This window comes from Tripterygium wilfordii, chromosome 2 (assembly GCF_013401445.1).
Source record: "Tripterygium wilfordii isolate XIE 37 chromosome 2, ASM1340144v1, whole genome shotgun sequence".
In the NCBI taxonomy this organism is placed as follows: Eukaryota; Viridiplantae; Streptophyta; class Magnoliopsida; order Celastrales; family Celastraceae; genus Tripterygium; species Tripterygium wilfordii.
In genome coordinates this window covers 5858134-6002312 of record NC_052233.1, presented here as the reverse complement: position 1 = coordinate 6002312, position 144179 = coordinate 5858134, and the positions used below count along the sequence as shown (strand labels likewise).

The 144179-nt window shown below is 37.5% G+C and overlaps 11 protein-coding genes and 2 long non-coding RNA genes across 37 annotated transcripts; 6 read left to right on the top strand and 7 right to left on the bottom strand.

Annotated features, from left to right (window-relative positions):
• Positions 1-15803: 15803 nt before the first annotated feature.
• On the top strand, positions 15804-17018 carry LOC119983250. Of its 3 annotated transcripts, none has more exons than XR_005464594.1 (4): positions 15804-15923; positions 16302-16484; positions 16575-16685; positions 16786-17018. It is a non-coding gene; the product is annotated as an uncharacterized LOC119983250 (long non-coding RNA). The 3 variants fall into 3 exon arrangements; XR_005464593.1 differs by having other exon boundaries at positions 16575-16697; XR_005464595.1 differs by lacking the exon at positions 16302-16484 and having other exon boundaries at positions 16575-16697.
• Positions 17019-27183: 10165 nt separating this feature from the next.
• Positions 27184-29650, bottom strand: LOC120011906 (laccase-3-like). The gene is made up of 6 exons (XM_038863079.1): positions 29510-29650; positions 29268-29419; positions 28931-29175; positions 28708-28836; positions 27661-28614; positions 27184-27547 (listed from the first exon to the last, which is right to left on the bottom strand). The coding sequence occupies exons 1-6, from the start codon at positions 29618-29620 to the stop codon at positions 27417-27419; spliced, it is 1722 nt and encodes a 573-aa protein (XP_038719007.1). The 5' UTR covers positions 29621-29650; the 3' UTR covers positions 27184-27416.
• A 2658-nt stretch (positions 29651-32308) lies between these two features.
• Positions 32309-45643, bottom strand: LOC120015437 (N-terminal acetyltransferase B complex auxiliary subunit NAA25-like). 2 transcript variants are annotated; one of them, XM_038867870.1, is made up of 19 exons: positions 45497-45643; positions 44550-44706; positions 44333-44451; positions 44119-44193; positions 43666-43759; positions 43465-43583; positions 42965-43035; positions 41940-42081; positions 41672-41847; positions 40646-40851; positions 40153-40283; positions 38467-38543; positions 37869-37943; positions 37578-37770; positions 36027-36146; positions 35804-35942; positions 34231-34271; positions 33864-34118; positions 32309-33354 (listed from the first exon to the last, which is right to left on the bottom strand). In XM_038867870.1, exons 1-19 carry the CDS (start codon positions 45641-45643, stop codon positions 32650-32652), a joined length of 3042 nt encoding a protein of 1013 aa, XP_038723798.1. In that variant the 3' UTR covers positions 32309-32649. The 2 variants fall into 2 exon arrangements, with proteins under 2 accessions (XP_038723798.1, XP_038723807.1); XM_038867879.1 differs by lacking the exons at positions 44550-44706; positions 45497-45643 and having other exon boundaries at positions 32650-33354; positions 44119-44189; positions 44333-44444.
• A 2247-nt stretch (positions 45644-47890) lies between these two features.
• LOC120010411 (L10-interacting MYB domain-containing protein-like) lies at positions 47891-49394 on the top strand. Its single transcript, XM_038861208.1, has 2 exons — positions 47891-48238; positions 48744-49394. Exons 1-2 carry the CDS (start codon positions 47891-47893, stop codon positions 49392-49394), a joined length of 999 nt encoding a protein of 332 aa, XP_038717136.1.
• Positions 49395-66430: 17036 nt separating this feature from the next.
• On the top strand, positions 66431-71901 carry LOC120013969 (sorting nexin 2A-like). 2 transcript variants are annotated; one of them, XM_038865949.1, is made up of 6 exons: positions 66431-67718; positions 67842-68051; positions 68295-68555; positions 70226-70359; positions 70676-70762; positions 71580-71901. In XM_038865949.1, the coding sequence occupies exons 1-5, from the start codon at positions 66642-66644 to the stop codon at positions 70740-70742; spliced, it is 1749 nt and encodes a 582-aa protein (XP_038721877.1). In that variant the 5' UTR covers positions 66431-66641; the 3' UTR covers positions 70743-70762; positions 71580-71901. The 2 variants fall into 2 exon arrangements, with proteins under 2 accessions (XP_038721877.1, XP_038721878.1); XM_038865950.1 differs by lacking the exon at positions 70226-70359 and having other exon boundaries at positions 66435-67718.
• Positions 71902-72153: 252 nt separating this feature from the next.
• LOC120013995 (PRA1 family protein B3-like) lies at positions 72154-73215 on the bottom strand. The gene has a single exon (XM_038865951.1). The coding sequence runs from the start codon at positions 73176-73178 to the stop codon at positions 72414-72416; it is 765 nt and encodes a 254-aa protein (XP_038721879.1). The 5' UTR covers positions 73179-73215; the 3' UTR covers positions 72154-72413.
• Positions 73216-73440: 225 nt separating this feature from the next.
• Positions 73441-75635, top strand: LOC120013955 (exocyst complex component EXO70B1). The gene has a single exon (XM_038865948.1). It carries the CDS (start codon positions 73470-73472, stop codon positions 75351-75353), a length of 1884 nt encoding a protein of 627 aa, XP_038721876.1. The 5' UTR covers positions 73441-73469; the 3' UTR covers positions 75354-75635.
• A 1243-nt stretch (positions 75636-76878) lies between these two features.
• Positions 76879-78108, bottom strand: LOC120010403 (GDSL esterase/lipase At2g31550-like). Its single transcript, XM_038861195.1, has 5 exons — positions 78046-78108; positions 77688-77781; positions 77541-77634; positions 77404-77461; positions 76879-77142 (listed from the first exon to the last, which is right to left on the bottom strand). The coding sequence occupies exons 1-5, from the start codon at positions 78106-78108 to the stop codon at positions 76879-76881; spliced, it is 573 nt and encodes a 190-aa protein (XP_038717123.1).
• Positions 78109-83434: 5326 nt separating this feature from the next.
• On the top strand, positions 83435-84302 carry LOC119981441. Its single transcript, XM_038824563.1, has one exon. The coding sequence runs from the start codon at positions 83538-83540 to the stop codon at positions 83988-83990; it is 453 nt and encodes a 150-aa protein (XP_038680491.1). The 5' UTR covers positions 83435-83537; the 3' UTR covers positions 83991-84302.
• Positions 84303-96204: 11902 nt separating this feature from the next.
• LOC120010387 lies at positions 96205-97948 on the bottom strand. The gene is made up of 4 exons (XM_038861174.1): positions 97091-97948; positions 96854-96992; positions 96713-96741; positions 96205-96348 (listed from the first exon to the last, which is right to left on the bottom strand). The coding sequence occupies exons 1-4, from the start codon at positions 97625-97627 to the stop codon at positions 96205-96207; spliced, it is 849 nt and encodes a 282-aa protein (XP_038717102.1). The 5' UTR covers positions 97628-97948.
• Positions 97949-98363: 415 nt separating this feature from the next.
• Positions 98364-104788, bottom strand: LOC119981169. 21 transcript variants are annotated; one of them, XR_005464078.1, is made up of 10 exons: positions 104538-104788; positions 103088-104430; positions 102928-102988; positions 102377-102652; positions 101745-101830; positions 101571-101629; positions 100817-100854; positions 100281-100331; positions 99770-99842; positions 98364-98745 (listed from the first exon to the last, which is right to left on the bottom strand). It is a non-coding gene; the product is annotated as an uncharacterized LOC119981169 (long non-coding RNA). The 21 variants fall into 21 exon arrangements; XR_005464067.1 differs by having other exon boundaries at positions 99770-100331; positions 101559-101629; XR_005464062.1 differs by having other exon boundaries at positions 99770-100331.
• A 10572-nt stretch (positions 104789-115360) lies between these two features.
• LOC120015614 (probable WRKY transcription factor 26) lies at positions 115361-118017 on the top strand. Its single transcript, XM_038868127.1, has 5 exons — positions 115361-115880; positions 115996-116151; positions 116268-116866; positions 116960-117121; positions 117293-118017. The coding sequence occupies exons 1-5, from the start codon at positions 115551-115553 to the stop codon at positions 117723-117725; spliced, it is 1680 nt and encodes a 559-aa protein (XP_038724055.1). The 5' UTR covers positions 115361-115550; the 3' UTR covers positions 117726-118017.
• An 11598-nt stretch (positions 118018-129615) lies between these two features.
• LOC120007088 (U2 small nuclear ribonucleoprotein B'' 2-like) lies at positions 129616-133327 on the bottom strand. The gene is made up of 5 exons (XM_038857265.1): positions 133170-133327; positions 131774-131946; positions 130992-131085; positions 130266-130345; positions 129616-130086 (listed from the first exon to the last, which is right to left on the bottom strand). Exons 1-5 carry the CDS (start codon positions 133240-133242, stop codon positions 129808-129810), a joined length of 699 nt encoding a protein of 232 aa, XP_038713193.1. The 5' UTR covers positions 133243-133327; the 3' UTR covers positions 129616-129807.
• Positions 133328-144179: the final 10852 nt, after the last annotated feature.

The following is a 144179-nucleotide window of genomic DNA, read 5'->3' as shown; positions in this document are numbered from 1 at the left end:
TAATACCGATAAAAGTTCTTACATCCGTTTATGAGGTTCTAAATTTATTACAAAACCATGAACCGTATTATGCCTGGATCCCTTCACTTAGCACTTCCGAATATCTACATGTATGAAAGACATGTAGGAGGGTTAGCCAAGCTAATCATAGAACATATATATATAGTCATTTAATTTCTTTAACTTTCGAGAAATTTTAACAATTATATAAGATCACTCATAATAGGAAGAACCAAATCAATATGCATATAGTCTAACAGGAAACAACATAATATAAAAGACGAAATGTCATTTTATAGAAACGTAACTCAAATTCACAAGTCATGAAAAAAAAACATTCCCCGTCTGACATTCCAATTGTATAGTAATTCACGTATTCCCAAGTACGATTTTCCCGGATTCGTCAATTCGGTTAGTAAATGGGAACTCCACCGGTATGCTTTCCCGTCGGAAAGATCGTGGCGAAATGTTTCAAGGGTGTGGGAGTATAATCGCTCCAACCACACCATCCTAGTCGCACCACGGGACTAGTTGCAAACCCACAACCGAGCCAAGGTTGAGGTGGCCATGTGCACAGGCATGCAATGCTTATATCCGTTAATTCCGAGTAACGAGGAACGCAGTACAGGGAGTTTGAAATCATTTTGTCACTAGTATCAATCAAAGGATTTAATGACATTCAACACCTCATAAATTTCTTAGCACAACATCCCTTTTAATCAAAGCATGGCATGCAGGTGCATTCACAACTCAATTCATTTGTAACTCTAATTACGAAATCGTCAATCTATACAAGCTTGGATTCAAATTCTGAAATGTCGTCCACATATAAAGATATGTATAGCGAAATTTCGTATCATTTTTTTTTTCATGGTTCTCAATCGGCATCTATGACACATAATAATTGGACACATATCAAATAGTGTATTTCCGTATAATCATAATAGGAAAAACTTGCAAATCACGTCAAAATATTTTAGACATAGTAGCGACGACAAACCTTACATAATCACATCAAGTAGTAAATATATTCACTTAAAATCTTTTTAATATTTTAGCAACGGCAACCCTCACCTTTGCCGACAATTCAAGTTTGAGCAGGGCCTTTCCCTTTTCTTTTATCGTAAACAAGGCTTGGTCCAACGTCTTCCGTTCCTAGTCAAATCATTTGCTTTTACTTCAACAAGTGCACAAGCTTAATGAACATATTAAGTATATTGCTACTTGTATGATATGAGTTTATTAAGCTTTAAGATTTTGGTTCAGTGACCGTATATTCCTAGTTTTGAAAACAACGAATTTCGCCTGACTTGACTATATCATGATCTTAAGCCAAATCTTGTTATACTCGGTTTACCACACATTTATATCCAAAATAGATAGAGCTATGTTAGTCAACATTTTTATATACTAATAGTATATCATTCATCATATCTATATTTCCTATTCCCGTTTATGCAGGTTATTGGGTACAAGGCTTCTAGATTATTTCATGCATGTGATAATTTGTTTAAGGTCACATGATTCATGAAATACATGTATGCAAATACCAATAATCAGTGTCTCCATTTATGATCGTTACTCTTAAAGAGACATCACTTCATCCTGACTAGTATTCTATAACCTCCAAATTTTATCATGCATCTTGGGACCCACACATTCCCTCAAAAAAATCAACATGCAGGTTCAGTTACTTGGTTTCTAACTCATATTTCGGTTAAACTACTTGAAAGATGATCAAGTCCTTGGTTTCCTGCACGATTTCTTCGTGTATTTCATTATATAAGAATTAGTTTGATATTCTAAATTCCTCGGCAGTCCTGCATGCAATCCTTATTTCCATCCGATCTACACATGCATGCCATGATCCCATCTAAATGCATCATGTCCCTATATTGATTCGTATAACATCAATGATTTTGAGTGTCTTTACCTTTAACCTCTCGCTTTCTCCTTGTGCACGAACTCCTCTTCGTTCACTGGGTTCTCCTAACCAAAGATTGTATTAATACTTATCAGAGCCTCGGTTGTAAGCTCCTAACTAACCAAAACAGGAATGGACTCTTTCTTACCTTGATTGTTTTTCTTCTTTTCTTTTCTTCTTCTTTTTTTTTTCCTCTCAGTAATACGCTTGAGTTCCTCCAAATCCTAGCAAGGAAATATCTTACACCTTCAGTGGCTCATCCACATAATTTTTATCAAATTTTTAACAGGAAAGAAACTTACCTGCACTCCTGAGTATTACTGCAACTTGACTCTTCTTCTTCTCGGGTGTTGCTTTCACTCTTACTCTTACTCTATCTTTCTTTCATTCTCTCTCTCTCTTGCTAGGTCTCATATGCTTGTGTACGAATGGGTATCTCACTTCCTCTTCTCCTTTTTAATCTCTATTTGGTCTTCGTCCAAGTGACAGTTGGCGATCATGCAGCCTCCTAATCGATTACCCTGTGTAATTTCACTTCTCTATACACGGCAACCCACTCTCCCATATCTATCACTTAGATTTTTTTCTTATTTTTGGTCTTATCCCCATTTGTCCTCATGTGAGGCTTACTAATTTGTCTTATTAGGAACTAGTTACCTATAACATTCCTTTATGCAAATCCAAAGTCTATATTTGCTACCATTATTTTTCGTAACCTTATATGTTCATGCATGCATTTATTATATAAGCTTAACGTACATTTTTAATTTATTCTCATATATGCATGATAACATACTCCTAATTTAATTATTCAATTATCAATATTATATATGTGCATATATTTTCGACACGTATGTAAGATTCTTTTTTTTTTTTTTACACGTACTTGGTAAAAATTTCCATATGTTACAGATCTCTCCCCCTTAAGGAATTTCGTCCCCGAAATTCTCTCGGCCCTCGTTAAATAGTTCGGGGTACTTTTCTCGCATCCGTTCTTCTCTCTCCCAGGTAATTTCTTCAAAAACATTATTTCTCCACAATACTCGAACCATTCGTACTGTCTTGTTTCGCAGATGTTTCTCTTGAGAATCTTGTATCTCCACCGGTTCCGTGTCAAACTTTAAATTTTCCTCCAAATTCACTGGAGGTTCCTTGAGTACATGCGACTCATCGTAAACATACTTCCGCAACACCGAGACATGGAACACGTCGTGAAGTTTTGACAATTTAGGGGGTAATGCCAACCTGTAAGCCACAGGTCCAACTCTCTGAATGACTTCGAAAGGTCCTATGTAACGTGGCGTTAATTTCTTTCGCTTCATGTCCTTTAATACTCCTTTCCAGGGGGAAACCTTTAAAAACACATGGTCTCCCACGTCGAATTCCAACTCTCTCTCTCGATGACTCCTGGCATGTTTCTGCCTATCCCGAGCAACCTGGAGATTTTCCTTAACCATATTTACTTTTTCTAGGGTCCATTCCATTATTTCCTTGCTAGCCAGCTGGCGAATGCCTTCTTCATCCCAACAAACTGGAGTTCGACATTTTCTTCCATACAACGCTTCAAAAGGTGCCATGTCAATGCTAGCATGGTAACTGTTGTTGTACGCGAACTCAACCAGTTGTAGATATCTCTCCCATCCTCCTTTAAAATCCAAAACACACGCTCGTAGCATGTCTTCCATCGTCTGTATTGTACGTTCTGACTGACCGTCTGTTTGAGGATGATGAGCCGTACTAAAATTTAGTCGAGTTCCTAGTATCTTTTGAAGTTGTCCCCAGAATTTAGATGTGAATCGTGTATCCCTATCAGAGATTATCGATTTGGGTACTCCATGTAATCGAACAATTTCCTTTATATAGATCTCTACTAATTTCTCCATCGACTCTGTTGTGCTGACCGGCAAGAAATGCGCCGACTTTGTAAGTCGATCGACAATCACCCATATAGCATCCTTTCCAGTTCTAGTCCTGGGAAGTCCTGAGACGAAATCCATTGTGATGTCTTCCCACTTCCATTCTGGTATTGGTGGTTGGGTTAACGCTCCTCCCGGGCTTCGATGTTCTATCTTTACTTGTTGACACGTTAGGCACTTTGACACGTAATCAGCAATGTCCCTGCTCATTGCTGGCCAAAAATAGTGAGGGCGAAGGGTTCGATACATTTTTATAGATCCTGGATGCATCGAATACGGGGACAAGTGTGCTTCATCCAAAATTTTCTTCCTTAATTCCCAGTTCTTTGGTACCAACAACCGATCTCCCAATCGCAATGATCCGTCTTCGGCAATTCTATATATTCGATTCTTTCCCTTCTTGATTTGATCATACCACTCGGCATATCTAGAGTCTTGCAATTGCATAGCTTTGATTTCTTCATTCAGTGTTGGCTGAGCCACAAAATGCGTCAGCAATAATCCTTTCCCGGACTCTCCTTCTGCTTGTATCCCCGTCCTCTGCAGTGCGTATCCAGGTTTCATCTTGGTTACACCATACCTTCTCTTCCTAGGCTCACTCTCTGTTTTTCTACTCAATGCATCTGCAACCACATTAGCCTTTCCGGGGTGAAATTCTATCGTAAAATCATAATCTTTCAAGAGTTCCAACCATCGCCTTTGTCGCAAATTCAGTTCCCGCTGATCGAGTAGATACTTCAAACTCTTGTGGTCTGTGAAGATACGGAATTTTGCTCCATAGAGGTAGTGTCTCCAGATCTTAAGGGCGAACACCACTGCAGCCAGTTCCATATCGTGCGTCGGGTAATTCAATTCATGATTCTTTAGTTGTCTTGATGCATACGCCACCACCTTGCCATTTTGCATAAGTACGCATCCTAGACCTTTCTTCGAGGCATCACTGTACACATCATAGTCGTCCACTTCATTTGGTAAAGTCAATATTGGGGCACTTATGAGTCTTCTCTTCAATTCATTGAAACTTCGCTCGCAATCATCCGTCCATTCATACTTCACTCCCTTACGGAGGAGTTTGGTCATGGGAGATGCAATTATTGAAAAGTCTTCCACAAACCGACGATAATATCCCGCTAATCCCAAGAAACTTCGTACTTCAGTGGGATTTCGGGGTGCTTCCCAATTTTCCACTGCCTTAATCTTCTCATTATCCACATGAACTCCTTGTGCTGATACCACGTGTCCTAGAAATGCAACTTGTCCCAACCAGAATTCGCATTTACTCAATTTAGCATACAGTCTCCTATCTCGTAATATCCTTAGCACAATATGAAGGTGTTCTGTATGTTCCTCTAAGGTCTTCGAATATACCAAAATATCATCAATAAAAACAACTACAAATTTATCCAGGAATGGTTTGAATACCCTATTCATCAAATCCATAAATGCTGCTGGGGCATTTGTCAACCCAAACGGCATTACCAAGAATTCATAATGTCCATACCTAGTACGAAATGCACTCTTTTCTACATCTTGTTCCCGAATCCTCAATTGGTGGTACCCTGATCGTAAATCAATCTTGGAAAACACCGTAGCTCCTTTCAATTGATCAAAGAGGTCATCAATTCGCGGTAGGGGATATTTATTCTTAATCGTCACTTTATTAATCTGTCGATAATCTATACACAATCTCATTGATCCATCTTTCTTTTTAACAAACAACACAGGGGCTCCCCACGGGGATACGCTTGGGCGTATAAATCCCTTATCTAACAGCTCTTGTAGTTGTGTCTTTAATTCTCTCAATTCTGCAGGAGCCATACGATACGGGGGCATTGATATCGACTTAGTTCCTGGCATTAGGTCGATCGCAAAATCTATCTCACGTATAGGGGGTAATCCAGGTAACTCCTCAGGAAACACGTCCGGGTATTCTACCACCACTGGTATTTTCTCTAATTGTGAACCCTCAATCTTATCATCTACAATATAGGCTAAGTAAGCTTGACATCCTCTTTTGATCATTTTATCAACCACGCATGCCGAGATGATGCTTTTTGGTAGGATTCTGCTTTCACCAACAAATGTTATCCATCCTCCCCCTTCGGTGGGTATGAATGCTTCCTTTGTTAAACAATCCAGCTTTACGCGATTACTGTTTAACCAATCCATTCCTAGGATTATTTCAAATTCATGAATTTGGGCAGGTATAAGGTCAACCTTAAAATTTGACTCCCCTATCCAAATTTCACAGTTCTTGTACACCCTAGAGAAAGTTATTGATTTTCCAAAAGCTGATACTACCCTCAATTCCTTATCTAACCAACCTAGTTCAAGATAAGTCCCTAAAGAAAAATCCTCCTTAATGAAAGAATGTGTGGCTCCAGAATCTATTAAAACAGTAACAGAAATGTTAAACAGCTTCAATGTACCTGCGATGAGGTTGTTTGAGTCATGTGCTTCATCCCTAGTGACAACGAAGATTCTGGATCCACTTGTTGGATCATTCTGTCTAGTGGACTGATTTCCTCTGCCTCTTCCATTTCCTCTACCTCGGCCTTGTCCTTGATTCACGCTTCTATTGCTGGCCTCGGTTCCTCTGGCCTGATTGTTAGGCGCAAAGTTAGATTGCCCTACTGAGAAACCTCCCTTTTCATTTGGGCAATTTCTCCTATAGTGCCCCTTTTGTCCACACCCAAAACACTCTATATCAGTTCGCTGACTATTGTTTCCCGTTGACAACTGTCCACCGCGTCCTCGATAACCTCGTTCAGAATTCCCCGATTTGCTAACACCAGACCGTCCTGAACCACCAATTCTTAAACGGTTCATTTCTGATCCTGGAGTACTTTCGTCAGACTTGTAAGACCCTGAAAATCCTCCCCTCTTGTTCAGTCGTTTGTCGAATCTCCCTTGAGTCTTCCTTTTTTCCTGGTAGTGTTCTTTCTTCTTTTGGGTCCTTGCTTCTGCAATATACGCCTTCCTTAGCAACATCTCAAAATCCGTGCACTCAAAAGTTTTCGTATAATCCTGTATATCCTCCCTGAGCCCGTGTTCGAATTTCTTGCACTTCATTTCTTCAGTAGCACAGATTCCAGGACAGAACTGATATAGTTCCTGAAACTTTTGCAAGTATTCATATACTGTCATTCCTCCTTGTTTGAGTTCAAAGAACTCGCTTATTTTCTTATCTATGTAACTTGGAGGGTAATATTGCCGTTTGAATTGTATTACAAAATCACTCCAGGTTATCGCGGCTTGGTTCTTCTGCCTTTCAAGGTATAGGCTCCACCATCGGTATGCATCACCTTGAAGTAGGAACGTTGCATATTCCAGTTTTCTAGCTTCATCACACTTCAACATCTTCAGGGCTCTTTCCACAGTCCTTAACCAAGATTCTGCTTCGCTAGGGGTCTTTGTGCCGTGAAACTGTGTTACCCCCAATTTCAAAAATCTTTCGAAAGATTGCCCTTTTGCTTTGTCTTCTTTGTTTGATTTTCCTACCGCTTGCACAATCGCCGTTACGAGACTGAGTAATTTGTCCTTCTTCTCTTTCTCGGGCCTTACATTTTCGTTTCCACTTACTTCTTCCTCCATATCACCTCCTTTGGGAATGCTTGAATTCTCCTTCTCTAATATCTTGTTAATTTCATCTATATAGTCTTCATCATCCTCAGTGGAGTCTTTATATGAATCTTCTTCAATTGGAAGATTCGCATAATCGTCCTCATGTCCTTCATTTTGCGGTATTACATCACCTCCTATCTCGGGCACCTGTCCCAACTCATCATTCAAGTCCTCTTGTATTGGGTCGGGTTGGCTTTGGATGCCTCCAGAAACTTCATCATCCGACGAGTGTGGGTGGCTTCTAGTTCGCGGTCTTCGTGGCGCCATACTAAAAAGAATAATTTATTTTACAACTTGCTTGATCATTTAAACTTAATCATTATAATTAACAACTATTTCTAATCGCTGCATGAGCCTTTATTTCACCCAGGTGTGCAAACGACAAGGTAATAGATACTAATACTTTACCTTATGCATGTATACACATTTATTTGTAAACACATGTGTGTATATATATATATTCCCGAAACGCTCAATATATTCATGGCTTTGGCGACTCCATAAACATTATTCATAACCATTTGTAGCGAGCATTCTAGTTTGGCAGCCACTACGCACTTCCACACACATGCATACTTTGTTATTGTCTTAGTAGTCTTTATCCCATTTAAAAGATTTCTTTGAATTCATAACAGATTTAACACGCATTAATATATTTCATAAGATGTTCTACAACTTGATTATAAATACGCCCAAAAAGCACATGTAAACCATCTCCCCCAACCATACAGACAAAATATTCTAGATCTGAGTAACAAAATATGGGGTACATCTACCATTACCTCCTTCCAAGCTACTAACTTTAGTTCATTAGATCAAAAGAAATACAAACAATTTCCACTCTAGGTTTCTATATCATGACCCTCATCTTCACTCGGGTCTTCCTCCATTTCACTCTCTCCATGTAGGTGAGCATCCAAGTTACTCTCCAGTTGGGCTACTTGTCCTCGTAGTTCATTTATTTCGCCCTCCTTACTAAGCAACTTAACTTCAAACACATTCTTATCTCTAACCAAATCTCCCATTTTCTTTATCATGTCTCCCTTATCCTGGATCAAGGCCTTCACTTGTTGTTTCAGCTCGTTGTTTCTTTTCCTCAACTCCGCACAAGTCTCCCGGAAGGTTATCATTCCATGCATATTAAAATCTCCAATTTGAACATTAGCCCGAATACGTATTTTTCCTATCATCTCTTCCGCTGCAGTTTCTATCATCAAATCTACACTTTCCATCAGAGGCACTTGTACTTCTAGTTTAGGTTCTGGGTCAGTGGTGGTACCATCAGGTAGATATACCTGAAGTAGTAAGTAAGCTGTGTCTTCCCCTAGCTGGATAGTGGACCACGGGTCACCATATCCTAATAGCCGGGTGATTTCCTTCAACATCCCTACCTTTGATAAGATCACAATCCCTTCCTCCGAGTCCATCTACAAGACAAATTAACTTATATTAGTACTAACACATCTCGGCTTAATCACAAAAATTCCATACTTAGCCACTAAATTCCTATGTAGTTCACTTAATTTCAACTAAACTTCATCTTAGGCCTGGGCTATCATTCAAACCTAGGCGCTCCGATACCAACAAATGTAACACCCCAAATTCTTCACCATAGGTAGTTACACGGCACGGTAACTATTCGTGTATTCCCAGATACTCGGGTCCACACAATTAGCATACCGTAAGCCTTAATTATCGGATTACATCATCCTAACATCAAAGTTTCCAAATTTCTTAATAATCCATACAATCGTCCCATAGCAAATACGTACTTATGGACCTAATACCGATAAAAGTTCTTACATCCGTTTATGAGGTTCTAAATTTATTACAAAACCATGAACCGTATTATGCCTGGATCCCTTCACTTAGCACTTCCGAATATCTACATGTATGAAAGACATGTATGAGGGTTAGCCAAGCTAATCATAGAACATATATATATAGTCATTTAATTTCTTTAACTTTCGAGAAATTTTAACAATTATATAAGATCACTCATAATAGGAAGAACCAAATCAATATGCATATAGTCTAACAGGAAACAACATAATATAAAAGACGAAATGTCATTTTATAGAAACGTAACTCAAATTCACAAGTCATGAAAAAAAAACATTCCCCGTCTGACATTCCAATTGTATAGTAATTCACGTATTCCCAAGTACGATTTTCCCGGATTCGTCAATTCGGTTAGTAAATGGGAACTCCACCGGTATGCTTTCCCGTCGGAAAGATCGTGGCGAAATGTTTCAAGGGTGTGGGAGTATAATCGCTCCAACCACACCATCCTAGTCGCACCACGGGACTAGTTGCAAACCCACAACCGAGCCAAGGTTGAGGTGGCCATGTGCACAGGCATGCAATGCTTATATCCGTTAATTCCGAGTAACGAGGAACGCAGTACAGGGAGTTTGAAATCATTTTGTCACTAGTATCAATCAAAGGATTTAATGACATTCAACACCTCATAAATTTCTTAGCACAACATCCCTTTTAATCAAAGCATGGCATGCAGGTGCATTCACAACTCAATTCATTTGTAACTCTAATTACGAAATCGTCAATCTATACAAGCTTGGATTCAAATTCTGAAATGTCGTCCACATATAAAGATATGTATAGCGAAATTTCGTATCATTTTTTTTTTCATGGTTCTCAATCGGCATCTATGACACATAATAATTGGACACATATCAAATAGTGTATTTCCGTATAATCATAATAGGAAAAACTTGCAAATCACGTCAAAATATTTTAGACATAGTAGCGACGACAAACCTTACATAATCACATCAAGTAGTAAATATATTCACTTAAAATCTTTTTAATATTTTAGCAACGGCAACCCTCACCTTTGCCGACAATTCAAGTTTGAGCAGGGCCTTTCCCTTTTCTTTTATCGTAAACAAGGCTTGGTCCAACGTCTTCCGTTCCTAGTCAAATCATTTGCTTTTACTTCAACAAGTGCACAAGCTTAATGAACATATTAAGTATATTGCTACTTGTATGATATGAGTTTATTAAGCTTTAAGATTTTGGTTCAGTGACCGTATATTCCTAGTTTTGAAAACAACGAATTTCGCCTGACTTGACTATATCATGATCTTAAGCCAAATCTTGTTATACTCGGTTTACCACACATTTATATCCAAAATAGATAGAGCTATGTTAGTCAACATTTTTATATACTAATAGTATATCATTCATCATATCTATATTTCCTATTCCCGTTTATGCAGGTTATTGGGTACAAGGCTTCTAGATTATTTCATGCATGTGATAATTTGTTTAAGGTCACATGATTCATGAAATACATGTATGCAAATACCAATAATCAGTGTCTCCATTTATGATCGTTACTCTTAAAGAGACATCACTTCATCCTGACTAGTATTCTATAACCTCCAAATTTTATCATGCATCTTGGGACCCACACATTCCCTCAAAAAAATCAACATGCAGGTTCAGTTACTTGGTTTCTAACTCATATTTCGGTTAAACTACTTGAAAGATGATCAAGTCCTTGGTTTCCTGCACGATTTCTTCGTGTATTTCATTATATAAGAATTAGTTTGATATTCTAAATTCCTCGGCAGTCCTGCATGCAATCCTTATTTCCATCCGATCTACACATGCATGCCATGATCCCATCTAAATGCATCATGTCCCTATATTGATTCGTATAACATCAATGATTTTGAGTGTCTTTACCTTTAACCTCTCGCTTTCTCCTTGTGCACGAACTCCTCTTCGTTCACTGGGTTCTCCTAACCAGAGATTGTATTAATACTTATCAGAGCCTCGGTTGTAAGCTCCTAACTAACCAAAACAGGAATGGACTCTTTCTTACCTTGATTGTTTTTCTTCTTTTCTTTTCTTCTTCTTTTTTTTTTCCTCTCAGTAATACGCTTGAGTTCCTCCAAATCCTAGCAAGGAAATATCTTACACCTTCAGTGGCTCATCCACATAATTTTTATCAAATTTTTAACAGGAAAGAAACTTACCTGCACTCCTGAGTATTACTGCAACTTGACTCTTCTTCTTCTCGGGTGTTGCTTTCACTCTTACTCTTACTCTATCTTTCTTTCATTCTCTCTCTCTCTTGCTAGGTCTCATATGCTTGTGTACGAATGGGTATCTCACTTCCTCTTCTCCTTTTTAATCTCTATTTGGTCTTCGTCCAAGTGACAGTTGGCGATCATGCAGCCTCCTAATCGATTACCCTGTGTAATTTCACTTCTCTATACACGGCAACCCACTCTCCCATATCTATCACTTAGATTTTTTTCTTATTTTTGGTCTTATCCCCATTTGTCCTCATGTGAGGCTTACTAATTTGTCTTATTAGGAACTAGTTACCTATAACATTCCTTTATGCAAATCCAAAGTCTATATTTGCTACCATTATTTTTCGTAACCTTATATGTTCATGCATGCATTTATTATATAAGCTTAACGTACATTTTTAATTTATTCTCATATATGCATGATAACATACTCCTAATTTAATTATTCAATTATCAATATTATATATGTGCATATATTTTCGACACGTATGTAAGATTCTTTTTTTTTTTTTTACACGTACTTGGTAAAAATTTCCATATGTTACAGAAAGTATGAGGGTTTTTAGTAATGTACTATTTTTAATTTCAACCATTGAATGAACCAATTGTTGAGATTGCAAGTTCAACCATTGAATGAACCAATTGTAGAGATTAAAAGTTCTTATATAAGTTATATGAGGTAGTCCTCATCTGAAACTTTATATACACATAGTTCTTCTCACCTAAGGACACAAAATACGTACAAAAAGTGTGGACAAACATTGGGACCATCCGATCCATTTGACGGATATGATCAATTTCTTTAAAAAAACCTTACACCACGTGTGACTGGTTCAATTCCTCTCTCTCACACACACTTTCGCGACCAAAATCGTGAAATCAGAGACTCTCTCTCGCTTTCACGGCCATATCACATGCTCAAATCCCTTTCCATGTTATCTTAGCCAAACCTCAACTGACAAAAAGCCTCTCACCTAGCCGGACTAAGCAACAATACTCTACCCATACTTGGACCCAAGTGCAACACACATTGACAGGGTCCGTTGATTTCGGTTGGAGTATAGGTATGAAACTCATCCTTTGCCAATGATTAATTTGTATGTGTGATATGAATTTGTATAAATATTTATGTTGATTGGGTCTATGATTCATGTTATGATAATCAATTTGGGGATTTCAGGTAAGTGATTTGGGGATTGATTGTTAGGTTATGTTGGGGATTCATGATGGTGATTTATATTTATAAGTTTTTTGTTTAATTTATGATAATAAACTAGACAATAGACTGGACATTTATGTTTCTGATTGTGATATTGTGTTAATTTTTGTTGGTTATTTATAGGAGACTTTTGTCCTAGTTATGGAGGGTATTAGTACGGATTGTACTGCAGAATCACCAATGGACATGGGTTTATCGTCGTCTAATGATTATACTTATATTCCTCAAAGTAAGATTTGAACATATTCCAAAAATTGGGCAAGAATTTGATTCATTAGAAGATGCTCAAAATTTCTACAATGCTTATGCACGGGAAGCTGAATTTAGTATTTGAATGTGGTACTAGAAAAAATAATAGTAATGAAGTTATTAGGAAGGAATTTGTTTGCTACAAATAAGAGATTCGAGATTCGGAGAAATTTAATGTTGTTCCTACTAAAAAACGTGGTCATACTAGAGAATGATACAACGCTAAGATTTGCTCTTTCAAGGTGTAACAAAAAACTGTTTCATTGTGTTGACATTTTTGAAGCACATAGTCATGTACTTACAACACAACGAAAAGTGCATTTGTTATGGTCTCACCGTAAAATGTCATCAGCGAAGAGGGAATTGACACAACAACTTAGCGCAACAAATGTGTCAATTCACAAGCAAATTAGTATCTTGGAGGTAGGAGCAGGAGGTATGAAAAATATTGGGTGTATTGACAACGATTTCTACAATGTTTGTAGGGATGAGGTGAAAATGTACGTTGAACATGATGCATAGATGTTGCAACTATGAACTGCAAAATGCAAGTGCATGCTCCATTACCACATATATATATGTACTACGCAGATGGACTAAATATGCAAAATCATATGGAGGCTCATGGGATGATGAGAGAGGTACATGTGACTCTAATTTTATTTTGAATCACAACTCATTGCGTAGGCTTGCGTCAAATATCGTTGAGGATGCACTACTAAATCAAGAAAAATATAAGCTAGCATTTGAAACGTTGGAGTCCCTTCAATGCAACTTCAACACAATGACAATCAATGATGGAGGACAATCTTCTACACCTAGTGTTGTTCTTTCACAACCTGTTTTCAATGAGCCTGAGAAGGTTAGAGCAAAATTTTGTGGAAAGAGGTTCAAGGATGGTAAAGAAACTCGAATAAGAATGGTAGGCATTGTAATGGTTGTGGATTAATGGGGCAAACACGTGACAAGAGGAATTGTCCCCTTATTAGGAATGAGTAAGCTGCATTATATGTTTTAGTTGAGATTTATATGTTATTGTTTTATTTAACTCATTTGATTAAGCTCTCTATCTGTTGGATTTTTTTCTTCCAGGAATGGCAGAACATGATGATGAAATCTGTTTAACTACACCACTGCAAGAATTACAGAAGATATATTATGGGGAATGGCCCTTTGTGTTTTGGGCATATAATTTGTTTGTAATTTTAGCATTTACATGTATTATGGGAATGACCCTCACTCTGGACATCTATTTTGTGGAATGAATCTATTTAATTTTGGTGAGATAAATTTATGCTTACTTATTAGCAGTATTGAAGAAAAATACAAGGGTGGAATGAATCTGTGTAGTTCTTTGACAGCCATCTTATATAATTTTTTGTAGAGTTTAGATGAGGGGTGGCATCACCTCTATTAACCTACAACAACTCCAAAATTCAAGATGGCATCAATAAGCAAGTTTCAATTCAACAAATTATATTTATAATCTTCTTGATTTCAACAATAAATCCAACATGAAAAATCCCTAATTTTAGAGAATCCCTCAACTACTTGACAAATCTCTAATTTCAGAGAATTCCTCAACATGAAAAATCCCTAATTTCAGAGAACATTTTCTTGATGTTCTATGGTTGCTTCCATCGACTGGGTCAAATGAAGAGAGAGAGAGAGAGAGAGAGAGGATTTCACGATCGACTGAGATGAGTGAAACTTTTCACAAGAAGTCAGAAGACACAGATGGTGGCTAAGAGAGGACATGCGATGTCGATCTGAGATGGGTGAGGAATGTGAGAGAGAGAGAGATGGGTTCAGTTGTCAAAGTGAGAGAGGACAGAGACGAGAAACTGATCAGAAAAGAGAGGAGGATGGAGCCTTGCTTGTGGTGTGAGGTTTTTTAAAGAAATTGATCATATCCGCCAAATGAATCGGACTTTCCCAATGTTTGTCCGCACATTTTGTATGCATTTTATGTCCTTAGGTGAGAAAGACTGTGTGTATATATATATATATTATTTGTTAATATTAAATTTTTTTAAAAAGGGACCCTGCCTTTAGTTTATTAATGTATTTTCTGAGGTCAAGAATATATAATTAATCTTTTATTAAGCTAAGGTGGGACATGTTTTGTGTCTAGTAATCTAATTTTTATTTATATATACATATATATAATTTACTTTAATTTTTTTTAAGGGGGCGACCACCCACCCTTGGGCAAGGGTGGATATGGTTCCACCCTTGTGTCCAATTTCAAGTCTAAAGAGAAAACCACTTGTTTGTTAGGGTTTATAGTACTGCCACTAACCCAACTCATCTAGTAACAAACTTAGAATGTATTTTAATTTATTTCTTATAAATTTTTTCTTTTTCTTTCTTTTTTTTTGTGATGAATAACCTTCCCAAGAGTCAAAGACAATTGTACATCTCAATACATATCCGGGAGTACTACGTATCCCTAACAAATTTAGTAATAATCAATCATAACATGTAACTAGCAATTTGCCCATGCCTTGTTGCGGGTTAATAGGCTTGAGGTAGATTAAGAACAATTGATAACACATTAATCGTACATCCAAAAGAAGCTGACTTAGAAGAATAGGATGTACATGTGTCAAACAACCCACAACCATCATTTATGTCTATCTCCAATTTCCACACGATTGTCTCTTATTGGAAACATCATTATAATTGGGTCAGGCATACTATTGGGTCTGTATTTGGCCAAACCACTTGTCAATTTGCAATATGAGTCCCATATCCATTTGATCTGGGGAAAGTTAAATAGTGTGTATAATGGTGGGTATGACGAAAGCATTCACATCTCCCACGATATGATATTTGTTCGTCTTTAGTCCTTCCCTCTTAAACCGTCTTCGTTTGCTTGAAATCGAGTTGTTCATTTAGAGATTTTTCAAAAGTGTAAGGTACCTTTCATTTTTCATTCTCAATGACATGCATTATTTGGGTTTTAATGATTTTGGCATGCTTATTTGAAAACCCTAACTTCTTTGTTTGTTTTTTACTATCAGAAATCGATGTGTTGCAGTTTTGGTTGTCTTTGTCTTCTAATTTTCGTAGGATTACTGGTTGTTTGTGTTGTTATGTTTTCAAGGTGAAGACTACTGGTGATTTTAAGGATTTAGGAATGTTGGCATCTGCTGATGGTCATATGAATTTTTATATGTCTAAGTTTCTTGTTGGTGATGCTGTTGTGAAATTTGAGGTACATGTGTTGTTATGAGGTTATTTGCTAACCATTATGTCATTTGTTTGGTTATAACTGACAAATTTTTTTGCTCAAGTTGCCTAATGATGGCGAACATGCAAGTCCAATTAGTGTAGATGCGAAGATGCTATGCCCTGTGACCAACTATTGTTTTAGAAAGAGGGAAGGTTTTGTACCTGCCATCCTTGCCTCTCAATGCTTCATAGCGAAAGTCAGCATGGATAGTTGTGCATCAACATTGTTTTCTCTGCACAGAAAGGTTATTTTTAATGTTCATAATTCTATTTGTGATATTGTGTAGAATCTATTAAATTTCTTACTTTATTTGTTTTCTCCTCTGTAATTGTAGCAAGGCAAGAGTTTAGTTGTTGTATCATTATTTGGTGGGAGCTCTTCAAAGACCATCAGATAGTTTGCAAGAATTGCTGCCGTTGCTGCTGATCCTGCAAAACAGACTGATGTAAGTTATGAGGTAAGTCAATATGCAGACTTTTGCAATTGTTCTGGTTTGTCATAAAAGTATATTGATCTTGTTCTCAAATTGTCAACACCAAATGCAGCTTGTTGGCTTTGGTGGTTCGAGGAGTGTGTATTTCATAAGAAGAAAGAATCCATGAGTTGATTATCTTCTGTTACGCCAATGGATATGGTTTAAGATATTTTGAAGGTGGTTGCTTTTGTGTCATAGAAACAAAGTGTATATATTTTGTAAAAACTGGAGAAGTTGCATGTTTTGGAGTGATTTTCTTCAACAATGTCTGCCATGGAATGGTAGCGCATGGGGTAGTTCAAATGAGTTTGGTATTTTGTCTTTGGCTTTTTGTCCCTAGTTTTTTGTATGTATTACTAGTGTGGAACTTGTTCCTGTGAAACATCCTTAGATGACAACACTTTGAGGTTATTCAAACATTCTCTTTTTGAACTACATTACAGTGAAGTGTCTATCAATTTTTGACAATTATGGGAATGAACTCCAAAAAGAAAATATCTAAGAGAATAGGGGTATGTTGCTTGTCATTCTAGCTCCAAACCATGCATTCATTATTTTGTACTAATTTTTTTTGGTTAAAACTAACCTTGAATATGTAAACGTCCTTGGTTAAGTGCTTGATTACGTAGCAAACTGCAATTTGTAAGCAAGAAAGTTTCCAAGGCTTGAAAATTGAGGTGCAAAAAAGGAAAAGAAAAGAAAAGAACTAGCTTCCTCAGGTTCACCATCTTGTTATTACAATATGTTTCTTGAATCCTCACCTGTGAGCTGGACTTTATTACGAACTCTAGATTGCATCTCAGTGTGATCAACAAAACGGACTTCTCAAGTGGAAAGCCAGTGCTTGCATGGGTAGTCTTTTCAATTTTTGTTCTCCTATCAAACTTTAGCATGTGAACATCTAGGCATGGACGATAGGTTGGCCTTATTGGAAAAACTGCAAAGTTACTGAATATGTAAATTTCATTCTCATTCAGTAAAACCCTGAAGTAATCTTGATTCTCTGGCCTCATTGTTGCAAGCATCGCATCACCCTACCGAACGAAGTAGATTTCGCATGAATAGCACTCAAAGAAATGAGATCAAACACAGAAATATGGTTCGTAATGGCTTTTGTATTATATATATATTATACATTGAATATATATATATATATATATATAGTTAGGTTTCCCAGAATGTGTGAAAAGTGAATGAAAACCATGTCAAAAATCATGTATCCAAAAAGAATGTTAAATTTAACATGCAGAGGCAATCTCTATGACTATTTGAATAGAATAATTTTAAGAGCAAACAATGAGTTAACTATCAGCCAAAATCAGTCTATTTATTTGAAATTCTACGTTTAGATACTAAATGATGCAAAACTTGGCAAGAGAAAGAAACAAAACTTGGAATTGAGTACTGCAATGAAAAAAAGGCATGTGTTATATTGTCATCACAATCAAAACACTGGATGACTTTAGCCATAAATATTGCTTCTAAAAAAATTGGTAATTCTTTTGCCAAGCCTTGGTAAGCCTCTATGACCTCTTGAGCCAAACACAATATTGATATTACCTCCAGAGTGTAATTGCCAATTTTTTATTTTTGTCTAGAACATACTAATCATAGTATTTTTTGAGTAGCACACATTACATTCTCATCGATGATATATGCATCAACACTTATAAGTGCATCATTTTCAGCATGATTGACTGAGTTCCATAATCGAGCCCTTGCCTTGATCTTTCAGTCTCTTTTTTCGAGGTTAAGTTGAGAGATGAAGTGATAATCCATATGACCACAATTTAATCTGTAAAAGATAGATACGGTTAGAAGACACTGCCAAAGATTGGAACAATAGAAACACTAAACATTTTCAATGTATGCTATTACGCTTATACATGACATGTATTATAAAATAAAATAGTTTTCACAACCTGAAGTTAATTCACCAAAAATTTTGCGATACACAATATTTTTTGTACGTTCTTTTGGATGATCATGATCATTGTGCAACATTATTTTTAAACCCTTGTACAAAGTCACACGTGATAGGGCAACATATAGTTGACCAAGTGTGAAAATAGGTTTTGGGAGAAATAATCCAACATTTTTTAGAGTTTGTCCTTGGCTTTTGTTGATTGTCATGACATAACATAATTTAATTGGAAATTGTCTTCTTTTCAATATAAATGGGTATTTGTTGTCTTTTCCATCCATCATTATTCGAGGAATGCATACTTGACTGCCAATATGACTACCACTTAGAACAGTTGCTTCAATCACTCTGTTGCCAAGGTGAGTAATTAGCAGCCTTGTACCATTGCGTAAACCATCAGCTTGGTTTAAAGTTCGGAGTAACATTACTGGAGCATACTTCTTGACAGCTAGCTCATGATTGGGAATACCATGAAATGTCATAGAATTCAACACATTAGTACTGTACACCAAATTTGATATCCCAAAACTTTGAGAAGTTTTGCATATCGAATCAAAGCTATAGTATGTCCTTGCATTAGTTGGCAGTATTGACAGCACATGAGAGTTCACCAGAGCAACATTGTCATTTGTGGCGGTAATGATAGCCCTCTCATTCAGATAAGCAGGATCCTGATATGAAGTTTGTAAGTTGTCATAAACCTGTGACACAATTGCATGCATTGGATCACCAGCAGAACTGATCAACAACTCATCTGGGATTTTTATCCAATCTGACTCCTCCTCATCATTATTAACGATAGTCAAAGGCACCTTGCCATCCCCAACGTTCAATATCCATTATGCAAATGTTGACATTGAATTTCTCTGCCCCGCAGTTAGTCTAGCAGAATGTAGACGCATATTCTATAAAGTGATGCCATAAATGAGATTTAGTGAGTGATGCATTCACTGTATCAGATTGGGTTCCATTCAAAACTACAGGCAGAATATGTAATACCCCGAACTTCTTTTCTTTTAGAAATTAGGAAGGACCAACATGTGTTGAGTATGTATATATAAATATATATAAAATCGTTAGAAATTAATACCGAGTGATTTGGGGGTGTACGAGTGGTTTTAAAACTGAAATTTTTGTCTACAGGGGTAACCGTCCAAACAGTTTTTAAAAGCCGTCTGGACAGTTATAGAAGAAACTGAAACAGGGTGATTTTAGGCAAAGGTGTCCGGACACCTATAGAGGTGTCCGGACACCTCCCTAACATCTGCACCCTGAGGATTGTTTAAAACACTCATTTCGTGAATCCTCTTTACATACCCGACCTAAACAAGCCCTAAACCCCATTTTCTCTCAAATTTCCTCCCTCCCATCAATCTAAGATCATTAACCAAGGTAAGATTATCATCTTTCAAGTTGTTTCAAGTTGGATTCATAACTTCTCTCTCTAGCTTGCATATTCTTAAATTCCTCTCTTTGTTCTAATCTTTCAAGGTTTGAACCCAAACTCAAATCCATGAGTTCCTACATCATTTGAGGCCTAAAGGAAGCTTGAATCCCTTCCTTCTACTTGTTTCTACAACCTTGGTAAGTTTCTTAAACCTAAAAGCTAGTATTTAGAGATTGAGTGATTTGGGATTCTAGGGTTTTATGGGTTTTGTAGATTTGGGGGAAAATCTTTAAATTAGATGAAATTAGTGATTTAATAGGGTGATTTAGACTTGTTTATGGTTGTATTGCTAGATTCTATTGTTGATTGGAGTAGCAAGCTTGAGTAGGTGAAGTTCAAGAACTTAGAAAATTTTGGGTAAGAGAAGGTAATGGGTTCTTGATTTATTGGATTAATTTGTGTTAGATATGTGAAATTAAAGTTGTTTGTATATTGATTGGAGGATGGGTTTACCAAATAATAGGTTGGCTGAGGCCGGGAAAAGTCAAGGTTGAGTATTGATTTACATAGCTAATTTTTGGAGTGCAAGGTAGGAAAATTCCACCCTTTGCTATTCTCTTTGAATATGTCTTCCTATTGAAAACATTTATCTTTCCCCATTGCTCATTATGATGCGTTCTCGCCTTAATTGTGCCTAAGGGAGAACAACCCCATTTTGTAATATCCTTATTGTATGATTTGAATTATATTGCATACCCTACTTATTCAATCTTCCATTGAGCATGAATTACTCTTGGACATGCATCATGTAGTAGTAGTAGTAGTAGTAGTATATATATATATAGGTTGTATGTAGACCCTATTGCATAACCATGTTGAACATGCATTGTAATTGCATGGAAGATGTTGGGTATGGACCCGTATATCTCCTAGTTGTGATTGATGTGAAATGTGGAATGTCGTTGGGCCGTTCAGGGTTCTCATGAGTATGGGAATGTCGGTCGGCCGGATCAGGATTCCACATGTGCTCGAAACACCATGCGATGATGTCGTTAGGCTGTTCAAGGTCCCGATATGTATAGGGATGCCAGTGGGCCAAGTTAGGATCTCGTATGGTGTGGTTATCTACTTGTGTTTGGTGTACATGATGTTAGTTATCATATTGTTGCATTTGTGTCTTTATTTAATACTTCGGCCTTATATTGTTCACTTACTCTTTATTATTCCCTACTGGGCCTTTCGCTCACCCTTTCTTTCTCCTATTCCCTCCTCGCAGGTGAGTCTAGTTCTGGTACCAGGGTCGCGGATCAGGAGGAGGGTACGTGACATGGATGGACCCCTGGAGAGTGATAGGACTAGATAGTTCTAGACTTTGATTATATTATTACTATTTTGTCGTACCTATATTTCCTAGTTGGGACATATTGTATGATATGCCTATACGATGGTGGGATGGAGGTTGGGAGGGTACTCCGTGTGATCGGGACTCCCGGACCGGGTTTGTGGACTTTGTGTCCATATCTTATGTCTGCTGGATTGCTACTTGTGTTGATTGTTGATTTCATATATATGTTGTTGTGTGGAGAAATTATGTGTGACTGTTAGGTGGCATGAGGCCCTACTTAGATGTGAAATTGATTGATGATATGATATGCTAGGAGGCCTGAGGCCCTACTTAGATTTGAGAATTTAACTGTGTTATGAATTGTTAGATGACTAGAGGCCCTTCATAGGTTGTGAATATATTGGTGATTTTGCTGCGTGTTTACTCTAGGTTGACATCCTCCGTAATATGGGGAGGTGCTATCGAAATTTTCGGTGGTGTGATGATTGAATTTATTATGGTTTGATTTAGATGGTACCAAAAGTAACGTATTCTGGGTCAAAGTGTTACAGAATATGTCTAAAGTCCCCTCCTAATAAAAAGTTTTGCCTCCAAAGGGGCTTGTACATTGCTCTGTACCATCGATGTTCATGATGTCTTGCCATGTCCTATCATGGGCCTCAAAGCAATGTTTGTGAGCCATAGGTGCTTCATCCCACACAATAAGACTTGCTTTCATGATCAAACATGCAACTTGAGTTCCCTTTTTGATATGACATGTTGATTGCTCATCAAGTTGTATGGGTATTTTAAATCTGGAATGCTCGGTACGACCACTAGGAAGTAATAATGACGCTATTCCAGAAGATGCTACTGGAACGACAATGCTGCCAGTGGACCTAATTCTTGCAATGAACATTCGCTATAAAATGTCTTTCCAATCCCACCATGTCCATACACAAAATACAGCCCACCCGCTAGATCAAAAACTTTCTCTAGAATGACATCATGTATTTTCTTTTGTTCTTCATTCAATTGATTCTCCAACTCTTGACATTCATCCTTCAACTGATCAAAATCATAATTCAATTTTTCACGCAAGAGCCAATTATTCAGCTCATCCAAAAGCTACCCTTGTGGCAATTGCAAGTTATATTCACTGAGGGATATGCTAGCTCTATTGAACAACATTTCTAGTTCAAACAAAATGTAATTCTTCAATTCAAGCTGTGGCAAACTCAAATTTGACAAATGTAGTTGGTTCCTCAATTTGTATAGAATATCATCCCAAAACAATATCCAATGGCTTTCCCAAAGTTTCAATGGTTCACTAACATTACAAAACAGAATCAATGTCACAAATAATTGTCTCAACTGAGCACACGAAAAAATCCGGATAACCATAGAATTTGCATATAGCCATAGCATCATGGTAGTTTTGCATCATATAGTGTGAACCCCCATTAAAACTTGATGGCAACACAATTCGCTTCCCAATATTCCTGCCATCAACACTCCCACTTACATACGCATCACATGTTCCTTAATATTTCTCTGCCCTCAGCTTTTTCTAATTATACCTTATGTAATGCAACCTCTGCTCCTCCACACACGCATATGCATCAACTATGAATTGTTGAAATAATTTTTCACCACGTATTAATGTCTTCCCTTCTTCATGTCTTTCTTGCAACCTATATGCATAGTACTCCCTCATAGTTATGTAGGTCCTCTCAGTGGGCCTTCGATTGATCATATCTCGAAATCTAAGATTCTTAGTATAACCGTCCTCCCCATACGAAAGCAAATGAGGGTATTGCATTGCCATGAAACTTGGATAGAATTCATCAATACGCTTTACCCCCTCAATATTGTCTTCAACAATTATGTCCCTATGCTCAAACCCATCACCAAAATCACCAACTATAAGTCTAGCAATCTCTGATGAAACTGGCACATTGTACTGTACACCATTGCCTTGCCTTTTTGGACATAACCTTAACTTTATAAGTCTAACATTAGTCTCTTGAAATCTATCCCTTGCCATGTGAAACGTCCTTGCAATCTCATTAATGTCATCAAACATGGTTATCAATTGGCTCACAATCTCAACATCTATTGAATCATCATCTGTCAATCCAATAGTCATCATCCTATTGAACACCTTATGGTCAGTATCATGCACATAAAGTTGAGTAAATTTAGGGGAAGCTCCATCCATTAGAAGTAAAGATCCAATCCTATGATAATTCTATCCACCTAGCTTAAAGACATGGACCATGAGAATCATTCATAGTTTTGTTCATTTTCCCATCAAGTGATGTAAACACAAACATTGCGTTGTAGATCCTAATATACCTCTTAAATTTCTTACTTTTAGGCAAGCCCCGACCATCCAACAACTCAACAAGAAACACAGGTGTCTCCCTCAACAATGGCAGATTTATCTTTTCACCACGACAACACATAGAGTACACAAGCCTCCACGCAGAATTAGACTTCAATCGCTCAGTATACCAAAAAATAGCACCACAAAACTCACGTTAAATCCAAAGGACCAAAATTTAGGGGTTAAAGATCTTCTCTATCCATCTGAGAAACATCGCATAATTCACCACCAGTTACCTTCCTCCTCTTGTATGCACGCTCCCTGACCAGACAAATGCGCTTCAATCTACGCACCCGGCTACTCTCACCAACCTCCATTCTAATGCAATTCAAAGCATCACATGAGATAACACAAATTACGAAATACCACGCTCTCCCAACAACAGATAGCCCAAAAAATTAAAAGAAAATCATTATCAAAGCCCATAAAAAAATAAAAAAGCATCAGAAATACAACACAAAGAACAAACAAAGTCATAACCAATCAAACCTACGCTGTAAAATGGAGCAAACATACACCAACAAAACCACCAACCTCCATTCTAATGCAAATGAAAGCATAACATGAGATAACACAACATGCAAAGACCCAATAGTGCAAAATAAATTAAACATGCACCAACAAAACCACCAACCTCCATTCTAATGCAAAGCAAAGCATCACATGAGATAACACAACATGTAAAATACCAAGCTCTCAAACAATAGATAGTCCAAAAAAATTAAAAGAAAATCATAATCAAAGTCCATAAAGAAAGAAAGAAGCATCAGAAATACAACACAAAGAACAAACAAAGCCATAACCAATCAAACCTACGCTGGTAAATCGAGCAAACATGCACCAATGAAACCTATAATTATCCAAAACAACAACAAACAAAAGTACCTCGCAAAATATCCCAACCAACCAACCAAACCTGCCAAAAAACCAAAGAAAAATAGAAGACAACATATTCAACCACAATTTCAATTAAAAAAATCCATAGAGTCATAAATCCAAAACCTCCGTAAACAACAACAAAGAAAGATACCTTCCAAAGTATTGGAATTGAAAAGCAAGCAAACCGGCAAAAAAAAAAAGGACACAAAAAGATAGAAGAGTTAACAACATAGACCAACAGAAAGGAGCAAAGCACGACCAAAATCGAAGAGAAGAGTAGCAAATTTCAATCCAAAAGATAACATCACAGTACCTCTAAGCAAGACCAAGCACGAACACAACAGAGAACCACAGAAACCAAACAAAGCACAAAGAGCACCCACATCATAGCACTCAAAGATGAACAACACCAACACCACCGCCACCAAACACCAATGAAAGCTGAGAGAAGATACACGACGGGACATACGACCACCAAAACGTAAAACAATCATCTCCAACAACAAATCCTCTCTGCATGAAGAAAGACAACTAAACAGGTGTCTCGAAAAGAAGCCAGCCAAAAGAATACAACTCACACGCGTCTCACAACGAACAACCGCCATTTTTCTCAACCCCCAAATCCCACACCAATGTGTCTTATCAGAAGCAACAAAATCCACCATAGCCAATTCCCTACCACCCTGAGATAAATTGAAAATCTTGTCAACTGATCTCACAGTAGATCCACCCAAAAAACTTGCCTGACCAACAGTATCGACATGCACACAGCAAAGCAATTAATCCATATGATAAGGGTCGAAGCTGAGAAAAATTGGGATGCTCGCAAAATGCCAAAACAAGAGAGTCGGCCCAACACACAAAGAAGCCAAGAAACATGTAGGCCCCACCAATAAAGACCAAGAACACCCAAAAATGAAGTAAAAAAGCAGGACCACACATCTCGCACACGTAGCTAGGCCCACAAAAACACAAACCAAAACAACACAAAACATCACCATACACGATAGTACAGAAACACTCAGGAACTCGCCCGCTATTACACTAAGTTGCCTCCCATATTAGTATTCTTAGAGGATTAGACAACGTAATAACGAAAATCAATGTAATTAGACAATGTAATAACGAAAGTCAATGTAATTAGATAACATAATGCTGTCATGGTCTGTTATGGACGAAAATGTTAGGGATATAAGTCATTTTCGATACATATCCAAGATCAAATAATAATAATAACTAATAAGTAATAACTATTGACTATTATTTTCTTGCCTCTTTTGAAATTATGCAAACATAAGTATAATAACGCAAATGAATTTAGGACTTAAGTCTCAAATCAATATACGTATATATCGAAATGAATTTAATTCCTTGCCAATATAAGTGAATTCTTTATGAGAAAAAAATTTAAAATCTAAAAGAGAGGGGCAAAATGGGAGGAGATCACAACTTGTATAATTCTTCAAATATTGGAATGGAGAAATAATCTTCACTATTTTTGGTCTTGATATTGGTTTTTAGCTTATGTAAGTTTTATGTTTGTTGCAATTGAGCCGTTGATTGAACGACAATCACCTTATATGTAAGGAATTGATCCACCCATTAGGATGTGGGTTTGAGTCCTACCCCTCCTCAAACCCTGTTTTCAAAAAAAGTTTTATGTTTGTTGTATTATAATTGATAGTGTATTATTGGTTGTGGTTATACTTTACAAGAAAGAAATTGGTAGGTATTTTGGATGGAAGTGCAGTGAAGGTGGTGTGTCCAAAAGATGGAGAATGCAAATGCCCTCCTAAATGTAAAGACATTTTTTGTGATCCTCTTGGGTGGTGTTCTTGCCTCATTCATGATCTTTTGGCAAGCCTCAACTAGTTATCCTTTGTCCTGAGAGTATATGAATCAACCCTACCAATCATGTAATCAAATAAATATAATTTCTATCATATAATAATAATAAAATCCCATCCTTCAGTTTTTGCTATACATTTATTAAATATGGATTTATAGTTAAATTAATTATGTTAATCAAGAAAAGGAAAATGTCATCCTTTCGGGCTTGAAGATGCTAATTGGATAAAATCCAACTAGGTGAGAACCAATACAAACGAACTTGGGTTGGATTGGAGAACACCGCTTCGCATAAGGGACCACCACACATGTATTGGGATATACCCGTACAGACGAAATAAAATCAAAAGATTTAGTTGAAATCCCATCTCCACAAACCAACAACACAGAGAATGGCATCATATCTCAACAAGGAAAGACAGTACATGAAGAAAACTCTCCAAAATAACAGATGTGAAGAAGAAATAAACCAAAATAGGAAGAACTCTCATAAACTGCTCGTCAATCGACAAAAAAAACATATCACACCAATAGATTTAATAGATTCAAGAGAAATCTCCACTATTATTGAAAGAAAGAAAAGTACTTAGAAATATGGAAAGTAGCAAAATTAACTTAATTAGACTAGAGGAGAAGAGGAAGAGAAGAATATTCGTCCCTCCTCCCCTCAGACGAAGCAGATCTGAAAGTGTTTAAAGACAGAGGGGTGTGTAACGGTAGATAAAGACGAGAAATTTTTTTTTATTTGGTTCTTGAAACAATACACTCCATCAATAAACAAGCTACTTGAACAAACATTAATCATTTGAAGACTTCATTTAGGGAAGAAGAAGAGAATGAAGGTGAATGATCCACATCAGTAGATTCACACAAACAAATATTGATATATCTAAGGTCTAATATGACCACCATTCTTGTAACGGCATGCTTGGATTGAACTACGTACTATCTTAACAGCGAGGAAGATCAAGTGGTGGAGGCTGCACGGTCTGCAGTCTCCCTACTCCATTCTCTACTAGAAAAGCCATAGCCAAGCCCCAGCCGAGATGGGAATCTAGATGACAGTGCATCAGCCACACACCTGTTCCAGGAAAAAAAGAAAAGGGAGTGGATATATGGTGTTAATTAAGTTACTCAAATCAATGGAGAAGTGTAGATTAATTATTTGCATTTGACTCTCACTATATATGTTACCTGGATTATCAGCCACGAATCTGATGGCTACCCATCCACCAGGAGGTGTTCCGATGGTATTCCTCTGTGGTGGATCTATAAGGTTGAAGTTTGCAGTATCCCTTGCTGGATTGAAGTTACCAAACCCCGAACCAATTACATAGAATTGGTAGCCATGTAAATGCATTGGGTGATCCTCAACTGAGACTATACTTGTACCCTGCAGCACAATTTGAACCTTGGAACCAAACTTCAGTTTGTAGAGCTTTGTTCTTTTAACAGGTTGCCATAGCCCACGACTTACGTTGCCGGTATAATCGAATTGCAGGGGGGGAACAGGAGGAAAATCTGTGGTGAAGACACCAGGTTGGCCTTGGTAATAAGCCTGCATTAAGGAGTTTCTTCTTGGGAGAACGAAAGAGACATTGTTCATGCTGGCTGCAAAGCGGGTTCCATTTGGGCCTTGGCACCTGGGGCTATTAGGATTTGTGCAGTTGATGAGTCCTAACCCAACTGTGAAGAAAAGGTTCTCATCAATCCTAGTGGGGACTTTGACTCTGGAAGGACTCTTGATCCTGGCAGTGAATGCAGTGGCAGTGGCAGTGTCATTGAAGCCTGGTAACTGTGGAAAAATTGGTGCTGCTGATTTCCCTCTCGTTGCGCCGCGGGGAGCAGACTTGTATGAAAGGATTGCGGTGGTGGTTGTATTGTCGAATGGCGCATTTGCAGTGTTATAGGCGTGTGCTGCCATGTAGTAGCGAGCGGGGGGCTGATTAGCAGTGAGGAGGACATTGGTTGTCTGACCAGGAGCTATCATGATGACATTAGTAGTGAAAGGCCTGGTGTAGGCAGCATCAACTCCAACTACAGTGAGCGCGTGGTTGGCCACGGCAAAGAAGAGTTCTTGATTCATTGCAGAGTTGATTATTCTTAGGAGAATTGTTTCCCCAGCATTCACTGGGAATATTACAGTTTCTGCATTCAAATCCAGAAGACAATTTTCTGCTGTTATTATGTATGCTAGTATTTGATAAAACTCAATACCATGCCCTGAAATGTTTTGCAAACCTTTCTTGGAGCATCTGTAAAGGTCGCCAGGTTGACCGTTAATGGTGTAAGCGTCAGAGATATTTGGTTGCGCTCCTGTGAAGGTTGCCAGCTTCAGGACGTCCATGGGGTTTCTGTCCCACCATTCACCTGTTTACAGTTTTCATCATTGTAGTGGTATCTCTATATCATCATTTCTTGATAAAAAATAAAAACTTTTGGAGGATTTGAGGAGTTGAGTTACCAAGAAGAATTGGAATTTCTCTCTTTGGAGTTGGGAATGGATATGGAGAACCCATTCTAGGATGGATGATTAGAGCCCCATAAACAGTAGCTCTAAGCCACCGGCTGTGAGCATGCCACCACAAGGTCCCCTCTTGGTTTCGGATAGTGAACCGGTATGTGTAGCTCCTCCCTGGTAGAATTGGACACTGGGTCACATACGCCGGACCATCTGCCCATGGATTCCGCAGCTGTCGTACTCCATGCCTTCTCAATCAAACACAAGAACAGACATATGGACCCATGAATTTTTTTTTTTTTGTACTTAATGTTGGAAGACATGGTTGTTAGAGTATTACCAGTGGAGGGTGACATTGTATCTAGCTCTGTTTATAGCGTTGATTATGAGTGTGTCGCCATCTCGGACTTCCAATGTTGGTCCAGGAAATTGCCCATTCACCGTGATGGTGCTATGGGTTCTGCACAGCCTCTTCACTGGCACTGCTTGAATCTATGTCATTCAATATCAAACCAAAATGGGTTATGGAATATATATAATTCTACTGGATAAAAGTGAATGCTTAGGATAAAGGGTACATACCACAAATTTATGGCGATGAATCTCTGCATTTGTGAAAGAAACTAGGAATGTAAAGATTAAGAAGACGCCAAGGAAAAGGCAAGGGCATAATGACTTGTTGTGAGGCTCCATATCTCTCTCAATCTTGATTTGAGAGAGTGAAGTGTTTGGAACTAATTAATGTGTGAGATTGACCATAGGAGGTCAGGTATTTATAGAGTTATAACTTATAACTAAGGGCAAATGGAGGACTTGACTATTTTTTGCTCTTTGTTGATGTTATTATTTTAGGGTGTTTGTAAGGATGATATGTCTTGGAGAATTAGGTTTTGAGTCAGTAGGGTCACTTAAAATTTAGGGTGAACTTGGTCTAACCGTAGAGAGGATTGGTTGACCAACTTGCCCCATATCCCAAGGGGAGGGGGTCACATATTCTTGCAACTGAGCAGTTTAAACTCATTGTTGTCTTACAACAAGAGAGATGGGATGATGAAACTGAACATGATTCTCACATCGGAAAGTTGAGGAAAGCAAAATGTTTTTTAGGTTAAGATCCAATATCTCTTAACTGTAGAGGGCATTTTAAATTTTAAGTAGAAAACTACGATGGTCTTGAGATCCAAAGCGAACGATACCTCTACAAATTGTTTGGGTTGGATTTTCTTTTAAATTTAATGCAATTCATGTACTTTGTTGTTGATTTTTGCACTGAGAATATTTGAAATTAGCATAGTTATTACAATAATGGACAACTTTCATATTTATTTTTGAGCACAGAATATTCCAAGTCTTCTCAAGAAATTTTTTACTAAATTGCTCATTTCTTCTCCTTGAGACATCTCTCTGTTTCTATAGGTTTGAGTGCTGTTTGGAAATGGAAGAAAGCAGTTGTCTGTCAATACTTAATTGTGGTTGAAAAACTAGGTTAGTTGGAGGCATTGTTCTTACTACATGGTTATTGATAGTCCCACATAAAAAATTAAAAACCACTGTTGTGTATCCAACTACTTTTATGTCACACCCGAGTCATTAGTTAGAATAATAAAGATGGTGTATATCACTCTAGTGACCAGAGTTCTAATCTCCCTTCCCCGTTTCAAAAAAAAAAAACTTCTATATCATTATTAGACTTTTTATACATCTCTGGCTCCTTCTATCTATAATGTAATAACTCCATCTCCATAGCTTATGTGGTATATAACCAGTAGTATCCATTTCTTACAAACATTGTCTTGACCTATATTCTTATTCTCATTTTTATCATATTGTTTTTGTATTAATGTAAATTTTTGCAAAATGCAGCTGCTTGTAGTAGTTCAGTGAGTGAGTAATAATACAGCTGTGGATCAAATCCATTGTTAGCTCACCAGTCTAGGACTAGGAGCTAATCACGCCATGTCTTTTCAATCCATCAACAAAGTTTTTTTTTTTATTGTTAATATTGTGATAACACTGAGAATCATAGAAGAACAGTTGGGTGACGTTGAATTTTAGTTTAGATTTGGTAAAGGAAGTTAAAAAAATATGCATGATCTGTACACTTTCTGTTGGAAGCTTAGGACATCTCAGAAGACTGCCACTCCAAAGTCTTTAGGTCTATGTTTCTGTCGAATGTTCTTCTTATTTCAGTTTCTTTATTGGGAAAAGGTACATCCAAATCACCTCCCTTTGATAACAACCTAATTTCTTATATATATATTAAGTATGGGTAAGGTTCTACTAACGGTTTCAATAAAAGAAATGGTCAATACCACTTTTGCACATCAAAAGATAGTCAATGTATCAATTTATACACTGTTGTTTAAAATGCTTCAATTTAATCACCCAATGATAAAATTGTTTCAATGGTAGATTTTTCCACTTTGAGACAGTCAAACTACATATGTAGCAATCAATATTTGGTCAGTCAACATGCCACATGTGCAGTGTGACTGCTCCAAAGCGAGAAAATTTGCCCAAGAAACCAAGTTGAAACAATTTTATCATTGGGTGATCAAATTGAAGCATTTAAAATAACGATGTGTAAATTGAAACACTGACGATCTTTTGATATGCAAAAGTGATATTAACACAAACCTTGAATATGTGCAAACGTCAATTAAGGTACAAGTTTATTCAACAAAGGCAGTTTTTTTCTCTTGTATTAGGTTCTTTATATTGAAATGAAGCAGGTTTAACAAGTCCACGCCCCAAAAATGTCTTCTTAATAAGACCATGACTTTTACTTAACTCGTTAATCTGTACAGGTTATGATGATTAGGCACTAGGCAGCCGGCCAACTAATTTTTGGTTCACATTGCTGCCTTCATCAAATTTTGACGTAAATTTAAAATAACACCTTCATCAACAACTATGAAAACTGTTCCATCAAATATTACACATCTGTCGGGACAGTTAGAGGTGTTGGTCAAAGTTGTTATACAAGGATTATGTCACAGTTTTGACATTTACAACAAAAGGCCAAGTGACCACAGCAACCTCAAGACCTTCACCTTACCAGACAAACTTCTGTGGCTTGCCCGAAAAATTGGCTTATTGGGTTCAACGTAACTCATAAGAAAGAGCACAGTCCACTTTAATGGTTTAGAATTGCTGAACTCTCCATGAACGAACATTTAACGTCTTTGTCTAATTTGAGACTTGCTTCAGCGGCTGAACGAGAAACCCTGCTCCTGCTCCTGCTCGCATGTCACCACTCCCTGTGACTGCCAACAGAGTACAGACAACCCCATAGCTCATACAAAATACAGCATGCTATGCACAATACAAACCCAAAACGCAGCTAAAGAATATTTGTATGCAGTATTAATGGAACACAGATTGCAAAGGCCCAATAAGAATAATGCTACACTGCTAAAAAAAAATAACAGTTAATATAAATATAGTTACAAAACATCAAACAAAAACTTATTTGTTTCTAGTGTGCACGAGGAAATCTTACAGAAGAAAAATTTTGCAATGCCGCAAGAAAAGCAGCAGCTTACGTTTAGCACATCTGGTCGGGATGTATGAAGGCAAAACAAGCGCAATAATAAAGCGTCAATTTTGCTATTTCCCTAACATCTAGACTTAAAAAACTAAGATTATTGGCTGGATGAAACTCCTGAAAATCAAGCCAAAATATATGAAAACCTCAAGCATCAAGCAACACAAATCTTGCATCAGACTTGAGCTATCTGGTGTTTCAATAGCTGCAATGACTTCATCCTGCTCTCACAAATATAGAGAAACTCTGATAACACTAAACTCTGTCCAGTAGCCATCTTCCTTGCAACATCAACAGGATTCCACGACTTCAGTGCTTCGCATATCCTAACACCAACTTCCATCTCACTTGTGGAAGAAATCAAAGTTCCTAAAATCTGAAAAACCTGGCCCGGCCCTTCAACCTGGCTTTCTTTCCTAACAGAGGAGAGTATTATTTCCAAATTTTCATCCTCTGGTCCCTTGATTTGTTCTCCTAACCATCTCGTAACCTCCTCTAGAATTGCACACAAAAGTTGAATTGTATCCCGGGTTACAATTGCGAGAGGAGATGTAGAATGATCAGTAGATCCACCCTTCTTCTTCTTCTTGCCAGATGGAAGGGATGAGCGAACATAGGATTGAATTACAAGAATGTGCCAAGCCAATGGTTCTGAAATCACTTGTACTAGAAAAGAAAGATCTCCACGTGATGGGTGAATAAGAGGCTCCATGGATTTGACCACCTCTGAAATATACTTCTCCAACAAAGAATTCACAGTGCGCCAAATACCAGGTGCACATCCATCTCTATCTAGTTGCTTACGTTCATTGGAGCACAACTTCCATGCATTCAAAAACACAGCAAAGTTCATCCAATCAACCATATCTGAATGAAATACCTGCATCAAAAGTGAAAGCTTTATTTTGCAGGAAAGCCATCAATGCTTCGGGATACTTACAGTTAAGCATACAAGGGGACTACTAATTAGCTCGCATAATATTCCAATAATCAACCTTTGGGTAATACTTTTATGGTTATTCATATGCAAGCCATCGGAAAAAGTACAGACAAATCTTTGTCAATGTAACCCTCTGAAAATAATAATAGACCAAAAGGTTAAATCACCTGAAATGTGCATACACATCTAACGAGAAAATACTAATGCTTCAAACTTCCCAACTTCCATCTTCCAAACTTAATGGAAGATGATATTCTTCCAAAGGTGTGTCCCAATACCACAAAATTACAGTTCACCAGAGAAAAAAAAAAGTGTGCTCACCACTACCTATCTCAATGTCTTCATGTACCACAAACAAAGCTACAATAAACAGTACGCATTATGCAGCAGGAACTTTACGGAGATAAAAATGTCTTCAAAAAGAATGTTAAATGGAATCGGTATACTACCTCAGAAGATTTTTGGCTGTTAAGACCCCCCATGACCACTTCTATTGCATCACTCAGAGAACATCCCAACAACTTTGCATATCGTTCAAGCAAAAATTTCAACTCTGAGTAGATTTGGGGATCAGATACAGAACCATTAACTTCCATATTATCCTTGAGCAGTGCCGATGCACTTTGGATGGACAGATGGACCATCCGAGGAAGAAGCGCTCTCCTCTCAATAGCTCTTCGTACACTTGCTTCGTTTTCTTTTGTCTAAGTTGCGAGCAAAGCATACAAAAACACAAAAATTAAGGCAGTTGCGAGAAGAAAAAAATCAACGCTAATTGTGGGAAGAAAGCTCAAAATAGATGGAGTTTTTTTATACCAAATTTTCTTTGGGACAATAGGAGATTCCTTCAAAAGGACCTGAAAGAATGGACCCTTACGTTATAATTCGAAAAAATATCACCGAAAAAATGAGAAGTGAAAGATCACCAAATCACCACCATAAAGACTCTGATAGTGCTACATAAACATGGCCAAGTTTTATTAAGTTCTAGTAATAGAACAACATTTCATTTGTGACATATAATATAAAGAGAAATCTGTCTCACCACCTAGGCAGCATCGACTCGGATACGGCGACACAGGATGCGGGTGTAGGGGGACTCGACAAATAAAAAAAATATATTTATAATTATAATTTACATGTTAGAAGTTTGGCCCTCTCAACCATTTTTTTATGGTAAATAAATCAACTAATGATGAATATGGGGACTTAGGAGAGAAAAGGTAATTGAGATGGTTGGAACTTGGAACCAATTAACATTTAATACATAGAAAAGCTTTGCGGATTAGTCAAAGGTGTCAAATAACATAAGAGCAACTGCAGCAGTGGCAATTTGTTGGGGCATGGATGGGGAAAAAGTGTGATTTGCTGGGGCATGGATGAATAAATGGATACAGCAACGGCATATTACTGGGTTATTTTTGCTAGGCCAAGTGGTATGGCATTGCTTTGCCCATATGTTGACTTCCTTTTATCATATTTGGGCCCCACTTTACACATTCTCTCTACCAATCTCATTCTCTCTCTACTAAAAGTATTGCAAAAAAATATACTTTATGGACCATCAAAATTGCACCAATGTGGTGAGTCACCGCTACACCTGACCGTAAGCCTGAACAAAAAATTGGGACCAGACACTTTGAGCTGGGCTGTCTACTTCTTATGCCCTAGCCGGCTAGCCCAGCCCCAAATAAGCATGCCAAGACAAGATGCTAGAGTCTCTTTTATGAGCCTGGTAAACGGACAATTAGCTGAAGCGATCTTTTTCAGCTGAAAAATCTCATTTTTCTTAAAAGAAAAGGTATGAAGTTTTTAAATTTTAAAAACTAAAACAAAAAATCAAAGGAAAGGTCAAATATCCAGAAGTACAAGTTAGCTATAAGGGTTGAAATACACCTACTAGATAATTGGAAAGACAATATTAATGTCAGTTCATGACTTGTCTAGTCTATTTCCCTATGTAGCACGGACACGGACACGGACACGCGACACGACACGGACACGCGGACACGGGATTTTTCCAAAAAGTAGGATACGTGTCCCCAACGTGTCGAAAACGTGTCCAATATTAAAAAAAAAAAAATCTGATACTCAGATTCACGTGTCCCAGATGTATTTTGAGCGTGTCGGGACGTGTCCGTGTCCGTGTCCGACACGTGTCGGACACCGACACTCTGACCAAAACAGAGTGTCCGTGCTACATAGCTATTTCCACAAGCTGGAGTCTAACCTAAAATATCCTAGGGCCTTGTGATGGATCTATGACTTCCACTAAACCCACAAAAAATTCACGTTGTACATAATGCTTTGCCCAAAATGTTTGCTGTTCATCATACGAAAAAGAAGAAATTAAATGTACAAGTGGACAAGAGATGCATGTAATACTGACCCAAAAGATAATTTTTCCCAGATATCGGCGTCCACCACGGTCGCGATTGCAAATCTTCATTGAAGGTCAAAGATTTGGGTCTGATCTCATTAGACAGCTCAGCAAATTGAATCCCACAATTCAAGCTTTCAAGGACAAGCTAAAAGACGTGGAAATATCGTCTACCATCAAGAACATTGAAGAATTATGGTTATATAATTTGGAAAGGGAGGATAACAAATACCTCTTCTTCTTCCAAGTTATCTGCATTTTGCTTTAGCTGTAGAATGGCTGCTTCAATCCTTGCCACTAAATACTGATTAGAACGTTGCAAGTGCTCTTTAAATTGAACAAATTCAATGACCTGAAACAAAATATGAAACAGATGTCTTGGTTTTCAGTGTCAGACTCACAATCACTCAACTTCTCCAGGCAGAGATACAGAAAAACTTGTAAGCTCTATAAAGCTGAATCATTTTGCAGCACAACATATAGATACTCATAGGAATGATAAAAGTTTTTTGTAAAGTGTGCCCATACATCTTGTAGCATATGTAGGGAAAATGAAAAAGAGTAAACGGATTTGGACCTTCTTCGGTGTGATATTTCACACAAAACAATATGCTCTTAAACAAATATGGCTTATCAAAACAATGGAGGTTATTCCACAAAATAAGGAAGCACCACAAAGGACCAACTGGTTAAGTTTATATGTTGATTGTTTCAAAGGTAAACCATAGTTTTAAAGACCGCACCGTGCCTCAAACCATGTAGGCGGAAGGTTGAAGGTTTTTGAGGTTCAACCGATACGATGAAGGTCGAACCGCTGGTTCGTAATACATAATAAATTAATATAAATTTAGTTATATAATATGTAATACCAATATAGATAATTTAAAAATCAAAATAAAGTCATCCTTTATATTAGTCCACACATAAATTTAAGAACAAATTAAACAAAAAAATAACAAGAACAAAAAGAATATTATTGAATTGTAAAATGTTCAATCAATAATATAAAAGAAAGGAATTGTATATTATTGAATAAGATTCAATCAATAATATAAAAAGAATAATTAATAATTACATGTCCAACTCCAACATCAATATAACATTTGCAATTTATCTAAAAAGTTTAATCTAAATCCTCCTGTAGAGTATCACTCCCATTAATCTAATTCCTCTCCTCCTTAGAATTATGGGTAAGATACAAGTTTTTAAGGTGAGGCTCATTAATCAATGATATAAGTTTTTAAGGTGAGTATCACTCCCATTAATCAATGATATAAGTTTCATCTGATAAAAATACAAGTTTTTAATTCAACACAAACAGGTTTTGGATCACTTAACACAACTTTCAAGCTCCTTCATGAAGCTTGAATAAGACGAGGCAAGACCAACCAAGATAAGCTCAAGTGGGGCAGATATAAGGTGAGGCTCATTTTACAAGAGGAAGTTGCTCATACACAAGAGGCATGAAGAAATCATCAGATAGGGTGCAGCTTAAGGGGAAGCAAGTTGGTGACTCAGAATGGGAGTTCAATTGAGTGCTGCCTTGAATGGCCGATGGGAAACACTTCTACTCTGAGAAACAACATTAAATCCACAAAACATTTAGGACAATATAAGCGAGCAACGGCAAAGAAATGCTGGTTAGAAAATGGTCGACGAGCAAAAATTATATAGCTACCGAAGTAATCAAACAGCCAAAAAAATATATAACAAGTTATTTATCATAATCGAAGTTCCAAAGACGAAATAAAAACAGGAAAGCTGGCTGATATATATCACTTACTTTAGAGTAATTTCTGTGTCGATATGCGAGAAATGTAAGATCTGCAGATTCTCTGAAATAATCATCCATAAATCTGAGATAATCTTTAAGCAGATTATTTAATTCAACCCAAAGCGGGGATTTCAGCATCTGCGGTAACATATGATGTGAAACAGTCTCCATCAAGATATTCTTAACATCCAGCAATTTATACCTAAACAGGACAGTAAAACAAGTTAAGCTAAAATTAAGGTAGGTGGAACAGGTATTGATCAATTACAAGGTAAGATCACAAGGGATTAGCTGCTATACCATTCATATGCTAATGAAAGGGCACCCAAAAATGAATACAAGTGCACCAATAAAATCTTGTATTGCCACACATATCTGCCAAATATAATCAAATTCAATAAAGTCAACTGAGAGAAAAAAAAATATTGAAGAATATTGTTTGAACGGAAAGAAAAAATAAGTAATCCAAGCTGACTGCTAAGACAAACTAATCCAGTATCAAACTGGGCCAGAAATATCCTCAAACATAACTAGACACACCCCATATTTCCTGCTAAAAAGAAAGAAGCCCCTCATATACAGTATAAGCCAAAGATCAATCTTTCAAAAAATAATACAAGGATTTATCTGGACATGTCTTTCAAGTTTTCATCAATAATGAAATTAAAACATCATAAATTTTAATCAACAATAAATAAAAGAAATGAATTAATTTGTCGAGACTACTTATGCATTCTATCTTCAATACCAATATTTAATCACACTATAAAAAAGATATATCTTACATAAGAATAATAAGTCTTCAACAAAATTATGAACCACTCTTGACACCACACATTTACAACAATGTTTCACCAAATAATGACGAGGTAAATTAAGAAGCCAGGACACTTCTGACCTTCGGATAGTCAAGCCAAACTCCAATACCATAATTGCCTCTACCAAGTAGCCAAGATGCCTTGTACGCCAGAATAACTAATGCCAAGAACAATTCTTACAATGAATAATAACCTCAAAGAAAGAAAATAATCGACTCTGGAACAATAAATAAATCTTTGAAACTTAGAGCAACCGCAACAATGCCATTTTGTTGGAGACAACAAAATGGATTGGGAGACGTGTTTTGCTTATGTGGCTAGGTCAACAAAATATATTGGTACAACGGTGTAAATTTGCTGGCTTGATTTTTGGTGTAATAGAGGTGGGGTCCCAGTATTGATTTTTGTGTATTTGTGAGTGGGTAGATGATGTGGGCCCCAAATGAAGCCAACATGTGGGCAAATAAGAGTCCATGCCTACATGTTGTTCCCAACAAAATTGGACCGTCAAAATGGTCTTGTTGTGCCAATATTTTGGTCCATGCCCCAACAAAATCACACCCATGCCCCAATAAAATGGCATTGTTGTGGTTGCTCTTATCAAGTACAATCAAGGAACAAAATCTAGAAGCATTATACCGCAATGCATAGATTCTTACAGAATTAGCCCAATAATAATGCAATCAGAATGTGTACACAAACATGTAAGGGCGCCTAATGTGTATGACAACCATCAGAGCCCAAGTGAAATTACACACAACACTCACCAATTTGATATTGGGTAACACCTACGCATTTGTTGGTGTGAAAATTGCCATATTTTTATTCTTGTTACCTGTATTCAAATTTTGTTACATAGTTTTGAATGGAACAGTGCTCACTCTTTCATTATTGACCTATTTGATAGGAGAAATAAGTATCAAATCATTCTGGCATGGAAGTCCAAAATCCAAATTATTGGCCACATATTAAAGCTGTTAGACTTCTCAATCTCTACAACAGTGTAGTGACATACTGGGGGGTATCTTGTTTGAAGAGGAGGGCAAGTGGAATGGATTTGTGTTGAAAGCAATTTGGAACAATGGAGTCATTGGTTGATCTCTGTCTTTCGTAAGGCAGGAAATAGAGAAACTACAAAGTTTTTGGCATGAAGTTAGGATGGGCATGGCTTCTTTCACGAATGGTTGCCCTAAACCCTAAGAAAATGAAAAAATGGGCGCTCTCTTGGAAATTAATTTTGGATGGAATGCAATGGATTGAAAGAATGATATTTTGAATATCTCCTGGGTAGCGACATGTGCAACCTCAATTAGCATTGGAGATGGTCCAGTAAGGAAGAAACAGTTTCAACATGTTACAAGTATGAGATCTCACTTCAAATCTTTTATTCTCTAATCTACTAATTTGAAGGAAATTTGAAATCTTCATTGAAATTTGAAATCTTCATTGCATCAATTCTAAGAAAACAATATGCCAGAATAGTATTTCAAGAACTTGATGCTCCAGCATTAAGTCGAATATTTCTACCTAGAAATCCACATATAATCATAGTTAATGGTAGCTAGCTCAATACCAATGTGGGAGACATAAAATCCATGTATCAATGTATCAACATACAAAGGTATTCTTTGGCAAACATGATCCAAAAAGAGACTACACCCGAGTTTCAACCTTCAGCATTTAACAAACCTCAAGGCCATTATGCCCAAAGAAGTAAAGAAGTTAATAAGAATGGAGAAAAAATTTATTTGCATGGATCAAGATACCTGAACTAGTACATTACATGTCAAAGAAAGCAGCTCCTCGCCCTGCATACTTTCTTGTGGATCCAAGTCCTTAAAAAGTGGAAGGCTTTCAAAAAACAACTTCACCATCCGTACAGCAGTGTCTTCAAGTTCTGAGAAGACAGCAATAGTTAAATTATACAAGTTAAAGGATTTCATGTAAAACCAAATATTGAAACACGAAACACGAAACAAAAGACACCTATGCATTCAGAAAACATTAAAATAAGATGAGTCTAGGGAAACCAAATATTCAAACACGAAACAAATGACACCTATGCATTCAGAAAACATTAAAACTAAGACGAGTCTAGTGAAATTATAATTACAGGAATATTTTTGTAAGCTTTAATCACTTGTGCTTGGTAAGCATCAAATTTAAATGCAACGAACACGATAAATACCAAAATATTGAGTAATGAGGAATATGAAGATGTTCCTACATTCAATGTTTCTGGAAAAGAGAAATACGCACCACTCACAGGGAGCGTAGTATACATATTGCCCATCACATCTTGCACTTTAAATAGTGTTATTGACTGCCCAAGCATTTTTGTGACATCCACTGGAAGGGAACTATAGCATTTCACCAACCTCTCATTGAACTTCGTCCTTTTGTTTGGAGCTAAAACTTGAAGAAACACCTCAACATCAGAAGTGAAGCAGGCTAAGTGACCAAATCTGTGTTCAAAAAGACAAAGCTTTAAATAATATAGCAATGATGTAGGAGCTGTTTAGAATAAGACAAGAAAGAAAGCTGTTTAAATAATATAGCAATGATGGTCAATATTATTGTCACGGGCGCAAGGCACACTCAAGGCGCAAAGACCCTCTTAGAGCCTTAGGCCCAAGGCGCAATTGAGGTGAGGGTCTTTTTGTCCAAGGCGCAAAATTAAGAAGGTCTTCTTTCTAAAGAGATTCGATTCAGAACTCTTATATGTCCAAGGTCCAATATTGAAATACAATAATTCAAGTTGCATATAAAATAAGTTCCATAACACAATTCAAGTCACAAGTTGGTCAATAACACACAAATGATAAAACAAACGAAGTCATAGAATTAAGGTACTACAAGCATAAAATGAAGTTCAAAGTGAGTCATTTAATCTTTGGCATCATTGACCACCATATTCCTCAATCCTCATCATCATAGTCACCATCACTACCACGCGATCTCTTCTTCATGTAATTTCTAGGGGCTAGGGCTTCTTTTCTTTTTAAGATATAAGGCCTCATGAAGCCTTCTTGAACCATAGCCCAAAAACTAAAGCCCCAAACAAAACATGTTCAAAGTGCAAACCCAAAAACAAGGCCAATCAAACAAGATTAAAAAAAATGCCACAAGGCGCTCGCCCACTCCCCAAAGGTGCGCCTTTGGAATTTGCTTGCGAAAGAGGTGCAAAGGCAAGACCTAGGCGAGCGCCTTGACAACAGTGATGGTCACCACATTTGGTAAAATAATGAAGCAGAGACTTAAGGAGAAAAGACGGTCTTGACATACATAGAAAAGTACTGCATAAGGGCCTCAATCATCTCATCATCATTGACCTTTCCATACAAGTGCTTCCTCCTTTTGATTTCAAGACCTGCCAAGTACGGGCCCCTAATAAGACTATCACGGTTGTCTTCTTGTAATTTTTGTACAAAAGCAGATGCATCTGATGTTCGACAATCAAACTGCAGATCGAATCTACAAAAATCACTTTCTGATCGGCATTAAAATATACATAGGACAAGCTCACAATAAAAAATCAGTTGTAGATATGCACCACTTCATCCGACAAATGAGAGACTCTGCAGTCCAAAAATTTTGAGCGCTGAATAGGATTATTGTCAGCTACAACGCACCAGATGCTATCATCCTCCAACACACAGCTTAAATAATGTAGGAAACCCTCCCAATCATCAGGGCTGCCAGATGAAAGAGACGAGATCAAAATTATGGACCTTTGGGTTCAGAGATTAGTGTCCGTGAGCAAGCACATGCAAAGAGAGGGGCAACAACTTCCATTGACTTAAAAATTTGACCCAGAACTATGATGCAAACAAATAAACAGTACGCCACAATTTAGGAATAAGTCCTAGGATTGTAACTGCAACCAAAATGTGGACCTAATTAGCGTATCCTAAAGTTAGGCTAGAATAACAGCCCACATTTTAAATATAAAAAATGGAAATTTCAGAAAGCATCTGCTAAGCTCTCAAAAAGTAATTACAAGCTTCTGCAAAATACGATTCCTAAACATTGATTGTTTCGCATATTAATATTATTTTACCAATTGAAGAAAGCTTATGTATCCCATTTGAGGGATTGCCAGAAAGGTGCAAGCATTCTAAGAAATCAGAAAGAAAGCGCCAGATGTATGGAGAAGTTGAGCTCCAAATTTTGAAGAAAAGGTGCTACGTCAAATCATTCACAGTACCCAAATCAAGAACCCAGCAAAAAAAGGAAGAAATTGTGTAAAATACAAGCCAAAAACACGGAACAGGATATAAAGAAGAGAACGAATAGATAAAGAAAGAATTGCAGAGAGACTTCACATAATAGCCAAGTACCAAAAGACTCCCCCCATGACAATATGTTCCGCAAAAGATTTGATCAAAAAATGATAATGAAGACATTCAAAGCTAGAGGAAACTGAAAGCGCTGCCTCTCTACTTCTCATATCATGCTTTTAATACTAATTGATCCTGTTTGGTCCAACATTCTTACTCTGCAAGCAAAAGTCTAAGTGGTCAAACCTTAGCGCCAAAAACAAAAGGTAAAAAGGATTGCAAACATTGACCACCGTACCAAAGTTTTAGGAGTTTCTGGTATACGACAACCGCAGCAGAATAGTCACCCGCCCGAGCAAGAAGCCTCCCCTGTCAACTTAAAGTCATATAGCAAAGGCTGATAAGAAAAGCAAAAGAAAAGAAGAAATCCAAAAAGAAAAGAAAAAATCATAAGATTAATGCAAAATTCTGACATAAAGGTCAGGTGTCAAGTCCCAGAGAATGTTAACTACCATTTCAACCCAATTCTTTAACTTGCTAGGTGAGGGCAATCTTATTCATTTAAACCATATTTCCAACACTAACCACTTCCATATTTCTCCACAACTCTCAAAATATAACTTTATTTGGGGATCTCATCTGTCCTCCTGCTATCATTCACACTAAAAAGGTGCAAAAGGTAAAGCAACAAAATAGAGAGTAAACAGAATCAACATTTTGAACAAAAATGCCTACATATCTTTACTGTAAACAATGTTTCCTTCTGTATAGAATAAAAGAAGAAGCAATAGAAAGTACCTCTATGCGTAACCTATCAACTTCCATCATTAAAAGTGAACCTAATTTGCCAGAGAGAATTTCTAAAGCATCCCCATACTTAGCCTGCTGCTCCAATATGGAAATGTAGACAATAAGAGCTGCAACAGAGTGCGAGCATTTAGAAAGATTCGCAGGGAATGTTAAACATGGCATCTAAATCTGGGCACATGACAAAAGCACCTTCAGGCTCATGCAAGCTATGGGCGGCAACATGCTTCTTAAGTAAGCCTTCAGCTAAGAGTAACAGCTTGTCTTCTCCGTTGGCACAAAGAACCTGTCATTAAAATCAACAGGACGATAAAAAAAAATCAGCAGAACGTAAAATTAGCATATACGTAAGCATACAAGCACTTTAATGTCTAGCACATGATATTGAAATCTCCTGTGTTGTCATCAACTCATCATGCAAAACTCCTTAAAAGAATTTTTTTTGCTCTGCCCCAATTCACAACATCCCAAGAGAAGGAAAACGAATCAGATTACAAGAATATTGTTAGAAGAAGGGAGCAACATCAACAAGTTATACACCCTTACTGAGATACACCAACTTTTTGCAATAAGTACTGACCAAAGCATGATGGCATACTTAATGGAACAAGAGGGAAAGGGGAGGAAATGAAATGCTAACAGAACCTGTAATTGGATGCTACACACTGCCCAGAGCAGGAACCTTTCTTCACCAACAAGCTTGTACATTCTGATAGCTGTCTGGCAGAAAATTAAACTGGAATTAGAAAAATATTAGCCTACTTGTCCCACGACACTGCACAAACAGACGATGATTACAACCACATGCAAAAAAAAGAATTTAAAAGAATTTCACACGTCTTAGAAAAAGACGACAAACCTGTTGCTGCTTCACAAAAGAATACTCGCGAACATAACAATTGAAAAGCCCCATCATTAGCTCCAAATTGTTTGGATGTTTTCCACAAGCATGCTCATAGCAGCTTGTTGCCAATTCCACTTATAACATTAGGAAAACCAAACAAAAAGAAGAAATAAATTCCTGGGAACAGTGTAAACATAAGCAGTTTACTTCTAGCAGTAAAATGTATACTCACAATGATCAAGACGTTGGAATACTATCTGCAGTGTGCTCAGAGTAAGATCATCCATGAGCAAGGAGTCATTCTTATATAGAAGTTCCTTTGCATTTATGCAAATAGATAATGCTTCATCAGATTTACCCATCCTTTCCAAAATAAGAGCTTTTAGTCCCTGCATATATTGAAGAAAAGTAAATAAAATTATGACTTCTCAAATCCAACAGAATTTAATGTAAAAGCTAATGATTACCAACATTTGCAAATAAAACTGAATAGGTTCACCAATTGGTGATTATTTTAGGTTCTTTGCGTCCAATGTCTCATCTTCTGACACAAAGACTTTACAATTTATAATCTTCATGAACATCAAAATACTCAATAAATTAACACAATCGTTAGGCAGGTCAATGGTCATTAAAGGCCCATATATAACAAACCACGATATGCATAACTACGTAGTACATATACATGTGTGGTTAAAGCAGCGATCCAGCAGCTGAATTCCTTCTTAAAAATCAAATTAGCACGACAATCCAATCCGGAAAACAAAAATACCCAATATGAACATATAATATATTATATGTACATGTGTGTGTTTCTGTACATCAAGCAGCAATATCTGTTACCAGGCCAGTAAAAATTAAACTCTCACTTGAAATCATCCATTAGTTATAGTGTCTATGGCCTTAAAAGAGCATTTTTCGACAACTACAATTGACTTACTCTAAAGTAATTATTAAAAAAATATCAGAAATAAATTAGAAACCCAGTTCCACAAAGTTCCCACTGAATTCTTAATAACAATTTAAACAGTGAATGATAGGAATAGAGTTTCGAGTAATCAAAAGAAATCAACTAAAACATCGTCAATCTACAAAAGCAACTAAATTATATTCAAGCATGCAGCAGGTCCGAACATCTATTTTAAACGAAGACAAACAAAAACATAGCTCCGATCTTACAAGAGCGTATGGAGAATTGGGGTGTTTAGCGAGCAATGAAGCCGAGTGCTTGAGAGCATTCTTGAACTGTCGAGAATCAATGGCGTCCCAAATCGGTCGGACACGCCGCTCCGGTATCCCACCCGCCAACCCAAACTTCGATGCCATATTGCGAGAGTATTAAGGGTAAGCTCTCCTCTTCCTGTCTTCTCTTGTCAGTGCGAGGATTTGCACGGGAAGGGGGATTTGAATTGCAAGGGTGATGTGCGAAATGTAAAACCTAATCTGATTGTTTGGATGCAGGTTGGGTCCGTTTGGTAGAACGGGAAGATTAGTGCTAACGAAAAGTTGAAAAATTATGGAAATAAAATTGAGTTTAAAGCTCATCTATATGTGTGAGCGATTTGGTGTAGTAAAAGTTGATGTGGTAAAAAAATGATAGATAAACTATTGAAATAAAGTATTATTTAGATTTTATGATTTTATATTAATATTTTATATTAAAGTAAATCTGATAAATATAATTTTTATTAAATTAATTTTAAGTATGAATTAATAACTATTTTTTTATTAAAATTTTATATTAAATTAAAATTAATTTTTATTAAAATTAATTTTAAGTTTTAATTAATAAATATTTTTATTATATTATTATGAGTTTTATATTGTAATATTTATATTAATTAACAAAAAGTGGGACCCACATTTTGTATTATATGATTTATTAGTAATATATCAATTAAATGACATATTTTGTATAAAACGATATATTAAATAAACTAATATACAAGAACGATCCATGTCTAAATCATGTGCGGGTTTGGTAGCACGGTTATAGGGCCACGTTTGTGTTACTGTTGGACGTAACGAGCCGAATCTGTTTGTTGCAGCCCATCACGCGTTTCGGCCAGCCCACGTTCGTTGGATGACGTTCCAGCCCACGTGAATTTCTCGTCCCAGCCCACAATACACACACAAGTACGCGTTTCTTCATCTCCGTTATCGCGTTCTTACTGAATCCATCCACAACTGAGCTCTCCCACCTCACGTGAACCACGATGACTCGGCTGCATATACACTCAGCTACGACGACGGGATTCGCGACGAGCTCCACTCAAATCAGGTATGTGCTCGATTTGGCCATTCAATTTCTTTTCCGTTGTTGTTGTTCGCGATGTGAGGGTTAGGGATTTCGGCCAAACCATGTCTACCTTTAGGGTTTGATAGAGGTGGCTCTAACACATAGCTCTTGCTCATACGCTGGTCTCGGGATTGCGCTCAGTAATTTTGTTAAGAAGATGATTTCTTCAAATGAACGAGTCATTTTTGCTTGCCCTAAGCGGTAGTCACCGAAAGATAATTAGAAAAAGAATTTATCTTGTGAGGAGGAGGAATGAATGCATGAGGGACTGCACCATGCTAGTTGACATAAATTCCAGAGGAATGAAAAATCATGCTTCCTAAATGTTGGCAGAACTCGTAGAACAATAAAATACGAAACACTTTTTCATTACGAAAAACAATCAAGAGATTAAAAGCATGACCTGATGAACTTAATATTGTGACTGTACATTGTCAAGGAACATATATGTTTTGCTAGATTCTCACTTCTCTTATAATGTATGAGCTAGATTCTCACTTCTCTTATTGTTCGTTTCTCGATTTGCCCAGTTCATATATTTATCGTTACCCCAGTCAGTACTAGATCCATCCATTGTTTGTTGTCCCTCTTCCTAGCTTTAAAGATGAAGATTGAAAAGTCCATGCTACAAAAGCTATAAATTCCAAATGTACATGTCCCTGGCATATAGTCTACATCTGCTAATCCCATGTTCTTTGCACTGTCCAGTGACAAAGATTCTGGAGTTATACTATCTATTAGTGTTCGAATTCTCTAAGGCATTTTACACAATTAAGGATTATAGGTAGGTAGTAGGGTATAAGATTTATTACTTTAACATGTGCTATAAGATTTATTCCAAATGTTATACTGTCTATATGTAAGTTGGATTCAAAAATCTTTCATATGTGCTATAAGATTTATTACTTTAACATGTATATTAAGTTCTTTTCATTAAGTTAATTAATCTGATTCATGTACAGTTAGTATGTATTGCCTTAATTTTCATGTTGTGTTGAGAATATTATACACATTTTCTGAATATTGGATTATTGTTCTTGAGTAAGTAAACATATGTAGGGCATCCGTGTTTGCATTGTCTTCAGAGCATGTGCATGATGTTTGGTTTATCTTTAATAAAATTTGGTTTAGCAAATTGAGTTTGCATTTGTGTGGTGATTAGTGTAATTTATGTGGCAATAGAATTAGGGTTTATATTTTCAGTGATAGTATAGTTGTGTTCCTTAGCATATATATTTGTGAATAAGTTATAAACATCGGCCTTGTAACATAGTATGAGTAATACAACCACACCTCCTGCACCATCAACCCAAGCTGCAGACAAGGCCAATTGGGACTTTTCCCAAACCAAAGTGTTTGTTGATCTTTGTGTCGAACAAGTAAATGAAGGACGTCGACCTGGTTCACACTTCACCAAAGAAGGTTGGCAGAAGATAGTTACTGGCTTTTTTGAGAAAACAGGGAAGCGATATGATCAACCACAATTTAAGAACAAATGGGACAATCTGAAGAAGGATTACAAATTGTGGAAGAAACTGCGTATCCATGACACTGGGACTGGATGGGACAGTGTTCGTAACACTATTCTTGCTGACAATGACTGGTGGGAGAGAAGAATTCAGGTAAATCTGTTATTCATGTGAATGTACTGCAATCTGTTAATTGTAATATCCACAATCTCAAACATATTTCAATTTTTATAAAGTTTTATGAATGTTTTGGACACTTGTAATGTATAAGGTTGCTGGGTGAATTTTATTTCAATAAACTGTCCCTATAATGAACTTTATACAATCTGTTATGCATTAATGCCACTATCTCCATGTTTGATTTTATTTTTGGGTACTTATGTCATCAATGATGATTTTTGTGAATGTCTAATATGCCACTGTTTGAATTTTATGTCAATTTTTTACTCATTTGCATATGTATGCCACTGTCTGATTTTTGTGAACGTCTATTATACACATTTGCATAGGTATGCCATTGTCTAATATGCCACTGTCTCATTTTTGTGAATGTCTAATATACTCATTCGCATATGTATGCTTTATTATCTTCGAAAGCTTTATTTTATATGCAGTATAAAATGTGGATTCTGTCTAATATTCTTCTAATACATTTCAGGAAGACAAAAAGGTTGCAACATTTCGAATCCAGGGACCAGAAAACCTTGAGCAGTTGGAGGCATTATTTGATGGACTTGTGGCCACTGGTGAATTTGCAATGTTTGCAGGTGCATCTAACCAAAAAGCTGACCAAACTAATGAAGAACTGAAAAGGACCAGCACCGGCGAAAATGTGGATACTATCCATCTCGGCTCTGCTGCTTCCAGTGATCCAGAGTTTGACATAAACATTGAGCAAAGTAATGAAGTAACTAGCTCCCCCACTCCGCCAATTCATCAAGTTAGGAGGAGATCAGGAACACCAGGGAGCCGTGGGAAGAAGAAGCGTAGGTCATCCGCGTCTGATTATCAAGAAGACATTAGCAAGTCCTTGGGCAATCTTGTGTCCGAGGTGAGCAGTCGGACAAATGCAATTGCCGGTACCCCTATTTCATATGCAAAAGCTGAAATTGCTGACTGTATGAGAATTTTGGAGGAAATTCCAGAGACTGCCGAGATGGGAGATTTGCTAATGTTTGCTCTTAAGCTGTTTCAGAACAAAGATCATCGTGAGTACTTCACTGCTATGTTACGCAGGGACTGGCAGCTTGCATGGTTGAAGATGATGCACGCGGATGCAAATGCGGGTGGGGCAGGAGGCAGCAACTGAAGAATTTAAGAAAAAAAGTTGAATAAACAGTTATTCTATGTTGAGAATTTTATATGTTTTAAATTTCGGACTTGTTCAAATCCGTAGATGGTGACAATTGTTTTCCATTTCAATTATTGTATTTGTTAGGTTTATTGTGATTGAATTTCAATTGGTAAATGTTTGGACTTACTTATAATGGTATTGACAATCTGGTTTGAGGACTTTAATATCTATTTGTCAAGTTTTTAACAATAAGTTAATTTCATTTGCTTTGACAGGATATGGATATATATTCTGATGTAAATGAGCAGTTTATTATTGAAGAACTAGCGGCTATTACGGGGGTGGCAATTATTGCGGCCGGTGAGGCTATGTTTCATAATCAACGTACACCTTGTTGGACATCATGGTACACAGGCCATATGTACATGACGGACTTGTTACGTGGTAATAGGAAAAAATGTTTGTCTGTGTTGAGGATGGATAGAAGGGTGTTCAGGGACTTGTGCAGTGAATTGAGCACGAGGTATGGCCTCAAACCATCTCATGAACTAAGTGTAAAAGAGATAGTCGGGATGTTTGTTTACACGGTAGGAAATGGTGTCGACAATTGGACTGTGTAGGATAGATTCCAACATTCTGGGGAAACAATCCATCGCCAGTTTCATAATGTATTCAGTAGTTTGATTCGGATGTCAGATGATATTATCAGACCAAGGGATCCAACATATTCAACAGTCCCGAAGTACATAGAAGAAGACGAAAAATATTTTCCATACTTTAGATTGGATTGGGGCAATTGATGATACGTATATTCATGCGTCAGTCTCAAATGATGATCGGACACGATTCATTGGGCGAAAAGGAGTGACCACGCAGAATGTGATGGCGGCATGTGACTTTGATATGATATTCACATATGTGTGTGCGGGTTGGGAGGGATCGGCGCATGATTTGTGAATTTTTAATATGGTTCTCTCTAATGGAAACTCAAAGTTTCCCCACCCTCCCCCTGGTAAGGCATATAAACATATTTATTATAATCTAGTATTTTAATTCAAATTTCGTTAGTAAGTAACATTAACTGTCCAATATGTTACAGGAAAATATTACTTGGTTGATTCAGGATATCCGAATCAAAGTGGATATCTAGCACAGTATAGGGGATAGAGATACCATTTAGAGGTATTCCGAAATGGTCCTGATGTATCAACACCACGAGAAGCCTTCAATCATGCACACTCATCTCTCCATTCGGTTATTGAGCGCACATTTGGCGTGCTAAAAAATAAGTGGCACATTTTATTAACAATGCCCCCTTACTCATTTCGCACTCAAGTGAAGATCGTGGTTGCCTGCGCAGTTTTACATAATTTCATATGATTGCGCGCATTGGATGACCCAGACTTCACTGCATATAGTGATGATGACCACACTCTCCATGTCTCAGGCATGGATGCCAGTACCAGCGGAGTTGGAGCGAGCACTTCAGAGGATCAACCATTCATTGGTGAGGACCTAGAGATGCAGCTCTCTGTGATATGATTGCGGCTGAAGTGTTTGCATCGTACTAGATTACTTTTTTTTTTTAATTTACCAACGTCATCAAATGATGTAAACAACTTTTATTTAAACTATTATGCAATGTAAACATTTTTGTTAATTTATATTAATATTATTAATTATCTAATATAAATTTTATATTAATATTATTAATTATTTTCATATGCAAAACGCGAAACAGCGGTTGACAGCACCGCACCACAGTTTTAAAAGTGATGCGCCAAACAGCTTTTTGCATTCCAACACACCACACAACACCACAGTTTTATAACTCACAGCACCTCACAGCAGTTGACAGCACTCTCAAACAGGTCCCATATAATTATGTATGGACTCCACATTTTTAACAAAAAAAAAAAAGTCTTAAGGGAGCTTCTTTTTTGAGTCGGATCCCCTAAGCCCTAAACACCGTTTGGTGCAGCAAAATCGCACAGAGGTTTGTGCAACGGATCCGCTCCCGGATCCACTACACCAAACATGCACTGCCTATTCATCGACTTAAACTCCGTCAGGCGACAACTTCTTCTTTACGAGTAAAGCACGAAACCTAGGCTCTTTGGATCGGGCTCCCTAGATAGAACGTGTTTGTAACAAAAAAAAATGACTCGCAATCATCTCGTGACACGTGGTAGTATGGGATCATCATTGGATGCTCTCAATAAGTTGACAGGCAATACGTGACAAGCATAGGACATTTTATATTAATTGTTTATTAATTTTACAGATATTATAATCATGTTTTGTCTAAAATCCAAGATTAAGTTGTTGAAAATCATGATATCCGAAGATACATGTTTTGTTCTGCCAATTGTGTGGCGCATAATTTAGCTCGAGTAGCTAATTCTTCTTTAGGAGATGTCTATTTGTTGGAGGAATGTCCTCATTCGATTCTACCTTCTGTAGAAGCTGATATTCATTAATGAAATTCTTTTTTCTTCTAAAAAAAAAGAAACAAGGCAAAAATCTAAGGGCTTATTTATGTAACCGTTTTCTTCTATAAAGGGACGGTTTGTTAGCAACAATGCGATATTTAAGCATAATAAGATCGCAACAAATCAGAAAATCAAGGAGTTAGATGCCCATGCGCTCCTAATTTATCTCATACACGTTTCCAACCATTATGCATCAAATGAGGACTGAAACCGAGAATCTCCTACACTTTGACAAACAATAAACTTTCCCATATTCATCCACTAGGAGCGCTCAAAGATGACGACTGTCAACCTCAATATCAACACCATGCAAGAGGCTTATTTTTCAGCGGAGTGGGGTGAGATCCATGCACTTGAATGAAGCCTATAATTTGAATCAATCACTACTGGACCACTTACTTTGAAGACATGAATGTTACGGAATTTTGGTAGGTAACCTAAAGAACAAGTCATCAAGCAATACCTCATGATTTACCAGTTCACATCGTGTCAAGATCATGCAAAGAGGACAAGATAGGTCGACATCATTACATAATTGAAGACCTATGAGAATAGGTAGAAGTAGAATTTAAAGATGCCATGCTTCAAACACAACTCCGCATTTACAAACTTTATTGCTTACTTATCATGACTCCAGTCAATCCTTTTTAGCTCAATTTTACCTTTATTCAAGCCTTCGGGGTTGTAGCCTCTGCGGTTATTATGTTGTTTTAGCTTGTAAAGTATATATTTTCATACATTCCAGCAATGTATTCTCAATTGAAACTTTAATACAATCTAGTTATGTATTATTTTCATCAATTCAATAGAAAAACTTTCATTTCGGTATTTACCTTCTATTTTTGCTTTTCTCATGTGACACTTAGTAAATTTTAAATTCTTCTCAGAAATGCACCCTTAAACTAGCAATTTTGTGTTCTCAAATTACACATATTTCGTCTGGAGAGATGTGAATGATGTAAACTAGAGGCTTCTCAGGTTGTTCCTCCAGTAGAACAATGGAGATAGCCACATATTCAACCACAACAATATTACCAACCTTATCCTCAGAATAGGCTCTAGAGGTTCCTTGAGCAAATCAATTTTCTCAGACAGTTCATCTCCAACCTTGTTGGGAAGTCAAGGTATTCTTTGGTATCCTAAAGCTGAAGCAGGAAGAAGGATTTTTCTGGGAAGAAAGACATCAGCAAGCTTTCCAGAAGATCAAAGAGTACTTAGCACGGCCTCATATCCTTACTCCTCTTGTGCCCATGAAGTTTTTGAAACTCTATATCTCAGCAGCAGAAGAGTCCATTGGTTTTCTTTTAGCTCAAGACAATGAGAGTGACAAAGAAGAGGCGATCTACTATTTCAGTAGGCTTTTATTTCATATAGAACAAAGATACTCCCCTTTTGAGAAACTTTGCATGAGTCTCTTCTTTGCATCTACCAACCTCAAATACTACATGCTGCCAGTTACAAATTTTCTTTTGTGCAAGAATGATCTCATCAAATACTTGTTGTCCAGGCCCATTATTAGATGCAGAATTGGTAAATGGTTCATCGCTTTGATAAAGTTTTCTTTTTAGTATATACCTTAGAAGGTTGTGAAGGGATATGCACTTTAGACTTTTTGGCCGATCATCCAGAGTTAAGGTCATTCTCCATGTCTTATACTCCCCGGACACTCTTGTTTAACGGTTCTAGAATAGACTTCGTTTCAGGATATAGTATCAGTATAGTTTCTCTTGAAGGTCAGAAGACTCTTCTGTATTTTCAATTTGATTTTGAATGCACTAACAACTAGGTAGAGTATGAGGTAGTCATCATTGGACATGAGATCATTGGAAAACTAGGCGCACAAACCATTGAAATCATAGGAGATTTTCAATTGGTAATCAACCACTTGAGGGGCATCTACAAACGTCATAGTACAAACCTTGTACCTTATTACATGGTAGCCAAGTAGTTGTTAGAAGATTTTGATGACACAATTGTTTCTCATGTCCTAAGGAGATTGGCCACGGGAGTCAAGATATCGCAAGACACTTATAACCAAACCATCATAGTGTAGAGAAGACTATTACCTTCTGAAGCAACCGGCATGAAAAACAATGAAGTCGTCATTTTTAGGATGCAATTGGACATCTATTCTGGTCTATGAGAAAAATGGGCAAAGGGGTCTATTGAGCATGGGGAAGGTGTTAGGCACCCCACAACTCACGAACACGGTTACGTCTGAATGTTTTCCTATTTGACTCTAATTTGTTTTTGAAAATCTCATTTTGATGGGTCTTATTGGAATGTAATGAAAAATCCACTTGGAGTTTTGGAGAAAAAGGTGCACGGGATCACTACGGCCATTCCCGGCTTGGCCAAAAATGAATAACAATTCCACTTGAAGTGGATTTTGATGATTTGAAAAGAGGATGCACGGGATCACTGTGGCCATTCCCGGCTTGGCCAAAGATGAATAAAAATCCCACTTGGAGTGGGTTTGGTAATTTGAAAAAAGATGTGCACGGGATCATTGGGGCCATTCCCGACTTGGCCAAAATGTTTGATGAAAATTTCCACTTGGAGTGGGTTTTGATATTTTTGAAAAAAGGTGTGCACGGGATCATTGGGGCCATTCCCGGCTTGGGCAAAGATTGATGAAAAATTCCACTTGGAGTGAGTTTTGATATTTTTGAAAAAGAGATTTTTGGATGAGGTTTGATGGAAAATTCCGCATTGGAATGGGTTTCGATATTTTTGGAAAAGGGATTTTTGGAGACTTGGTTGATGTACCAAAAGGGCCCACAATCAAGAAGAAATGTTCAATTCAAGCCTTACTCACAATTATGTTCTTCATGAGAAAAAAAAGAATCCATTTAAGGCTCATTGAATGGGCCAAATATCTTTAAACCCACCTTTGAGTCCTTAAATAAATTCTCCTAATCCCTAAAAACATATTTGCTTTCCGGGTCCACGAAATCCAAATGTTTTGGTTGAATGCCAATGGAATCCCAATATCTTAAAGGCTCCTTGGTATTTAAATGAAACATAAGGGTTCCATAATTTAGTGTTGGTGTGTTTATTAAACTGAGACGGCTTGGATTAATTCTAATGACTAACGCGTTGCATTTATTTTCATGGCATTCAAACAATCCTAGCATATATCTAAGCATCATGGCATAGTGTGAGAAATCAAAGTCCTAAGCATGCATTCTAATGCAATCATCATTCACAAAATCAATTCCTAATTTCTATATGCTTCTAGCATCCTAGAATATCATGTATGCATTTTCTATTTTACATCCACTATTTTTGCTACACTATTACAAAGTTTACATCTTTACAATTATACATGACGAATAATAAAATGAGGAATATAAATATTATACAACAATTGGAATATTGCCCATGGGGCCCATTACTCAAATCCGGCCCAAATCCTCTAAGTATGTCCTTCGGCCCAAATGGGGTCAAGCCCGATCCATGCTCAACATCAAACACAAAAATGGGTAAAAAATGGAGATCCAAGTACAAACCAATATTCCAATTAAAACAAGCTTAAACCAAAAGATTCCTACACAAACACATTTCTTCGTTTTTACATATAATCACAACTTTGAATAGAATTTGAACCTTCAAAAATGTGAGATTTTTGTTCAATCAGAGGTCTATTCCATTTTAACAAGAATCCGATCATCACTAATCAACTCATCATTATCACTAATCAGTATAATTTCATCTAAACATGACATATCACAACCGAACATTACAGCAAATGAGCAAATCCAGATTTCCACATCATGAACAAGCAAGATCCAAACCAGGAAAATCATAATCAGGTATCGACATCAATTATCAACGCAGTGAGTAATCAGGGATTTCAAAATCAGTGAACAATCAAACATAGACCACATATAACCAACAGAACCTCAACCACGGCAGACATAATACTCCAAATTCAAACAGACCAACAGACAAGATATTGGTTACAAATCAATGATATGAACTAGGCTTAAAAAAAAAGACCGGATGTATAAGAACTGAGTATGACAGGAGGGTGTACAAGCTATTACCATCTCGAAACCAAGACCCAAAAGAATGCAAGAATAGAAACCGAAAGCTATACACAGAGAAATTGACCAAGATAGATTATGAACCGAATAAACATCAAATGAAATTCTGTCATTTATCATCGGCTAGGGTTTTCTTAACCATTATCATTTCACAATCAATAACTCTATAAAACAAGCTGAATCTCACACATCAACCAGAACAAGTCTCAAACCAGAACAAACAAAAGCTATTTAGATTGATTGTAGTATATTACCTTATTTGAATCTGGTGCTGCTATCTCGGTTCCTCTCTCTCTGCTTTCTTTTTGTTTTCTCTCGAAATCTTTTCCTCTCCTTTTTTCTTGTCTTCTCCGATGATTTCTTCTCTCAAATTGTTTTTGTTCCCCCGATTCTGCTCTCTCTTGGTCCTTTTTTCTCTTGTTTTTTCCTGTTGTGTGGCTGCTCCCTTTCCTTTTCCTTGACTCTCTCTTTTTAACTTGTATTTTATTTTAGATGCCAAAAATGCCCTTTAAACCCTAGTTTTTTCTCCTTTGTTAAAACCCTCAAGACCACCCTTTTTGTCTTTTCCATTCTTTTACAAAACCCTAATAAAGGTATCACATTTTCTTTCTTAGGGTTTTTATTTATTATTTATTTAATTCTCCTATTTTTTAGATATTTTCTAGGGTTTAGTTGTATTGGAATTTTATGGGCTTATGGTCCAAGAAATGGGTCTTAGGATTTTTGTATGTTTGTGGGTCCAAGAAACAAGCTTTGAATTTTTTATAAGCATGTGGGCCTATGACACGGGCTCTTGAATTTTGAATTTTTGCATTTTTGTATATTTTTGTTTTTATTAATTATTCTTCGACCGGACAGAAATCGATTACTACAACTTCTGTTAAAATGAGGCCTCTTGTTGTTCTGGATGCCTTTGATATGGAGACATCCTATGATTCAGTTCCTGATGTATCCAAATTTGAAGGTGGATCGAAAGACCAGAAGGAGAGCTGTCAACTACATGTTGATGGATGTAGAACTTTACATGTTGATAGATGGAGAACTTTACATCCCACTACATTTTTCAACACGGTCAAATATAGAATCAACAACTTCTTGATTACTAATGGTCTTAGTCCGAAGGATTTTGGAGATAGGTTTTGATCTTCTCAAATGCATACTTGCGATTCTTATCCATTGGCAATGTAATTTATTTTGACTTCCTTCTTAGTTCTAAGAGGAGGCATGCCAATAATGATCGCAATCTATCTCAATTCCCTTCTGACTAACAATGAAACCTAACAGTTTACCCGACTGCTATCCAAACGTACATTTAGTTAGTTTAAGCTTAAGCTGGTGGCTTTGCAATCTTACAAACAACTTTTTTTTGGTTGCCAACATGGCACTCCCCCTCGCCCGATTTAGCGATCATGTTGTCAACATATACCTCAATCTCTTTGTGCATCATATCGTGACACAATGCCACTTCTGCCCTTTGATAAATGGCACTAGCATTCTTCAGATCAAAAGGCATCACCTTATAACAAAAGGTCCCCCACATAGCGGTGAACGTTGTCTTCTCCCGATCTTCTGAAACCATAGATATTTTTTTTGAGCATATCCATGTAAGCATATTATAGAAATAATTTATCAAAGAGTAACTACTGAACTAGTGGTCAATATCACAAGTTAGCCAAATCAATATGTATCAATCCCGAGTCCAAGGATCAAAAGATAAAATACCTACCCTCATCATAATACCATGAACCGCACAACACTAGATAAGAATGGCTCTAAAAATAAAAAATTGATCCAATCACACACAAGCAATCGGAGAACATTTCTATCCTATACAAAAAAGAAAAAGACAAAATATAACATTTATTCCCTCAACTATACTCCAAGTTTCACTTTCGTCATTGAACTGTTTTTGCTCTTAATTTCGTCTTTCAATTATTAAAAGGTACATGTTTCATCCTTCAAGTTAGAGAGTGGCCAAAAAAATCCTACGTGACTTCTACTTAGCATATCTGAAAAATCATAAGTGACAAACTTTGACAAATGTCAACATTATGTCCCTAAACTATTAATGTGTACCACCTTTTATCCATAAATTATATAAAAATAACTAATTTTTCCCTAAATAACTAAATGACAATGTATATAGGTCATTCAAATGAATGAGCATGTCCAAAATTGACCTTGATAGAAAATCAAAAGATGAAATTGTGCAAAACAACAAAATAACTACTAAGTTGTAAACATTTGTAGAAAATCAAATGAACATATATTATGAAGTATGGTGCTTCATCTAGAGACTGATGTAATAATTCTCATAAGTGCACAAGAGTACTAATAGCACAGTGTATGCAAGTAACGAGGTCGATCCCACAGAGACTAGTTAATTCAATTATTGTACCTAACTTATTGTATGAATGAAAAGTGATGAAGAATGAGAATGTGAATGATGTAATTAAACTAACTAACAAGGAATGAAAATTTAGATTTTTGGGATATCAATATGAGAAAAGCACTAGGGCAATGATTTCACCTAGTAATCATATCACAAGCATTCAATTAACAAACACACAATTATGATTCTGATTCAAGGGTTGATTCTTTTTTAAATATGTTGGTTTGTTCGTTCACGGTGCCAACAAATATTATTAACAATGGATTAATCATGTTCGGTTCGCAGCCATTAATCCAAGGCTAATAATTCATTATGATATAAAGAACTATAACAACCAATCAATCCCCTAAGCCTTGTTCATGACAATCGACAATTCATTTCCTCAATTCCGGTTCCACTATGACATGTGAATTCGGTTCATTCCTTAGTCTTAGCTAGATGAGTCTAATTGAGCATTCAATTGGTGGCCAATCAATTAAACAAACAATCGGCTATAGGCATGAAAATTAAAGACAATAATCATGAACCAAAATTATGCATTCATTGAATTGAAGTACTTATAATAATCATACTAGGCTACATCAAGCCCTAGCAAAGAAGTTTAGTTACAATTCATCATCCAAGTAACAAAATCAAGTCTAGAGAGAGAAAACATAGAAGGAATAGTCGAATGAAAATCCCTTGAATTGATGAAATTGTGGTTGGATAGGAAGCCTCAAATCTTCGAATCTAGCAAAAGCTTGAAGAAACTTAGTTTTGCTACTTGGAAAACCCAGGAAAAAGTGTGCTTTTTCCTAAACTTGTGGCCCCACTTTTATACTAAGTTTTTTTAATCAAGAAAACTTAATTCTAAGTAAATTCAGAGACTAGTCTGTCAGGGTTCCGCTCGAGCGTTGGGAAAATAGACTGTTGTTCCCGCAGCCTTGTTTTGGTCCGTTCGATCTCTGCTGACCACTTGAGTGGTGCTTTGATGACTCTCTGCCCCATCTTAGCTTGACTTGGGCGTTTGAGTGGTTATATGTGCTCGATCTGTCATGAGTGGAGCTTCCTGGAACATTAGACATAGCCTAGGGTGCTCGAGTAGTTATATGTGCTTAAGTGGTCCTATACAAGATTCAACTTCAATATTACTCCTTTCTTGACGCAATTTCACCCAACTTTCGTATCTTTTCACCTCATAATTTTGCGCCGGCTCTCCTACAATAAGAACACAAAGAATTTATGTAATATCAATCCAATTCCATAAAAAATATGAATAACGAATATAGAACTATGGACAAAAGTGTGATCAAATATGTGCATATCAGAGACATAGCTTGGGCCGCTCGAGCAGTTATATGTGCTCAAGCGGCCCTATACAAGATTCAACTTATTACTCATTTCTTGATGCAATTTCACCGAACTTTCGTATCTTTTCACTTCACAATTTTACACCGGCTCTCCTACAGTAATAACACAAAGAATTTATGTTATATCAATCCAATTCCATCAAAAATACGAAGAACGAATATAGAACTATGCACAAAAGTGGGATCAAATATGTGCATATCAGAGACGCAAACATTTCAAGTCCAAAAACATAATTCTACAAAATCATAACTCTTAGGTTTCGTTTGATGCTCCGTATATGATAGTATAATTTTGTTATCCTACGTATAACTTAATTATTGGAGAAGTTGATGTATAATTTAATCCTATCTAATGTTTGGGAAAAATATGGATTAGGCTTGTATAGTATAATTTTTATACAATACATTGTTTGATTTGTTGTTACACAAAATGATAGTATAAGATATGTGGTAATATGTCTAAATTATCCCCAACTAAAACAATTACTTTTTTTCTAATCATTTTTTTCTTATAAGTTTTTCTATGGAAATCTAAAGATAAAAAAAGTTAGATTTTGGTGGATAGAATTTTTTTGAGTATAGATAATATATAAAGTGACAAGTGAATAGGGTTTGTTTTTTATTTTGTCATTTGACGTGTTATGTCTTATCCTAAGCGCTGCGTATAAAATTAAAACGTGTTGGAGGTGTTTTAATATTATACGGCATGCACTGTATAAGAGGTTCATTTTGCATAAAATTATACTATCCTAAGGTTTTTAAAAACCGCCAAACAACTAATAATTTTATACTATACGAAGTTTATCCTCCACTCCAAATGGACCTTTACATTTCAGAAGTCCAAAATGACATAAAATAACAAGTTCAAAATGCATCATAGTTCTAAATCCACCAAATGAAAGTTAACTTATCATAACAAGTCCAAAATAACAAATTTTTGAAATCCTCTTCCTCCTCATTTTTTAACATACTCTTGTGTAGTGGTTGTAGTTTTTGATGATGATTCTTGTGGGGGATTTTTCTGGGCCTGGGGACCCATCCAACCCACACCCAAGTATTATGCGTTCTGGGCTAGGCAAGGTCGTGACTCTAGTCCACGCCTCTACAGCCCATCCATTCCCTACGCATTTATTTCAGGATAACTTAATATCTTTGCCTCCCTCATTGCTAGAACTCATGACTCTTTAGAGTTGGGAGAGTGAGTACCCATGTTACCAACTAGTCGGGTACTCACTCTCCCAACTCTAAGGAGTCATGGGTTCTAGCAGTGAGGAAGGCGAGGATATTAAATTATCCTGAAATAAATGCGTAGGAAATTGATGGGCCTTAGAGGCGTGGGCCAGAGTCACGACCTTACCTAGCCCGGAACGCACAATACCTAGGTGTGGCTTGGATGGGTCCCCATGCCTAGAAAAATCTCCCACAATTCCCGTAAGATATATTAGAAGCTTTTAATTTAGAAGCAGTTGTCTTTACCATTTTACGATACCTATAAGTAACAAAATCAGAACAAACGTCAAGGGTGGCAAAAATGAATAATTATCACAATATCAAACACTTGTAAATTTTCTCTAAACACTATTAACTCAAGGTTATGTAACTATATAATAATAGAATCTCAATGCATAATAATCCAATATAAACATAGACTTGACTACTTATGTAATGTAGGAAACGAGTGTGTTGTAATACAGGGGAACATCACTTGTTTTCCTTAACAATAGGAGATTATAAGGAATGGGAACTAAGACAAACACTTTTTTCTTCAATCTATAAGACCAAGATCTTCAGTTAGGGATGTCAATTTTGTCCGTACCCGGTGGATATCCGCTTATCCGCACCATTGGGTACGGATACGGGTGCGGATAAATGAGTAAAATTAGTGGATATGGATATGAAGATTTTTATCCGTGCGGGTGCGGGTATGGGGGAGCACTCCCATTTACCCACTACCCGTTTACCCGCTACAGAAACACTTTTATGCAATAAATGGACTACCCGTTTACCCGCCTTCAAATCATTAGATAAAAAAAATGCTTCAACAAATGAGAAGTCCCATTCTTCGTATTGCCTGAAAGCCTCTTCTTACAATAATTACACTCAGCCTTTTCAACTCCGTTTATCGTAAGTTGAGTAAAATGGCTCCTAGCTTCTGATGTGAATCTTCTTTTTTTCACAATTTGAACTCCACCCGGAAAAACATCAACATTACTAGTTCCTGAATTACTTTGCCGAGAAGAATTATCATCAACATTTATTGGTGTTTGAGATGGATGCCCACCTACACTATCAGCAATAGGTTCTTGTGCTACTGGATTGTTTTGTTGATCAACCATTTTCTGTATTTCACACCAAAAAATAAGAAAAAAAAGCTTTGGGGCTAAACTGAATGTAATTAGTAATTACTAACTAGACTATTAGAGGATCAAATGATCAATGGGTTACCTTGTTAGCAGCTAGCAGCACGTGCGGAGCCTGTCGGAGATGGACGACAAAGAGAGGTGGAGATTGGGACAAGGCAGAGTGGTGGTCCTGGTGGAGGTGTGGTCCGTGTGGAGCCAAGCAGAGAGATGGAAGACTGAACTCTAAGAGTGAAGATTGAGGAGCGGCTGTAGCCTGTACGTAGAACGGTAGGAGATTGAGCCATTGAGGGCTTCAAAACTCAAAAGTCATGGGTTTTTTTTTTTTTTTTTTTTTAACTTTACAGACCTTTGAATAATTAATAATTAATAATTTATGTTACTTTGCAGTGACCGAGTTAGTGAATAGTGAGTAACCATTAAATAATTAACTATTAATAATTTATGTTACTTGCAAATAGTGATTTATGTTACTTGCAAGTTGCAAATAATTAACTATTAACAAAGCAATTAATAGTTACTGGGTTGAGTGGGTTCCCTAAACTACATAAACAAAGCAACTAGTTGTTAATGGTTTCATAAACCCTAAACCCTAAACAAAGCAACTAATAATTACTCTTTTAGGGTTCCCTAAACTCCATAAGGAATTAAGGATCAATACCCTAAACAAAACAACTAGGTGTTAATGGTTTCATAAACCCTAAACCCTAAGGGTTCCACAAACCCTAAACAAAACAACTAATAATTACTCTTTTAGGGTTCCCTAAACCCTAAACCCTAAATCCCTAAACTCCATAAGGATCAATACCTAATGGTTTAGGGTTTAGGGTTTAGGGTTTAGGGTTCCACAAACCCTAAACAAAACAACTAATAATTACTCTTTTAGGGTTCCCTAAACCCTAAACCCTAAATCCCTAAACTTCATAAGGATCAATACCTAATGGTTTAGGGTTTAGGGTTTAGGGTTCCACAAACCCTAAACCCTTAACAAAGCAACTAATAGTTACTCTTTTAGGGTTCCCTTGAGACCAATAGGATCAATAGTTCAATACCCTAAACAAAACAATAAGTTGACATGCTATCATACATTCATAATTTCATACTAATGGAATAGAATACTAATTTCAAAACCTGACTTTGGTGATTACCCTTCATTTATTGACACGTTTTGATGATTATAGGACTATCCTACCGGTAGGATACAATATGTAGCATAGTGATAGGATACTTAATGTATCCTATCGGTAGGATACGATATGTATCCTAGTGATAGGATACTTATGTATCCTACCGGTAGGATATTGTAATTAACATTGGCATATTAAGTATTAACATTGGCATATTATTCTATAACCCGACCCGACCTCATTGACCCGACCCAACCCGTTTGACCCAACCCAACCCAACCCGACATCAAAAGAGGGTCGGGTGAGGGTTGGTAAAACACTAACCCGACCCCATGCGGGTCAGGTGAGATATGTCCATAAACCCGACCCAACCCGACCCATGTGCACCCCTAGATATAATTGTTTATAAATGGATTAATTGTATTAGCGTAATTTATGGAGTTTGATTTTAAGTCCATGATTTGTGGAATGGGCTTTTAAGATGCACGATTATTGCTAGTAAATTTTTTAAGTTTCCTAGCATTAAGGCTTAATCTACGGATAAGCCAAAGTAGTTGTAATCTTTCTATATATTTGGAGGTTTTATGGAATAAAAGGGTATTATTTTATTGGCTTTCAAGATTACATATCCTGAGTCCTGACTTGGCAAAATATAATTGGTTAAATAGATATGCTGTTGATAAGATGGTAAGTTGCCAAGTTGGTAACTTATTCTTATCTCTTAGGGTTTTGCAGCTTTTGTTGGAGGCAATAAATATAAAAGTAAAAGTATAAAACCATTGAAAGTTGAAACGATAGGTCCAAAGGCCAAAGCTAGTAAGCTACCCTCGAAAATCAAAACCAAAAGACTGAGTTGTCGTCTGACTCGTCTCTCACTCAAACGTGTTTGACACTTAATCTTCCCAACTCCTTTTAAATTTTGCATTTACTAATATTTCTCTTTCTCTGTATGATGTATCTCATTTCTCATATTCTCAATTTCTCATCTCCAACTCTCCAAGTCTCCAACTTCTAAGACTAACTCTCCTATATATAGTTAAATCCGATTCTTCCACTCTGCAGATCTCCTCGTTCACTTCTCTAGTTCTCTAATTTGCAGATCTCCTCTTTCACTTCTCCTATTCTCCCACTTTGTAGATCTACCGGTTATTAGTCAATTTCCCTTTTGATTTCTCTGCTAACCTTGAGCCAATATGGAGCCGGCGGTGCTTTCCAGCTTTCCAGCCCTTTGTGGCGGAGATCTTTGAAGTTCATCCTTGATGAAACTTTAGGAATCATGATCTCCACCCTAGAGGTGGAAGGCAGGCTTGTACGGTTGTACCACCCAAAGCCAAAGGGTTCTTTGTTGTTCATGTACATTTAAGAATTGGTTAACTTTATTTGCACCTAAAAGTGTGACAATTAATTAAGTGCAAATAACATTTATCTTAAGAATTTTGTATTGTTGGTTACTTCAATTTTTTTTTTGATTTCTCTTCATGTGAAATAATAGAAAAATATTATAAATCTATTTTAGTTCAAATGTCTGTTTGAAATTGTCTATTGTCATTTGTCCGTTTGATTTCTCTGCTGATTTGTATGGTGTCCATTGTCCATACTCCATATTCAGGATTAGTATATTCTATTTGCGGTTGTGGAGGCCGACTTGCTGAGGTCCTGTTCAATGGATGGCTTGGACGCAGTTCTGGACCTTCTGGTTCTCAATTCTCATACATTCGAGGTCTACAAGAACAAGGTTGTATGGATTGATCTATTGCACGTTGTCAATTGCTGATAAACATCTTGTACTAGATCAATGATCCATTTGTAAATTGTGGTTGTAGAAAATTAGGTAGAATCCATTTTGGAGTTACTATTGATCTAGTTCACTTTTGTTCAGGAGCAATCTTGTTTGAAGAAATTTGTTCTTTAAAAACCATTCATCTTTTTTGTTAATTGTCAGTCAACTGAAATTAGTTTTTAACTATTCATATGCAAACTACTATTAAAATGTTTATACCAATTAAGATAATCATAGTCCTACCTAATTAATTGGTGGTATTGAGGTATTCTCATTTCTCATGCATTGATCTTATTCAAAATCGGAAACCCTATTGGCCGGGTAAATGGGTGCGGGTACGGGTATTTGGCGGTTATTATCCGCCCGTTAACAGTTAAATACCCATCCGTAAATGAAATTAGCGGGTACGGATGTTTGGCGGTTATTACCCGTGCCCGGCGGGTGTGGATATGAAAGGTATTTTACAAAATATTAACGGGTAAATGGCGGGTACGGATTTGGACAAAATTTTTACGGGTAGTATATGGATATCAAATATCCGTCCGCTACCCTACCCGCTGCCATCCCTATCTTCAGTCTTGTCTAGACTTTCTTATTTGATATTATCAGAGAGTTTCCAATCAAAATGGTATAGTGGAATCGAAAGCTCAATGTTTCTAATAAAAAAGATAACTACGCGAGTGAACGCTCAATGTTAGCTATCCCATGCACCTTCTTTCAATACCCATAAAAAAAATCTTAGAAGTTTACGAAGTAGCAGGAAAGTGCAGGAGGTGTAACAATTCATTATCCAGTGCCAAATAGCAAAGCAAGTCGCCATAAAACACAATCTTAGAGTTTACCTAAAGTGTGGTTGGAGAAGAGACACAAAGTCAGATTAGTGTGGAGCATTGAAGAAGAGACGGGGAAGGGAGAGTATGGCACGCTGGCGAAGTGTGGCGCAAAGGGAGTAGTTAGTGTGGCGTGCGAGAGGGAGAAGGAGATGTGCGGGAGTGAAGGGATTTTGGGATTTTGTGATTTAGATGTGCCAGATATTAAATTAGACTAAGTGGGAGGTCAGATGAAAAACTTACGCCAAGTGGAGTGTCTCATATGATTTTTCCAATGCTGTAATTATTTGAGAAATCAACATGGTACTTTTCAACTCTATAAGGAATCAACATGATATTTTTTAATAGTTGAACAATATTAGACTCTCAAAATATAATCCTTAAAAGTTCCCCAAATCTATGTGGCATTAAAATAGTCATTGATTAAAAACACTCATGTAGGACTCACTCCACATCCAACACTACACAATAAATGAGGGTCTTTTGGAGTCACTTTTTGGGGATTTCAAGCATTATTCTTAATAGTTGAAGGATGAAATTAGGAAAAAAAAATTTAAGGATCAAAGTGAAACTAGCGTGTATAATTGGGGACTAAAGATAATATTTTAGGAAAAGAAAAAAGGGCAAAAAAAAGACCAGTCCCACCAGACCGGACCTTCCCAGACCCGTAAAATCATATTAGCCAGGCATTGGCCCCTCATGCGGCATCGTCTTCTACCCCACCTAGTAGTAGTACCGGCGTAACACGCACCCCGGTGCACGTTCGCCTTACCGCCGCACTCTGGTAAGAAAAACCTCTTGTTCTGTGGTTCCAACTCTGGAATTTGATGTTTTCGAGATCATCGTAGCTACGACGAATTTGTTATTCTCTTTCGGTGATAAGATGATGGGTTCAGATAATAATCAGGGTTTTGAGGAGGCCCACCTATACGCGTCGCCGGAAGAAATGGAGTCTCTCGTACTCGACGAGCCGTTGAACAACGGGACAAGCAACAAAGCGTACTCCATTTATCGGAGTGCGATGTCCGCTACGGCCGACACACACCATCCGCTGTCGCCGCCGACCGTCGCTGCTCCTGCGGACTCCGATCCACTGCTGTCGCCTCCACCGTATCGCGATCTCCAGGACCCTAACGTTCCCGAGAACTCCTCGTACATCGAGCCTCCTGCTTATGCCGACGTCATTTTCAGTTCCTTTGATGAGAACTCCGTCAATGAAATCAATGGAGTCGATAGTCCCTCCTGGAGTTCTGATAGTGCCCTTTCCTTCTCAGGATCCCCGTCCTCCAGTTCCGACTACATCAAAATCACAGTATCAAATCCGCAGAAAGAGCAAGAGACCACGAATTCGCTTGTGCCCGGAGGAAATACGTATGTGACCTATCTGATTACTACCAGGACGAACATTCCAGAGTTTGGCCGATCTGAATTTAGCGTGAGGAGGAGGTTCAGAGACGTGGTGACCTTATCTGATCGGCTAGCGGAGGCATATCGCGGTTTTTTCATCCCTCCTAGACCGGACAAGAGTGTGGTGGAGAGCCAAGTTATGCAGAAGCAGGAGTTCGTGGAGCAGAGGAGGGTGGCATTGGAGAAGCACCTGAGGAGGCTGTCAGCTCATCCAGTGATAAGGAAGAGCGACGAGCTAATGGTTTTTTTGCAGGTTCAAGGGAAGCTACCTTTGCCCACGACCACTGATGTTGCTTCGAGAATGCTCGATGGTGCTGTAAAGCTGCCTAAGCAGTTGTTCGGGGAGAGTCCTGCAGTTGTAGCACCCCACGAGGTGGTACAGCCCGCGAAAGGAGGGAGGGACCTGTTGAGGCTTTTTAAGGAGTTGAAGCAATCAGTTTCCAACGAGTGGGGTGGTTCGAGGCCATCTGTTGTGGAGGAAGATAAGGAGTTTATGGAGAAGAAAGAGAGAATGCAATATCTGGAGCAGCAGCTCGGCTATGCTTCGCAACAGGTAATTTATCTACTTCTTGTTATAGTTGCCATTTACATCAATGCATATAGATGTAATTGACTTGGATTAATGGTGATGTTACCTTTTCTTTTCATTTTTGCCTTTTTGTCGTGTCTTGTTTAGGCTGAATCGCTAGTGAAAGCGCAACAAGATATGGGGGAAACAATGGGAGAATTAGGGCTAGCTTTTATTAAACTTACTAAATTTGAGAATGAAGAAGCGGTGTTCAACTCTCAAAGAGTACGTGCTGCGGATATGAAGAATTTTGCAACTGCTGCAGTCAAAGCCAGCAGATTCTACCGGGAACTAAATTCACAAACTGTCAAGCATTTGGTAAACTGCAAAAAACTTTACAGGGACTATGCTTTGATGTTCTCAAATCAATTTGATGGTCTTTTTTTTTTTTTTCAGTTGTAGTACAAATGCTACAACCCTATTGTATTATCAACTTTTCAGTTGTTGAACAAAGCCATTTATCAAGTCCTTGCATACCAGGCACTGCCTTTTCTGGTTTAAGGGCCTTCTTTGAATTTGTTATCACTGCTTAAATTGCTGTGTTTTACGTGGTTTTTGCAGGATACACTTCACGAACATCTTGGACTGATGTTATCTGTCCATGGTGCTTTCTCAGAGCGCTCGAGTGCCTTATTGACAGTGCAGACTCTTCTCTCAGAATTATCTTCATTGCAGTCGAGGGCTGAGAAACTTGAAGTTGCATCATCAAAAATATTTGGTGGTGACAAGTCAAGGATTCGAAAGTTGGAGGAGTTGAAAGAAACTTTAAGAGCCACCGAGGATGCTAAAAATGTGGCTATCAGAGAATATGAGCGGATCAAGGTATCAGAAAAAAGTTATCTCTAAATAAGGCTTTTAGTTTGTGGTATATGATAAGTTAGGCATGTGTGGTTTCCTTATTTGTTGATCATGTGAAATCTGAATATATATGAAATTTACTTCGTTTAGCTAAAAAGCTTGTGGAGTTGACAGGGCCTAACCATGATGATCAGCAAAGCTTTTATTTCAAACAATTTGGAGTTGTCTGCACTAATCCATTAGAGAAATATGTTGAAATCTGCTACATGGATTGTCCTCTGCCATTCATACTTATCTAGGCTACATATGTTTACATTTTTAGTGTTACCAGTTATAGTTTTCATTAATATTTTAATATTTTACATTTTTATCTCTTTCCCTAATTCCTTTACCATTTATAGTTTTCCAAATTATAAGAATCTGTGAGAGGAACTATGCAACGTACGAATGATAATTCTGGTTTAACAATTTAAGCACGCTGCCCCTGTGGCAGATGGGTGTAGAGAACTTAACTTTCTACTAGATTTCTTTGAACTAGCTATGTTTCTTCTGATTAGTTCATATTTTACATAAGCAGTAGTACAAGACCTTTAGAAATGGTGATCTACAGTGTTCAAGAGTGGTCTGTTTCAGAAAGCGTCTGTTGTAACAGTAGGGAAGGGTACTATAAATTCCAGGAATGACATTTGCTTTAAAATTTATGAATTGAACATTGCTATTGCGATATAATATTATACGTTTTTATGTACTAGAGTTATATTTTAGGAAATATTGTGTCTTTTGTGGACACAAATCAGTTCATATGAATGGGTTTAATGGATATTTTGATTTAGTGAATGTAACCGGGGGTTTCTGGTTCTATTTTGTATCTCTGTAATTGACTGAGCGACAGTAGCTTTCTCTTGATGTCTGAATGAGGGCCCACAGTTGCCCTTATTGATATTTTTTTTTCATTTATTCGCTATTGATTAGTTAATTTTGTAAGTATAATTACGATGGAGTTTGTATATTGAAATAATTTGATTCCTTCAAGGTTGGTGCTATGATGGTAGCTAGTCTCGAGACTACTGGGATAGGGGAGAGTTTGTGCTTTACAGAATAATTAAGTTTGCAGCTTAATGTCTGTCCTTAGTTGCTAATGATGGCCAACCTTTAATTTATTGTTCAAGTCCTCAACTCTTCAAATTGTTTTCTTGCTGCTTGATATTGTAGAATGCGTTTTGATGAGTAATTGCAATGAACTATGAAGTGTGTCTATGTGGAAGATGTAAAAGGTAAACAGCTCCTTTGCATGAAGCTCCCACAGTGGAGGTGTTTTCAGGAAAATGTAAGATGTATGTTGTATGTAGTCTTACGCCTATAGTGCAAAGAGGCTGTTTCCAAGAATTGTACACGTGACGTCTAATTTGTACTGAAGCAACGTAACCGCTAGACATAGGGTTCGCCTGTGGCCTTGTTAATTTATGAAGGTGCTATAACTCATGCGTGGAGATTGATTTCTTGGTTGACCAGCATTCGGTTGATGAGGAGTTGAATGTTGATTTTTGAGTTTTTGGGAAATTGCTTGTGAGATTTGTGTTGCAAAATCATAGGTTTGTCGATGCAGAATAGAGAGATAAAGTTCAGACAATTGGTAAAGATAATTTCCTCGAAGCTAAGCTAAGCGATTCTGCTACCTTGACTTGATCATCCAGGTGGTGGAGTTTAAGAGGGCTCCTCTCAGTTGCTGGAGATCCTGTGGAATAGGGATTGTCATACTGCAGGAAAAATGCCTGGACAATGATGCAGCCTCCATGTTGGCTTTTTTGCTCAATTTGGAATTATGCAAGTTTGGTTTCTTACAGAATAGATGTTTTCTTAGCCATACCATATCTAGAATTGACACTTTCAAACAGGCACCCTTCATTTATGAGTGCAGACTGTTTTGCTCTGCACAGTCATTATTCCTATTTCCAGCTATATCTTAAAGATGTCAAACTTACCCTTTTTGGTGTTTAAAGCCTCAGCGCTTGTTTTGCGTGTAATTTTTAAATGAGCATTTGAGCATGAAATCAACAGTCTTTGTTGTTTCTCTCTCATGTGATTTAGTTATACCTATATTGGCTAAAGCCGTTAAACATGGCTTGATGTGGCTTTATTTGCAGGAAAATAATAGGAGTGAACTGGAAAGGCTCAACTCAGAGAGGCGCAAGGACTTCTCAAACATGTTGAGAGGCTTTGTGCTTAATCAGGTATTGTTTTCTTCCTGTTCATAGAGAATAACCCCAACTGTCTGGCAACATGACTTTCTTTGTAATCGTGATTTATGCTTTGTTCTTTATAATTGGTTCTTTATTTATGTCACTTTTAGTAGTATATGAGTTCATAATGGGTGGAACGCTAAAAACCTGTAGAGTAGGGTCATTTAGTCTTATTTCTGGTTGTCAAATTGCAATAGTTTGTTAGCTGGTGAGGATGCTATCTTTGACCTCCATATCTTATGCATCATTTTTACCACACAATGTTTGTAAGAGGAGCTGCTACTTTCTGTTTTGGTTGTGATTTTCAACACTACAAAAGATTAAGTCCTAGAGAATTTAGTTGGAATTGGATGAGAAACAACAGTCTTGGTTACTTGTCTCTTTGCACTCCATTTTATTTTCAATATTTACATCAAGATTTTGCCATTACCATTATTTAATGCTTTGCAATTCAAGAGGAAGCGAGATATTTGTTACTTTTTGAATGAGCGTGTTTTTTTTTTTCTTCCTGGAGTGCTTTTCAGATAGACTTGTAGCTTATGAAGTCGAAGGGTCTGAAAGAAGTCTGGCTTTCATGGTTATTTGATTGCACTTCTAACTTCTTTTAAGCACCAGTGTGTAAGTACTTCCTGCAACTTAAGCAATTTACATATACGGAGCGACCCCCCCCCCCCCCTCCTCTTTTTTTGTCATTTCTCTTGTGCATCTTCTTGGTGCTTTAAAAGTTTAATTTCCATACCAGAAAAACTATGCAACCATCCATGTCATTAACTAACATCTGTGCGGGGCTTCATTGTGAATTTAACAGGTGGGATATGCGGAGAAAATTGCAAATGTGTGGGCAAAAGTTGCAGAGGAGACTAGTGAATACTCTAAAGAGTTCATTTGATCGTACGGCTGTAAATTTAAATTATCTGTCTCTTTAACTTTTCTCGTGTCCTTTATAGTTTGTCATTGCCCTAGGGAATTGTATTAAATTGATAGCAAATAAAAAAGAAAAGGTGTACCTGTTAGAATTTGTTGTACATTGACCTTTTTTTCTCGTGTTTTAACATCTAGATGTATCACTGGTCTTGAGGTTAGCTCTCGTTTTTTTGACTATTTATCACATGAGATGAGATCATTTTCAGCAAGACATTACCTGTAATGATCAAACATGGATTCGCGTGACACTGCTCTTTCAATATTGATGGGTTTGCGAGGCCTAGCTAACAGATATAATCATACAAATGTTTGCATTGTTGGATTTGCATTTAGGACAAGCAGAACATGATTATTTATTTATTTATTACTGAACTACATTGGTCAAACGATCTCTAAATCCATTCTTTCTTTGTGCCAAAAATTATAGCGTGTCGAACTGAACCTACTGGAAATGTAAATTGACAAATCTTGTACAATATAGGTAACAGTTTCGAAAAAGGTTAACATTTTACCATTCATTGTGACAACAATCCTAGAAGAAAAAAAGGAAAAGCGAAGAGCATATTTCGAATTTTAATATCCAAACTGCAATTGCATCTAGAATTGAACTGCAAGAGAATGCCTACCTCGCCAGAGAGAAAACAACATCTGGTTAGTGATTCCCAAGCACCCTTTTTCCCCCCAAGTCACTGTACCTAATGAATCAGATACGTGGCATTCAAACCCGTGAGATCACGGCAGGGCCTGCGGCAGCAACAGCAGAGGAAGCGGCCCCACCGACGAAAGAGAACAATCCTGAACCTATTTGCTCCTGATCGTCCAGAAACAAATCCTCCGGGACCCTGAACGCCCCGTGCACACACACCAGCGCCACTCCAATCAGAGCCGCCGACACAAGAACCGATCCCGCACTCGTGAGAAATATTACCACCACGATGAGGACGATCAAGAACCCTAAGGTCTCGCGATCTGAGAAAGCACGACCAAAGATCACGAGGGGCTGATCAGACGGCCGGAAGGAGTAGAGGAATAGCCACGCAGCGAGGAGAGTGACGAGGATGAGGAGAGAATACGGATGCCAGAGGAGGGAGATCATGAGCACGATCGCAATCAAGGTTAGGTAGTTCACGCGGAAGTAGGAATAGTTCCTGCGAACTCGCGAGGTGGCGTCTGCCAGCGAGTCTGGCTTGGTGAAGGCTGTCCGATCGATCAGCTCCGTCCATGGGCGGCGATTCGACAAGGCATGGCGGACGGAGCCAGAGAAGCGCGTGAGGAGCGCTCGAAGGGATGAGACTGCGGTTTTGGAGGGTTGGGATTGGCCAGGGTTGGCTCCGATGGTGGCGGGTTGGGTGTTTGAGATCGGGAGAGGAGGAGAAGAGGACATGGATGTACGAGGGTAACTTGAGGATTGATACAGTGTATGATCGGCAGGAGCCTTGTGAAGTTGTGATGGAGACGATGGGCTTTTTATTGCTTGTTTCATGATTCATCAGATTGAAATGGGTCTCAAATGGGTCATGTTAAAAGCTGGGTTTTTTTTTTTCTTGTTTATGGTGGGCCTTTTTCTATTTATTCCTTATGTGGGCTTGGGTCACAGCCCATTTATCAGAGTCAAAGTCCCAAAAAGTAGTCAGACGAATAACGAGGAAATTATTGCCATTCCACTACTTGTCTACTTCCACTTTTGTCGCCTTTCACTTCATTTTCAGAAACCGCGTTTTTTTCCATAATTTTCTTTGATACTCCGAAGCTTTTGTTTGTTCAGTATCTAGCAATGGCGGAAAACGGAGAGGAAAAGTTATTTGCCGTCGCTCGGCACATAGCCAAGACGCTGGGCCATAATGATTCTATGGCCGACGATATTCTGCAGATCTTCTCCAGCTTTGATGGCAGGTTGTCTCGTGAGAAGTTGTCAGAGAAGTTGAGCGACGACGATTCTCGAGGATGTGCGGCGCTAGAACACACGCTTAAGTCTTTGGAGCGGCAGATCTCTCAGTACATCACCGCCGATAATCCGATCTGGGCTGATCCAGCGGATTCTTCGGCTTTTCTTGACTCTATCGAGGAGTTGATTGCTACCATCCGGGGCTGGTCTCCGATGGCCAGTGAGAAGAGCGTTAGCGCGTGCTTAGTACGCGCGGAGGACCTAATGCAGCAGGCTATGTTTCGCGTGGCGGAGGAGTTCAGGTCGTTGATGGAACGCGGGGGCGAGTCGTTTGAACTGAACCAGTCTACTCGGAACGTCGCGTCATTTTACTCGGAGGAAGACGAAGAGGAGGAAAACGGAGGACTTATTGCCAACGACGAGGACGAGGAGATCCCTGTAGCGCAACCTATCACTGACTACGATATCATCATCGATTCACTCCCATCGGGAACCATCAATGACCTGCACGAGATGGCGAAGCGAATGTTGGCCGCAGGGTTTGGCAAGGAATGTTCGCATGTGTACAGTAGCTGTAGGAGGGAGTTTCTCGAAGAAAGCATGTCTAGGTTGGGTCTACAGGAGCTAAGCATCGAGGAAGTCCATAGGATGCCATGGCAGGACCTCGAAGACGAAATTGAGCGCTGGAACAAGGCTGCGAATGTGGCGCTACGCATACTCTTCCCCAGCGAGCGCCGTCTCTGCGACCGTGTGTTTTTTGGACTCTCATCCGCAGCCGATCTCTCCTTCATGGAGGTCTGCCGCGGCTCCACGATCCAGCTCTTGAATTTTGCCGATGCTGTTGCTATTGGGAGCCGATCACCGGAGCGACTTTTCAAAGTATTGGACGTGTTCGAGACTTTGAGAGATTTGATGCCAGAGTTTGAGTCACTTTTTTCTGATAATTACTGTCTAATCCTTAGAAACGAGGCCATGACGATATGGAAACGGTTAGCAGAAGCGATTAGAGGGATATTTATGGAATTAGAGAATTTGATTCGCCGTGACCCGGCCAAGGCCGCCGTGCCCTGTGGTGGGCTCCATCCTATAACCCGCTACGTGATGAATTATCTTCGGGCTGCATGTCGGTCAAGGCAGACCCTGGAACAGATTTTCGAGGAAAATGTGAACGTTGTTGAAAGAGGGGCATCTGCGACTTCGTTATCTGTGCAGATGGACTGGATAATGGAGCTGTTGGAGAGTAATTTGGAGGTGAAGTCAAAGCTTTACCGGGATCCTGTCCTTTGCTCTGTTTTCTTGATGAATAATGGGAGGTACATTGTTCATAAAGTGGAGGGAAGCGAATTGGGGTCCCTATTAGGGGATGATTGGATCCGTAAACACATTGCAAAGGTAAGACAGTACCAGATGAACTATCAGAGGAGTTCATGGAATAAGTTATTGGGAGTTCTGAAGCTGGACAATACGTCGGCTCCTAATGTTGTAGCAAGGTCTATGACACAGAAAATCAAGCTTTTCAATTCGCAGTTTGATGAAATATGCAAAGCACAATCTGCATGGGTTGTCTTTGACGAGCAGCTGAGAAAGGAGTTAAGGGCATCGGTTGCTAAAATCATGTTGCCTGCCTATGGAAACTTTATTCGAAGGTTTCAGACTGTTCCAGATATTGGGAAGCATGCCGACAAGTATGTTAAATACAGTGTGGAGGACATTGATGCTCAAATTAATGACTTGTTCCAGGGTGGTAGCGGATCTGCTGGTCGCAGGAGGTGAGGTAACCACTACTGCTTTGTGCCAGTTACTTTTCTTGTAGTTTAGATTCATGTGTAATACAATGCTGATAATTTATGCTTATGTGATATAAACTGTATGTGTATGTTCAGCACCTTTTGTTTCTCCCCCTCCCTCGTGATGAATGGAAATCATGGACAGGGAGCAACATTAATTTGAGGGGTAGGCATAAGGGTAGTCTCTGTATATGATCAACCAATCATTTTTTTTTTGAATTGTTGGATTTATATGAAATGAAGATATTGTGATATATCTATTTGGCAATGTCAGATGTTCTCGATTTTAAAGCTAGTGCACATTTTTGTTTGGAACAGTTGTAGAAGTCTGCAAAACCTTTGAATCAACAAATCAGGAGGGTAGCTGAATTCTTATTGTATTACTATGATATCTTCTCACATTGATATAGCTGTTTATTCGGTTCGTTCTTTTTTCCTTTTTCCTTTCTCTTGTTAAGCCGTGTATAATTCTGTATCAACATCTTCCCTAGCCTCACCAGATAACTCTTGAAGAATTGTTTCTTGGACATTGGGACGAGTCTCGGATGTAGAAGCTGTTCAGATACATATGTACTGAACATGTTTGCATCCTGGGTTAGGGTGAGAGATATATACATTTGGAGAATACGCATCCATAGGAGAGTCTTGTGACTGAGGATCTGACTATAAGAAAGGTACTACAGAAGGTACTATCAAGGGTTGGCAATTCATGGTTGAAGCTGCCCAAAATACATTGGACTATGATGTAGGTCCGGATTCAGTTTAGAGTAGTATTTTTGTGATTATACTAGACTAGACTTCCTCTAGTAGATACCAAGGACAATAATGAGATGAGGGATAGATTGTAGAAACCATGCTTATATGTTCTTATGATCTACCCTATTCCCTATTTACTGAAGGCAAAAGATGGGGGACTTGTTTTGTAAAGTGAACAGGGCAAGTGCAATAATCAGAGACCTGTCAATTGCCTTGATTTAATTTACGTGGAATTAGGACTTTCACCTTCATTCAGCCATTCAGTCATTCACTACTAGTTTTAAAGAGAGGCAGGCAAAGACAATTTAGGTAATCCATATATGTGTATATACAAAGTTGATTATAAAATGGTGGCTGGAAATGGGAAGTAGGTGGCTTGGCTGGGATGAACTGAATCCCAAAACATGAACTGGGATGACATGTTGGAGTGATAGGATTGAAAATAAACACTGCTTCCAAGAGTCCAGTGCCACGTCATCCTCTCTTCGTTTCCACGAAACCTGTCATGTGAGTAAGTCCTTGAAATCCACCTTTGAGGAGGCAGTAGGTGCTTTACTCTTGTAAGAGAACTGAGTGCATTAGTTGGAACTTATAGTTTATAGACACGATTATGTCTACTGATTGAATGTTTTCATTTCCTGGACGGTTGAAGTTAATCTCTAGTAAAGTTCTCGATGTTCCTATACTAGTCGAAGTGATAAGCCTTTCTGATGCAGTCAATGATGCTTAATGTAGGCTTACCATATTTTTATGGGTTATTTGATCATATCAATAAGAAAAAGCGAGTCATAAATCTCTGCATAGACAAATAGGCTCCCTGGAAGGATTTTCTGAATTTGGGGGAGTAGCTTCTGAAGCTTGTAATTGTAGGATTGAGCATCTGCATTTCGATCTCCCAAACATCTATGATCAAGAGGATCCGTAAACTTTGCCGTTGTTTGAATCGGCAAGCACCCAATTGGAGGAAGACCTGTTTCAACAATCCTTCGGCATCCCATGCTGTACAGTTCGTATAAGAACTAGGATATTTCAAAATTAGGATAAAAAATCTTCAGCTCAAACGCAATGGCACTGACAATGGTGTTAGAAATGGATTTATTGACTGAAGTTAAACCCCTGCATTTGGGCTAGGTTATTAGCATTTAGATTTGGCTTGATTCAGGTTTCGCTTGATTAAAGTTGCTGCTATACTGATCTGAGCTAGCTAGTCTGAATTTGAGCTCAAAAAACTAGCACAATCGAATCAACATAGCAGTTTTTTGAGTAGTGTGTTATAGTACACTGGAATTCTGGCTTATCTTAACAATTAGCTCTCCAACATCAAAATGCTGAATTTGCCTGGCATTGAAACCACTCTAGCTAAAGAAATGTCAAATCATAATGCTCAGATCCACCTGATCCGAAATGAGTTCATCACTTGATAAATTTGAATCCAAGAATGGTGGCAGTCTCCTTGATGACCAGATCAGGGGCTATGCAGTCAGTAGCAAGTTTTCCATTTGAGAAGCTCCCTGTTGGCTTGTGTCATGGAAAGTCTTGTCCGTATTTTATGGAAGTAAATTACCCTTGGCCGCTATTGTGAGGTAGTTGTTACCAGAACCAAATACCAATGGTCGAAACACCAAAGATGAGAATGGCAGGACATTTGCATTTTTCGTCTTTAAATATGACTATTGTCAAAATGTTTACAGAGATGTTTATGCCATTGTTGAGATGAATCCTTTCATTTAGTAAAATAAGAGTTACATTTTAATGGTGTGGATGAATGAGATGACAAGTGCAATTCATTGTTTTGGGTTTCATATGTTTCAAATCAATGGTATAAATGTAAATATTTATTTTACACCTTTATATTAGACCCTTACGTCGTGAGAATTCTTTAATGTCTATATATATATTTATGTATATATATGTGTGTGTACCTGCACCTGCTGAGATATGAGATGTCCAACGAATCGCATAGGTACACCAAACGAGGCTGGCATTATTCAGACAATACTTGTGCCTTGAGATATGAAAGACGAAGAAGGGTTTGACAGTTGCCTAATAATAATATTAATTTCTGTGGGTCCATTAATTATTTACCGTACAAGACTTGAGATAATCTTCACAAACTTGATCAAACCCAATCACTTCAACTTTATATTCGGTTCTAAAAAGGTTCAATATTTGTATCTCTTGCTTTTCTCATACACCATATTGAAGAGTTCTAAAGATAACCCATAACAAAACAAGAGGGGAAAATAAAAGACAAATGTTGTCTTAATTACTTGTACCCATTGAATGACTGATAAAAATTAACCAAACTTTGGAACTTGGTAAGACATCGCATTATATATGTGTGTGTGTTTATATATATATATATATATGTAATTCATATGAAATCAAGCTCGGATACATGGTATCAATCGTCCAAATCAAAGGCACTCGTGTACCGAATTTATCTTTGGAGAGCAAAATCGATCGAGTGCCAGCTATATAAGACAAGTTGTATAACCAACATTATCTTCATCTTTTATTGATTTGTACCTTGAGATTATAGCCACACATATGAATTAGAAATAAACATGATTGTCTGTCTTATATTATAATATTACAAGTAGGACAAAAAGTAGTATACGGACAGGAAACAAATAAGTTGGAGGCTTTTATGATATTTCCAGATTCTTAATCATTATTCACCAACCTTGAGTTTGGGTTTGGTGTTACGACTCACGTTCTCCAATTATGGCGGTCGTCCAGAGATTGATTGAGTTCTCAACACTAATTAAGGAATCTTTTGTTTTTTTTTTCCCATTGTTTTTAAACTTTCATAATAATCATGATTAAGAGAAGTTAATGGAGGACGGTGCCAGAAATGTCCGTGCGAGGAAGCTTCGTACCCTTTGGTTCGGGCACACGAGCAGAAAAGAGATTGCCTATTTATGAAATAGATTCATTCCATGCCTGGATTTCCTGGTCACTGCTAATATAATTGTTTGTTTATTCACTAATTAACTGCACTTCTGATGATACAGTATTTGGAAAACGGGGCTCTGCTTACTTCTTACTTGAATTATTAATCTATATTTCAAAAGTAAATGGATAATTATGGGGTGGTAAATTTTTTATTATTCATCTGATTTTGTATCTCATAGTTGCAAAATTGTATATAAGAGTTGAATCAACTTTTCATCACTGAAAGATATTCTTTGTTTCAACTCAGTCACCCAATTTCAGATTGTTTCAATTCAGTCACCCAAATTTCAGTTTTGTTTCAATTTCATCACTTGGGTAGATTTTGGCAAAAACAGGCAATCAAACATCACACCTGGCATGTTGACCACCAGGTCAAACGCTGATGTGGAATGGTAAATGCCAAGTGGAAAAACAATGGAAATGTGGCGTTTGTCAAAAATAAAAAAATTGCCCAAATATTTGCCATATTTCGTGAAGACGTAAACCCATAAAAAATCTAAAACTTTCGTCTTCAAAAAAATAATCCGCTGCTGCACCCCCTTGGACGCGATCTGGCTCCAGCACAACAACAACCGTATATCACCATCTCCCTTCGACGACCTTGCACGCAGCACGACGTTACCCAACAGAGCATCTGAACATCTACCCGTAATTGTAGTCATCGACAAAGCGCCTCATGTCTTATTGAAGCTCTAGGTTTTACAACTCTGGTAAGAGTTTATTCATCTCATATCTTTCATGATTGTGTAGATTCAATCGATTTCTTTATTATGACTTGAATTTGTACCCGATTTGGGTATTAGGATTTTTAGTTTTTTGTGATTGTACGTTTTGTTTTTGTTGATCTGAGTTTGTAATTCGTTTTTTTGTGTTTTTTGTGCTTATATGCTTGCAATTTGTTGTTGAAATGGAACCTTTTGTTGAATGATGGGGATGATGATCTCCTTGATGCATATATGACATCCTTAGAAAACAATGTTGGAGGTTCTACTATTGGCAGTGGGGATCGAAATGGTGGCAGTGGAGATACTAGTAGTGATGGGAGTGAATATGAGGGTAGTGATGCCGATGGGAGTGGAGATAATTGCAATGATGCTGAGGGGAATGAAGATGATAAAAGTGGTGAAAAGTGGTGATGATGGCAGTGGTGGTGATGGCTTGGGTGACATTGGCAATGATGAAGATTTTAAAGAGGTGTATGAATCAGATAATAAGGACATACTGCTATTTGAAGATGATGGTGACAATGGCATTAGGAGATGTATGGTTGCAAATCCAAAGTTCAATCCTAAGGTTACTTTAGAAAAGTTGATGTTTGAACTTGGAATGGAATTCACTAATCTCAAAGAGTTTAAAAATGCTATCAAGAGCTATGCGGTTGATGGTGGGTACCAAATACAGATAGGGAGGAATGAGAAGATAAGGTGTCAAGCAAAGTGTGATGTTGGATGCTTGTGAGTGATATGGTGCTCTCAAATCAAAGGGGAGAGTACTTACCAAATCAAGACAGACGTTAAACAATATATGTGTAACTAGAGACTCGAAAACAAGCAAGCTAATAGCACATGGCTAGCGGTGAGATTGGTGGGCAAGATACGAGGGGAAGCCAATAGCACATGCCATCATATCACGTTAATGTGGCAATTAATAAACACACAACTTTGTTTGTAACAGGTGAGCAAAAAGCCAGAGCAATACATTGTCAATGTGGAACATGCATCATGTACTTGTAGATCATGGGACTTATCTAGCATACCATGCACTCATGCTATTGCGGCAATTGGATGGCTTCACAAAGATCCAGTAGACTTTGTGCATGAAGCATATACAAGGGAAACATATTTTAGGGTATACCATCACAATGTTGAACCAACAAATGGATAGAACATATGGGTTGCCACTGGTGGTGATATCGTTATACCTCCTCCAATGAAAGTATTTGTTGGAAGACCAACGAAGAAGAGAAGGAGAGAACACGATGAGCCTAAGACAAGCAGTCGACTGAAGATAAAATGTGACAAATGTGGAGGACTAGGGCACAACAAAAGAGGATGCCATAATCCTGCAATATCTCAGGTAGACATTGTTTTAAATGCAAAATTCATGAGATTTCTATAATATTTTGTAACTAAGATATCAAATTCTAAATTGTCAGCCACCCAATGTGAATGTTAACATCGACATGGAAAGTGCAGCTGGAAGAAGGGATTCTATAATATTCTGTGTTTTTTGCGAATTATTGGCTCAAACCTGTCATATATTGTAGTTCTCCAGACAATAGGTGTTTTTTGAGAGACAGAGAGCTAGTTTGTGTTGAACCGTCCGGATAGCTATTCAATCAATCCAGTCAGTAGGTGTTTTTTTGGAAGACAGAGAGCTAGTTTGTGTTGAACCGTCCAGACAACTACCCGAGTTGTCCGAACATCTAACGAAATTTTGTAGTTTCGAGACAAACTTGTATAAATAGAACCTTTAGGGTTTTATTTTAGTTTGAGGGCTGGCAAGGCAGCCTCCTATAGAGAGAAACAGAGAGAGAGCACTTCAAAAGGGAAAACCTTGTGATAGAGTGGAGGGATTCAAGAGATAGGCAAGAGAGCAGCTCTTGGGGTTCCGATTGCCTTGTGGGTAAGTGGATTTCTAGTCTTTGTTGTCTTCTCCATTGGTTTGGTTGTTGAGAAAACTTGTAGGAACAAGATAGCATTTAGAGTGGGCTTGTTCTACTTGTATTGGGTAGTCTCTCGGTTTGTAAACTTCTCCATGTAGTGAAATTGATTCTCTATTGCCCTTGGACATAGGCCTTTGTGTGCCGAACCACGTATATCGTTGTGCTTTGTCTCTTTGCTGCTTTGATTCGCTTTGATATTGTTGATTGTTTGATTCTCTGCTCAACTTAGGTTGGATATTTGACAATTTGGTGCTATTGTTTATAGGTATTGGTGATTTTAGCATAATAGATTTGAGGCAAGTTCTTTGATCCATTGGGGTTTAAAGGGATGCTAAAGGATGGTGTATAAATTCTAGAGACCAGGGACCCAAAACCTCTTCATTCTCACTCAAATTTTGGTTGCACCTCAATAACCACTTGAATTCTTTGATAGCACTTCTTTTTCGATTTTACATGCTGAAGAAGATTGATAGTATAAGGATGAGGGTGTGGGAGAGAGCGCTTGAATTGAGGAAAAAGATGATGTGGCATTTCAACTTTTTTATTTAATATATTTTAAATTCATTTCAGATAAGATAGTCCACATCAGCAGAAAAATGAATTTATTGATTTTTGTACTCCACATAAGTAGGTTGGTTGATAAAAAATCCCAAAATATGCCCGATTTATCAGTTTGGAACAAACTCAAACTTCAAGTTATTAAGTTGTAATATTTGAACATTCCATGAGTGAACAGAAAAAATGATCAATCTTTTGGTGATGAAAGATATACTTACCCCATTTGGTCTTTCATCCATGCTAATCTAAACTCCTCTAATATAGAAACATCATAAATATATAGGCGGCTTAAGTTAATTACATCTATGGCTTGTTTGGTTTGCAGATTTAAAGATAGAAATGAAAAAAAGGATGTCTGTAAAGCTATTTTCCTGACATACTCATTCCATATCAATCTTTGGATCACATTGTCATACTATTTCTCTAACATCATTGGTTTTCTTGGTCATGTTTGGTTACAGTAAAAAATTATAATTATTTAACATTATATGACATATTTAAATTAAAAAATAATGCTTTTTTTTGAATATTTAAATTAAAAAATGTAAAATTGAAAAATAAAAAATATTTTTTTATGTAAAGATATTTAATCAATTTAAAATGAAATAATGTAAAAAATGACATATTTAAGAGTGATATTGTTGACATTATGTGTTTTTAAAAACAATAGTGTTAGGTAGCCTATATAATGATTACTCAAGTCTCTTAAACAAAATTTTAAAATGTTTTAACTTTCAAAATACATGTTAAATTTTTTAAAAATTACATATTTAGAATCACCGCATAAAACTCTTTAAAAAAATCATTATGATTCATCTCTTTTTGGGAGGAAATGAGAATACCTCATATGGGGAGGAATCTAGTTTTTATTGGAATTCTAAATTTCAAGGATTCTATGAACCAAACATAATAATCATTGACAAAAGAAAAACTTTTATTCGTGACAAATTGGATTCCGCAAATCAAATGACACTTTAAAAGGAAAGGTATATATCTATTTAAACAACTAATAAGTAATAACACCCATAATATTATTTTTAAAAAATCAGGAATTAGATCCAGGACATTTTTGTAATTTCAAACACGTCCTCAATGAGTACGGCCATTCCTATATATATATATATCCTCCTCTGCTTCTGGTCACAGACATTCAAAGAGAAACAGAGAAAAAAACAGAGTTTCAAACTTGAAAGAAACAGAGTAAGAGAGAGAGAGAGAATCAGTCGATCAAAAATGGGTAATAGTTTGAGGTGTTGTTTGGCTTGTGTTCTTCCTTGTGGAGCTCTAGACTTGATCCGTATAGTCCACTTGAATGGCTGCGTTGAGGAGATTACAGGTCCGGTCACCGCCGGCGAGATCCTCAATGCCAATCCCAATCACGTCCTGAGCAAACCATGCTCTCAGGGCCAATTGCGTAAAATCCTAATCCTCTCACCGGAATCAGAGCTCAAGCGAGGCAGCATATACTTCTTGATTCCGTCTTCTTCGTTGCCGGAGAAGAAGAAAGACAAGAAGAAATCCTCCTCCTCCAACAACAGCAGCAAAATATGCAACTCCAATGATTTACCGGTCGAGAAGTGCGATCGTTATAATGTAAATTCCGACAAGAAGTCCGGTCGTCGGAGTCGTCGGGCTAGTCGTGACATGGTGTGGCAGCCTCATCTAGCGAGCATCGCCGAGGACTAAAAGGTTTTTCCGGTGCCGGAAGCTTGTATTTCCAGAGGCTAATCCAGCCACGTGGCGCCACTATAGTTAATGGAGGTTTTTTAAATTCCTTTTGTGGATAAAGAATTTGATTAATCTTCTTGTTTGGGTCTGCGTATAATTAAGTTCAGATCCGGGGCTTCGAGACTGAGATCATGGTCTGATTGGATCAAGAGAAAATGTAATGACTCAGATAAAGAAATTAATTTGTACTAATCAGTCAAGGAAAATGTTGTCTTTACACCTCATCAAAAGTTGTAAATATGCACCAATGAGAGGTGTTTTGATTAACAATCGATTGAGTTCAACATATGTGTGTCCAAAGTTCGATTTCAATGAAAAACATATTTTTCAGTTTATGTACATCTCACATATTTCTGATCCCGTTTATTGTGGAAGCTTTGTGCACAAATATGATTGACCCTATTTTTTTTCTTCCCTGTTGGGGTTTTGAAATGAAATTTAATTTAATAAGAGGTCAATATACACCTAATGATTCCCATGCTGCATTTGCAATTGATCAAAGCAACCATCGATTAGTCTTTGAATAAACAAACACATCAATGATTAAAATGATTAATGTGAGCAAACCATAAAAAGTCTAACCGTTATTAATTTAGGATAATGTTTGAGACTCTCAAAAGATCCTCATTTAATATAGAGTGTTGGATGTAAAGTGAACCCTACATCTGTATTTTTAATTAATGATTATTTTAATACCACATAGATTTGAGAGACTTTTAAGGATCAAATTTTGGAAGTCTCTAGAATTGTCCATTATTTTATTGAACTTCAAACAATTATCCATCAGAGTAGTCATGGGGATGGGGTACAGAAGATTATGATAATTGGAGAATAAGGTGTCATGTCATGCACATTTAGTGGTGATACAGCTGTGATTAGTTGAATCAAGTACAGAAGACTTGAGCATCGGCACGTCTATAGCCCATACATACAAGTGCACACAATTTAATTAACATAATCATCTACTAAAGAGCTCATTTGAGGTTTCATGTTCAATTAGGTCAAATGTGCTTAAGAATACATGTGTACTGCGTGGATGAGAAAAATAAGTCATATCTTGTCAGGATATCAAGTGTCACATGAAGAAAAGTCCACGTACCAAAACATCCAAGAAGTTGCCATAAATCCAAAATAAATAAGGATGTGAGAAAAGATAATTCCCAACCCCAAAGTAAATCTTAACCTAACGTTCCAAGACGTCACAAGATTACAAATCAGACATGATTTTTCCCTTGTTGGTATGTAGGATAAGCTCAATAGCAAAAAAAAAAGCCTCATCTTTATCACTAGTCGACCTCTATACAAAGAAGGTTAAGGTTAATGTAAGGTACGCATCACACTTTACAATCACAAAGATTACTCAACTCTTGAGAATAGACATTGATTTGAGTGTCGAAGTGTCTCCGGGCCACCAAGGACCACCTTCTCCTTTTGTTCTTGTAGATGTTAGGAGGTTCGCCGTTGCGTCACTACCCTCTTTGTTGTTGACGCGTGGATTGTCCAGAATATTGCATCCACATATACATATGACATTTCATTAAACAACAAATTGAGGGAATATTGGGTAACTAGTTTAGTTTATGATAAAGTCTAATTAAGGTTAATGGTTGTTGACATGGTAATGTAATGATTTTTAATTATGGCGATGATAAATTATTCATTTCTTGATAAATGGACAGAGAGAGGGAGATGCTTGATCCGGGGACAAGATTTAGGGTGTTGGATAGAGAACAATTAAAGCTGGAGCCTCTCCAATTATGAATCTGAATAACTCCAAAACCCTTCTCACATAGCGACATCTCCACGCTAACACATAAAAATTAATAAATGCAGAAAAATAGCTGGCAAATCCTCCCAAACATCCACTCAAGGTCCTCACATGGATTCCCATCCTCCACTCCCCATAAATATTAATTAGCACTTAAATCAAATTAATATTATAGTTTTGTTGATTAATTTGGGGACAACTACCTTTCATTGGTTTAATATCTGGCTTCCTAATTAGTGTCATTAAGGCACTAATTATAACAATAAATACCATTTACAGCACTATTAGATTATAGTCCATTAATCACCCTATCAATGACAAATCATGGAATGGGAGGGGCTCCAATTCTCCCCAAAAATCATGTTAAATCATGATTTTTTTTTTGAAAAATGACATATTTGACTTTAGGAGTTAGAAATTAGTGTTTAGGATTTATAATTTGTAATTTATAATTTCTTTTCCCAAAATCTACTATATTCTAACATTATAAAGACAAAAATACTTAATCATCCTATTAAATATAGTATACAATTTTAAAAAATATTTGATTGTGAATACTATTTAATAATCACAGGCATAAGGCCGAAATTGGAGTTAATCAAAGCAATATATATATAAACGAATTCTCCTATGAGGTTTTAAAATGAGATCATGATTTTTAGACTTTAAAATATTTTTTTAAAATTTTGAAAAATATATTTGTATTTTGATCGGTCTTAAGAACCCAAAGATATATTTTTTGTTTGAAATAAAAATCAAACGCAACTTGAAAAGTGCATGAAATATTTTACGTTTTATACACTTTTCATATTGAATTTGATTTTTGTTTCAAACAAAATATATATTGTTAGGTTCGTAAAACCGATCAAAATACAAAAATATATATTTTTTTAAATTTTAAAACAATATTTTGAACCCTAAGACCATTCACGTGTGGATCCCATCACTTGTGGGGGTCGCACTTACACAAATCGAATGGTGTTAGATGAATCTCTTATTTTAATTAAAGTGAGGGATTCCTCACCTGAGAATTTTCAGATATATATTGTTTGTATTTGTTAGTTGTTACTACTTGAGTTAAATTATTGAAAACGGGAGATCCCATCAAGTATTGAGGTTTGTGCTATGCGTTGGTGTGAAGACAAAGTGGATCGCCCAATTCCCGGAGAAGAAGTTGGGTGAATCTCTCTAGATTGGAGATATTTTTCAGTTTGATTTCAAGGGAGTGTTTCAATGTCATCAGTCAAACCAATGTCTAAACTTTATAGTGCTTTGGAAATCATATAAAACTTCATAGCCCCAATCGGACACAATTAATGCATTGCGGGAATGCATCAGGATCTTCATTGAAAATGAATACATTCTGGGATGTAGGCGTGCTTTACAAGCTTAAACTAAAACATAGTCGTGGGGGCTTTTGGAAACGTAAATCTAAGTACTAGTTGGCGTGAAGCCATACTAAATAAAAAGATAAGTGGCCGGAGTCATGCCTAAGAAATCAAATAAAAGATTGAAGACGCTAGGTCTGTGTTTGACACGGAGTGGTTTGCTATTTGTTCTTCTTCTTCTTTTATAGTGCTAAGAGATGAGCACTTCTTCTATTCTTCTTCAAGTATTTGTCGTGGGATGTCATGGGAATCGTGGTAAGACCACTATCTTGCTGCTTGTTGGAGTGACTGGGTTAGTGGGCTTTGTAACAACAACCTTATCCTGAATGTGGGAATGATGACAGTGTCCTTGTCGTGCTTGTTCTTTATGGATTAAATGGGCTCTTCTGGAAGTCATGGTAGTTTCTGCTTCGCGAGTCTTCAGGCTTCATAGACGAAAACATAAGAACATGACTCATGGCGATCATTTCGTTACTGCTTCTGCACGAAAGATCATGTAAAAATGTGAACTTCTGAGTTGTGTAGGATGAACGTGGCTTGAACTTCGTAGAGACGTGTTTCAATTGGAATCTAAAACTCTTAAAAGTTTAAGTTTGTATTTTAGAACCGTGTCCTAGAATCCAAACTAAAACTAGGGGCAAGAATAGTATACTGAATTGTGTTCTAAGGAAATATGAAATGATATCCAAATTGTATGAATTTAGCTGCAAACAGTTCTAAAAAGGCATATAAAATGGCAGAAAATAAAAAATATATATAGAAATTAGTTCATAACAAAGTCAAGCTTGTTTGGTGCGAAAATTAGATTATCAAAATTAAGTCGAAGGCTCGATAATCCTTTCTACAGTTTCCACCATCGGTGCTTTAGTAGTTGCAAGAGGATCTCTATGCACGTTGTCTTGGCCCCTGACTTCTTGTTGAGGAGTTGGGGCTTCAATTCCGATGACTAGTTGTCTAGTCGGAGATTCCCCTCCCATAGCATCAATAGCAGTTGGGAGCCCACTTTCCAGTATTGGTGGACCAGCAGTTGGAGCATCAGTGCCTCCCAGTGATGGCGGCTCAGTAAGGTCCACAGGCGATTGCTCGGTTGGAGGAGTTTCGGTACTCTCTGGAGGTGCCAACTCTTCTCCACCCTCAGACTCTTCATCGTCAATAACCCATTTTTTGTTAGGCTGATAATTTTCTAATACGAATGCAGCCTTCTTGAGCAACAAATCCACATCCCACTTGTGGTGCTCATTGTTTTTGTACTGGGTCAGCAGGTTAAACCTTTCCATGGCCTGACCAACGCCTCCCATGGCCCCCAACTTGATTATGTAGTTATCCTGCATCTTTCGGGCCATCTCAACCTTCTGGGCCGTCTTTAGAACCTACGCCACCAAAGAGTCCCTACGTAGGTCACTCTCCTTAGTGACGTCGCCAAGCTTGGAAGACTTTCTGTGCATATGAGATTCCATCATCTTCATTTTGTTCTCGGCCTCCTCCAATTGCTTGGTAAGTCCTTCCTAACATTCTTTAAGATACTACGCCTCTCTAGTTGATTGTGCAATCCTCGACTCGAACTGGTTGGCTTTATAGGCGTAATCACTTACTTTCTTCTCCAGAGCACTAAACATTTCAATTGAGTGCATTAGCTGCTCATCTGCCTCTTTTAACATCCCTTCTAGATCCATGATCCGAGCAGACATCTCTGAGCTTTTGTTCTTGTCACCAACCAATTGGAGTCTAAACTCCTCAACTGAGGCGTCAGCACTGGAAAGCTTATCTTCAGGGATTTCACTATGCCTTCAAGCTTTTCTTTTTCAACCCTTTCTGTTGGAGATATGGGAATCATAAATGGGCTAGGCCCAAATAAATGGCTCAATATAAGGAGCACCCAATATGGGTATGTAATTTGATTTGGCCCATAAGGTTGTTATTTATGATAAGGCTCAAATCTCCTAATTGGATTTGAATTGAGCTTATCAGTAAATAACAACTTAATACTATTTCAAATATTAAATAGAATCCAAATACAAATTAAACTCTATCCTAAAAGATCTCTATATTAGGACGGTTGAAGAGTTTTTGACGTACGCTTCTAAGAAGTACGTTAGCTGAAGAATTGGATACTTCCAATTCTTGAAACAGAGAGATCAAACACTTGTGAGAAGAGTGTTTATCAAGCTAACCTGTTTTATTGTTTAGGGTATTTGTACTGTGTAATCGGTGACCGATCGAGTATTGAATCACCACAACCTGAAAGTTCCTGACAATTCACGCTACAAGAGGTATGTAAATTCCGTTGCGTACTTAAGTTGTAATATTCTACATTGGTATCAGAGGAGGTTGGTTTTTTCACATGCTAAATACCTAAAATTGCAGATAGTATATATGCATATTTTCTGTTTTTTATTTAAGTACCTTAGATATGCATATTAAGGTTTGATTTGCTGTTTTTGATACAAACGATATCTGATTTGCATGAAATTTTGTGTGTGGGTTACAATAAATATTTAGATTTATCCCTGCGAATTTCATGTTGATATGTGCAATAAAAAAGGCTGAACCTAGCAAAGTGCCCCGAAACTTCTTTATAACACAATTTTTTAAGCAGATAAAATTAGGCTTTGATTTTGATATGTATGGAAAGCTTATTTAATCATCTTTCTATCGATATATTATTTGCCTAATTTGGATGTGTAGGTTAAAAGTTATGATACTTTAAATTTTTCTGGACTTGATTGAAATTATTTTATAAAACTGGGTTTTAGTTATACTGGGCTTTTAACCCAAGTGGGGGCTTTGAGGAGTTGGAACACTTGCCAATCATGTGTGGTTGGGCTGCTGATGCAATTTACTGGCCTGCGCATTCCATGTTAGAAGTTAGTAAATGATCCAAGGCCAATATGGTCGGGCCCGTGATTGGTTCTTCACTGGCTTGCCCACAGCAAGCTAGGAGTTGGCCCCTGGGGCCCAAGTGAAGACTTGTGAACTGGATCTGGATCCGGGTCTGGGCTGGGATGACCTGCGCTCAACTGGTTGGGCCGCGCGCAAACTGGGCCACACACTGGACTGGGCTGCAACCTATTTTTGGCCCAAATGTTTATATACATTTGCAAAATTAAATATAGTTCCAACTGGGCTGTACGTGGGAGAGAGTGAAGGCCTATATATAAAAAAAAATTAAAAAATTAAAAAATTAAAAAAAAAATAATTTATGTTTATATTATTTTTCTGAATTTTTATGGGAATAAACATGTTTTATGTAGTGAATTGGACATAAAATGCATATATATTTTATTTTTTTGCTAAATTAAATTGTTTGATTGCTGCCTAATTCTATACTTATTTTTAGAGTATGGATAACCTAGAGTATGATGAGCCACTGGATGTCAAGCCTTTAGCATGGGGAGAATATCATGGTGCAACCCCCTCCGCATTATCTGATTCAGATGATGAGATAGACGAAGAGATTGATCTTAACAGTGAGTCTGACAGTGATGACTCAGTTAGGTCAGTCATAAATATTGAGTCTGACCCCGAAATCATCGATCTAGTATCAGATGAGGACATCGCAGCTGAGGGCATGCATGATGGGATTGGAGTGACTTCTGAGATCATTGATCTCACTATGGATGAGGACATCGCGGCTGAGGGCATGCATGATGGGCCAGAGGTGGCCAACATGGATGAGCCAATGTTAGATGCGGAGCCGCAAGATAATCTGAAGAATTTATTAATTTTAATGATTATTCTCATCATTTTAGGGCGCAACTAAGATTATAAGAGAGCAATTTTAATTTTATGCATTTAATTTATTTGAGACTTTTCATAGTCAGTTGTGTTGGATATTGGTTTTATAATATTCCTATGTTATTGCGTTAGATATTATTTTACAATATTCCAATATTGATCTATTTAAGTTGGACTAGTATGGTAGAAGTATGCTACTTAAAATTGATTATATACAAGTATATATATTGTTTTTCTTAGCATATGAGATACTGTATGATATGTCTAGCTTGAAACATGATACAATAATGTGTGACAATAAATATTGTACTTGACTCTAAATGTGAATTAATTTTCTTTGACAAGAGAGTTATGGCTGCTGCAAAAAGCATTGTCGCTGACCTGAACAAGGGTGATAAGCTGACTGACAAGAATTACGACATTTGGCGTCGTAAGATTGAATATCTGCTTGAAGAGCAAGATAATCTTGAAACTGTGACTCAACCAATGGTGGAACCGCCACAAGGCACCACTGCGCAACATAGACGGGACCAGGAAGCATATGTAGCTTTCAAGCGCAAGGATCGCATTGCTCGCATTTTGATGCTCAGTAGCATGCGTAATGATCTAATGCTACGTTTTGAGAAGCATAGGACGGCAAAAGCAGTGTGGGATGCTGTGAAGCTGCAGTTTGGAGGTACTACTACCACTAGATTGCGCCATCTCACCCTCAACTTTGAAAGGTTTGTGAAGCGCCCGCATACAACTATGAGGCAGCATCTGACCTTAATGTCTAACATGATTAGTGAGTTGGCGGAGGCTGGGCACGTGTTGACAAATGAACAACAGGTGCAAGCTGTGATTCGATCTTTGCCACCCTCATGGGAACATATGAGGGTAAATCTCACTCACAATGAAGGCATTGTTACTTTTGATGATGTTTCTAGACATGTGGAGCTGGAAGAGGACCGTCTTATAGGTGATAAGCCCAACTCTGAGGCAAATGTGGCCCAGTCCAACAAACGCAAAGGAGGATATAAGGGTAAGGGTAAGGGCCCAAAGAAAGCAAAATATGATGCAAAAGGCCCAAAGTACCCAAATCACAAACGTGGAAAGCGTGGTGGAAAGAAGAAAGACAAGGCAGAAATGGCTTGTTTTAAATGTGACAAGCTGGGTCACTTCGCTCGTGAATGTCCCGAGGCGAAGGTGAGTAAAGACTATTCTATTCTTTCTCAATTATATGTGACTAGTAGTTTGATGTTGGCTGAAACTGTTCATCATTGGACTGTAGACTTAGCAGCAACAGACCACATAGCTCGGGATAGATCGGCCTTTGTAGATTATCGTCGCATTCCGAAGGGGAGCCGTAGGATTTACATGGGAAATGACACTTATGCTGAAGTGTTGGGGATCGGTACTTGCAAATTGGATCTGCAAGGAGGACGCACCCTTTACATCCATGATGTCTTATATGCCCCTGAAGTTAGGCGGAATCTACTATCTGTTTTAGTTCTTCTAAATTTGGGTTTTCGTTTTGAATTCAAAGTTGGTTGTGTTAAGTTTTTTCTGGACAAAGTATTTTATGGTTCTGGTTTTTTGCTTGATGGTTTAATGGTTTTGGATACCGTTAATAATGCGAATAATAATTCTGCATCTTTTGTTGCTACGTCTACTAGTGTTTCTGATAATAGTATGTTATGGCATGCTAGATTAGGACACATTGGGCAAGATAGACTTAATCGTCTAGCTAAAGAAGGCCTATTAGGCCCATTAGCCAAATGTGAACTGCCCACATGTGAAAATTGTTTAGCTGGAAAGGCAACAAGATTGCCATTTGGAAAAGCAAAAAGAGCCATTTTTCCTTTGCAGTTAATTCATTCTGATATCTGTGGCCCAATGAATGTAAGAGCAAGACATGGAGCTTCATATTTCATTACATTTATAGATGACTACACACGATATGGTTATGTTTATTTGATCTCCCATAAATCTGAGGCATTGGAATGCTTCACTAAATATATGAATATGGTAGAGAATCAATTAAACAAAAGCATAAAGGCACTAAGGACCGATCGTGGAGGTGAGTATCTATCAGAACAATTCAAGGAATTGTGTGATGAAAAGGGTATAGCTAGACATCTGACTATTCCATATACACCGCAACAAAATGGTGTTGCGGAAAGGAGAAATAGAACCCTTATGGACATGGTAAGATCAATGATGGCGCAAGCTAATCTCCCAATTTCATATTGGGGAGATGCATTGTTAACTGCGGCCTATGTACTTAACCGTGTGCCATCGAAATCTGTCACGACAACACCTTATGAATTATGGACAGGAGAAAAGCCCAAATTAGGGCATTTGCGTCCATGGGGTGCTGCTGCCTACATTCATACGCCCACTTCAAAATTTGGAAAGCTGGGAGCCCGAGGAAAGAAATGTATCTTCATAAGGTACTGTGAACATTCCAAGGGTTATGTTTTCATTGGAGAAGACAATGATGGTAGGGTGACAGAAATTGAGTCACGAGATGTCACATTCTTAGAAAATGAATTCCCTACTCAAGGGGAGGTTGAAAAGGATTTTCAGTTCTATGAAACTGAAGATACTAACAATGGTGCAAGTAGTTTCCCAATTGAGGAAAATGAGGAAATACCTCAACCTCTTGGGAACAATAGGAGCGACTCTGTACTTGAAAATGTTCAAGTGGAGCATCATCAGGATAAATCTCAACCTCGAAGGACTATGCGTGAACCTGTCCCTCGTCGTCGATTTGAGATTGAAGGGGAGGCATTCATGATAGCTCCACTAGATACTGAAGATGAGCCAAAGTCAGTTAAAGACGCTCTCTCTAGTGCTAGATCTAAGGAATGGATGGATGCAATGAAAGAGGAGATGGAGTCAATGGAACAAAATCATGTCTGGGACCTGGTTAGTCTTCCACCGAAACGAAAAACTATTCGGAATAAATGGATTCTCAAAATCAAACGTAAATCTGATGGGACCATAGATCGATATAAGGCTAGATTAGTAGCCAAGGGTTACAATCAAAAGGAGGGAATTGACTATGAAGAGACATTCTCACCAGTTGTGAGGATTGCCTCAATTCGCCTTATCCTGGCAATTGTCGCACATATGGATTTGGACTTGTTCCAAATGGATGTTAAAACTGCATTTTTAAATGGAGAACTGGATGAGGAGATCTATATGGATCAGCCCTCTGGTTTTGAGGTCAAGGGTCAAGAACGCAAGGTTTGCAAGCTGAAAAAATCCATTTATGGCCTGAAACAAGCATCTAGGCAATGGAATCTCAAATTTCATCAAGCCATCTTAAAAGATGGATTCACAATGATGGAAGAAGATCATTGTGTATATATTAAGACATCCAAGAATGGCATGGTCATTCTATCCTTATATGTGGATGATATTTTATTGGCTGGGAATGACAAAGAGTTGATTACAACCACCAAGGGTTGGTTGGCATCAAACTTTGAGATGAAAGATATGGGTGAAGCCAGTTATGTGTTAGGTGTAAAAATCATTAGGGATCGTTCGACAAAGTTTTTGGGTTTATCCCAAGAGACTTACATCAAAAAGGTGTTAGAGCGATTCAATATGCATAATTGCAAACCCATTGACACTCCTTGTGAGAAAAATGTGAGCCTTAGTCGAAATATGGAGCCCAAGACTTCGGAAGAAAAAGAAAGAATGTCCAGGGTACCATATGCAAGTGTTGTTGGTAGTCTTATGTATGCAATGATGTGTACTAGACCAGATATAAGCTATGCTGTTGGGCTAGTAAGTCGATTTCAATCGAATCCAGGACCTGAACACTGGAAAGCAGTCAAGAGGATATTAAGGTACTTGAAAGGAACGATGAACTATATGCTAGTTTATCGAGGAAAGGATTTGCGGTTGTTTGGATACTGTGATGCTGACTGGGGAGGCGATGTAGACGAGCGCAAATCCACATCAGGATATGCTTTTATACTTAATGGAGGAGCTATCTCATGGAGTAGTAAGAAGCAAACTTGTAATGCCTTGTCAACAATGGAGGCTGAGTACATTGCTTGTTGCTCAGCAGTCCAAGAGGCAGTTTGGCTAAGAAGGTTTCTACAGCATTTGTCAGTTGTTAAGTCTGCATCAGAACCTGTCAAAATTTGGTGTGACAGTATGGCAGCACTGGCATATGCTAAAGATCCTAAGTACCATGGAAAGACCAAACACATTCAAATAAAATATCACTATGTCAGAGAAATGATTGCACAGAATGAGGTGGTCCTAAAACACATCTCTACCAGTCAGATGGTAGCTAATCCATTGACTAAACCTATATCTAGGGATTTTTTTTTTGTCACATGTAAAGTCCCTAGGATTAAGTAGGATGTGATTATTTGTTTTAATGGTCCATTATTTTCACAGACTCATGTGTATGATTAATTTTATGTTGAGAATGTTATTCAGTTTATCACTTGATGAATTTTGTGAAAAGATAAGTACAATATTGTCAATATGTCAATAGGCAAGATTGGCTCACTCACATGAGCAATCACCTTTTTCGCAGTGGGAGCGAGTAAAGATGAGATAAATTTGAACATTGACACTAGAAGCGATTAATGCGCTATAGAGTGGTCAAGATTCAAATATAGATCGCCTTAGTAAATGCTAAGATGAGTTTTTTTTAAAGAAATCGACATGATATATCCACAATATATCGTGAGCCTATAAAGAAAGCCAAGTATGAAATTCTTTTGGCGCTGGTAATAGCGAGCGAAGTTTGTAATTTCAATTTGGGCGCCAAAGGAAATAGGCGACAAAATTAATACTTGTATGGTGTAATTTGAGAGTAGACATATAATCTTAATTCATGAACAAATGAGAGAAACTCCGCCATAGCATGCATTTCATACTGCATGTGCTAGCGACCAATTGGAAGGTGAGTGAATTAATCTCTGCTTCCTCATCATGTGAGTTCCAAGATTTCTTATTTTAAAAAGAAATCTATATTCGTACCCTTAGTTGACTTCAGACTATGTCATAAAGTTGTGAAATAGTGATCGCTACTTTAACATGTATCTAATGGTCATGTGATGATACGATCTAATGGATCATAGTTAGGAAAGCGAGCTATATTCACATCCAATTGATATGAGTGCTCAAGGAAAAACTGTAGTTGATTACACTAAGTTGCTTGTATTCACTGGCGCCAGGCAATGATGTCTAATAGGACAATATTGCGAATACATGTAATAAAACAAAGCTGACAAGCACAGGACTCTTTGAGGGATTGAGTAATGCTTGGTCAAGGTGTAACCAACCAAGTTTGGGGTATGTAAAAGTACACGGCTTCCACACTGTTATGGTAAAACACTTCATTGTGGCCCTCATGGGTTTCTACTTTGAAGATACCACAACAAGTGTACTTCAGGTCACACGGCTCATTTACCTGTATGAAAACATAAAAAGGTTAGCAAGCAATATAAGATCTTCTGTCTTGATTAGACCCAAGCCCATAATGGGTGAGTGGGAGTATGTTGGAGATATGGGAATCATAAATGGGCTAGGCCCAAATAAATGGCTCAATATAAGGAGCACCCAATATGGGTATGTAATTTGATTTGGCCCATAAGGTTGTTATTTATGATAAGGCTCAAATCTCCTAATTGGATTTGAATTGAGCTTATCAGTAAATAACAACTTAATACTATTTCAAATATTAAATAGAATCCAAATACAAATTAAACTCTATCCTAAAAGATCTCTATATTAGGACGGTTGAAGAGTTTTTGACGTACGCTTCTAAGAAGTACGTTAGCTGAAGAATTGGATACTTCCAATTCTTGAAACAGAGAGATCAAACACTTGTGAGAAGAGTGTTTATCAAGCTAACCTGTTTTATTGTTTAGGGTATTTGTGCTGTGTAATCGGTGACCTATCGAGTATTGAATCACCACAACCTGAAAGTTCCTGACAATTCACGCTACAAGAGGTATGTAAATTCCGCTGCGTACTTAAGTTGTAATATTCTACACTTTCTTTGGCCAAGTCCTCAATTGCATTCTGTCCGGACCTCAACACTCCTTGCAGAGCCTGTAAATTACATGAAGAGTACATGTATGATTAAGAACAACAACGGCTGAGAAAATCTTTCGCAAAGATAATTACATTGAATACGTAAAAATACTTACAGTGAAGTAATGAGCCACCGAATAGTTGAACTGACTAGGCAAGGGAATAGCATCCAGCTTCTTAGCATCCTCTGGGAAGACAAACTTCCTAATGCCTACTAGGGGTAAAATTGGAGCAAAGGTCATAGTCAGTGATTTGGGGACCCACATGGAAATCTCTTCCATTTCGCTCCCAGACACATCCAGTTTGACCATGGGCCGCACATCCTCGCCACCTCTGGCAGTATCCTCCTCTTGGTCTTGAAGTGGCGGTAGTTCAATCCTTGAACCGCTAGTCACAACCTCCCTTTGAGCAACATCGGTCTCCATGGCCGCCTTGGTAAAGTCAGCAACAATGGGGTCAAATTCCCCACGATCTTCAGTTTCAACAACTTCTTCGGGCTCGACCGCGACCACCCTTGCATTTCTAAGGCTTGGAATCCATCTTGTCAAAGGGAGTGTATCCCCCTCATCCTTGTTCGTCTCCTCATCTAGCACCATTGCAGCTAACGCTGAAGGAGCAGATAGAAAAGAAACGGCTCCACGGCCCCTGGGCATAGAATCATAAATTGATTAAATTGGTTTTAGTCTTGTTGTTGCATCTGTTGCAACAATTGCCATATAAAAAGCCAATTGTCTCGGTGGCCAATTGTGACCTAGATATGTGTCCAACATAATTTTTTTTTATGTTGCTAAAATGAGTTTTTAGCCCAACAAATGGGCATGAAATATATGGGCCAAAGTAGGGTCTTTGTGGCCCAATATGGTTTGAAATTAGTTAAAACTAAAAGAAAAAAAGAATGGGCCGAGTATGTGTTTTAAATTAAATGGGCTTATTGTTTTCTTTTGGTTAAACTAAAGACTAATGGGCTATAAATATATATATGAAAAATGGACTTAGTGCTAATTTGGACTTTAAAGTGTACTAGCGTCATTCCCGCGCGTTGCGGCGGGAGGCGAAGGTTTTCTCCGAGGTTCCATTTGAGGGGGTGGGTTGGAGGAATTATACACAGTAGGATGCGGGAGGAAGTCGAGCTAAAGAGGGAACAGAGATACGATAAACAAACGAAGACGACGCTTATGAGACGGCCCAATAAAGAAGAGGAGAAATAGAAACAAAAAAAGTTCGTGGGCTGTTGTTTAACCAAGAAACGAAGGTTTTGATGGGCCTAAACCCAATTCGAGAGTTGCGGTTATGAGCTGGTCCCAATTTTATTTTATCTATACGAAATTGTGTTATTTGTTGTTCCGCTTTTATTGATATCTTAATTACAAAGGTTACCGTATTAACTGGTTTTCGAGGGAATATCAACTATGTTTTCATTAAACTGTATACATATGTTAGTCTCCTATCTTCCTGTAATTTATTTAAAGAGAGCTTAAACAAAAAACATGAGCTCAGACACCTGACTGCAAAGAAAACACAACAGCCAACCTCGATAAAGATTAAATAATACCAAAACATAGCCATTCGGCGCTTCATGCCAGTAAATAGGAGACTAAAATACCAAAAGAAATCTATTCAAGATGCGCATAGCGCTCCATGCCAGCAGAGAGGAGAGACCGAGCGGGGCATTGGCTGTCGGGTATTTCAACATTGTTAACTTCTGTATCTCTTCCATTTGCTTTTGCCGCCATTCGATCTACTCAAGCAATCGATCTTTACTTTCGATGATCTGATATAAATAAGTATCAGCATGTGATTAGAAAACATAAATTGTTGATAACTCTGCATTAGGCATATAATAATGAATATGCCATGATATCCCAAACTTCGCATCTTTTCCCCTTCCAATCCCAAATCACTGAAAAATGAAGCTCTTCCAAAAGGCAACGAAAGAATGTTGTGAGAAATTACACAGTATGTGTAACAAAAAGTATAGAGAATGGAATTGTTACAGCAGACCAACATGTGCAAAATGAAATACATGTGAAGGACTGATCAATACACATTCCTTGTGATATTGGAACACTACATAGAAGTTATCATCACATGAGTACACCCCCAAGCAATGGCACTAATGATACCAGAAGCATGAATGTGGAATTAGTGCTTGATGAATACATGATTAGATAATTCCCCTCATTCCAACGAAAAGCCCTGAGGATTTGCAGGTCGTAAATAACATTGATACACCATTTCATCAAGAAATGTCAGTAGACCACAAATTAGTTCCTCAGATTTCACGGAGTATTAGATGAGAATTATAATGAGCAAGAAAAACAGTGTTTTCTCGTTCAAAGAAGAGAAGAAAAGGGGTACTTGAATGTAGCTGCAAGAGAAACTAAAGGATACGTGTTGTAGGAATTAATGAAATTCCCCTGCAGGTTTATTGCTTAAGAAAGAAAAGAAGGGAAATCCGAACATGAATAGAACAAAAAGTTGAATCCCCTAGAAAGAGTAAGATTCTGCAGAGAATTAAGGGGGAAAACGACAATATATTCAAACATGGTAAAATAATCTCACCATTGGCAGCAGAAACTATGACAACCACCAAGTCAGATATTAATATTCTTATATGAAAATTAAAGCATTAATCTTGATCTATGAGAATTGAAACCAAACAATGTCAGAACAATGTTAAAAGGTAAAAACCAAAAGCACCAAATATAGTTTCATAACGATGTGTGAACAATATATAATTGTACAATAAGATTTATAGTTGACATTTTAAATAGATAAATTAAAGCAAAGCTCACCTGAGTCGTCTGGCACAATCTGAATCTGATGCATCATTTGGTGTTTTATATAGGGGTTGTTTTCTCTATTCATCTTTCGTAGACATGTAATCCAAAACCATTTGTCAAATCAACAAAATGAATGGTAAACCAGATATATGCACAAAGAAGATAGAAAAATCCAAACAATAGAAATCGAAAGTTCGAAACAGCTGTATTTCCCTACGAAAATGAGGCAGTAAAAATGACTCAGAAAACAGCTGACAACATGGGTTTTGCAATGGAGCAAACAATCTAGATTTGATTTCATTGACCCTTCGTTGATAATGATGACTTCGTAGAAGAACAGAGATCCAAAGAGAGAACCAGAAAATAGAATCCCTAAACCCAAATATCCTGAAACTAACAATTTTTTTTTGTACTAAGCTGTTTTAAGTCGCAGATTGATAGATTACCATACTATAATATCAAACCTGAAGGCAAAATTAATCATATTGTGAGCAGTATATAATCAATTTCTTCGAAATCGAACCTATGATTCTCTACCGGTCCTTTACTAAGTTACTAACCCACCTCCGTCCCCCTACAAAAGTTGAGACAAAAATTAAGTTAATGAACAAAATGTAAAAAAATACAAAAAGAATAAGAGGAAAAAGTGATGAAAAGGAAAAATCATTTAAAGTTATTGAATAAACAAATCTTCCCAGTTTTCTCTCTCTTTTTCTTTACATCTTCCTCATCAACATTCATTTTAGACCTGGACTTCTCACCATGTTCTTCTTCCTTTTTCACATGGGTTTCCTCATATTATTAAAAGAACTAAAAGTTGTAATCCAGCCAAAAAGAATTTACTATAAACATGAATGATTTGCAAAGATAGCTTTGAATTTCAATAAGTACAAATTTCTTATTCTAAGCTTTCATATTCTTATTGTAATAACTTTTTTATGAAGCTTATTTCCCTGCATTAGGAGGTTTATGCCAAAAGTTAAATGAATGTTGAATAATTTTGACAGTAATTTAAACAAATAAAAATGGACTAAATATCAATTTTTAATAATTACTCACAGCATCTAACATTGGTTCCCCTCTAGTACCATAAACTCCTGCACGCATCGGCAATAAACAGAAATAAGAAAGGCTAATTCAAAGGCTGCAACCAATAAGTTAAGAAAGGCTAATTGACAGGAAAAACCTTCACATATTAGAATTTAGATAGTGAAAAATGACAACAGAAACAGCAGAAAACAGGTGCCTAAAATGAATGCCAGTATATGTTAATGTTTTTGCTGGTTATAATAATGAGTGCTGGATAAAATTTAGATAATATATGTATATGTATGTTGTTTATGTGAACAGACTAATTGAATTTTATAGGATAAACATCTCGTGGAGAATAATTGATTCATGAAAAGCACATCCAAGAGGCAATCTGTCTCCTCCATTGATAAAAAGACCATTAATTGACAATTATATAAAAAATAAAGATAAGCAACTTATGAAATACCTATAATTAATTAATACTTAATTAAATAGTGATAATACTTAAAAACAACAGCCCATTGAAGAAGCCATTTTCGTCATCATTGTTAGGTACCCGAATAATCTTAATAGTCTCATCGTCAAAAATTTGAAGTCCGATCTTTATTTCCACCAGAGATATAGGCCCATGAGGTCATTATAAAAGACACCAATAACAACATGAGAATGTGTAAAGAGAACTCTTACAAAATATATGCTTCTGAACATGATGAGATGCATCTTAACAATAGAGTACGTAAGACACATTGATGTAAGAATTTATACTAACCTCAAGCCTTACCTTTAGTAAATCTGCTTCCTTTGTTTTCTCGTGCATCTTATTCTCCGCATTCAAATGTGCTAGAAGATGGTCAGTAAAATTATTACTTCTTCACAGGCCAGGGAAGGAAAATTATCGAACCACAGAATTGCACAGACATGAAGGACAAAGAGGGAATTGCAGAAAATTACTCACATTCTTTGGCTTGCAAAAATAGCAGGTTGAATAAAGTGTAAAGAAGGCGATCACAGCACGCATAGTTCCATGTGCCTTGTCAGAAGCTTCAATGCGAGGGAACAGTTGAGATAGATGCAACGCAGAAGTGTCTTAAAAATGTTATTTTAAACATGATAAATGAGTAAAAAATGAATGCTTATTCAATCTCAGTTGGAATATCAAAACAAAGCAATAAGCATGAGGTTGTTTAGAAGGCCTTCTTGCATTGGTATGCCTCAAGATAGGGTCCTCCCAATAAACTACATTACGTTGCAAGAAGACCAATAAACTTCAACCATTTCTTAGAACTTGACCAAGCAAAAGAATCTACGTTACTACATCACAGAGAGTTCCTTTATTCTTTTTGCTAGCAAATTCAATATTCAAATACATGCGAATATATTTTAGCATCAAGCCTGCTATTTCTGTTGTCAGTTGTCACACAAGCAGGACAAATATTAAAAAAATATAAAGGTTCATCTGAAACTAATAATGGCTAAGCAAATATAAATACGAAATACCAAAGAGAACACGTAGCTTGATCAAATTGGTAACTGTTACATTGAGAAGCAATCGAGTGTTTTTAATATTGATTAAAGACAAATGCATACCTTCATCGTACCTTCCATGTATAAATCTTCGAATGTCGAATTTAAGTGAAGAATTACATCACCACCCTTCGCAGTTCTCTCCAGCTCCTCCCCCAATGACCCCCACCACAAAACCAATGAAAGAGAGCCAATACTTTGTTAGCAAACCAGACCGGTAAATATAAGTTTAGGAAAAAGAGAAACTATCTGGTGTCTCGCTTTTTTCAGAAATTTTGCATCAGCATCTTCCCTTCCTCACCATCTAGAGCTAATATTGGTAGAGACTCTCACCAAGAACTGTAAATGTGACATCATCATGATCCAGCATTAATCAATGATTATGGAAGGAAACCCATATAAAAAAAAAGCCAAAAACCAACACCTTAGAATTGATTCCCCCATTGAATTTAACCTTTTTTCTATCTTTAGTGATTGGCTTTCAAGTATGCAGAAATGGAAACACAGATTGACCTCTTATTCAACATTTTTATGTACAGTATCCCCATAGTTGTAAGACACAACCAAATTAACAGAATGAAAACTGAAACGGCATATAAACCATTGTGCCTAACCTTCTAACTTGCACATAAGAAGTTTATGGTGTATGTGGTGCATTCCGATAATAACATTGACCTGAAAATTTCAACCAAATAAGAGAACACATTAGAATTGAGTCCAAAAAAAAAGAAATCTTTAAATTGGACAGCAATTTATTCACATTAGGCAACTTACCTTTCATTGCTTGAATTTCCACCGAGTCAAAAGACAAATGTCAGTCTCTCATGCACCAAATAATGCTTTGCCAGAAATATGATGTCATGATGGAAATTCAATCACGAATGTGAAAAAGAAATGGAATTACCATAAGTAATTCCACACTTCTAAACACATCGCATCCTGCTTTGCATCTCGACTGTTAACCAACATCAAGTATGAATGTCCTTGTCTATTGGAGACCCATTTTTCTATCCAAAAATTACCATAAGTAACGAAAAACAGAGGAATTACAATATCATACCAAAATGTAGCAAAGAAGTTCATAGTAAAAGAAAATTTGCCATGCCATATCCCAAAACAAAAGCGACACCCATTAGAAAACTGGAACTAAATCAAAATCGACAACACGAAAGAATTGCAACAGAGGTACACCTGCAGAATATACAACGACCAAGTGGCCAACCCAAAGCTTTGAAATTGAAATTTCATGATTATGTACCCAGATATTCATATCAGGGGTTGATGGAACATGGTTGACAAAATTCCACCTCATGAAAGAGTTTGAGGAGAGAAGAACTCGAGACACATCATAGAAAGTGCCTTTTTTTTACCTATGACAAAAGTCACAGGAAAAGACGACACTCACTCCCCCGCCAAATATAATCAATCCTCTGTTGGCAAGCTCAATGACCATGATAGCTAGAGCTTCCATGACGCAAGAGAGAGTTCCACATGAAGTCAGGAACTTCAAAAACTTACTCTCCTACAAAACCCAGAATCTCATCCAACCCAAGTATAGTCAGTTAATGGCAGTCCATACAAAAACCCAAAATATGAAGAAGTAGATAACAATGCTACACAGACTCTAAAGCAAATATTCCTGGTTTGAGCTCTATTCACTTCAGTGAAATTAGATATGAAATAAGTTGTGTGTTTGTGCGCAAAACCTGTACCAAATCAGCCCAAAAGAAAAGCATAAAAAATACAAATGAACAAATAAAGGGTATCTAAAACAAACGAAATATGCCCTTACTACCAACCTTGAAGGGCCTATTGTCGGTTCTGAAGGCAATGCCGGGAACATATTTTACCCAAACAGGGAATCCCCTGAACAACAGTAGCATTGATCAATATTTTACCCGTCTTGCTGTATTTGTACACGTGAACGACGGCGGTGGAGGAGAAGGGGAGGGCGGAATCGGAGATGGCATGGCATGGGAAAAGATGAGCTGATCAGAGAAATCGGCTCTGATTCGACGCTCGAGGCAGTCGAAGTACGTCTGTTGTTCCATTCTCGCTTTCTTCACTCAAGCCGAAGAAATGGAGAACAACCGCAGAAAGAAACAGAACGAAGACTGCTGAAAAGCCAGGAAAAGTAGATACATGAACACACAAGAAAGCAAGACAACCAAAGGAAGACGTGCAAGTGACGATCGGTGAAAAGGCAGGAAAAGTAGATACTAACCTCAGCTGCCTGATCGTACCAAAGCTATAAACCACGCCAAACAGCCGCAGCAAATCCAATCCTCCATTTTGTAGCAAAACGAACACTCAGCCCGTAGTAAATCGAAGTTCCTGACGTCGACCGTACCAATACGAAGCTCACGTTGTGTAAAGCAGATAGGTGAAGACCCAATGGCCTGAGAGAGATTCGGGGACAGAGAAAGCAGGGGAGAAAGAAGATGAGGCACATGACAGGGTAGGAGATTTTTGCAGAAGCAGATCAACAGAAGCAGTGCATGTATCTGTTTTTACGGCGAGGATCAAAAGAACCCAAAACAATCGAACGGCTCGAGTTGAATAAGCTACAGAAACGACGTCGTCCAACATACAGAGATTCCCAAAAAATCACTCCAGTACAGGTATGGTGGGCCACTCAACATCGTTTCCCATAAAGCCTTTAGCATCCTCAAAGATCGAGCACACGCGCGTGTGCACCAAACGACACAAAAAAACAAAATAAAAACAACTCAAACGATGTCGTTTCGCGGGCCTAAACGTTGAAGAAAAAGAAAACCACTCCCGAGAGTAGCAAAAAACCATCCAACTCGCCGCGAGAACACGCGAATTCTATGAACTTTATATATAGTATATAGTAATAGATTTGTGCTAGAATAAATATTAGGTCTTTATGATAAATCCTAAAAATATGTTTTTTGGATTAAACCCACGTTTTAAGTAAACTTCAATCACAAATGTGTTTTTCCTTTGTAATTTGATCCATGTTTATTTTATTTAATTTATTTTTGATATTTATGTGATATCTTAAATTAATTGATGACTCACATGATTTTATTAATTGTGTGCTTAATGTTTGTGATTATAAATCATTTTTTTGTATTGCATGATTAATAATTCATTTGTTGAATTATAATGAGGATTTTCATTATGATTAAATTCATTCGTTGACTCATGATTTGCATATATGTTATGCATTTATTTTTGGCTAATCTTTATTAGTGACAAACATTAGTAGCAATGTCTAGAAAATTCTGTCGAAGAAAGGGGTTACTTAATTGTGCATCGTATTAAACGGAAGACCCCCTCTTTCCTGGGAATAATCTGGTTGCTAAATTTGTTAGTCCCTAGCTTAGAAAGCTGACAAAGTTTTTTTCGTGCTATGTGCATAATAATCCTCATAATATATCTATTATATGCTTAGTGTCTATAATAATAAATTTATGTGCAATATTGCTTACATATTATATTGTTAATATGATGGATCATAAAGATTCGTTCCTTGATTATTGATTGATGAAATGTGAAGGTTAAATGATTTTTCCTTTGATTGTGGGTGATGACTTGAGCATAGCGATTTTTTGATCTCGCATTTTTTAAGAAAATGATTTGATTTTTATATTTGAAGTTGATAAATTGTGCCTTATTAAAATCCAACATTCGTTTACTTTTGTAGCAATGGCCTCGAAAAATGTTATGCTGACCTTAATAAAGGAGAAAAGTTAACTGGATCTGAAAATTATGATGTATGGAGGAGGAAGATTTACTATCTTCTCAACAAGCAAGAAGTGCTCGAGACCTTAGAGATGGCTATGGTGCCACCCGAAGAAGGTAACACTGCCCAGTACCACCATGACAAGGAAGCCTATGACAATTGGGTCAAGAAGGACCGCTGTGCACGGTTCACAATGCTTAGTGCCATGCAAAATGACCTAATTGGTGATTTTGACGATTGCACTACGACTTAGACCATGTGGAATGAGCTCAAAATCAAGTTTGGGCAAACCAATGCCACTAGGCTTCGTGCCTTGAACCTCAAATTCAATGAGTATGCATTGCTCCCAAATCACACTATGCTCGAGCATCTTCGTGCAATGAAGGGCATGATCAAGGATTTGAGGAATGCTAGTGTTGAGCTCAGTAATGAGCAACAGGTGCTGGTTGTGATCCGTTCTTCACCAGACCCTGAGTGGTCCCACCAATTGATGACTCACTCAGAGAACATCAAGACATTCGATGGCATTTTCCATCACCTTGAGCTAGAAACTAATTGCAAAGCTACTACCAAGAAAGTGGCCTTAGTGGCCCATGCTCCCAACAAACCCAGAAATGGGTATAAGGGAAAAGGTGGAGGGAAAAAGAAGCAATGGAAAGGTCACGGACCTAAAGGCAAGAAGATTGAGAAGCTAGAGCCCAAGAAGAATGTAGCTAAGATGAAGTGCTACAATTGTGGGCAAAAGGGACACCTGACCATAAACTGTTCTGAGCCTAAGAAGGTAGTTCTTCAATTGATTTCTGTCAATATTTGTTCTTATACATTAGTTGCTAACTCCATTCCTGATTGGATTTTGGATACAGGAGTGAATAAACACATAGTTCGTGATAGATAAGACTTTGTGGATTTTCACCGAATCCCAGCTAGAACTCAGTACGTCTATCTGGGAAATAATGGACAAGTGGAGATTTTGGGATGCGGTTCCTATCAACTTAGATTGTTAGGGGGTCGCAGTTTAATCCTACATGATGTTCTGTATTGTCCAACTTTTTGGTGTAACCTTTGCTCTGTGCTAGCTTTATTGCCTTTAGGTTATTCTTTTCATTTTGAGAACAATGTTGTTGGCATGTTTTTTGATAAAAATTGTTCTTTTAATGGACAACTTGTCAATGGTTTCTTTAAGTTAAATTTGGATTATTATACTGCTTCTTTTTCTCCTTCTCCTTCTCCTGCACTTGTTACTTTCCCTAAAATAGATGGTATGTTATGGCATGCTAGACTTGGCCATATTGGTCAAGAGAGAATGGCTAGATTAGCCAAAGCGGGCCTATTAGGCTCACTTGAAAAAGTCAATCTCTTTGTGTGTGAGAATTGCCTAATGGGAAAGACATCAAAAAAGCCTTTTGGTAGGGCTCTTAGGGCCTCTCATCCATTGGAGTTAGTCCACTCTGACATCTATGGGCCTATGAATGTTAAAGCCCGACATGGAGTGTCATACTTCATAACATTCATAGATGATTATTCACGATTCGGGTATGTGTACATGCTTTTCCATCGACATGAAGCATTAGAATGCTTCAAACACTTTGTTGTGGTAGTCGAAACTCTACAAGAGAGAAATTCAAAAATTCTCCGAACTGATAGGGGTCGTGAATATCTGTCCGATTCATTTAAACTTCTATGTGAAACTAAAGGAATTAGTAGGCAACTTATAATTCCTGGGGCACCGCAACAAAATAGTGTAGCGAAATGTCGAAACAAGACTTTGTTGGACATGACTAGGTCAATGATGGCTCAAGCCAATCTCCCAATAAGTTTTTGGGGCGATGCACTGCTTACGGCAGTATACATACTTACTCATGTTCCAAGTAAGTTCGTGCATACTACTCCCTATGAACTCTGAAATAAAAGGAAACCAGAGTTAGATCATCAGTGCTCATGGGGCTCAACAGGATATGTTCACTCCACCTCCCATAAGTATGGGAAGCTTGGCCCAAGGGCTAGCAAAAAGGTGTTCATCAGATATCCTGAAAACTCAAAAGGGTATGTGATGTATGGTGAAAATCCTGATGGGGGTATGACAGAGACAGAATCCAGAGATGTGGAATTTTTAGAAAATGAAGTCTCAAGCATTGGTGATATCCGCAAAGAATTAGAATTGTATGAGTTACAGTCTACGGAATCTTCTACTATCTCTGGCAAAGAGAGGGAATTAGAACGTCTTTCTCAGACAATCGCCATAGATAGTGGGAGTAATGAAAACTCTTTGCGAAAAAGTCAACGTGGAAACGTTCCCTATCAACATTTTGGAGTTGAATGACATGCGTTGTTATGTTCTCTATCAGATATAGATGAGCCAGCTTCATACAAAGAAGCACTTCAATCACCTACTTGCAATGAATGGTTAGCTGACATGAACAATGAGATGGAGTGAATGGAAAAGAACCAAGTTTGGGACTTGGTTGACCTTCCATCAGGCCGAAAGGCCATTGGTAATAAATGGGTCTTAAAAGTCCAAAGGAAGGTCGATAGCTCAATTGACAAGCATAAAGTCCGACTTGTAGCAAAAGGCTATACCCAAATGGAGGGTATAAAATACGAAGAGACTTTTTCTCCTGTGGTGAGATTTGTCTCTATTCGCTCGATCCTAGCACTTGTAGCTTATTTAGATTTGGAGCTACACCAAATTGATGTTAAGACAACTTTCTTAAATGGGAAGCTGGATGAGGAGATCTATATGGATCAACCTTTTGGATTTGTGACAGAGGAACAAGAAGGCAAAGTGTGACTTCTTAAAAAGTCCATATATGGTCTCAAACAATCATCTAGACAATGGTATCTCAAGTTCCATGAATCCATTTTATTGGCAGGCATGGATATGATTGAAGATGACTATTGTGTATATGTCAAAAGGACAAGAGAAGGTTTTTTGATCCTGTTTCTGTATGTGGATGACATTTTACTTCCTGGGAATAACATGGGGATGATTAATGTCATGAAAGAATGGCTATCCTCCGTTTTCGAAATAAAGGATATGGGTGAGGCTAACTATGTGCTTGGCGTCAATATCATGAGGGATAGATCCAAAAGAATTCTTGGTTTGTCTCAAGAAAATTATATTAAGAAAATTTTGGAAAAGTTCCGCATGCAACAATCAAAGCCCGTTGATACCCCTATTGAAAAGGGTCGGTATTTATCACTTGATCAATGCCCTAAGACAGACGAAGAAAGAAATAGGATGAGCAGGGTTCCCTATGCCAGTGCAATTGGGAGTCTGATGTACGCTATATTGTGTACTCGTCTTGACATCTGTTTTGCGGTTGGCCTAGTGAGTCGATATCAAAGTAATCCAGGTCTTGCCCACTGGGAAGCCGTGAAAATAATATTTCGTTACCTTCGTGGAACCACAGATCTAGTTCTTTTCTATGGTGGATGAAACCTAAAACTAACTGGATTCAGTGATGCTGATTGGCCCATTGATAGAGATGAAAGAAAATCCGCATCTGGATATGTGTTTATCCTTGGTAGAGGAGCTATATCTTGGTGTAGCAAAAAGCAGAGCTGCATTGCTCTATCAACAATGGAGACTGAATACGTTGCATGTTCAGCTACAGTCCAGGAGGCTATCTGGTTAAGGCATTTTTTACGACATCTCGATGCTACCTCTCAAGTTGAAAAGCTGTCGAGATTTTCTCCGATAGCATGGCCGCAACTGGAGTATCAAAGAATCCTAGGTATCATGGGAAGACAAAGTATATTCATATTCGTTATCATAATATCCGACTTATGGTCAACCAGAAAGAAGTTACCCTTAAACACATTACCACCAAAGAGATGGTAGCTAACCCAAAGCAATACCTAGAGATTTGTTTTCATTTCATGTTAGAACGATGGGTATACATAGACTCTAGTTATGTAAAGGGTATTTGTTGGATTCTCATCTTTTTTATGAAATAAAATGAAGTAATATTCATAATATGTTTATGTTTATTACATTGTAAATTTAGGCACAATTTAATGTCACAAGGCTACGATCTCCTCACTCACACGGGGGATCGTTCTGTCACCTGCGTGGTTGGTAGAAAGAGACAAGAAACCTAGTTGTCACTTAAGTAGTGACATGAGTGGTTCATTTTTGCATAAGTTGCTTAATTTATATGTCACCTCAGTAAGTCTGAGATGAGACTATTTCTATAGTCGAATGTGTGATTAATCACCACATATAAGCCTTACGAAAGCCAGACCAAATGCATGAGTTGACATTTTAAGTTGGATGATTGTGTAGCATCTATGAAAAATCCGTATGATGTTTGAGCAAGTAACGTTCCATCGTGTGGGAGCTTCATCATAGTATGTAATATGTTTTATATGTGCTAAGTCGACCACTTAAGGAGTGACATGAAAAACACCTTATCTATCATTGTGTGATTCTTGAAAATTATTTATGCTTTTATGACTTAAGACTATATCATGTAGTTGGAGTTTGAAGTATTTTCTTAATTGTGTCATACACGGCCATGAATATTATTACGGTTGAATGAGGCACAACTAGAAAATATTAAAACAAAGACGAATTGATATGAGTCATTAAGGAAGATTGTTTGATAACATGCCTTAATAGTACAAATCCATAGCTCGGGCGATCACAAATTGTTTTAGCAACAAAGTGATCATGGATGAGTACTTGTACCTGTGTGAAAATCAAGCACTGCTAAGAGATTATTCTCAAAAGGTGTTGAGAGTGTTTGGTTTGGTGTGGTCAAACTGTCTAGGGCAAAGACGAACTATATCTATATGATATGTTACGCTAGTTAGGTGGTAACTGTTCAATCTAGTGTTGATTCTTCTTCGTCTGGTCGTACAATTTACTGCTTGTATAATGTTTGAAAGAGAGTACTATGTGGACAAGTGGGAGATGTTGACAAACGTTCACATAATTAATTAATTTGAGTGATTAATAATTAAGAATAATATCTAGTTGAATATTAGTCAAATTAAGTATTTGATTTTGAATGGCATTATTCTTGGAGATTTGATAGACTTCTAATCAAATTAGAAGACATCAATTCTTATCCCCTATGAGCCTATAAATAGAGGGTCAGTCCCTTGTATTCAACACATCGAAAATAGATTATACGTAATCTCTCTCTCAAATTACGATTTTCTGCCTACGTGATCTAGGACAGTTAGTGTGTGAATAGTAGGAGGACTCTGGTAGCGATCCCTCTGACTGAGACAAGTCCGTGATCTCTTTGCCGTTGGTGTGCTCATGATCCGTGTCCTCGAAGAGTACTTGATCCAGCTTGTAGAACGTGGAACCAAACAGTTCGATCTGTAGTCTACACTACAACATGTATTCAAGTATACCTAATTATATGTTAATCTTCCTTCAATGGGAATGTACATGCGGTAGAAAAATTACGTCAATCCATTGCCCACAAGGGATCGAGATATCTTTCTATGGTATTGCAGGTTTCTTTATTAGCTATTATTTGTGGTGTAAAATCTTGTGGGATGCAGGATTGTAGGGCTCGACATCGGGCCGGGCTGAGCAGGCCTGAAATATGAGGCCCAGGCCCGATTTTAAGAATCAGGCTTCGAGACGAGCCCGGGCAGGGCTTGGCTCTCAAAATGAGGCCCAGGCCCAGGCCCAGGCAGGGATCTTAAGGCTCTGGCCTTTGGGTCTGGCCAGGCCCGACTTTTTGACTATATAATATTTATATATGTATTTTTTTAGGAAAATGTATTATATATGTATATGTATTATGTATATATATATACAAATACATTGCAATAATATATATATATATATATACACACACAGATAGTGCACATTGCACTGTCTGTGTATGTATATATACATGTATACATATGATATATGTAAATATATACATATTATATATATATAATGTATGTTGCCTAGTTGGGTTTGGGTCGGGCCAAAATTGGCCCCAAGTGTCGGGATTCGGGCCGGGTCTGGTCCCAAAAATGGAGCTCATACTCATCCAAGGTGTCAGGCCGAGTTGCCCAGGCCCGTGGGCCAAATGGTGACCCCAATGCAGGAGCGGACACAAACACAAGCTTGTGTCCTTAGTTGATCCCACTAAGTTTTTGTTTTGACATATACATATTTGAAATATTTAAATTTTTACCCCACAAAATTTTTCATTTCGACCCCCACCTTAAATGTTTAATTGGGCTAGAAGATAACTAAAAGATCCAAATAAAATGTGCTTAGTCTTCTAATTGTATTTTAAAGATCCAACAAAATTAAAAAAGACCCACACTAGGTGAGTTGTTCCAACAAAAGGACTCATCATAGTGTTATAGTTCATAATAGAGTCCTTATAAAAAGATCCGATAATTCTCTTTCATAATATAAAAAATAAGATAAAATTGTCAACAACATTTGTAGATCAATTTTCAATTATTACTTTACCTCTGTTCTATAATATTTTGGTTTTTAGTATTGTTTTCCATACTTTTGAAGAGATTAATAGTGTGAAGGTACTAATAGTGTCTTAATTTTATCTAAGTGATTGTTGAATTCTTTCCTTGAGATAAAATGGCTCTACTGAACCTATTTTCTAACTGAAATGGCCGTATGAGTTCTCATCGTCTGATGAAGAGTCCTATAGCTAGTCTGTTACACTACTTGGATTTGCATCTTGTATAATGGGAAGCCCCTCTTCGACTAGATGACACATCTAATCCTAGCTTCTCCTTCGGACCCTGCCTTCCTCGAAACCTAGTAGAATGAAGCTCGATGAACTGATCGGATTAACCAACCAAAATTGGCTTCAGTCATTATGTATTGAACAGAAGCAAAAGCCTCAGTAACGGTTGGCCGATAGTAAAAAGTCATAGCAAACCCCGTAGCCACTTGTACTAAAAAAACTCTACAAACAATTCGAGCTAAAATCGATTATTGTTCCTATACTGCTCAAACTCTACCATTGTTCAAATAACCATAAGCAGTGGTGGAGTCAGTTAATCCGAATAGGTTTTGTTCTAGTAGGAGCTCTAAGCCTATCAGTTGTTGAATAACCGGTGTGCAGATGAATAATCGTCAGTACACTAATAGATATACAGATGAGAATATTCTTTACAAGGCCTAGTTTGAGTGTGGGTTGGTCGATGAATCGTTTGCAGTGCCCGCTCGAAGAAACGAGAAGGTTGTGCAAGGAAGGGGAAGGGGAAGGGGAAGGGGAAGGGCATGAAATGAGAATAAAATGCGAGTTGGCCACAACTTGGATCGTTTTTAAAACAATATGCGACCATTTTGAACACTTATTTTGGGTTAATGTCTGCCTCAAAATAGAAAGCCCTACTGCTAAACTGGGCACTTGGCTCAGGGTTGAGTAATCCAATATGGCCTCATCCTTCAAGGCTTCAACATTGTTATTGTAGGTAGTGGGCTTTGTGGATAACACCTATAAATCTTTTGTTGCAAGGGGAATTAGATATATTTTCTTTCCCTCCATGAAATCAATTTGATTGGTTGATGTGGGACCTCGTGTTGTCCGTCTATCACGAGACATTATAATTCATCGCTAATTTAGTGATGAGATCAAAATTCCGTCGTTAATATGCGATGGAAGTGTAATTCCGTCGTTAAATTAGTGACAAAAATATATTTGGTCGCTAATTTTTACAGGAATTTGCACCACAATATTTGATGAAAATTGCAATGGAAAGTGTTTATGACAGCAATTTTCTGTCACAAATTTTGTCATACAAAGTTATAAAATTTCACTCTTTTGCGACGGAAATTTGTTATATTTCCGTCGCAAAATACTTGATTTGCGAGGGAATATATTCCGTCGCAAAATTTTCATCCCAAAAAATGTTTTCTTGTAGTTAATCAAAGTGAAGAGTTCATGATCGTTTCTCTCGCGCTAGAGGTCCCATTTTATATGATTCTGAGTAGTTTAATTTTATTATGAGTAGATGTCTTTTTTTTTCTCTTGATCTTTAGGAGGATTTTTCTAGATGGTGAATCCCATCCTGATTACTTTTCTAGTAGACGTCTGACTCCTAAAGATTCTCGATCACTCTATCCAGATGCAGTACTATTTGGTGATTCCTCGGACACCGCTTTCTTGGCACTTCGGCTGTGCTTAGGTTGTTAGCTCGGGTGTTGGGGTTATCAAAATTAATTGGAACCCTAAAATTACTACATTGGGGTCTGATGTAGTCAACCCGCAATCCCTTTTTTTGATGGCATTATATATTATGAATTTGTGAGTAGAAAAGGATATCTTCTAAGATGGTATGGCTACTTTGTCCCCAAGCCACCTTGCACCAAGCCACCAACCCGTAGATACACTTAATGTCTTCTAAAAATTGAACAGAAATGTTGATCCCAACCCATGAAAAAACAATATACTTTCATGGTAACTGAGTTTTTTTGTCGAAATATTGGGATACATGTCCGTATGGGGCATGATCAGGACAAACTTCCCAAGTCCTATGGGATGAGACTCGAGACAAGCCCCCAGTCAAGCCCCGATTGGCTCAAAAATCAGATAAACACTGCTATCATATACAGTATGATATATAACATCCCTCACTTCGCTTACAAAAGTGGAGGGTCGGGTCTTGATTGGAAGCCCTAGCAGAGACGAAGCCAAAACGTAATATGAAGGGGGTCATCAGCCGCCAAGAGTAGATAAAATATTTCATGTTAGGTGGACAAAGTTAAGCGGACATTCTGGGGCAGTGCTCATAAATTTTTTTTTGGACCGTCTATCAATTAACTTTTAAAAATCTAAAAAATAACATTAAAAATCAAAAGTTTTATATAGGATAAGTAATAATTATCACATGTCTTCTTATTTTAACCATTCGAGCATGATATTTTTGCTTCAAGGAATCTAAATTGAAAATTTAGGGAGGCCTTTTCTTTAATTTTCTTTATATATACTTGCTACTAATTAAAAAATTTTGAGGGCAAAGCTTGGCTTCGCCCATGAGCCATGGTAATAGTATTAAATAATTTATGTAAAAATATTTTATATTAGAACCATCCCATAAAATTTCATGTCATTTTGTGATTTTGTTAATTTTTCTATTTTCAATAATTTCCCAAAACCCGGTGCATGTACTAAAAAGGTAAAAAAATTGTATATATATTTTACAAATAAAATAATCAATTAATTCCGTCAAAAAAATAATAATAAATTAATACCTGAAGAAAAGAAATCCAAGAAAAAAATATCTCAGTTGTCAGCCGCCACTCAGTCAAGCACACGAGTTTTGACCAGGGAAAAAACACATCCCACACACACATCTATACATACACACACAGAGAACAGAACCCTCTTTCATTTTTCTGTAGTCAAATCTTCCTCTTAACTTTCCCGGAAACCTCATCCGAGAAAGTAAAGACAGAAAATTAGAAAACCTTGTTCATTACGTGACCGACCCTCTTCCTCCTCTCTCTTCTGTCGTCCATATCTTAACAGCCTCCATATGTCCCTCTAAAAATCCATCTTCCCCTCTCTTGCTTTATTCTTGTAATCCATGGCGTCTTCATCAGGTAGCTTAGACACTTCCGCAAACTCGTATTTCACTTTCCCTACATCCCATCCCTTCATGACCACCTCCTCCTTCTCTGACCTCCTCGCATCACCTCCATCCGGTGGTAACACTACCGGCAGCGATAAACGGCGTGGATTATCGGATCGTATTGCAGAGAGAACTGGGTCTGTTGTTCCAAAATTCAAGTCTATTCCTCCTCCTTCTCTGCCCCTCTCTCCGCAAGCCGTCTCTCCTTCCTCTTATTTTGCTATTCCTCCTGGGTTAAGCCCAGCTGAGCTCCTTGATTCCCCTATGTTGTGGAGTACCTCAAATGTAAGATTTGGTTAATTTTTTATAATATGATTTTGTTTTTGATGAGTTTAACGTTTCTTATTATTTCAAAACAGGGGTTTCTCCTCATTTCTGATTAATTGTGTTTTTTGTGCAGATTTTGCCATCTCCAACTACTGGATCATTTGCAGCTCAGGCGTTGAATTGGAAGAGCAATTCAGGCAATAATAACCAGGAGTTTGTCAAACAAGAAGACAAGAACTATTCAAGCTTTTCCTTCCAAACCCAGACAAAACCACAGACAGTTCAAAAGGTGTGTAACAAAATTTTCAGTACATGTCAACGCCAAGTTTTTTTGTTTTTTATGTTCATTTCCTTGATAATTCTTGTCCTTTTTAGCATTTATTGAAATGGGTTTTTCATTTTCAGTCAAAGCAACAACCATGGAGTTTTCAAGAACAAACCAAACAGAACACGGTGAAATCTGAATATGCTCCTGTCCAAAACTTTTCTGAAATTGCCACAATTCAAACCAACAATCAGAACAACAGAGCTTACCAATCTGATTATGGAAACTATCCAAATTCAGTAAGAGAACAGAGAAGATCAGAGGATGGTTATAATTGGAGAAAATATGGACAAAAACAAGTGAAGGGGAGCGAGAACCCAAGAAGCTATTACAAGTGCACATACCCAAATTGCCCTACAAAGAAGAAAGTTGAGAGGTCCTTGGATGGACAAATAACTGAGATTGTTTACAAGGGTAGTCACAACCATCCTAAGCCTCAATCTACCAGGAGATCATCATTATCGTCAGCTAATTCTCATGCTATCCAGGCTTCAAATGCACCCGATCCTATCGGTGAAGTCCAGGATCAGTCCCTCCCTGTATCACAAATGGAATCCGTTGCAACACCGGAGAATTCATCGATATCAGTTGAAACTGATGATTTTGATCGGAGCTCTCAGAAGAGTAAATCTGGTGGTGGAAATGAGTTTGATGAAGATGAACCTGAAGCCAAAAGATGGTAAAATTTCGTCCATTATTAATAATAATTTTTTTAAAAAAAGTGCCTTGTTTTCATGTTCTCTTACAAAATTTTCTCTATATTCCTTTCCAGGAGAAGGGAGGGTGAAAATGAAGGCATATCAGCTGGTGGAAGCAGAACAGTGAGGGAACCAAGAGTGGTTGTTCAAACAACAAGTGACATTGATATCCTTGATGATGGGTATCGATGGAGGAAATATGGCCAAAAGGTTGTCAAGGGAAATCCCAATCCTAGGTAAAAGCTTTTACATCCCAGTCTGTTTTACTTGGGATTATTTATTACTGAATCATATGTACTTGCAGTGCCGAACTCAATGAGACCTTATTTTTGGTTCTTCGATTCAATGTATTCGTTCAAAATTTTCTATGCTAACTTTCCTATCCCATTCCAAATGATGATCTGCAGAAGCTATTACAAGTGTACATATCCAGGATGCCCTGTAAGGAAGCATGTAGAGAGAGCATCTCATGATCTTAGGGCAGTGATCACAACCTATGAGGGCAAGCACAACCACGATGTCCCGGCTGCTCGTGGCAGCGGTGGCCGGTCTTTGCCCTCGGACAATAACTACAACAACAATTCTAGCAACAACCACCCGATCCACCCATCAATGTCAACGAGGGCTCAAGCTACAAACCCCTCAAGCAATACAGGGCTTCCAACAGTTTCTGATGGACAAGGACCCTATTCGTTGGAAATGTTGCAGAACCCAGGAAGTTTTGGGTTTTCAGGCTTTGGAGCTTACATGAATCAACCAATGGAGTTTGAGAATGCGTTCTCCAGAGCCAAGGAGGAGCCAAGGGATGACAATCTGTTTATTGAATCCTTGCTATGCTGAGAACTTCGCATGGAAAGAAACTTTTGAAGATTTCAAAGATCAATCAAAATGAAATCGGGTGGTGTTTTTTTTTTTTTTTAATTCTTATTGATTCATTTGGATTCTGTTTGTTGTATATTTCCACTCCCACAGGTATTTTTTTGTGTCTTTATTCAAACCAAAGATGAATTTATGTAGGGATCTTTAGCTTCATATGTAGTATATTTTTTTCATTGTTTTGAGGCTGGTTCAAGGCTTCAACTCAATTTTGTATGAACCTTTTGATTTAATTATTTAATTTCTTTAAATTAAATGGGATTGCCATGAAATCTAGTTTAAATAAATGAACGAGGGTGTGACTCTACTTGTATGTGAAATTCATAGACATGTCCATGTGTGTGGGTTAGGTGATAGGACAACAACACTTGGTTGCGTCACTGATTACATTATTAAGGTAGGTTGGTTGGTTTGAATGAGTCAAAAATGGGGGATGAGGAGCTGCACAAGTTGGTCAAATGTCAACTCGGAGACTTGCAGTTTGTGTCCTCATCCTCCAATCCAAGTGGGTCCATCATCATCTGTATCTTTTGACTTCCTTTGTGGGGGCATTTTGGTAATAAGGACATAAGACAAAAATTGAGAGTGAAAAGCGTGATTTCCGTGTTCCACACGGGGTTAAATTTAGAAACAATTATTGGACTTCCCTGAGAGCGCGGCTCTCTTCTGTACATGCGATGCAAGCCCATATTTATTTATTGGTGGACTACATCCAAACCACAAACACAGCTTCTTTCTCAAACCCTACATTCAAGAAAATACCGCGTTGTTTTTAATACTTGCACGACATGATGACGTAATGTTTTAGTGCTATTTTCAACTAGTGCTTTTTTTTTTTTTTTGCCTCAAAATTATAATGCAATAGAAGAAATTCGCACCCTTAGATTACCACCAAATATAGAAGCCCTAAAATTTAAATGGTTAATAATTTTGAAATTTTAGGCGAGGGTTATTGGACCAAAAGTTTATCTCTAGGTCGACATTGTTTTTTTGATGATTGCGTATGATTGTATGTCAAAATGTGTATGAGTATGCTTGACTTGAACATATCCTAAAATGCTAGAAAACATGCCTAAATGGTTGTTTGCCAAATGAAAATGGCATGTAGCCTATCAATTTGGTAGCCTATGGGAGCCCAACATGTTTATTCCATTGATTTAATCTATGAAATAATTTTATTTTCACTCTTTTATCTCATAATTCGTTGTTTAAAATGTATTGTTTTAATATAAATTCTATCATTTTTTAAAGTACGGTGTAGAATTCATTGTTTTAGTTCTGAATTCATTTGTTCTTGAAATTTCATTGAAAAAAACAATGAAATTAAGATTTACCCGATAAAACTCATCGACAATGGATCTTGTTAGAAAGAGTTTTATGCACTGATTCTAAATATGTAATTTTTTTTTAAATCTAACATGTATTTTGAGAGAGAAAATGTTTTAAAATTTCGTTTAAGAGACTTGAACTCCTATGGGTTGAGTTACCTAGCACTACTGTTTTTCCAAACTACATGTTGTTTAATCTTAATTGTGGAAATGATTGATGTGTTAAATGTTTATGCTTAAAGGTTTACTTGTGCCAAGTAATTGATCTTGTACACTTTAGTTAAGTGTGGCGGAAGGCCTTATATGCTAAGTGTTGGTAGTGTGTCACGTACTTGAGAATTGTGCTTATACTTGATAAGTGAGGCTTATGTCCATTTCTGTGAGAATTTGACATACATATATGCTTGAATGTGTGCTGGAAATTCAGCTTTGAGAATGAATATATATGGACTAAGTTAAGGTTACCAACTTTGATTTATCATAATTTAATCAACTTAGATCCTAATGGCTTAGAACTTGAACCACTTATCCATGAAGGTCTAATATATGTTCTAGTACAAGGATTAAGCTAAATTAAGTGCATCATACTTAGATTTGATCATATGATTAAATTCCGTCAAAACTATGTTTAACCTAAGTTTTATGCATATGTGTTCCTTTGTGAACGTAGTGAACCAAATGAACTCCGATTTACATGAAAACGTATATACAACTTATGTTTTTCACTATGAACATATTTGACTAAGGATGGTTTAAGAGAAAGCTGAACAAGAATGGTTTGTCTATAAGTTAGCCTGCACACGCTTAATTTCAAAATTGCATAGCTTAGTTATATGAAGTCTGATTGATGTGTTTCTTGAACTGAAATGTAGTTAAGACATAAATTAACATATCATATTCAAAGTGATTGATCAAATTCATCTTCTTGATGTTCAATTTTATGCATGTAGCTACTGCATATTTGCATAGCTGAAACGGGTTTAGTGCATATAGGTCACTGAAAGATACTCCCATTTGCAATTAGGTCACCCAAAGAAAAAATTTTTAAATTGGGTCACTCAATGTTCCAATTTTAAACAATTAGATCATAAGACTTCAATTCCGGCCAATTGGTCAACTGAACTTGCTGACATGTTCGATTTTTGCCTATGTGGACCAAAATGACGTGGAATTTTGTGATGACGTGGATTTTTTATTAAAAAATCTAACTTTTTTTTTTGTGAAATTTAAAGTTCAGGGTAGAAAACCCTAATTCCCAACATCAACGATGAACACACAACTTCGAATCTCACCGAAAACATAAAGTACAGTAATAACAGGTGTAAATCAAGTCCCTCAAGCGATAATAATTCAGTTAAATCAAACCTTAATCAAGATCGTGTCTCCGCAAAAGAGTTGGAGCTTCTCCATGGTATCCGGGTGGAGTGCCACAACGGAGTTGTCATCGTTGACAACCTTATCAATGACCAAGCGATTCGCCGCTTTCTTTCGCTCGAGAATGGCGGTAGTACTGAAGTCCTTCTTCGTTCCCTTACTGTTAATCAAACCCACAACAAAATTAATTAAAAGAAGAAAAGAGGAGGAAAATAAAAATCAAAGTTGGTAGCTCTGAATGTGTGGATCTGAAAGAGTACTCATATTATGGGGAGTTCCCCTTCCAACATCTGACTTAGATACAGGTCAACAACAAGGGGTTCGATTTCCGACTCCATAGCCTTTTGGCGAGCGTGCCTCCTTTGTGTGCTTTCCGCCCTCTCAACATTTCCGGCCGCCACCACCAACAACAAGAGGAGCAGAGGGAAGAGGGAGGCCCATTTTTCATTGAAGAGAGATGGGCCATCAGATCTGGCTATTATAGGTAAAGAGGAGAGAGAACCACACCAGTGAAGGGAAGAGGGAGATCCATTTTGTCTTGTTTATTCAATTCTTTTTCTTCAAAATGAATTTTTATTATCCACGTCGTTTGTTCCACGTAGTCAGTAATCAAACATGTCAGCAAGTTTCGGCGACCAATTGATCGGAATAGGACTCTTATGATCTAATTGCTTAAAATTGAAACATTGAGTGACTCAATTTGAAATTTTTTTCTTTGGGTGACCTAATTGCAAACGGGAATATCTTTCAGTGACCTATATGCATTAAACCCTAGCTGAAACTATGATAGTTGAGCTTTCACTTCTAAGTTGAAAGACCATATGAAGGAATCTTGTTGTGAAATTTGACATGGACATTCAAATGTGCTTATTATGATTTATCATACATAAATTTGAGTTTATTGAATTGCATTTCTATATGATTGACCTAAGGGTAAGGCATGAAGCTTTCACAAGCTTACAAGCCAAGTGAGGTGTCTATACATAAAATTCTTTGTAGGTACAACCTAGGAAAGACTCAATTATGTTCAGAATTCAGAATTGAGGAGGAATTGAGATCTAATTTTCTAGAATGAGATTGGAGCTCTAGGAAATCAAGAAAATGCTAGTTCACCGACTTTCCACTAAGGACATTTTATGAGGTGATTGGAACATGCAAGGGCTATTATTTCTGGAGTATATTGAGCTGCATATTCAGTTTATTAAGTGAAGAATTGAAGCAGTGCACTAGTGTGCATTGGACTCGAGAGTGACAAGTTGTGCAACATTGATACCTTGCGCGGAATTTATCTTGAACCATACATGTGGATTTATATTTGCTGGGATTTAATTGATTAGGCTTCTAGAAGTAGTCTCTAATATTGGAGGGAAGTTTGGTGGTCATTTGAATACAAGAGACAAAGTATAGAGTCAAAAGACATGGAAGAGAATGAGCCACATCTCTCTCTCTTTAAAAGACCAACATGTGGTACCTATTTTGTACTACATTTCAGAATTGACATACTCTTAGAGCAACCACAATGATGGTTTTTTGATGGGGTATGGATAATGTATAGAGATTTGTGTTTTGCTGATGTGGCTGTATTGGGGGATATGTTTTGCTGATATGGCTGAGCCAACAAAATGTATTGATACAATGATACGAATTTGTTGACTTAATTTTTGTATAATAGAGGTGGGACCCGATATTGATTTTTGTGTAAAAATGTGAGTGTGTTAGTGGGGGGACCCACATGTAGAGCAAACATGGGGGTATCGGCTTTGCCATTCCCCCATGTTGGTTCAAGCAAAAATGGAGCCAACAAATTAACTCCATTGAAACCCTTTTTGAGTCCATGGGCCATTAAATATGTAAAATCTATGATCCATGGGCAAACAAATGTAAAACGTTGCCCATTGCAATTGCTCTTAGTTTGGCTACACTAGAGAAGGAAATTGAGCTACAATGAAGAATTCTTTGGGTTCTCCAAACGAGTCTTAGCAAAAGGGGAGGTTTCTCACCTAATCAAGTGCAAGAGGTACAAAATTTTAAAGTTCAAGATTGAGTAGTATTCTTCATCAAAGGGGTGAGATTACTTTCTGTACTACACATATCTGAAGGGTCAAGAATGAGGTACATAAAGCAAGGTCAAGGGCCGATATTGAGACAACATTTTTGCTTGCAAAAATGGACTTGAGGGCATGTTCAATCGGTCACAACATGGATAGCTGAGATTTGTTCTTCAATTAATATCAATGGCTGAGATTTAAAGACGCAAATGAAGGGCTGTGTTTAGCTTCATTTGAAGAGAACTTGAGTTGATTTCAAAGGGTTACATATTTCTACCAAACAAAGCTTTGAATTGAAGATATTTGTGAGAATCAAAAGGCTCCAACGGTTGGAATCTTACTGGCTGAGACTGAGATTGAAAGTTATTCTATCATCTATCATTCATATTTGATGAAGCCTTGAAGGGCCAAGATGCTAAGTTTGAAGATTGATCCAAAGGTCAAGATTGTGTAGCGACAATGAATCAAAAGGGGGTCTCCCCTACCATTCTTCTTTGGAGAAGCCTATTGCAAGAATGAAGAAACCTTGCTCTCAACTTTCAAGCTTCCATCCTTGAGCTTCTACCCGAGCTGTGCTTAGAGGATTCGTACTGATTGTCTAGAGCAATAAGTGAATGCCATCATATCTTTAAGCTCTCATATTGTTGATTTCTTAAAAGCCTCCATAAGCCTCTATATCATATTCTACTTGTGAGGTCTTTGTTGTATTGAGAGAGTTTCACATCAAATAGCCTTGTGTTAATCCTTGTGTGAACGTTGTTCTTCGATCATTGTAAGAAGTCCCTGGAGAGGGCAACTTGTGTTGTTGAGTTTAGGGGTGTTCAAATAATCTTTGTGTAAGGAGTTTTGAGGAGCTCTTAAAACCCCATCTTAGTGGAGTTGAAAAAAGCCCTAGGTTGGTGAACCTAGGTAGTAAACGTAGGAGAAGGGTCTCCGAACTACTCTAAATCACTGTGTTGATTTTGCTTACTTATTTGTTTTTACTTGCTTGCTGTTCATTTGGTGAAATTTCTGGAACCCTAATCTGCCTGTGCAAGTTCCCATAGCTAGAGGTTGAATTTTGATCTGAAAATTGTATATAATGTTTATTAGGGTGTTTTGACATTGCATATAAAATTTTGTTGCATTTCGACATCATTTGCTAGGTGAAATTGGTGTTACAAAATCTGTGGACAGAGTGTTATTATAAAATCTGTGTTTGTAATTCTTGATTATTTGATAGTTTGTCATTACATTTTATCACATAGTGCATTGGATTGAAACTTGATTAGATAATTATTAGAGGTCAAACTTGAGTGTTACTTGTTATTTGACATTGTTTTATTTGAAATTGTAAAACGGGATTCTAATTGGAATTTGAGGACACAATTCACTCCCCCTGTGTTAAGCATGATCCTTCAAGTGCGGATGCAAAATTTTACGTCAATGTAGGCAAAGCCAAGTGGGGGTCTGGGGGTTATTCCTAATTATGCCTTTGAAAGTACGAAACATAACTAAAGATAAAAAATTTATAAAAATAGCGAGAGGCAACAATTGATAGTTAATTTACAAATGTCCTGACGTTTTTTCGTATTTTAAAATCGTTTCATAATAACCTCATTTAATTTGGAGTAACACCAAAAAAATATTTCTCAATGTACCCAACTAAACTATCATTTAACCATTGATCGCCTATTCGATTCCAAAGCAATAAGTTCATAAACTTTACTTGAAATATCTAACTAAACTATCATTTAAGAAGAGAGCAAACCTTAAGACGTGCATAGCAACTAGCAAGTCATTCATCTGATAAACTGGTAAGTAGCAAGCCCTATCTTACGCCTTACATTTGATTCCTTGAGAGTTTGAGATTGGCTAAGACTTAGGAGAGAAAGACGAGAGGCAAATCAAAATGGCTGGGCTACCGGGTGGACAAAAGTTGGGCTGGGCCAAATGGCTACAAGCCTACGATTACACCTAGATTGGGTTGGGCCAAATGGCTACAAGCCTACAATTACACCTAGAGTGGGCCAAATGGTTTATTAGGGTGGGCAAGAGTTGGGCTACAGTGTGGACAAAAAGATGTGCTGAAGGCCAAAAAAGAATTTTGGCAAAAAAAATTTCAGGGTAATTGCCCACCCTTGGCTCTTTGTTGATCTGCCTCTGGTTGTAGGATCATGAAATCAGCGAGCAGTATAAAGAATTAATAGTTTATTTGATTCATCAGAAAGTTAAGGAAATGAAAGAGACGAGAAGTAAAGCATTATGTCCGACCTGCTCCTTCTTCGCAAGATACAATTGTTGTGCAAGAATTTAAAACAGAGACAAGACTTCACTGTCATGGGTTTCGTAAACATGTCTGCAAGTTGTTGTGTCTCAGCTCAATTAAGTGCTTCACTACTTTTTCCATGACGAAATGACAATCAATTTCAAATGTCCTATCTCCTTTCATGGAAGACATGGCTCATAGCTATGTGAATATTGCCTTGCTGTCAAGTAAATTGGCATCGGTTTGTTGATAAGATGGCATGGCAATTCACATGTGACAGATTCTACAGAGCTGTATTCATCTTCAACAGAGGACCTTGAAACGTTTGTTGTTTCTTAAATCTCCATGTAACTATGGCTCTTCTTGATTTCCTTTGTACAAACTACCCAGTCAACAACATAGAAAGCATGAACTTTATCAGTTCCATTAGCTGGAAAAAGAAGGCCTTGACTAGAGGATCCTTTCAAGTACCTGAGGATTCTATGAGCTACCTTGAGGTGTTGATTAGCTAGAGCTTTCACGAACTAGCTCATGTTGTTCATAGTCTAAGATATATTAGGCCTGGTTAATGTCAGGTACATAAGCTTGCCATTAAGTCTTTTGTACATCATAGGCTCTTCCAGGGGTTCCCTTGGACTAATTGAATTGTTTGTGTTCATAGCCATGGGAGAATTGATAGGCTTGCAATCCCTAAAATTTATATCGACAAGAAAATTTAAAATGTTTTTATTTTGAAATATAGTCATACTTGCATCATATGTGCTAATTTTCAAACCAAAAAAATATCTTCTCTCCCAAATCCTTAACTTTGAAACATGAACCAATGTACCTTTTGATAAGTTGGATACTTACTCTCCCAACTCTAAAGAGTCATGGGTTCTAGCAGTGAGGGAGACAAGGATATTAAATTATCCTAAAATAAATATGTAGGGAATTGATGGGCCGTAGAGGCATGGATCACAGTTGCGACCTTGCCTAGCCCGGAACGCACAATACCTGGGTGTGGGTTGGATGGGTCCCTAGGCCCAGAAAAATCCCCCACAATTATCATTGTATAATATGTGATAAGGACTTCTTATCTAAAATTCTTGAAGGTAGTCTTATTATTAGATAAAATGTAGCGTCTAATACTCCTGAAGAAAATTTGAGTGTAATCTGATAGCCATAGTGACATTTAGAATGTGCTGGTGTTTTCTATCATTTTGTTGTGATGTGTAAGGGAAACTCTTTTGATGTAGTATTCCTTTTTTCAGGTAAAATTCTATCGTATTGAACTTCATTCCAATGTACGTTTTGATGATTTTAATCCTTGTGTTAAATTGAGTTCTAACATAGTTACTAAAAAAATTCAATGTGATCATTGACTTCAAACTTTGCTTTCATAAGAAATATTCATGCAACTCTAGAGAAGTCATCAACAATTGTCATAAAATACTTACAATTGTCGATAGAAATTACTTTGCATGTTCTCCAAATATCTATTTGCATAAAATCAAAAGGAGATAGACTCTTACTTTTACTAATAGAGTGCATTTCTCTTCATTATTATTAGGAGAAATATGTGACATATCACAGTGATGATAATTCTTAGACAAAACAAAAAGCAACATATGACACACTCTAATAGATGGGTGTCCTAATCTATTGTGCCATAAACCATCCCACTCTTTTGAGTTCACACTTGCTGACACTTTCTTTTTTGGTTTAAGATCTTCAAGCAAAATAGTATAAACTATTATACATGATTCTCACTCTTCATCAATGTGATTGAATCTTACAAATTACATGAATCAAGGCTGAAAATCTTTGATTTACAACTAACTTTCTTGCAGAAATAAGGTTAATTTAGCTATTAAAATTTTTTGCAACCAATTCAAAAGCACTTCTTTTGAAGTTGACACACTTACCAGTATATCCTATGAGACACAATTTGTGATCCAATTCTTGACAAGGCTATCACATTGAACCCAGTCCTAAAAGCTTGGATGGTCTTCACTTGAAATTTCAAGAGTACCATCAATAAAACATATTTTGTTCCTTGCCTTAAATGCTGTCTCAAGTTGATTGCTTCAAAGGTGGAAGTTGTTCCTAGTTAGGATCAATGAGATCAAATTTGAAGTAAAATCAAAATGAGTAAGATAATAGGAATTTCGAAAAAGGAATTTATGTTTGATTCATTGACCCCATATTGAAAAGCTGTGATTCAGAGGAGTAAAAGTATTCGAAGTAGAAGGCTCTCGTGCCATTACTTGTTAGTTGACGTGCATCCTTCTCATGGGATTGTACAAACTCTGGGTAGAACATTTGATCCAACTAATTTTTAGTTCCCATTCATAAAGTTTATCTCGTGTATAGATGTAGGATTTCTCTGACAAATAGCATAACATGGAAACCCTTGATTCTCAGATGGTAACTGTCCTATAGGGCAGATGTTGTGGGGTGCCCAACACATTCTCAACACATAATGAACCCCCAGATCCATACAGATCTATGGAATCACTTTAGACCATGCCTTACTGTGAGACGTCCAATTACGTCTATAAATTTAAATTGGTGGCGATTTCAAATGTATTCAGATGGGTTATAATGACACATTCAACTACGCCCATGCATTGTGGCCATAGTTACGACAAACGGCCTTGTCACTTTTTACCTTTATATGGCTAATGATCAAAGTGATGGAGTGACAATGTGGCGAATTGAGGGGAGAACCGATACATAGGTGCACCAGTTCCTTAACCGATATGCTTAACAACGGTTGGATGGACTTATCTTGATCCAATGTTTTGGTTTAAAATATTAAATATTTAAATCATAAAATTGTTTCCACCTTTTCTTCTATCAATCTTCTCATCACAGGCAATTCTCTCTCATCACAGACAATTCTCTCTCCTCTCTCTTATCGATCTCCCTTTTCTCTCTCATCACTGCTTCCTCTCTCTTCTCTCTTTTCCCAGGCAACATGTATCATATTTAGGAACTGTGATACTACTGTGCATCTAAGACACATCATCTTGTCGAACATAAATTTTACACTATTATAAAAAATCTATGTTTAGACTATAGATCTACTTAGGGTGCGTTTGCTAAAGAGTATGTCTGATAAAGTATACACTAGAGTATATGGTATTAATTTATGCTAGAATATACACTAGAGTATATGTTGTTCAGGTGTTTGGTGAAATTGAATTTACACATAGAGTATGTTATCAATTTACCAATGAGGACATTAAATATTAAAAATCAATCATGTTTGATAAAACATATATTTAACACCAAAGCTCACCAAGACAATATATTGACTCCTTTATGTTCTTTATTTTGGGATCTATTGTTCATACTTGGGTTGATTCCACTGGGTTTTGAAGCTTTGTAAATTGGATGGAAGGTATGGATCACTCAGATTTGAGAAAATTGGGACGAATTAGCCATGGAGGTGAGGGTAAATTGGGAAAATGGATCATTGTAGGCGTGGCGTATCAAAAACATCTCATCGAGTGAGCTTGTTTTTTTTCCCGACGTATACGGTAGTGCTTATGTTTCCGTTTTAGTCCCGTTTGGTTGGAGAGCATGGTGTAGTGTAGCTCGCCAGCGGTATGGCTAGGCAGATGCTTCACCAAACGCACCCTTATATATGAATATGAATCTTCTATCTGCACCCAATTCTTAAAATAACAAATTTAATGAATTTTGGGATCACAAAAGCACTCAAACTTATCAAAAAGGAGTCAATTTAGCCCTCAAGCTTTTTTTGTGTCAAATGAGCCCCTCAACTTCAACAGATGGTTCAAAGAAGCCCTTTGGTGCCTATTTTGTCATAACCGTGCATATGTGACAAGTTAATTGCAGACATGTTAATTTTTTTTAATTTAAATCAATTTCCACGTGGACAATTTACAATAAAAAGATGTTTTTGAAGTAATCATGATGGTTTAATTAAGTCTACGTAATTTAAGAAAGAGGGTCGAACGACCCCTCAATCACACAACATCATAAACATAACTTGTAGCTGCAATCCAGTAAACAACATTCAGGTTAATAGATATCCAAATTCAACAACAAAACGATAGATATTAAAATTAAACAACAAATTCATACATATGAAGACGAAAAGAATTTCAAACTGCACTTTATTACAATGGGCTGTGCTGATGACACCGATAAAGTTTTAGAGATTTGCAATAGTGGTCATGTCAGCTACAAACTACAAAGAGAGAATATAAGGGAATTGATGGTGACTGGTAAGGGAGAAAAGAAAATGAGAGGATTTCATTAATGAGATATTCATTAACAGATTTAATGAAAATTTCTTAACCGTTGGATAATTCTAATTACATCCAACGGTTGTAAAGTGTACCAATTAGGAGAACATGCCCCGGTTCCCCTCAATCCCATTTTATAGCGAGCAATTAAGATTTTATTTTGTCAATTCATTCCATCTTTTTCATTATTACTATCATCATTTCTTGATGCAATCATTTTATAGCTAACAATTAAGATTTTATTTTGTCAGTTCATTCCATCTTTATTATTATTTGATGCAACTAAACGTATCATATTATAATTCACATTCCCATTGCCATTCCCATTCCCATTCCCTACGTCAACCAAACATAACCTAACATTTTTCCCTACTTCCGCAATGTTATGCTCTTTGGTCCAGTACAAACCAAGTCCGGATGCCCCTAGCACCTCCGGCATATCCCAAGGCCTCAATTTCCCCTTTATTCCCCTCATAATCTCGTGTACCTAGAACCTCGATTTACAATTACCACATATTTGACTGTAAACACGGTTATGGCAAAATGTCATCACGGCATGGAATCTAGGAGGGCATATTAGAAGGAAATCAAACATCCACAAAAAAAGAAACAAAGGCAAAAGTTTCTGCAATTAGAGCTCCACTTGGAGATGTACAACCACCATGGTGCACAAAAGATACTTCAGCTGTTACATATCTGAAGCAAGATCAATCTTGACTGTTACATATTCCAAGTAAGAAATGGGTAAAAAATGACAAACACTCTCATGACCAGGACAAGGATAAGCTACTTCTTGGCAAAAGTGATGGACATGGGATTCATAGGGGTGATTTTGAAACCCTGAAGAGCTTGCATAGCTGTGGAGGACTGCATATCGTCTTCAAATTCTACAAAAGCAATACCTGGCTTAGCATCAATCATTCGAACTTCCTTGAATCCTGGGTACTGCTGGAAAAGCAATTGTAACATCAGACTATCGGTTTCATGAGGCAAGTTCTGTATGAACAGTATATTATTGGGAGCAGCTGCTTCTTGTCCGCCTTGATTCCCCTGGCGAAATGCAGCCTACAAATTATGCACCAAATACAAAGTTTACCATGAGCCAAAATTTTCCAATAACTAAAGGAATGTATAATAAAATCAAATTACAAATGAAACAAATTATTAACAAATATTCAAACGTATTAATGAAGAGATACACAAGCACACTTCAAAGCGTAGAGAGAGGTTCACATTCAACTTACCAGCCCTCCATTGCTTTCTGCAGCAGTGCCATTGGCCACACCAGATTGGTGCGCTTCTTCAGTGCGTCGCTTCCTTTCGGCTGAGTATGCAAATTTATGTCAAAAAAAGAATTAAAGGGTACATAAAGAGAGAGTAGAGACCAGCAAACAATTCTACAGCAGCCCAACTATTAAAACGAGAGTGGAATCAACAACTAAGATCCTTCGCAGCAAAATGTTTTAGTTTTATTAAAGGGTTGCCAAGGGCCAACCACCTACTACATCAAACAAGGATTCAAAGAAGACAGAATGAGATAGATTTCAAGCATCTAAAAGACTAAAACACGGCAGATATCAATATTAAAACTTTGTGAACTCCAAAATGAAAGAGTTCCTAATTTTTATCATCCTTCTATTTAAATGAGGTAAAAGAAGGTAAAGCAGGCATCAAATTCTTCAATTCATATAGAGACGTGGGCATTTTCTTATTTGGGTAACATGAGTTCCATCTAAATGATCAGAAGCTTGAATAATAAGTGGCGATAACATTTACTGAGTGACAATTATACTTCAAAGATATGCATCAATGAATCATGCACTCCAAAGAAACATAACTACTGTCTCGTCAAATATGAGAAAGGTACTATACAAAATCTAAATGAATGCATAAAATTGAAGATTTTTGAAGAAGTGAGATTAACCACAAAATGAAAAGGAAGCAAGAATTGTAGAATGATAGCCAGTCACCTTTTTCTTCTTGCTTCTTCTTCTTCTCTCTTGGAACATAGCTTCCATCTGCTTTTGCTACACAATCCGACTTTGATTTTGCATATTGTATCCTCTGCACCCAATTAAACGTGCACAGAATCATATTAATGTTTCCACGACACAAAAAAGGTAAAATGGAAGAAGAAACAAGTCAGAATATTATTGAAAGCATCATTTGCAAATTGCAAGTATACTAACATGCAAATTCAGTTAAAGTTCACTATATCGTCGAACATTTAAGACCCAAACACCTTAGGTGCAAAAACTGCCAGTAAAAAGATATTCCTTCATATCTTTTTAGTGTGTGAATCATGACAGTTTTACAGGTCAAATTTTGTAAATTTCATGCATAAAATGCTTAAAATAGTATCCATTCGTTATGCAGATAGTTTGACCTTTACTACACACTTAGTTTCCCAGCAAGGAACAAGCATTTATCACTATGCCGCCCCGCCAAAAAAATGAAAAAAATCATCAAACATTGTATGAATAATGTTTAAAATAATTTTCAAATACAAAGTTATCAGTTGATGAGACTAAATACTATTATCACTGAAGTGAACTCAGCCAGCTTTTGTCACAAAATGCAAGGCCTGTCATACATCTAACAAACAGAGGCAAGAAAATAACCAACTACAGGAAGCTTGAAACAAGCAATAACGATTAGCAACTATAGTCTCTTAACTAAATATATGACTACACGTTTCAGTTTTGTAGAAGCAAGCACGTGTTTATCCCATCCATGATTAAATAAAACTCACCATGGGTTTTTCATACAGTGGAAAATTTTGCATTTGTCGAACTGCATTACTAGCAGCTGTCACTTCGCTAAATGCAACCCAGGCTTGCCCTCTTAGTTTGGATGTCTTCAAGGCAACAACATCCAAAATTCGTCCATATTGAGAGAACAAACAATAAAGTGATCTCTTCAATTCTGTGAATAAAAAAGTTAATAATGCATCATTCCAATGAAAATTAACATAAATCTCATTTAAGAACATTCATAATTACATTCCAAAAGGCTTAAAAAATTGCAAAGACACAGAAAGGCGGATGACAATGAAACAATAGGGAAACGAAATATAATCACCTCTCCCAGAATATAAACTCATGCCTTAAGCAAAGTATTTTTTATTGTCATATTAAGGTATGACCATAGGCTAACATAGACACGGACAACCCACTAGCCAAAAATCGAACAGCCATATCAATAGCAAGAGAAAATGCTCCACTAAAATCACAAATCAGAGTGCTCTCTAGCTGTAGTTAGTATGGGAATTGTAGGTGAGCATGTAGAGTTTCAGGGGTGCAATTTAGAGGTCACAAGTTCAATTAATCTCCACATATTATAGGGGGCAAGGTTTGCGTAATCTTGTCTATTCACAACTCCGTCCACAGCGGAAGCCTTGTGCACGGGTGTTGTTTACCTATTGCGTAATTTACATCACATGATGAAAACATTTGGAACTTAGAATCGATCTGAAATATCGAGAAATTATCAAAGTCAAAGGCAAAAGCTAAGATTGATGTGTAGTTGTGCACTCAAAAACTCGGTCTGAAATTAATCACATGTTCGACTTTATAATGAGAACTTCATGGTAATTTCAGTATGGATCACCAAAGGTATGTGAAAGTTGTTCAAATTAAATCACCATACCTATTATAAGTAAAGGTTTCCTCGGAGGGGATCTAAACAGTTAAAATCCATCAATCCAGAGAATGAGAGAAACTTATCCGTAAATTATTCCCTATATATTCCAGTACTAGAGAAAATGTTCTATGTCAGATAAACTTCCAATCTTCAACAAAAACAAGTAAAACAGTGAGAGATTAAACCAGTACTGAGAGCCTCTAACTTGCAGCAAGACATAACTCAAGAAGCGAAAGAAACAAAAGATATTATATCCCACGCTGCTACAAGTTTCTTTTCTTGTACTACCTTCTCAAGAAGCATACAACCATAAATCAAATAGAAATTTCCAACCGGACCGCAAGTCTTATTCCAATACTTAAACACGGCCGTCAACGACTAGCACTGCAGCCATTCCTAACCGTAGTATACTGTCACGCATCATCTTCGGTGGTAGAACACGAACAAAACACACTTTCCAGAAATTCCACAAACCAAACAGGTAAAAAGGAAAACAGAAGGATTACCTTCTTTCTTAACCTTTTCGTTTAAATTCTTGACGTATATCGTTTGATTAGGCGGAATGTCCCCCGACAGCATGGTTTCTACGAACTACACAGGAACAGAGCTCTTTCTCTCTGGGAGAACTGAGAAGATGAGAGCGTCTGTGAAATGGAAAAAAAATATAAGAGCCCTGGAAGAAGTTCTGCAACATATATTGGGCTTTAATGTGGATCCCCGGCCTACCTTCTATCGGTATGGGCCTACCATCAAGTCCACTATCCATTTGCTAAAAGCCTAAAATGGTAGATATGGATACGCGATGGGCTTTCTCAAAATCTATGGGCTTACCTAGGTAGGCCTACTTCGCTCAAAATATAAGGTTCGAGGGGCTCTGCGGTAGAAGATCTGGGCCTAAAGTGGCCCAATTTGAGCTTTAAATAATTTTTAATAAATTATTGATAAATATAAAGTATTTGGGTATAGATTATAAATTTATAATAATGTATTTTTTAGGTAAACAAATTAAATTCGTTGATAAATAATAAGTCAAGTAGGTGTTTCATCCAATGGTACAAAAATTTCATATTTGATAAAGTTTTTGTCAACGAATTAAGTTTTTTCCCTAAAAAAAAATGGTGATGGTCTAAACACTAAAAGCCATACATTTATTATTTTTATGTATTTTTTAAAATCTATTTAGTGGTTCAAATTGACTCACCTTAGGCCCCTGTAGTAGAACCCCAAAATATATGGGCTTACCTAGGCCTGCATTTCTATTGCAAAATATATGAACGCATTGAGTTCTTAAAAAACTATTTGGTGGTTCAAATTGAGTCCCTGTAGTATATGGGCTTACCTAGTCCTGCATTTCTATTGCAATATATGCACACTTTTAGGTTGCGTTTGGTATCACTTTCAAAAATTTTAAAAACAAAAATAAAAAACAAAAACATAAAACTCAAACTTGTTTGGTTGGACACTTAAAACTAAAAACAAAAACTGAAAGCATAAAACCGAAAAAAAAAGTTTGTTTATGCTTTTATTTCATAATAATGGAATATATACACACCACTATATTTTTCATAACTGCAGCATTTGTCGTGTCTATTGCAACCTAATTCACCACTGAAAACATCAGCAGAAAGAAAAAAAGATAAGATATAAAACAATAACCCAAAGTATATTTGATCATTGTCTTCACATCTCTATGCAATTTGCAATCCGAAATCTTAAAGAAAGTGCATTCTATAATAACTGTAACTAGTTCTTCATAGTTGACTCTGAATCTAATATTGAGATCCTTCCTTCAGATAAATACACGATACAAGCATATGAACCCACTTTTTGAGCCCAAAAAGATTTTATCACATCCAAAGTTCTTCAATGACATCATCATCATCACCAAACTTTGTAATACCTAAAAAAATAAAAATAAAAAATCAATAATTAATGATCATATACATGCCAGGAACACCACACCCAAATCACATCATGAAACCCATTTTGAAATAATAACAGTTATCACATAAAGTTGCCTTGGCAGCAGAATGATCACTACTTGAGTTACGACATGTGCTAATGAAGTATTTCATAGTGCTAATTAAAAATAAGAGGCATTAGTATAGCTGTTGCTGCATTCAGCATCAATAGGTGTTTCCTAGACTAGGATGATTACTACATAGAATGTTCTCATAAGTAGCAGAGAACTAAGAATATATCATCTATGCAGTCTAGTAATAATGGGATAATAAAGGGTGTTATATGGACTTTAAACATTGAATATTGGTGAGTTACAAGTTACAAACAAACAAGTATTGCAAAATTCTTTAAACATGTCATATGCAGAACTCTTATTATATAAAGCCAAAATAGGTACATACCATAAATAAGAGCTCCTTTAATTCTCTCCATTTGGAGATGCTCTGAAATTCTACCACAAAAAACCTAAGCACTCTAGCGCAACCTCCACATTTTATAGTCATCAATGGCTAGACACAAAAACCTATAAAAAAAGCCAATCAAGGAAATCCAATAAGACCAGAACAAAGAGGGCCAAAAAATGGGAGAAAACACATTCTTGGAAAGCTATAAGAGGGCTAACAAGAAATGAGGTGTTGAGGCTCAATTATAATCAATTACAAACCTCGGTTGTGTCCATTAGCTCTAAATTCCTCAAAACTATTTCTCCATTCATCATTCTAGATACCAGTTCAATGTAAATTAGAAGAACACAGCACATTAAAACTTCTTATAACACAAGTCCCACAAAAATCATTGTCTAAAGTTCCATAAACAAACAAAGCAAATGGTCAAAGCTTCTTTGTTTCCGTGCAATTAAATCAATAACAGATAAACAAAAATGCAGCAATTATATGGTAATTTATTCCAGTTCAACAGAAAACAAATATCTTAAATAACAATAAAATCATATTATGTGATTAAGGCAATAATACTAGTATTGATACTAACCTCTTTGACCAAGTAAATCCTCATAATCAAGTGAAATACTAGCAGATGCTAAGTTAATGACACCACGATTAAAGGGTGAAATTCCATGTTGTTTTCATTTTCCTTTTCGTAAATCTAGTAAACCATAAAATATGCAAAAAATACTGAACCAAATCAAGCTTAAAGAATAGACGAGAGGATGAGGATGAATAGAAAAACGACCTACGATTGCAAGGAATTGTTATGAAAAAATTACCTAATTAGAAAGCTCGAGCAGTGCTTCTGGTTCAGTTACAACCCTAGAACGAGAAAGAGAATGAGGCAGCTCGTCGTGTGAGAGATGGAGAGAGAGAAAAGAGGTAACGTGTGTTTCCAAAACTTTTAAAAACCTTTTTTTCTTGTTTTCAAAAATTTTGAAAACCTGTTTTTGGTTTTTATAAAAATTAAAACAGAAAATACAAACAAACACTATTTTTTGTTTTTATTTCCTATTTTCTGAAAACTAAAACAAAAAACAAGAATCAGAAGTGATACCAAACAGACCCTTAGTTTTTCAAATTACCATTTCAAACATATCTATCATATACTCTAAAACTTGAAGTTTTCATGGAATTCTGTGGCGAGTTTGGACGTCTTTTATGTGCTCGCGCATTTTGTTTTTTCGTTCAGGAATTGATGGCTCAAAACGATGACGTTTTGTGGTGTTCTCCATACTCTTCTTCGCGTGAAGATGAAGACGAAAGTAGATGCAGACAAAATCAGTGTTTTCCTTTCGTGCGGGTGTTGCCTTTGACCTACGTGATATTTCCAGTGGTTCATGCATCTAATCTCCCCTCATTGCTTTCCTTCTAATCAACTCGGTCTTCGTCTGTTGTTCTTTCAATCTTCACTAAGGGTGTGCGGTGGGGGAAGATCTTCATCGGTGTGGTCTTCATAGGTGGGTCCCTCTCCTATCTCGCATATCCTAAATCAGTGCTTTGCTAGTTCTAGGTTTTGCAATTCGTATCTGAGTGGTCGAGGATGGGGGAGAGGCGAGGATGTGGTCGGGTAAGTTTCAGGTTTTGTGATTTTTCTCAGGTATCTCGACCTTAATTGTTCTGATTACCTGATTTCACTTTAGATTTCGTTTCTCCTTTGTCAATAACTATTTGGTGTGGTTCACATCTTATGGGTGGATTCTTCGAATTTTGAAGGTGTTTGGCATGGTTTCCTTCCCTTTTGTTTGTCTTCTCTGCCCTTCGCCTCTCCGACGATTTTCGAACAAGAATCCAGAGACATAACTCTGAATTCGGCTTCATCCAATTCATCCGAGGCAATTTTGTTTTCGGTGTTCTTTTGTTTTTCTTAGGATTCATTTTTACATCGACTTGAAATAGAATTCACCAGGATCATGGCTTACTTGGGTTGGGATTATTCCCTATTGTGCGACAAACCAACAAATGGCGGCTTATATGAAGGCCATTCTGCCATGGTAGAGTTTCCTGACACGAAGTCTCCATTGCGTTGAGGAGAAGACCTATCTACATAAACTTGAGGACAAAACTGTGATTTGTTTTGTAGGATTGAAGGATTGTTGTCTTATTCATTGATGTCTTGCATGCGGATATAAATTTAAGTTTTTGTTATTTTTAGTTTTTCTTTAGTTTGTCAACTTTGTGAGCTCGGTTTGGTTTTTGGCAGATAAATTTGGCTTCAAGAGTTGGTTTGGTTTTTGGTGGACAAATTGGATTTCAATAGCTTGGTTTGATTCTTGGAGGACAAATTAGTGTTTTACTACTTTTAAGCTTCTCTTCTATTTGCAGGTCAAACATTCTTCTCCTACCAAGAGACTCTGATTGCCTTTGAATTTGAGACTCTAAGGAGACAATGAAAAAATGATATCTTGCTTTTTGTGACTTTGTGGTGGAGTAGTAAGATTCCAGGTTTGTGGGGTTTGCGGCTCTCTGATCTGTGCTACATTGGCCTTTTAGTGAAAATTATGTGTCAGAGCTCCTGGAAGAAGCTCCTCAGGTTTGGAACCTGTAAATGACAAATTCATTGCTTAGATTCAATTTTTCCCTCTCAATGTACAATTTCATTTGGATAATCTTTGGAAAAAAATTGCAGCTTCCGTAGGATATCGAGTGGCATTTTATTGGGAATTTGTAGAGCAATAAAGTGAAACTTTTATTAAGTATGTTTATTTCTTTCTATTATTTAAATTTCAAAACTTGATTACTATCGTTTGATAATTTTTTTACACAAATTTAAGTTTACCTTTATTGTTTGTGCAGCTGGTGTGGCAAACCATGTCATGGTAGAGAGTGTAGAAGATGAAAAGGTAAATTGAGTGCAGTTGTGGTGTTTTTGGCAGGTTTATAAAGTGGGTTTTGCCTCTTGGTATTATGTGTTGATTCATCTATGGCTCAATAACTGTGCATCATGTATATTTTTATCAACTTTTCCTTCTAGATTATCCAGTATGTGGACTATTGAGGTAAGTTTCCGTGTCATGGCTTTGTTTCACAAGAACATAATTCTAGTGTCCTTCTATCTGTGCAGATATGCAATGTTGTGGCTATGGCCAAAATTTTATGCTGCTTGTGTTAGGATCATGCTTATGTTATTGTCGTATCCAGTGTAAACTATGACATCATTACAACCTACTGCATGCAGGCTTAAGATTCCTTTTGAATTGTTGTTGTGTCCGTATGTTGTTCTGTTTGCTTAGTTTGTTGTTGTTATCTGCTTGCTTTCTTTTGAACTTAAAAGTACTGTTTAGTTTTTGTTATATAATCTTTGAGTGATTGGTATTTAAAAAAATGATGATGAGTGTCCTCTGCTAGAGAGGTAATTTTGAGCTTTAAGGTGATGAGATGCATGTCGAATATTTGGCATATTCAATTGATTTTGTTGTGCATTCTGACTAACCAATTGTTTTGCAAATGGTGCCATGTACTTGATTTTTGAGTTGTGATTGGAGCAATCGCTTTGTGGTCTAGAGGATTATGGATTCATGAGGTCTTTTATAGTTCTCTTCTTCTCCCGATTGGATTGAATTTTTAGTTTTATTTGTCAGTCGGCTTCTATGTTAGGTTTTGTTTTTGTGGTTTATTTTGGTCTTTGGAATTGCCTCTGTGGATACTATCGCCAAGTTGAAAAACACTCCGTAGCATTGTGCGGGCAAGACACTAGTTAATTACATAATATTTACTATTCTAAACTACCCTCTTCCCCATCCACATATATCACCTTCCATTTACTTTATTTGTAGATTTAGAGATGAAATACTTAAATTAGGGTCCATCACTAGCATTCAATTAATACTTAAATTCAAGTCATGTGGATGCACAAAATTGAACCATTAAGCACAACACACAAAATTGAACCATTAAGCACAACACATGGCCTATTTGATTTCCTTTCTAGGGTCTCTATGCAAAATATATTTGCGTTCTTTGTTCTTCTACACCAATTGACTAGAGTTTCAACAGTTGGTTATTTCAAACTTGAGAGGGTAGCCTTGTATGGGGGGTCAAAAGGGTTGTATTCATTGCAAGTGCATTTCCTATATCCAGGGGCGGGAGCCAAGAGGTAATGTAAGGGTGGGCTAATTCTAAAATAATATTACTTTGATTTTGATATGTCTAAAAAAATTTAACGGATGTCCGGGGCAGCGCTTTTGAAAATATTTATAAGGCTATTTACAATAGCACAACTACTTTAAATGATATTATCGATTAACATATGTGCATATCTATTATATCTATTAAAGTGAAAAATTATTTCAAGGAATCATTACAACAAAAAAAAGCTTATATACGAAAAACCGCAGGTACAAACTTTACCCGCGATTTCGAATCCGATGCTTATGTGAGCGTCGAAAGACTTTTACCTATGGTTTTCCTGACCGAGAGTAAAATAAAATTACCCCAATTGTATCACGTGAAAGTGTAGATAAAAGTTACCCTATTCTAACTACTGTTTTTAGATTTTTTATATATTTATTTTTATTTATAAATATCATATATTTATCCAATTATTATTTTTTAAAGATCTAAAAAAAAATCATAATCAAACAAATATATTGAAATGAAAGATTCCACCAATACATTCTACCAATATATTTGTAATACCCTGACCCGATTATACACTGTTTATGGTATTTTGACACGTTGATCGAGGTGGAGTGAACCTCGGTAATCGTGAATCGGGATTTAGGGAGAATAAAAATTAAATCAAGATAAAACTATGAAAATATTTTTAATAAATGGGAGATTTAAAAAGAAAATTATTGGCGCAAGAATTACTCGAATCAGATTTAAATTGGATTTATTATAAATTTTTGAAGTTAATTTGAACATTTTAGTTAGGGGTGTTTTTGAAAGATGGGTGTTTTTGAAAGTAAAATATTGTATAAAAGAAAAATTAAAGAAAATAAAAATAAAATAAAAAAATTGCAAAAATACCCTCTTCTCTCACGATTTTCTCTCTGTCTCTAAAACGGGTTCAACTGTGATTTCATGATTCCGGCGACGGTGACGGTCAAGGCTGGTATCAAAAGAAGCGTACGGACGAGACGAGTGTAACCCAACTTGAATCACGTCGATCGGAGCTTCGGTTTGGGAGAAATCTGAGATTGAAGTTCCGGCCACCGTGAACTTTCTTTGGTCGATCGGGCCGATTCCGGCGACGGTTTGGCTTAATTCAGGTACCTATGAGTTCATTTCATCAAGCTCTTCAATTTGATATAAGATTTGGCAGGTTTGGGTGGCCGGATCGCCGGCGGTGACGTTGAATGGGTTTCGGCCGAGTTGACCGAGTCAGGCCGAGTTGACTCGGTTGACTGATGTGTTGACCGGTTCAACCCAGTTTGACCCGGTTTAACCCGGTTTGACCCATTTGACCCGGTTTAACCCGATTTTGACCCATTTCACCTGGTTTGACCCGGTTTTTATCCATTTCACCCGGTTTGACCCGGTTTTGATCCATTTCACCCGGTTTTGACCCATTTGATCCGATTTGCCCGTTGACCGTTGACTTTGACCGTTGACCATAGTTGACCGAACGTATTTTAACTGTACTTTCGTATAATGTGTTTTTCGATGTAGACAGTGATCCCGGTTGATATTTGAAGCAGGTTGACTTTCAGAGTTAGGGGTTTATTGGGGACGCGTGCGTGGTATTCGGTTTCCGATTTTCAGGTAGGGGTTTTCTATGTTTCTTGCGTGTGATTCTAGAGTTCCGGTTTCACGGACTCTTACTATATTGTGGTTCTGTCGGTTTCCAGGGGTGGAAATTCGACCTGTTTGTATATTTTATACGTATTCTCTGTTGATTATCATTATTGACATACTTTTAGGAGTGAGGTGATTGGAGGTGGTTGATGTAAACTGTGGGGCCCATATAGAAGCCCAATATTTCGGATTATTATGGATTATACAATCAATCGGGTACGTACCTGTAGACCGTCTGTGGTGAGGTGCATCACAGGGGACGCTCTCTGGTGTAGGCTATGCTATCGGGATATCCGATCCTCATCCAGTTTCGGTGTGGACCTGGACTGGGAGACACCCTACGGGGATTAGGGTGGGTCCAGGGGTGGATTATGGATTATGGATTACCGGAGACTAGTGTTTGTGGTTACGGTGCTGTATAGCCTTATCGGCTACCATATTACTTGGTTGAATTGCCAATGATTGTATATTTATTGTGCTGCATATTATGCGTCATATTCCTGGATTTCTTATTTTTTTTGATATCGGTGTTCCCTTTCTATGCCCTACTGAACTTCTTGGCTCACCCCTCTTCTTGTTTCCCTTTCAGGTGAGTTGGATTTAGGTGATGCTGGTCAGCGGCGGGACGCATGAGCTGGTGTGTAGCCTCGAGCTGTTTCTTTAGCAAGTTTTGAGGATTTGGGGTTTTGTATTTGTATATATGTTACTTATTTACTCAGTCTGATCCCGGGTAGATAAGTCTTCTTATTTCCGCTGTTGTATAGATACTCCAATGTTTTCGATAGGTGTATATATGTGGTATTCTGGAGAGACTATGCCCATGATATATTTCAGGAGTTGTTACTATTTTATATACTTTATATATTGATTTAGGCATATTGGATTAAGGGTTGGTTCGAGGGATGGGGTCCCCTGCCGGTCACGTTCTTATGGGTTTAGGTACACTTCGGTATACCATAGGAGAGAGGGGCGTGACAGTTTGGTATCGGAGCTGTAGGTGTAGATACTTATGGGGTTAGACTACCTAAGTTATGTCGTTGGCTACACATCATGCGCTTCCCGGCTGACCTGGTGAGTTTTTATTTTTGTGTTTCTTGCGTTTAGATTTATGTATACATGTGTTACATTTTGTTGATATGGTTGACACACGTAATACTCGGGTGCGAGGACATGGAGGGGGTAGGGGACGACATGAGGCGGATGAGCCTCAGGGGGTAGATGAGGCGGGTATGCCCGAGGTGTTTCCATTGGAGCGTGTGCGAGGACGGAGAGGTAGAGGTGCGAGACGTGGTAGGGGTGTGAGACGTGGGAGGTGCGGGGGCAGACGAGGAGCGTATGTAGCTCCAGTAGATGATATTGGGGAGGTACCACTGGTACAACCAGCACCACAGGGGATAGAGGCAGTAGTGACTACTTTACGGCAGGAGGTCTGTGATGTTTCTGAGTTGGTGCGAGCACTTGGGCAGACTGTTACCGGACTTGTGACACAGATTGCCGCTCCAGCCCCAGTTGCATTACAGGCTCCTGCTGAGGTTCCAGCACAGGTTCCTATTTTAGGTGGGTTACAGGAGGCTGCAGGACAGATTATTGAGGCGCAGGAGGTTCCTATTGGCGAGTGATACTTCGATCATGGAGCTAGCTGAGTTACGGAAGACGAACCCTCCGGTTTATAGAGGAGTGATAGATCCAGTGGTAGCTGAGGAGTGGCTTCGCCAGCTATGCAGGAAGATGACTTCGTTGCGGATTCCTGAGGAGAAGAGGGCTTTATTGGCTGCAGAGTTTTTAGAGGGGGATGCTTTTACATGGTGGGAGGTGATGACAGTTAGTCGGGGCAGAGAGGGTATGCCATGGGCGGAGTTTGAGACAGTTTTTCTAGCACAGTATGTACCACAGACAGTGCGTGTAGCTAAAGCTAAGGAGTTCCTTGAGTTGATTCAGTCCCCGGACATGACAGTGACTCAGTATCAGGCTCGTTTTGAGGAGTTAGGGAGATATGGGGAGGAGTATATTTCCACTGAGGAAAAAAAGATACTGAGATTTCGGAGAGGATTGTCTCCAAAGATTTCACCTCACTTGGCAGCGCAGACTATCACCACCTATCGCGAGTGTATTGATAAGGCACTCGGAGTTGAGAGGACGTTAGTGGAGATTAAGGATTATTAGGAGATTCATAAGAGGAAGCTTGAGAGTTCTACATCTACTACTGGTGAGAGTAGTCAGCGCAGATAGAGGACTGATACCCGTGTGCAGCAGCAGAGTCAGGGGCAGAGTTCTCAGAGTCAGAGACAGAGTTATCGGGGACCTAGACAGGGACAATAGGGTCCTAGACAGGGTCAGCAGGGGCAGAGACAGGGTTAGCAGAGGCAGAGATTGGATAAGCAGGGTCAGGCTCTGAGACGGGATCAGCAGCCCCAGCATTGCTATGCATGTGGTCATGTGGGCCATATGCGTTGGGATTGTCCTATGGCAAACAACCCGTTATGTTTTCAGTGTGGCTTGCCAGGACATACTCGGAGAGATTGCCCACAGGGTGGAGGACCTGCTCCGCCAGCACCTCGAGGTCAGAGAGCTCCAGCTCTAGCTCCAGTTCCAGCACCAGCACCAGCACCAGCACCGATTCCAGCACCGAGAGGTCCTGCAAGACGTGGTAGACCATTAGCTCAGCAGCAGCAGCAGGTCCAGAGAGGTGGAGTGTATGCACTCGGGCCTGATGTAGTACCAGCAGAGCGAGATCATTTGGGAGGTAGGTTTCTCTTATTTAGTTCTTGGGTACGTGTTTTGTTTGATACTGGTGCTACGCATTCATTTATTTCTGCATCATTTGCTGAGGCATTGGGTTTAGGGATTACAGGAGTGACGAGGAGATTTATAGTTGATTCGCCCCTAGGATCAGGTACCGTGATTAGTGGTATCTGTAGGGACTGTGTATTTAGTTTTGCAAACTATGAGTTTAGAGCAGATTTGTTTGTGATGCCATTTATTGATTTTGATGTTATTCTCGGATTGGATTGGTTGACTGAGTATGAGGCAATTATAGAGTGTGCTGAGAGGAGGATTACACTGACCACACCTGCGGGGAGGGTTAGATTTCGTGGGACGAGACTTCTTCCGTGTCCACATTTTTTAGATAATCCTTAGTACACCGATTGTATTGTAGCAGGTTTGATTACCTCAGAGTCTAGGGAGGAGTCTTTGACTCCTATACCTGTGGTGGAGTACTATATGGATGTTTTTCCTGATGATTTACCAGGGTTGCCACCGTACAGGATGGCACCAGCAGAGCTGAAGGAGTTAGACGCTCAGTTGACAGGTTTACAGAAGTTGGGTTTTATCAGACCGAGTACTTCACCTTGGGGAGCACCTGTTCTG

Bases quoted from the DNA above. Each gene is read 5' to 3' on its own strand.
- LOC120011906 (XM_038863079.1), bottom strand. From the start codon at position 29,620: ATGGAGCCTCACAACAAGTCATTATGCCCTTGCCTTTTCCTTGGCGTC. The intron at 29,176-29,267 runs GTAATACTCTAA...TTGATTGAGAAG, and splicing joins TACAATGTCACCCTCCACTG to GCATGGAGTACGACAGCTGC. The intron at 28,837-28,930 runs GTAACTCAACTC...AACTGTAAACAG, and splicing joins AGAAATTCCAATTCTTCTTG to GTGAATGGTGGGACAGAAAC.
- LOC120015437 (XM_038867870.1), bottom strand. From the start codon at position 45,643: ATGGCATCGAAGTTTGGGTTGGCGGGTGGGATACCGGAGCGGCGTGTC. The intron at 43,760-44,118 runs GTTCTGTTAGCA...TTTTAATGACAG, and splicing joins TGTGTAGCATCCAATTACAG to GTTCTTTGTGCCAACGGAGA. The intron at 43,036-43,464 runs GTACTTTCTATT...TTAAGTTGACAG, and splicing joins TTGATAGGTTACGCATAGAG to GGGAGGCTTCTTGCTCGGGC.
- LOC120010411 (XM_038861208.1), top strand. From the start codon at position 47,891: ATGAGTAATACAACCACACCTCCTGCACCATCAACCCAAGCTGCAGAC. The intron at 48,239-48,743 runs GTAAATCTGTTA...AATACATTTCAG, and splicing joins GGTGGGAGAGAAGAATTCAG to GAAGACAAAAAGGTTGCAAC.
- LOC120013969 (XM_038865949.1), top strand. From the start codon at position 66,642: ATGATGGGTTCAGATAATAATCAGGGTTTTGAGGAGGCCCACCTATAC. The intron at 68,556-70,225 runs GTATCAGAAAAA...TTGATCATCCAG, and splicing joins GAGAATATGAGCGGATCAAG to GTGGTGGAGTTTAAGAGGGC. The intron at 70,360-70,675 runs GTTTGGTTTCTT...CTTTATTTGCAG, and splicing joins CTCAATTTGGAATTATGCAA to GAAAATAATAGGAGTGAACT.
- LOC120013995 (XM_038865951.1), bottom strand. From the start codon at position 73,178: ATGAAACAAGCAATAAAAAGCCCATCGTCTCCATCACAACTTCACAAG.
- LOC120013955 (XM_038865948.1), top strand. From the start codon at position 73,470: ATGGCGGAAAACGGAGAGGAAAAGTTATTTGCCGTCGCTCGGCACATA.
- LOC120010403 (XM_038861195.1), bottom strand. From the start codon at position 78,108: ATGCCAGCCTCGTTTGGTGTACCTATGCGATTCGTTGGACATCTCATA. The intron at 77,635-77,687 runs GTAATTTACTTC...ACAAGCCAACAG, and splicing joins CCTCACAATAGCGGCCAAGG to GGAGCTTCTCAAATGGAAAA. The intron at 77,143-77,403 runs GTACTATAACAC...GAAATATCCTAG, and splicing joins AGATAAGCCAGAATTCCAGT to TTCTTATACGAACTGTACAG.
- LOC119981441 (XM_038824563.1), top strand. From the start codon at position 83,538: ATGGGTAATAGTTTGAGGTGTTGTTTGGCTTGTGTTCTTCCTTGTGGA.
- LOC120010387 (XM_038861174.1), bottom strand. From the start codon at position 97,627: ATGCCCAGGGGCCGTGGAGCCGTTTCTTTTCTATCTGCTCCTTCAGCG. The intron at 96,993-97,090 runs GTAAGTATTTTT...TGTAATTTACAG, and splicing joins CGGTGGCTCATTACTTCACT to GCTCTGCAAGGAGTGTTGAG. The intron at 96,742-96,853 runs GTGATTCAATAC...CTCTGTTTCAAG, and splicing joins TCAGGAACTTTCAGGTTGTG to AATTGGAAGTATCCAATTCT.
- LOC120015614 (XM_038868127.1), top strand. From the start codon at position 115,551: ATGGCGTCTTCATCAGGTAGCTTAGACACTTCCGCAAACTCGTATTTC. The intron at 116,152-116,267 runs GTGTGTAACAAA...TTTCATTTTCAG, and splicing joins AACCACAGACAGTTCAAAAG to TCAAAGCAACAACCATGGAG. The intron at 116,867-116,959 runs GTAAAATTTCGT...ATTCCTTTCCAG, and splicing joins GAACCTGAAGCCAAAAGATG to GAGAAGGGAGGGTGAAAATG.
- LOC120007088 (XM_038857265.1), bottom strand. From the start codon at position 133,242: ATGCTGTCGGGGGACATTCCGCCTAATCAAACGATATACGTCAAGAAT. The intron at 131,086-131,773 runs GTGAGTTTTATT...AATTGGGTGCAG, and splicing joins CACTGTATGAAAAACCCATG to AGGATACAATATGCAAAATC. The intron at 130,087-130,265 runs GTAAGTTGAATG...CATAATTTGTAG, and splicing joins CAGAAAGCAATGGAGGGCTG to GCTGCATTTCGCCAGGGGAA.